Source organism: Panthera leo, chromosome B2 (assembly GCF_018350215.1).
Source record: "Panthera leo isolate Ple1 chromosome B2, P.leo_Ple1_pat1.1, whole genome shotgun sequence".
In the NCBI taxonomy this organism is placed as follows: Eukaryota; Metazoa; Chordata; class Mammalia; order Carnivora; family Felidae; genus Panthera; species Panthera leo.
Window position 1 is genome coordinate 139044675 of NC_056683.1, and position 144179 is coordinate 139188853.

The following is a 144179-nucleotide window of genomic DNA, read 5'->3' on the forward strand; positions in this document are numbered from 1 at the left end:
TCTTTCTTTTTTTTTTTTTAATTTTTTTTAATGTTTATTTATTTTTTTGAGACAGAGAGAGACAGAGCATGAACAGGGGAGGAGCAGAGAGAGAGGGAGACACAGAATCCAAAACAGGCTCCAGGCTCTGAGCTGTCAGCACAGAGCCCAACGCGGGGCTCGAACTCACGGACTGTGAGATCATGACCTGAGCCGAAGTCGGACGCTTAACCGACCAAGCCACCCAGGCGCCCCTAGAACAAGCTTTCTTATTCATCATTCCGGTTGATGATGATGTTCTCCAGTTTGGGAATTGGGACCAGGCAGACATCGTGGTCAGAAGTCTAGGTGGGCAACTTCCCCACCCCCCTCACCTGAGATGAGGGTCTAGATGGGTCACTCCTGCTTCAGATATCACAGTGGATGCTCAGGAGAAAGGAGGAGGGAAAATCACTGTTAGCCCCTCCCACTTTAGCCTCATCTTGAAGAAGGAAGCCCCATTGTTCCTCATTTCCCGTCCACACTTGAGCCCACTCCATCCTTGCCTCTAATGTGACTAACATCAAGAGTCCCAAGGATCCCCGTGTTTCCAAATCCAAAGGACACTTACCTGTTCTCACCTTACTTAATGTGGAACAATGGTAGTTCGATTTAGCAACACTTACTACGTAGCCTGCCAAATTCTAGGTGCCGTGCCTTTTGTACTGATGCTTCTCAAACGTATTTCCAGCTCCAAACCTGCATTTACAACTGGCTGCTTTATGTGCCGCCGGGAGATCTCTCTGATACCTCAGTCAGGATGTGCTCAAATCCAGTGCTTGCTTTTCTCTGCCTGCTCTCTTCTGCTTGTGTAGTTTTCTCTACCTTCTGCTTTTTGGTTGCCTTCTCTTTTTCCATGTGTCGTCATTAAGGGTGCCTCCTCAGCTAGAACTCTTCTTGTCAAATACTAACAGGAAAGAAAGCTAATTTGACCTTTGATTACTTTTCCATAAAGTTTGCTTTTACATTGTTTCCTCTAACATTTTATTTCTGGGAGATTCTTTTTTTTTTTTTTTTTTTTTTTTTGAGAGCGAGCACGAACACACGTGCATGCACATATGCCCACGCATAGGGAAAGGACAAAGAGAATCTTACCCAGGCTCCACGCTCAGCGCAGAGCCCAACTTGGAGCTCGATCTCCCTACCCTGAGATCATGACCTGAGCTGAAATCAAGAGGCAGACCCTTAATGAACTGAGCCACCCAGGCACCCCTAGGATAGTCTAAATAACTGTGGTATCAACACATTTCCTCAAAGGCGTCCATTTTGGTAGAACAAACCCAGAGCAAGCAACAGTTCCCTCTCCTCTCTATGTGTCAGTTAACGCACCTACCAAGAGGTGGCAGACAGCGCCTAACAATCAGAAAGGAGGGACGAGGTCTTGGACCTGGAGCAGGATCCTGGAGGCTCCTCTCAGTCCAAACACAATTCTTTGGTTGCCGGTTGGTGAGGACTGCTAGGGAGTTCCGTGGGAGAATCCGGCGTGGCTCTAATACCAAGGGGAGGTACTTAGGGAACCTAGAAACATCTACTAAAATAGGGTACAACAGGTGTGGCTATACCCTATTGTGACATTTTAACAAAAATGGGGCACTCGGTAAATCCCAATCAGTCCTGGTTTTGCCCAAGGGACTGCCTCCTGTATGACTCTGTGCCTCAGTCCTTGTTTCCTGTGGAGTCCTTGTCTCCTTCCGTACGGCTACACTTTTTGTTGTTGGTTTTCTTTCTTTTTTTTTTTTTTTCTTTTTCTTTTTTCTTTTTTGCCTGTCTACCTTACTAGAATGTGGGAACCGGGACAACAGGTCAGTATCTATTTGTTCACTAACGTCAACTGATTATTCACCTAGCATACGGCCTGAAACACAGTTAACTATTTAATAAATATTTGCTAAATTGGGGCACCTGGGTGACTCGGCTGCGCGTTCAACTCTTGATTTTGGCTCAGGTCATGATGTCAGGGTCATGGGATAGAGCCTCATGTTGGGCTCTGCGGTTGGCGTGCAGCCTGCTTAAGATTCTACCTCCCTCCACCACTCATGATCTCTTTCTTTCTCTCTAAATTAATAAATAAATATTTGCTAAATAAATGAATGAAAAGGACTCCCTTCTGATTAGAGAAGACTATATTTTTCTCTATAGGAATGTGAGACTCCAAAAATTCAAACTGTTCTCAAACCTTAAAAAGTTTGGGTAGACTTTTTGTAGAATGCCTGTAGATTTTTTTTTTTTTTTTCATTTTGGACATATAAACTGTTCAGCAAGGTGCTGAACAGAGCAGCAGGGGCGCTGAAGTCAGGCAAATTTGAGAGCACCTATACTGAAATGATCACATCATCCTCTCCAAACAGTCTCTCTTTCTCCAGGATTTCCAAATCTTCTCATGTCCTGTCTTTAGCCTAAAATTTTTTTCCTAGTTCCTATTCCCCACTTAGAGTAAAAAATTCAAACTTCTTGTCCTACGTATCATATCTCAGTATAGCATGCAGCATAATATACTGCATTATAATAATACAGTGTAGGATCTCCTTTGTCAGACTCTCAGTTCTACAAAAGGAACAATGTACTTCATTCATCTTTATGTATTTTGCATTAGCACAGTGCCTGGCACACAACAGGTGCTCAAGATACATTTCTTGAACAGACCCAAACGGTGGAGATTTTTTTTTTTTTTTCATTTTGGACATATAAACTGTTCAGCAAGGTGCTGAACAGAGTAGCAGGGGCGCTGAAGTCAGGCAAATTTGAGTCAGAATCCAAGCTCCACTCTCCTTCTGCTTCTGTGACCTTGGGCAAAGTATTTCAGCTTTTCGAAACTCAGTTTCTGTGGTGGGCAAAATAACAACTCCCGATTTCCACATCCAATTTTCTGGAATCTGTGAATATGTTAGGTTACACAGCCAAGGGGAATTAAGGTCGCAGATGAACTTTAGCTTGCCAACTGGCTGATTTTAAGATAGATTATCCTGGATTATCTGGGTGAGCGCGATATAATCACCAGGGTCCCTAAAATTGGAAGACGGAATTGTAAGAGAGACCCAAAGAAACTGCAGCATGAAAAGAAAATGGCCCAAAGTGGCTGACTTTGAAGATGAAGGAAGGGGGTTAAGAGCTCAGAGGATACAACCTTTAAGGTGTCGTCTCTGGAAAATGGAATGATAAGGAAATGAATCCTTCCATAGGAACCACAGAGAACAACACAGATCTGCCGACCTCTTGGTGGTAGCCCAGTGAGACAGGCTTCACCCTCTGAAGTATGGAATTGTGAGATAAATTTACGTTGTTTCGAGCCAACAAGTTTGTGGTAATTTGTTACAGCAGCCGAGGAAACTAACATAGTTTCTTTAACCATAGTGTGAGAATAGTAATAGGTAACATATTACAAAAATTTTGCAATATTAAAATATCACAAAATACTATATCACTATATCTCATAAGATAATGCATATGAGAGACCGAATATAGTGCCAACACATTGAAAATATTTCATAAATGTTCATGCTTTTCCCCTTTCTCTTCCTGTCTGAACACACTTATCTAGCGGATAGATATAAATCTAGCTATATACAATCAACATTGAATTGTTAATACTCTTATGGTATTGAAATCAAATAACCATTAGAATGTTGTTCCTTTATTGTTGTAACATATGACAAAGTGAGCTCAGAGGATTACCTGCCCATTTATTATTCTGTGGCTCTCATGAAAGATGACTTTCCCTTCTGCAGATTTTTATTGAGCTTGGCGGTTGAATATTAACTCTTTATTCTTTTTTTCATTATTCAGAGACGCTGACAATTTTAACGATAGAGAATTATCTTAAGGATAGGATTACAAATGTTATACTTTAGAAAAAAATGTGTTATTTGATCTTACTACCACCCAGTTTAAAAACTGTCATAATTTTAGCCCATTCAGTACTTCTCTTTTTCCTTTTGGGGAGGGGAAGGCAAGGAAGGGTAAGGGGTTGTAACTGGCAGAGAGGTTCAGGTAACAGTTATACAAAATCAGGTGGCAATACAAAACATAAAATATTAAATTATCATTATAAAATGTTAAATTGTGTTGTGAAATGCATATGCATGATGTCATGACTGAAATCCTGTAACTTTAGACTTGAAACAGTTTGCTCAGGGGGCACCTGGGTGGCTCAGTTGGTTAAGTGCCCAACTCTTGATCTCAGCTCAGGTCTTGATCTCAAGGTTGTGAGTTCAAGCCCTGCATTGGGCTTTATGCTGGGTGTGAAACCTACTTTAAATAAACAAACAAACACAAAAAACAGTTTGCTCAGGAGTCCTGTGAATGGGCGAGACTATGGGGAGAAAAATGGGAGAGCTGGCTTAGGGCTATCATAACTACCATAGTTAATTTACATTATATTATGTTCATTTTGTTACATCACATCATTGTATTAATCATATCATATCCCATTGTACCATATATCATGTTATAATTTATACATTACCTATACTGTGAGTTAAATAGAGTTGTGGTTTTAGCTAGACATCCAATAGTGACAAACTATTATTTCCTTAGGAAAAATGCCTCCTAAATTCCAATGAATTTATAAATAATCTGCTACAAATTGCCAAACTGCATTCTGGAAACTAGCCCTCTTATTCTTTTTCTCTTGAACTTCAGTCTGCAGCTGCTTCATATTCTTCATATGTATTTTTCAAACTTTTCAGGCTGTGACTCACAGTAAAAATGCCACTTATATTGTGACCCTGTACACACATCCACATGCACGATTTTCATAAAACACTTAACCTAACTATGTGTGATGCACTCTCTTTTCTAAAAACCGATTGTTACAATATATTATACTAATTTTTAACACTCAGCGATGGATTATGATCTGCCAAGATCTTTGCCATTCTTCCTGCGATGACTACTCTGTGATTCATATGACACATTTATTTTGTTTGTTTTTTTTAAATTTTGAAGTGCTAGCAGGACAGATCACCAGCAAATGCAATAGATGGGTAGTTTCTTTTTTTCTTGAATAAATGCACATACCGTCCAGTTATTATAAAATATACTGATTTATGCCATATCAGAAGATCAAAGACTGTTTTCTCACTCTCTCATATGAATTGCCTTTTGGGGGGGGGGGTCTTATGGTACATACCCATTTCTGGAATACAAGCAGAACAGAGCATTTTGCTTCTTTTCTGTTGGATGTATCTGTTGGATACCTTCACTGTTCGGGGAAGACTTGGGAAGAGATGGGCTCGGAAGCTTCTACAATTTGGAAGGCTCTCTTTAAGAGAAAGAATACAGACTTATAAATCCACAATTAGATATGAAAGCAGTAGTTATTTGGAATAAGGAAAGAAACCCTAAGACGTGACAAATATTTAATGACAAAGAGCACAAACATCACAACATCCACCAAAGTGACCAAATAATTTTTATAATTAACTACTTTCATACTTCTTACATTTATTTATTTTTGAGAAACAGAGTGAGACAAAGCGTGAGCAGGGGAGGGGCAGAGAGAGAAGAAGACACAGAATCTGAAGCAGGCTCCAGGCCCTGAGCAAGATGTCAGCACAGAGCCTTATGCGGGGCTCGAACCCACGAATCGTGAGACCATGACATGAGCCGAAGTCGGACGCTTAACTGACTGAGCCACCCAGGTGCCCCATAATTTCGTACTTCTTTAATAATTTTTCCCCTACATTTCTGGAAGCAAACTCTTTGGTTGCCTCTTCATATGTTAAGGCTTGGGGAATATGTTCCATAGAAAGAATAGAAAGATAATGGAGTTTTTCCTCTACCATGATTGATTAAAATTTCATTTTTGTTTTTGTTTTTGACAGTTTAGAAACATTTCTTGCAGCTTTATAACTTATTATTGGCAATGTCATATAAATTGTCGGGATTGTTGTCAAAGTTGGAAAACCTATATTTTGCAAATATCAAGTTTTTTTGTGCAGTGTCTAATTTTAAACAGTTTGAATTAATGACACTCATTAACCAATTTGTCATAGATGCCCTCATTATAGTGAGGTAAGTTTATATTATATTCATTGATGTCAGCATTTGGTGTTAAATAATCAAGATATTTAATTTTTTCCAGTGTATTTATATGATTCTCTCCTCTTTATTAATTGGATTATCAAACAATCCAGGAGCCTATTCATTATTTCTACTCAATTTATTTATTCCTCTTAATAACTTACTCCACTTGATATGATGGAGTTTTTTGTTGTAGTTCACTTTTGATATAGGAATACTTTCTACTGATTTTATTGCTCTATTCATCACTATTTCTTTTGTGTTTTACACATTACTTTTTCTAATCTAAGTTATCTCTCAATTCTTTAATTCCTTAGATTTAAAGATATAGAAAACACGTTCCAAATTCACACAAATCAGCTGTCTAGAATACTGCGTTTGTTTTACGGAAATGTTCTAAAATATTATTCCACATTTCGGTTAAAATGTGTATTCTTAACTCAGTTTTCCCTTTTGCCAGATATTTCAAGGGAGCCTCCGCCACCAGAATACCACCTAGAAAGGGACAACGGTCTTAACTGCAGTGAAAATGTCTCACTTTTGCAAATTTTACAAAGACACACAACCACGTGAATACATTTCCAGGGTGCTTCCGGGGCCTTGAAGGAGTCTTGTTCAGGTGAAAAGCCTGAAAGCTTCCCGAAGGGGTCCACCTGCAGTGTGTAGGGGTAAGGCCAGATTAAATGACCTCCGGGGACACCGTCATCGGAGGACTCGTCATGCCACGAAGGCAGTACAAGAGCTCCTTTACAATATGGGCATCATAGTTCCTACCTCCCCAAAGTCAGATTCTAAGGCAAGGACTTGGGATGCAGGCAGGTCATTTATCTGACAGGTGAGTCCAGGAATCACAAGTGAGGAAATTGGAAACATGTGATAGGAAAGGGAGAAAAACCAACTAATGTGGTTAAAAAGTGGTTTAATGAATGGCAGGGCTCTACAACAACTAAGGCTCAATCCCACCAGAGACTCTTCAAAAAAGTTTGTAAAGCCCAACACCCGAGATTCCCCACCGGAAGCTGGGGAGGCTCCAGAAGCCCTCAGAACGGAAGACAGTGGTGTGTGTGGGGTGGGGGTGGGGGGGGGGGAGCTCGCAGTCTGCCCACCTGCGCAGCTGCAGGTGAAGTCCGGAGGACCTGGGGAGATAGGGCAAGAATGTGTGGCACCTGCTTCACCGTGTGAATCCCAGCCCACCTGAGAATTTGGGGACTCACAGTTATTTAGAGTGATAAGGAATCTTCAGTGCTATGAACCATTCTTATTCCATCATGATGAGTGAAGTCAGAGAAGAGGTTGAAAGACAGTGTGGCATCATCCCGACTTGCCAACAAAAGTTCTCTAATCCCTGCGATTAAATTGTAGAATCGAGACATTTTGAGCTAGAGTTAAGTATTTTCTTTAAGCCCCAAGGGAGCACAGTTTGAATTTCCAATTCCCTTCACCCCCTTCTAGGTGTCAAGAAAAGTAGTGAAACATTTTTGTATATACCAAAAAGAAACCATTCATTCGTGAGAATGAACATTACCTTTTTGTAATTTTTTTTATTTTTTAAATTTTACTTATTTATTTTTTAATATTTGTTTTTGGGAGAGTGCAAGTGGGGGAGGGGCAGAGAGAAGGGGACAGAGGATCCAAAACAGCCTGTCAGCACAGAGCCCGATGTGGGGCTTGAACTCACAAACTGCGAGATCATGACTGAGCTGAAGTCGGACGCTCAACCAACTGAGCCACCCAGGCACCCCATGAATATTGCCTTTCTACAGGCTCCTGTGGTGTATCCTCTTTCATTGTGAGGAAGGAAAACCTTGACCACTTTATTCTCAGGTACTACGGTCACCTATTTAAGACTGGAATTACAATGGCTCAAGGGAGAAAAAGAAAACATTTGGTTCTTATCCAAACTCAGTCAACTTTATGAACCTTGAGAAGCCATTTCCTTTCTCTGTGCCTCAGTTTCCTCATCTATATGATAGAAGGCTTGGATCGGTTGACCCTAAAGTCCACTTCTGTCTCTGTGGTACTGTCACTGGAAAAATTAAGGGCTGTGTGTCGTGAGGCATGGGTCTTACCGTGACGCTGTGGCCTTGGCCAAATAGGTTAGCCTTTTTGACCTGAGGTTTTGTCAAGTGAAAAATGAAGGGCTTGGGTTAGCTATTCTTTAAGGACACCTCTGCTGTACATAACCCAACGAAATAAAAATGTTGGCGGAGAGGATCTGGAAGCAGGCACAGAAGGAAGCCCAGCCTGGCCACTGGGTGGTGATCTCGTTCCATGTTAAGAAAGGATTTTCTAGCTTTTACCAGTAGGGCCAAAGTTTGAATTAACCAAGTGTAGTGAAGAAAGATTTTCAAAAGGATACTGAAATAAAATCAGGTCAGCAAAAACCCAGAATTATGGTGGAATGACAATAAATAGCAATGCCAAATAGGAGACATAAAATCCCTATGGTCCAGGCAGTAAAATATAGAGGGGTATATGAGAGTTGTGTTTTGGGTATTATTTAAAGGAATATAGGGAGAGGAGTACATTGTAAATTTATATGGTTTTTGAGAAACATGATTTAAAAGTTAACTCCACCATTTAAAGATTTAACTTGCAGAGTAACCAAATACCTTAAAACCGCTGGAGTGTAAAAGCCTGCCCCTACAAAAAGTAAACCAAGTCAACAGACATTTGTGATTTCTTTTGCCTAAATCTAAAGGAAACACATAAGGGAATTCTAATCCTGTTCCAATAGTTTAGTATTAAAGAAAATGAGCCAAGCCACAAGTTCTGAGCTTCTTCGCATTTTATCGGAGACCACGGTCTCTGCCAGGCTATCTAGCTTACCTTTAGGATTTGGGAATGATGGCTCCCAGAGTTAATGATCTAGATTGGTGTCCTCGGGGCCTTGAGTCGAGGTCCGTTTCTGTGGAGATGAACGAGCACCAGTAGGAACGCAGGGAGGATAGAGGCTTTCTGATCACAGTGCTGCCCACCTCTATGTCTAGGAAAGGTTATATTCAAAAGAAAAACCTAATCTCCCCCGATGAAGCACCAGTGAACATGAAGAGGAAAGCCCAAGGGCTTGGGGAGAGGGTAATGCTGGAGAACCGGACTCTGGCGTGTAACCTTCGCCCTCGCACACATTGCAAATCACGTCTCGTACAGCGAGCAGAGAGCCCGTGGCAGGAAGAGGGGTTGGCCACCGCCTGCCATTTTCCCCTGCAGATTGCTCTGCTCTCCCGCCCTGCTAGTTTTCTCCCAGTTAGTCCTTATCCTCCCTCGGAAGGTGGGTGCAGGTTTCTCCTGAAGGCCAAAGTGTGGGCCTCATGGTTCCGGTTGCCATGGCTGCTGCTTTTCTCCCCATTCCTTTGATACATTAGCTATTAGCTTACATAATCCTCCCGCAGGAGGATGTCCCCATTCAAAAGAAAAAAAAAAAACAACTTATATTGCTAAGTAACCTTTAACAATGAATAGCATTCATTATGCATTTGCTTCATGAGACAAAGGCATTGTTTGCTCTATTTCAGGTGATAACAGTGGATCAAAGGCACCGAGACCAGAATGTACTTTAGAAGAGCCAGCAGAGACGGTATGGAAATAATGCTTAGCATTTATGGCGCACTTTATACTCTCAAAGGATCCTGCAATTATTAATTATCCCACACAATAGCTCTTTGAGGAAGGTCAGTGTCATTAGCTGTATTTGGTGGATGAAGAATCAGATAGCAGTTGGGTGATTCCCTGCACCCCCATCATTTAAAGATCTCGGGTCAAAGCAGACCCAGGGGTGGGGATTGCGGGAAATTATGAAGTAGCTAAAGGGTAAACAGACCAAAGCTGCCCCTTCTGAGGCTCCATTTCCTTTGATCTGGCTTTTGAAAATCCTCTGAACAGAACCTTGTTCTGGACCTGGACACTGCCCACCCCACCCCACCCCCCACCTAGCCCCAAAGCCTGGTTCCTCTTGCTCTTGTCTTTTCTACCTATCCATGGTTTTCTTTGAAACTTCATTCCCTTTTCTTCTTTTTTTCTTTCTTTCTTCCTTTCTTCCTTTCTTTTCTTTCTTTCCCTTCCTTCCTTCCTTCCTTCCTTCCTGTCTTTGTTTGTTTGTTTGTTTCTTTCTTTCTACCTTAATTGAGTACTTATTGTTGTTGATGTGGGCAGGAATGTATAAAGAAAAAAAAAAGCCCTGATTCTCAAATGATTGCTGTGTTCAGAAACTTTTATTTTCTAGCAGCGACACCAGCACAACCCCCTCCTGGAAGATGCTGAAGGCGGAAGGAGCAGGTGTCCCTGTGAAGGACCATGCTGAGGAGGTGTTGGCTGTCCAGCAGTAGGGCTCCTGGAGACCCCGGGGGAGAGGAGATAGAAGTAAGGTGTCCCGAATGTTGGCTACTTCACATTTTTGCCTGAGGCTAGCCTTCTATTGGCTAGTATTAGAAGCTCATATTCTGTAGTGTTTTTATTATTTTGTGGGATGTCTTCCTTTTTTTATGGGAATATAAACAATTGGAAAATAGGTGCTAATTCTTACAGCACACAGCTATTGAAGGAAATAATAGCATGAAGAGCCACCTTGTGTTGATTAAGGCTCTGCTTAGTGCTTTACAATGCTGGTCTTGGCTGAGCCTCCCAATGACCTCTGAGGCAGCCCTTGTTATTACCCTTTTTTACAGTTGAGGAAAGAAGGACTCAGAATGTTTAAGTAATTTGCTCAAAGCCACATAGTTCTTTCAGCCATTTAAAAGGAATTTGGTGACCTATGCTTTGTGCTAAGCACAGAGATACCAAATGGTGAGCAAAACAGATGTGGTCACTTCCTATTTTGAGCTTAGAATCCATGGGGGCAGACAGACATTCATCAAATAATAACTATGTATCAAATGGAATTACAACCTGTGAGAAAGCCCATGAAGGAAAAATGAAAGGTGCAGTATAGGAGAAGCTCGCACAGGGTGACCTGATCTGTCCACAGGCCAGTGAGATGGGGACAGATATGGAGGAAAGGCCAAGGTCAAGGAAGGTGTACCCGAAGGCCCTGATGTTTAGGCCGAGTCTTGAAAAATAATGGGCCCGAGTGAACAGTGAATGCAAAGGCCTTAATGTAAAAGGGTGGGTGAGAGGGTCTGAGAATCTGAATGCAGTTCTCGCTGTGCAGAAGAGGGGAGAGATGAGTCAAGGCGGGAAGACACCTGGAGAGGGAGGTAGGGCCTGATCTCTTAGGACCCTGGAGGCTAGGGTAGAAGTTGATGTTTAGGAGCAATAGATACTCCAGGATTTTAAGTAAATGCATGCCTCCATCAGATGAAGAGTCACTCTGCATACAGCAGGGAGAATACCTTGGAGAGGAGTCAGTGTGCAAAGGGTCACTGACACAGGGGGTGTAGCAATAGTTTCGGTGGAGATGACAGTCAGACCAAGGCGGCCATGGCAGAGATGACAGGAAACACACCGGGTTGTGAGAGCATTTGGAAAGCCAAGGGCACCGGTTTTGGTGATGAATGTGAACAGATGGGGTGGTGAGGAAAAGGCCGGTGTCCAGGTGATTCCCACGTTTCTGGCTTGGACAAATGAATGGCTGGAGACTTGCGAGGGGACCAAGCATTTGGGGCAAGTTCTTAGGTGGACGCAGAATTTGAATCTGGCTCTGTTTCTCATCAAAATATACTCTATTGCCATAACACACACACGTTTTTGGAAATCTAGTATTGAACTGCCCTTCCAGCTTGCTAATTGTGAGCAGCTTCCACTGTCCTTACTGTGATCTCCTGGAAGAAATGCACTTCACCTTTGTGGTCGGCTCTGTAGTGACAGGAGTAGCAGAAATGTCCAGCCAGGCAGGAACACAAGGGACGTCCCTTTTGGGAGGGAGACCTGTAAAGTCGCCCACCGTGCTGTTCAGCAGTGAGGCAGGACGACTCGGGCTCAAACTGTTAGGGCTTGACTCTTATCCCCATGACTTGTCATCTCCGTGGCGTCAGGCAAATTATTTAACATTTTAGAGCTGTTTTTTTCCTCACCTGTGAAGGAAGACTTATAATAGTATCTCCTCTGTCACAGCGTTGGTGGAAGAATCAGGGCTGTTGCGAGCTCATAAAACACCTCTGAGTGAGTTAGAGAAACACTCCCATTCTCAAGTGGGAAATCTTTTTTTGAAGTTAACATATGATATGTTTTTAATTGATTACGATTATACAAACAAAATCGTTTTGAATAAATAATTCAAATCAAATTATTAAACATAATAGCCAATTTGAATTTTTAATCGCAATAATTAGAAAATCAAATTTAAAAATAATAGATACATAACAAGCCAAAAATTTTAATAGCGGTTAATTATGAAATTTCCATAGCAACAAATAAACAAGTGCTCTAATGTAATTAGCAGCTTGTTACATAGTAACCTCTAATTTGTCAATTTAATACTCACTTTGTATATTATTAATGCTAAATTAATATTAGTTATTACCTAGTTATTTGTTTCATAAAGAAAGTGCCTGTATATTTAAAATGGGAACTCTGTGATCCCACTCAGTACAGAAAACAAATTGGCAGAGTATACGAATTGTAGTATATTGGCACTGACAGAGATTTTTTTTTTTAATTTTAAGAAACCAATCAGTATTTCAGTAAGAAAGCAACTTCCTATTTAGAAACAGTAGTTATTCTAATGTTGTTAGATCATCAAATTATTTTAATGATCAAACATATTCTTCCTTTGTAAGTCCAAGTAGAAAAGGATATATATCAATCCTGTTGAAAAAGACATTTTACAGTCACCTGCCAGAAAACTGTGTTAATAAATATGTAACTTGCTCATCTTTGAAGCTAAATTTGAACTTGCAATAAAAATTCCTGAAAAATCTCAAAACCGTAACATGGCTGTGATATGACATTCTCCGTAGATATGCTACTTTTGTGCAGTGTACGACCTAAACCACTGTTGGCGGTGGTCCTGGGCAGGGTTACAAGAGATAATTCTCTAAAGGACTTAACATGCAGGGGGACTGTCCTCCATTGAGTGGTCACAAATGTTAGCTTTTTATTTTTAGTTATTAAACCTACACGTACTAGAGGCACTGTAGGATAAAAATGCTCTTGCCTCAGTCCTAGCTGCTTTTCAGTTAGTACGGAATGTTCATTGTCAGTGTGGATAATGCAGTTTACAGAGTGATGCTCAAAGTACATTATACACATGCTTTCTCAGTGAATTCCCCTCTTCACCAGGACCACACCACCGCAGGTATAACTATAATTACGGGGTGTTCAGTGCTTTGTGATCAGTTGAACTGGATTGCTTGTTCTCAGATTCACTGCAGAGAAAAAGCCACATCATGGTTTGTGTTAGTGGTTTGCTTTAGCCCTCTTAATAGCAGCACACTGGGAAAGGAAGCCCCATGCCGATTCCTAAAATACAAATGACTGGCTGCCCGATAAGTATTCCATATTGGGGTAGTCAAGGGAGACAAATGGTAGCCATCGAATGCTCAATGGTAAGCACGGTAGAGGTGAATGAGAGAAGCTTCCGATGTGATTTAAGATGATGTAGGAGAACAGAGAAGAACGTGGGAGAGATTTTCGTGGAGCGAAGACGATATTGAGCCCAAATGTTTCTGTTACGACCCAAAGACCATGAAGATGTGCACAAGAAACGAGGAAGCAGTGAGGGGAAGGGCAGGGGCACGGTTTGGGAAAGCAGGGCGCAGATGAAGGCGAAACCTCCCCTTGAAATGGAAGGTTGAGAGCGCGAGGAGCAGAGCACAGCAGGGACACAGGCCAGTTGAAGCCAAGCTCGGGGTTCACGGCCATGCGGCTTCCGGGGCTCAGTGGTCATTTCTGCAGGAAGGGAGACAACCTCGATGTTGTCTTTGTTTTATTTTTTAAAAAGTTACTTTGTCTTGGCTGCCATGTCACACCACGTTCGAAGGCCTTTGTTTTTTTTAAGTTTATTGATGTATTTTGAGAGAGAAAGTGAGTGGGAGGGGGAGGGGGGGAGGGGAGAGAGAGGGAGACCAAGCATCCCAAGCAGGCTCCCCCGCTGCCAGTGCAGGGCGGGGTGTGGGGCTCAAACGCATGAACCCTGGTCATGATCTGAGCCCAAGTCCCAGGCTGGATGGACTTGAGCCACCCAGGTGCCATGTAGCCTTTGTTTGTTTGTTTGTTTTAAATGCTTGTTTATTTTTGAAAGAGACAGAGAGACAGAGTATGAAGGGGGGAGGGGCAGAGAGAGAGGGGGACACAGAATCCGAAGCAGGCTCCAGGCTCTGAGCTGTCAGCCCAGAGCCCAACGCGGGACTCGAACCCACCAACCGCAAGATCATGACCTGAGCTGAAGTCGGTCCCTTAACTGACTGGCACCCGAGGCCTCTGTTTTGTTTTGTTTTGTTTTGTTTTGTTTTGTTTTGTTTTGTTTTGTTTTGTTTTTTAAAGGAAAATACTGTATCAGTTCAAAGCATCATTAGCTATATGGGGCTAATCATGGACAAATGTTTCTGGAAGATGGACACGAAGGAGAGAGAGAGAGAGAGAAGGAGACAGTAAGCACCAGAAAAAGGGTGTCAAGGGAGGTAAAGGGTGAGTGCTGTGATCAGTGAGAAAACTACTAGAGAGAGGCAGAGAGAGAGAGTGAAGAAAGGGTTGAGGTCTAAGCTCTGAGGAAGGGAAATCATTCGTAATGGGAGCAGGTTTTCTACTGCATGTATACAGACTTCAGTACTTGTATACCTGTTTACACTTATAAAATCAAGAATAATTAAATCATGGTGTGTTAGCACAGGGCCGGCTTCGGAGCCTCTGTCCCCCTCCCTCTGCCCCGCCCCCGCTCCTGTGCACCCTCTCTCTCTCTCTCTCTCTCTCTCAAATAAATAAATATTTTTAAAAAGAATAATGAAGTCACGTAAGGGCAAACTTTTTCTGCAGAGTAGTAAATAGTCTGCCGCATGATAAATGTTGCAGTCTTTGGGGGCTCTACAATCTCTGCTGTGGCTCCTACCTCTGCCATCGCAGATGGAGAGCAGTCATGGGCGGGGTGCCTGGTCCAATAAACGTGTATTTACAAAGACAGATGTCAGGCCGGGTTTGTCTCGTGGGTTCTAGTGTACTGACCCCTGATCTTAGATATCGAATCCCCTCATTTCCAGAGGAAAATAGGAGATTTAGAGCATGCCAGTAAGCTCCCTGAACATCACAACTCACTGGTGAGGAGTGGGAGGTGGGGACTAAGAAGTGTTTAGGGATATATGTGCTAATTTTGGCGGGCTCTTGATCTTTTTTTTTTTTTTTTTAATGTTTATTCGTTTTTGAGAGAGAGAGAGCCGGAGAGCAGGAGTGGGGGAGGGGCAGAGAGCGAGGGAGACACAGAATCCGAAGCAGGCTGCAGGCTCTGAGCTGTCAGCACAGAGCCCGATGCAGGGCTCGAACTCACGAACTGTGAGATCATGACCTGAGCCAAAGTTGGACGCTTAACCCACTGAGCCACCCAGGCGCCACCCCCCTTTTTTTAAGAAAAAAAAATTTGGAAGGCTCTTAATCTTTTAAAGCAAAATAAAACTTAGTTGCAATGAAATTTGCACTCTCAGACGCTTTTTGAATGCTTCCTTCTGGATAATTGAGGCTTCTGAGAAGGTCAGGGGGCTTCCTCTTAAAACACCCAGGTCTTTCCATGTTAGTTAACATAATTAATTGGACAAATGATCTTTCTAAGGTCTGTGATTTTTGGCCACACCGTTTTAAACAGCATATAATTTGGCCTTTGTGAAAAAGAAGAATCATGTTTGTCATTAAAAAAAAAAAAATCGATTTAGAGCTCAGAAGCCCATTAGATACCATCTAACCGAGGGCCCTCGGGAACTCCTGGATCTCAGAATCCTGCTCAGCCCGTGCAGGGAGGGCCCTGTTCACTAGTTCAAGGGCATCTGTGTCTTTCCAGGCGTCAGTTGGTCAGCAATTCTCTGACGGTGACATTGCCTGCGCCCAGCAGCGTCCCTTTCCCCACCCACAGTGGGTGACCAAGATGGCGAGATGATGAAGCTTGTCGGAATTGGGGTTTGCTCGAGACTCTCTGTTCTTCCCTTCTTCCTGCCTGCCTGCATCTAATGAAGATCTTCCCCTAGCCACTAGCCTAGCAGAAATTAGAAGTCTCATTCCTGGGTTTGGTATTGTTGCCTTAAATCTGATATGTGGTCCTCACGTCCCTCGCCATGTGAACTCCCCAGGAGTCGCTATTGCCCCAGAAGCCTGACACGCGTGCCTGGTCTAAGATCCCCAACTTTTTCCGGCTACTCCTTTTAGCTCTGTCCTCTGTTGGAACTGGGGACTGCTTTAAATTCAGCTCTCTTCTCCCAGACTTACCTTCTTAGCTTTTGCTGTCCTTTTCTCCTTCATCATTTCTTACCCCTCCCGACCAATCCCAACTCCTCCCCGAGTAGCCCAGCTACTCCCTGGAAATACTGGGGACAAAGCCCTGAGACCAAGACTCTTCCATTGCCTGAATCCAAAGTCTAGGCACTGCATGAGTGCTTAGCACTGATTTGATATTTGAATCAGACATTAGCCACACATTCATTAAATGCCCTAATCATTGTGATTTGGACCATTGGTCTAATTCGTCTGTGTGAGACTCCCAGGTTCAACCCTGTCCTTTTAGGCTGACTCTGTGCCCCTCTCCTGTCACCTACCGGTACCATCTTGCCTCATACTGGAACACATCAGCTCTTTATTACAAGGAGCAGATAAGCTCTGACAGAAGGCCTGAAGGGCTTCCTTATGTAAGGGCATGGCTTTGAGCCATCATATTTCTAAAGTGATTATACGTTCTCGTTTCCTTGGGATCAACCCATTTAACGTCTGTTGTCCTGGCGTTATAGTTAATAGGGCCCCAACTATTGTCCTGATTTGGATGAAATCTTATATGGTAACCCTACATTTCTCATCTGGAAAATGGGGATAATATTGCCAACCCTTTCTTTCTTACAATGCTGTTAAGAGGACCAAATGAGATTATGCTTCTGGAAGTGTTTTAAAATGATTTGAAGAAGAACTTCCTTGACGACATGAAGTTGTTATGATCTGTTTTGGCTTTCACAGACCTATTAGTTCAATTCCATTTTCTTAGATATGTTTCAGATTGTTGAGGTCATGAAAGAAGTTATCTCCAGATTAGAGAGGTGTTATTATATCTATATACGGTTCCCTTAGCAGTAAAAAAAAAAAATCTCATTTTTTTTCAAGTTAACACTTCATTTAAAAATACAATTGATTTTTACAAAGTAGAAACATGCTACCACTATCATTTTTTCCCACTATTTGTGCTAGACTTCTAAATGATAAAACAAAGAAAAAGGTATACAAGCAGAATTTTAAGCGAAGGAGAAGCAATAAACCAGTCATTATTGCAATAGCACAAATGAGACAAAAACCAGAACAGAGAATACCTAACCCTGTGTTTATGGAGCGTGTGTGTGTGTGTGTGTGTGTGTGTGTAGCAGTTTTCATTCAATTTAAGAAATATAAACCTAGAGGTGCACTTTTTCCTGTACCTTTTTATGTGGAAAAGGACAATTACTCTAAACAAGAAAGGAAAAACGGGGGAGCCGGGTAACCAGTAAGATGATGAATCACAACGTAAATAACCGAGAGTGGACTTTCTTTTAAGCAATGGCGTTTCTTCTCTTTAGCAAGCAAAGAATCCCATCTGTAATGAAACTCTGGTCTGATTGTGTTCTGTATCTAAGTGTTGCCTCTGCTGTAATAATGCGCTTTCCCAAGTGGGGTTGCTTTTCTATTGCTCTTTATTCCTGAATGACCTGATCTTTTCTAAATAGGGAGACCATGTGCTTATCTTAATGAAATAATTATTTCTTTCAAAGTCTGACAGTATTATTTGCGAAGATACCTATTGTCAGGCTTCTGAAGATGCCTCCAGGCCACAAAGGAGTTAATTTTCCTCAAATGGACAGTGTGAGTTCCTTAAAAGGGAGGACAGCTTTTATGGATTGCACAGGAGGGTTCTTAGAGGGTTCTTAGCTATTCCGCTGGAGCAAACTCTTCCGGCTGTTCGCTGTAATTTTGTTTTACGTGGTGAGAATAATCTGTTTCAGAACACCCCTGAAGTTGAACACTGGTAGCCTCGATGTCCCGTTTGACCTGCAGTTATTTAAAATATTTAAAAAGTAATGAAATTTCATGTAAAAATGTAGATTTCTGGCTTCTCAAAAAAAATTGGAATATTTCGTGTCAGTGAGCTGGTTGGAGCTGAGTAGTGAGTGGCTGTCTTTCCGACGATGGCCCTCTGTCATCTAAGAGACTTAGCCTTAGAATTTGCGGCTCTTAATCCGTATGTTCATTCATTCATTCAACAAACTATAAAGACCTGTTGTATGTAAAATCCTGTTCAAGGAGCTAAGCCAATATGTATATGGCTCTGTGATCCAAAGGATCTTATGGGATGTCAGTCTCCTGAGATGATTTAGGGGAAAGCATTCCTTGGACACATGAGTTGGGATGTCCTACCTACTTCTCTCTTGGAAGTTCATAATGCATATTAGCATAGTAAGGGCTCTGAAAAGCCGTTCAGTGAGGAAGCTTGTTAAATATTGCTTATCATTGTTTCTTTACTAAAAAGCGGTGTTGTAAGTAGCATCTACCAAATCCATAAGAGCTAGTTTTTGGGAGCACACTTTAAAAAATAGTGATCTGGCTCCAAATGGAAAGCTATGAACGTTTACATATTAACAAATATAGAGAATAAATCAGAAAACTGGAAGAGTCCCTCGCAAAAATATTCGAAAGGGAAAAAAAATAACTGAGTTAAAGACTGCTCACCTATAACGTGAAATAAGTCCCATGTAAGGGTTCACGTGCCTTGTTTTGTAAAACACTACTATTGGATGGAGCTTTATCCTTTCTCTTTTTTAACGTTACCATCTGTATAGAGAATTTTTCTAAAATTCAGCTGGTATGGTAAGTGGGAAGAATGAGTGCAAATTGTTTTGAGGGCTGATTCACTATTAACATTCATATGTTTATTTAACCAAGCCAAGTCCTGTGTGTCCCTAGAATGCGTATGCTCCTTTCTAACTCACGTGTATCTCTACAGCAGGCACCGCGGCCATCTAACTCAGGTCGACTGGAAGGCCTCTTCACCGAAGTATGTTTCCTACCCTGCACTCAGGAGAAGCTTTTAAAAATATGATTCTGACAACCTTTGGATGACTTCTAACTGCTCTAGGAGATCAAACTCCTTGTGAGGTCTGCAGAGCTTCACATGCTCTGGGCCCAGTTCTCTCCAGCTTTATCTCATTCAACTTTTCTACTTTTCCACAACTTTTTTCTATGTTGCATTCTATTAAGCCTTTCAGGTCTTCAGTGAGCAGCCTCCTTCCTGCCCCAGGGCCTTTGCAGATGATGTTTTTCCTTGCCCGCAACTTTCTCCCCCCGCCTGCTGCTTAATCCCTCCCTCCCAACTTCTGCTGGGTTCATGTCTAGTTACTCAAATCTCAGCTCAACTCCTGCTTCTTTCTTAACCCACGACCTCTCTGGTCCTACAACTCTATCAGATTCCTCTGTTTTTTCCTTTCTTGGAGCATGCTCTACAGTCATCGTGATTTGTAATTACATACTTTTTATAATTATTTAATCAATATTCGTCAATAAACAAAATTTACCTTCTTTTGTTTATTAGTTACCTAGCACCTGGCATGTTAAGGAACACTCAATAAATACAAATGAGGAGGTGTGTGAGGGAAGATAGAAGTTTTATCATATTGGCAAAGGAAGTGACAGAATATGCCTTTTTGGGGATTTAAACATAAAGCCAAGACTGTTTATAAACTGGGACATTGATCCATATATTTTGGTATAAACTTCGTTAGCTGGTGGAGGGAGGTGAGTGGGAGATGAGATGCTAACTAATCTAGCAGCAAGGAAAAACACATTTTTTTTTTTTTCTGGTGAAATAAGTAATGGTTTTCTGGTTGGATAATTCCACACAGAAAATGATTGATTAAAGCTTCCTGCAAGCTTGGGTTATGCAAATATAGCAGGTGTCTATGTATATGCAAGGCTTGAACACAGTCTTCAATTATTTTTTGGAAGAGTTGCCCCGGTTGAGTTTTGAATCATGCTCCCACATCTGTCATTCTGTTCTAATCACTACCCAAACAGGAATCAGACGTGGCCACCCAGGCCAAAAAAAAAAAAAAAAAAAAAAAAATCAAATAAATAAAAATAGTGAGGGATGAATGTTCCACCTTACTTATTTCTGTTTCAATAAAAACAAAAAAGGCAGAATGCTCATGGAGGCATGAGTATTGCCTAACAAATTCACCGGAGTCGCTGTAAATATGTGTAACATCAGCTGAATGAACGAACGAATGCGTAAATTTCAGCAAGGAAAGCGTTCTGAGATTGTGTTGCGCTTTTCACTTGCTCCCGCGGTGATCCAATATGACCAATACCTCTTCTGAGAATTAGCTCTTCACTTATGGTCTTCTAGTACACGAGGGTTCCTTTGGCAAATACTTTTTATGTGGCCTTAAATGGTGCCATCAGGAGCTTTTAAAAGTTGATGAGAGGGGCACCTGGGTGGCTCAGTCGGTTAAGCGCCCGACTTTGGCTCAGGTCATGATCTCACAGTTTGTGGGTTCCGGCCCCACGTCGGACTCTGCACTCGCAGCTCAGAGCCTGGAGCCTGCTTCGGAGTCTGTGTCTGCCTCCCTCTCTCACCCCCTCTCCCGCTTGTGCTCTGTTTCTCTCTCTCAGAAATAAATAAACATTTAAAAAATTTAAAAAATAAATGAAAGTTGATAAGAAGAGATCCTCTTTGTTCCAGGGGACGTTTACCTTTCAGGAAGGTCAGTGGATCAATGTTTCTGGTCCATTTCAGCCTAACTGCATTCCATTTGCACTATCATTTATTATGGTCATCTGATCTTTTTTTCCCTCCTAGGTCTCATTAAAAGGCTCCCCATGACCACTAAAAAGTGACTTCCGGCAATGGATTCAACAGCAAAAATTTATTCTGACACATGGCTATGTCATTGCTCAGTTCCACTTTGTCTTGTACTACAAAAAAAAAAAAAAAAGTTCGACCATTTTAATAGAAATTACTAAAAATAATCAGTGATTAGGATGGATTCACATATAATTGGCATTTTCTTTTGAGATTCAGTTTCTTCATTATTGGTAAAATTTTCAGGTTGACATGCATTTATTAAGTGATGACGATGATTGCCAAGTTTCCTTCTAATTCCAAGAAAATTCTATTATTCTCTTCTTGTGTAAACCATCTTAATTTCTGATTCTGTGACCCTGATTTATACATGAGTCTGAGTTTAAACTCTGCTCGATTGAAGAGAAAAATAACACCCATTTCTAGTGTCACAAGCTAAGAAAATAATGAGTCATATTATATAAATTAAATAATTGCATTCACTTTAGAAACGGATGTTAATATTTTGATGTTTTAGAGTTGAAGGCAGTAATAATATCCCAGTAGCTCTCTGAACACCTGGGTTACTTCAGATCTGAAGAAAGCAGACACGAAAGAAAGTCCAGTTAACCTCAAATACAGAATAAACTTAATGCACCCAGCGACCTTCGATAATTCCATTAATGTGTGTGACTCTTTAAAATACTATTTAAAATAAGCCTCCCAGTTAAATATTATATATTTTAAAAGGACAAGTCCATGCAGTTTCTAATGGGTTTCTTGACAATTTAAAATGAAACGTGGCTTACTCTATGCTATGATTTTAAATGCATTTATTTAAATGTGCCATCCTTAACATGCAACTTGAAAATCTCTGGGCTAACCTGAACACGTATTTGTCTAACTCTGATTTGCTCTTCTGAAGCCTGGCTATATTTCTTAGTCTTGCTTCTCTGGCTCTCAGGGAACTGATGAGAAATTCCCCAGGTCTTAAGATCACTTTCTGTAATATAAACTCTATCCTGAAACTATCCTTTGTAGTTGTGTACTTTCAAGCCTGAGACTGACATACATTTAATTATTTTAAATTATTGCCTAGTGTCTCCTTAGTTTTATCACAGGATTTGCCTTAGAAAGGGATACTCCTTAAAGGAAAAAAAAAAGCCTTAAATTTAGTAATAGGCTTAGGCAGGGAGGATGGAGAGTCTATTATAAAAACAATCAAAGTAGCTGGAGAGAGTGTTCCAGTCTTTGTTCAGGGCCATTTAAATAACACTAGAATTCTGAATGTTGATTTTGATTGCGTGAAGTGTAGTATCATTGTGTGTGTGTGTGTTTCTGTGTGTGTGCGCTTGAGTGTATCCCATTCCCTAGTTTAAGATCCTCAAGCCCTTATTTTCCAATTTTAAAACCCAACCAACATATCACTTTCTCAAAGATATTCTGAATGAAGCTACCTTGACTCCATCCATAGCAGTTACAAAATCTCCCTCAATCAGGTGTCAGGGGGCCTTTCTACTTAGCCATTCCCACCTGTATTGCTCTCCTTTTCTGGAGTCGATAAAATGACTACTAGACATCTCAGTGTTGCCTTGAATTAAAGATAATTATGTTGGCTTGCTCAGCTTGCCAGGGATAAAAGGAGGTATTTCATAAATGCTGTGGAAAGTTGAAAATTCTCACCATTTCCTTTCCTTCTCGCCTGCTCGTGGAAAATGGGGCTGGGGTGACCTTGGATCAGAGGGATTTTGTCCTTTTTGCCGGCAGAACAAGAGGAGGTAAAGGAGTATCCACATGCGGTGGGGAGCCACAGGTATACAGGAGGCTTCTGCAGCCCCATAGATTTATTCATAGGTTCGTTCGTTCATTCATTCATCCATCCATCCATCATCCATCCGTCCATTCATTCATTCATTCCACAAATATTTTTAGAAGGCTTTGTCTGTGTCAGGCGGCAGATAAAAGACTGATTTGTGTAACTACTTTGTTTTCTGATTTGTCCTGGTTCCTCTCCAAGGGGGCTCTCTGTTCTCACTACCTGTGTCTGCCAGGTTCAAAGCGAGTTCAGTCAACTCTTTTTATTGATGACGATGTTTACAACAAGGCTTTTAACCTAATTTACCAGCTGAAAATTTCCTATATAAGAGTTTTTCCTTTGCCCAAATCATTGTCTCCTTTCTTCCTTGTTCTTTGGTATCATTTAAGTTCTTACACAACTGTTTGCCGTGCTTAGTTCTCCTATCCTCTCGAATTTATATTCTTCCTTAGATAACTAAATAAAAATGCTCGGAGGAGTTTTTTACCCCAATTTTTGGTCTCTTTTATCTCTACATGACATTTTTCTTTTTCTGATAGCTCTTTCATTTTAGTGCTTTTTTCCTTTTGCCTTTTATTTGGCATTGCTTTTATTCCTGTGCTCAGCGAAGGCAGTGTTTTTACACATTCTACCTTTTCTTTTCAAGTTGGCCTGTATCCGGTCTCAGCTTCTCTCTTTATTCTTCTTCTCAATAAGTCCTTCTTCTCTCTCTGATCTTTTCCTCTCTCCTCTTCTTATTTCCTTCCCTCATTTTTCAAATTCCCCAATATACCCTTATTGTTTTTCCTTTTGTGATTTCCTTCTTCCTTTTTCTAGTTCTTTTATTCTTACTTAAAGGAAGAAAGACTTGGAAAAATTTTTAAGCTATTGTCAGCAAAGGGCACACCTTCTGGGTCGACCTCCTAAGCACAACCCAGGAGGCACTGGGTTTGAGAACCTGCCCTCCCTAGCCCTGTGATCAGAGCATCGGAGGCTGAAGAGGTAGCCAGGAGCCCACGCCTCAACCTCTAGGCAATAGTGCTCTCTCAGCCCAGGTGCACACAGCTGCTTGTCCTTTTCTTTGTGACAGAAGAAGTGACATCTCTATTGTTTGTAAGACGCTACTGGAAATGTACAAAGTACAAGAAAAGGTATGCATGCTTTATGTGAAGCAGAAGACTTGTGTTTTTTCCATACTGTTTTTATCTTTATTTGACGACTTGATTTTTATGTGGTCTACCAGGAGAGGACACATGTCCTTTTTCAGTTTGTTTGCTTGTTTGTTTAATGTGGCATCTTTTCTTTGCCGTTCTTGGGCTTTAGGCTTTGATCTCTTTTCTTCTAAGCTTGTATTTTAATTCCAGTTAGGCAACATAGTATATTAGTGCCAGGGGGACGATACAGTGATTCCACAATTCCGTATGTCACCCGGTGCCCATCATGACAAGTGCACTCCTTAATCCCCATCCCCCGTTTCCCCCATCCCCCCCCCACCTCCCTGCTTACCTGTTTCTTAAAAATGTTCAAAATGACTCTACAGTTTCATAACTTTCTCAACTTGTCAAAGTACCTAAACCTGATATTACGCCCAGTGACCTGAATGAGGCAAGATGACCATCTCCATCGGAGGCATGGGGTAGCTGAAGGAGAGCCAGGAGGAGGGTGTCTCCTGAGTCCCATAGTGGCTATATGGGGCCTGCCGATGGCATAGAGGGGGTCCAGGCTTCCCACCCTAGATTCTAGATGGGAATCTCTCTATTCCTTCCGTTCTGTCTCCTGGGAAGGCAGTGTTTCTTGCTCTGTTTTTCTCCTCTCCCTTACCCCACCCCGCCCCCCATTCTCTGAGACCATGGTTAATAAATAACATAGTTCCCATCTGTACTTCATACGTTTGTGGGGGGGGGGTGTTGCACTGGGTCTCACATACTGTGAAATGGATTCCTGACTCTCTTTGGCTGGTGAGGGAGGACCATGGGATTCACCAGCATCTCTGGTAATTCTGTGTCGTGCATGGAAAAGCCTGTTGTGAGGAATTTTTTGTTTTGTTTTTTTAAAGCCAATGTACATTCTTCTGGCTTCTATTTAAATCGATGATTCCTTTCATATTTTCTTTCCCTGTTTTCACTTGCCCTGCGTTTCACAAATAATTATCCATAATCATGTATGTTCGAATGTAGACTGCTATCAAGGACCAGCCTTTTCTTCTCTGGGGTGTAACCCAAAATTATACAGAGTTCCAGATTGTTGGAGCAAGAAGGACCCATAGATAGGATCAAGACTTGCTTTCGACTTGGGGGCTTGGTCTCTGACAGTGGTAATGTAAGGGTAGCAATGATCTATTTTCAGTTTTAAAAAGGGGAATATTTACCAGTCATAAGTTGTACAGGCTATAAAAATGTAATTTTCAGCTCTTGGCAATAATCATATCAACTTAGTGCGTTAACACTGGTTGTCTCAAGGGAAAAAGAAAAACCTGTCACCTAATGAAGGGGATTTGGCAGTCCAAAATTTTCCCAGCATGAGCCCGACACGGGGGAGAAGTAATAGATGTACTCTTTTGTGTTCAAAAGGTAAGAGGCTCCTCATCACAACTTACTCCAGATCCAAATGCCCAGAGCGCTTGAGGCAAGGTTAGAAGTCAGGAGTCCTGACTTCTACCCAAGTGCTTCTCAAGGCAAAACAGAACGCTGATTTGCTTTTCCATTCGACAAACGTTTACTGAGTGCCTGTGTTGAGTCAGATAGGTACACTTGGAAAGACAGAACAGATACAGGGCCAAGGAGGAAGATGGCCGTGCCACTCTGTAGATAGTGACTAACAGGCAACACCGCAGGTGTTATGTGCAATGCTCGAGTAGACAGAAGGGCCGAGGAACCCCCAACCCCCACAATTTCTGCTTTTATTGACTATTTCAGGTCTGTTATACTTACAAAATGTGCCTATTTCATAACTGTTTGTGTCTCTCTTGTTTTGCTTTTAACGTAGGGTGTTAAATTCCTCTCTGACAGTCAGCTCTTTTCCTACGTTTAAACCTCTTCCACCGTAGTTCTGTCTCCCCTGGTTTGGTGAATAGTCAGGAAATGCTTCCTTGATAGTAATGGTAGGCAGTTTGTTCCTCTTCCTCTTAGATGATGACCATCTCTCATGAATCCCCGTCCAGTTTCATTCTGTGTGTGTCTGTCTTCACGTCTCCAGCTTGTGATCCTTACTAATTTTAGACAAGATCTTAAAGTTGTGGAGCATTCCCTCCAAATTTAATTAGCATGTTCTCAGTTCACTTATCTAAGTGATAATAAAGTGTACAATAGAACTCCACCGGGGGCTGACCCTCGTTTGCTGCCATGGTCCCTGCGCACCAGCTGGCTTTGAAGGAGGCTCAACTCGTCCAAATCCTCTCTAGAAAGTTTTCCTAAAATCGGGGATAGCAAATAATGTTAGTGTTAATTCAAGTTTAATCTTTATTGCAGATAATATATTAGTTTTAGTCATATTCATGATAAGATAGAGTTGTCTTTTTATGGAATCAATGTTCTTACTGGGAAAAAAACAAGAGTAAACGTTACCGCTACATTAACTAAACCAACAGAATTTCATTTTTGTTTTGTTGACAGAGAAAAATTTGTAAATTGTTGTATTTTCTGTGCTTCAAGAGCAGAGAATCTAACGACCTCTTTAACACAAAAGTTATATTGTTTTGGCTTACTGCCATGACCATTTAAAAAATTTTTAAGTTTATTTATTTTGAAAGAGAGAGAGAGAGAGAGAAAGAGAGAGAGAACGAGCTGGGTAAGGGCAGAGAGAAGAGAGAGAATTCCAAGCAGGCTCTGCGCTGTCGAATTCACGAACCATGATATCATGACCTAAATAAGCCGAGATCAAGAGTCGGAAGCTTAACCCACCGAGCCACCCAGGTGCCCCTGCTACCATGACCATTTAAAGGGAAAGAGACAGGAACGATAGAAAAGGTAAGAGAAGGGCTGAGTCAGTGCAATGAAAACTATTTTGCTGTGGCTGCTCTGTACCCCAGCTGTCCCTAAGAGCTTAACTTGCTCCCGTTTGAGACTGACATTAGTTCAGGAACAGCTGAGAGCCAGGGAGGGGAGGAACTGGAAGAATCTTACTCACAGACCACCAGGGATAGGGGCAGCTCTCCAAGAAAGCCAAAGTCATGTCCAATTTCTATCCTTAGAAATTGCCCCTTTCCTTTATATCATACACACCATTTCTTCCTTTGTCAGGCCTTATTATTGTTGTACTTGTGTCTTACACGAGTATCATTAGGAAAGCTGGCTTAGCAAATGTTAGCATAAACTACATTGATAATCTCATCTAGAACTTATTTAAAAAATCTGAGCGACATCAAGTTTTCCAATTACTAAGACGTATATCTATTACAACACATATTATGATGGTAAATACTCCATCACAATATATTAATAATAATGTAAGTATAATAGTAATTATATGTAATATATATTATCATATAACTGTAAATAATAAATATTATACTATATATGCGTGTTGTACTGAGGAGCTATCTAATTTACATTTCATAGAAGCTAATTATTCTAACGAATTATATTTCCCTCTATTTTACTAACTACGGTGTCTTTGATGATGATAAATAGAATGATAAATAGAAACATTTTTTGATGAGTATTTTGGTAATTTGATACATTGGTCTGTAATTTATTATGTGGCCAGTAGTAAATATCATACAAAGGAAAACTCTGGAACTATTTGCCCGCCTCTGAGGATTAACAAAGCTGAGTATTATTATATATGAGAAGGAATCATGGGGGACTCATGCAGTTGGATACGGGATCCATGCAATTGCCCTTGATTAATGGTAGGAAAGAGATCTTAACAAACTCGTGACTAACTTGCCCAAGTTTTCTGGAGAAGGTTGACAGTGAGCCCAGCACAGAAAAGGATCCTTTGAAGCACGGAAGCTTGGAATGGACAGGGGCAGGTTTGGGGAAATCTAAGTAAAACACAGATTGAAGACACGCTGATCTTACCTAAGTAGTTCCGGAAATCCCAGGATGTCTGGAGTCAATATGCATTCAGAAAAGGACAAACAACTAAGTGGGTCCGTTCAATAAAAAAAAAGAATGAATGCTGAAAAAAATGCATCACAGCCAACAGTACACCTGCCAGCAACTCCGCTTCTAGCTTCTTCTCTCTCTGCTCACCCTCCCTCGCAAGCTTCCTTTTTGCGAACTCTTGAATGGGATTAGGCACAACTGAGAAGAGCAAATATTAGAACTCGTTAACGACAGAGGCAAATGCTTGGTCCTGAGTCACCTGGTCTCAGGGCCTATTTCTGGCTCTCTGGGCCTGGCTAACTCAGCCCTCAGGCCTCCCCTTCCCCTTCCGCTTCACGCATGTTCTTAGCTGCTCCTTCACTGAAACGCTAATGACTTCAGAGCTTTGATCTCCAGACAAGACTATGTGACATTTCACTCGGATGGCTTTCAGTCATTGTAGACTCCACACGCCGAGTCTGCCCTCCTCAGTCCTGACCTCCCTTCCTCTTCCAGAGACATTTTTTCCCGTTTCCGTTTCTATTCATGGTGACGTCATGCTTCCAGCCACGTCATGCTTCCATGTTGCTCATTCTGGTATCTGGTCAATTTCCAAGTTCTGTCAGCCTTTCCTTAAAAAGCGTTCTTTTCTTCCTTTTCTTTCCATTTGTACTGTTAACCCCCTGTGCCTGGGTTACGCTTTAGCCTCTTAACAGTTCTCTCTACAAGCTCACCTGCTCCATTTGGCCTGACATACTAATGCCACGATTCTATTTTTTAAACAGTTAAAAAAATCATGTTGAAAAATTTCCAGAGACTTTGTTTTGCCAGTGGGATAAAGATTACATAAGACCACACGGTTCAGTAGAGACTGAGTTATGGCTGGAGCCCAGACTTTTTTAACATCAGTTCCAATAATTTTTCTACTAAGGTTTGCTGTGTCTTATGAATTCCAGCATAGGAATACATCATCTATCCTATTTTATCCCTAAACGCTTTCGTGTTTTGCACTTCGTTTTAATCTCTAAGCTGTCCCAATTTGTTTTGGACGTACGAGGGATCTTAAAACTTAAATAAATCGAAACAAAGGTTGATCACAATAAAAATGTTATATAGATGGACAGGTAAGACTATATCAAACAGGTAGTTTCTTGTTATTGTTTTTGTTTTTCTTTTTCCAGAGACAACTCATACTGAAAGACTTTGGCTTCACGTGCCATTGGCTTCCTAGCCCAGATGATTTCTGAATCAAGATTCTCCCTTCATCGACTCCCGCTTTCAGGGAGAGTATCTGTTCCGATTGCACAAGCCAGAGGCAGCTCTTGGTACTGAGCTCCGGCTCTTGTTATGCTGGGTTTCTTTCCATATTGTTCGAGAACAGCATGCCATCCATCCAGGGAATATTGACTAAACTCCTCTTTTCACAAAATCTAAATTCAAGTTGGAAGCAAAGCATCTGACATGGCTATTTACAAAGTCTTCAGTTGGCCTTACGAGGCCTCCAGCAGGGGGCCCATAGAGAGACAGAGGAATTGGCAGACAAAAGCGGAGAGCTACAGGGCACTGGGGCTCCAGAGCTCTAACCCCATCGCTAGTTGGGAAACGCGTGTTATTCGAAATCCGAGAGGAAGGTTATGCTGGGCTCAGCCTCCCAGAGGCCAAAGACCCTCCATAGCCTAAATTGGGCAGAATATTTTTCTCAGATGTTAGTAGACTGGTTTCTTATGTCATCCGGTTGTAACAGTGAGAAATTGATTCAATGTACAAAACCCTTATTTGGCAATTTTCATCTTCAATGCACTTTCCAAATGTTAACTAATTAATCTGCTTGACAGTGTTCCATTTACACACGTTTTATGTTCATAAACTCTTATAAACTTTTATTGCTTTGATATCTCATTTCTAGTTTTTGTTTTTTTTCCCCCTGTTTTCTTTCAAGGCCAAATTAGTATAGTTCTTTGCTGATATGGTGCCATGTTCTCCCCCACGGTCCAGGGGCTCTCATAGTGGTAGATCCTCAAGCCAGAAAATGAGATGTGGCTGGGGGAGGAAGAGAATGAGGGGAATAGCCTCACCCTGGAAATAACAGAAGTGCCACCGGGGACAGATTCATACAGCCATTGCCTCTGATAGTACCGCCAAGATCAGTCTAGCTCTTGGGTGAGCCACAAGTATCATCGAGGGCCTACTATACGCCAGGTGCTGTTCTAAACTCTAGAGATGGAGCGGTGAACAAAACAAACCTCAGTCGTTGCCCTCATGGAGCCCCAATATCAGAAGCTTAGAGATCTATTTCAATCATCTCCCTCAGACATTCTCATGAATCCAATGTCTTCTTATTCTATGGCATTTCTCAGGGAAATGACTTGTACATGTTTGTTTTTCGTGGGGTAAATACAACTTAATTTGTTCTTAACCTTTCTCTTTTAAGCCTCAAGATCTGCTCCCAGGAGTTAGTGACCAGATCTATATGCTTACCATCTAGACCACTAGTTCTTGAGATTTTGAGTTATGAACCCTGGTAAGAATCTGTTGATAACTATGTACCCACTCAACGGAGGACATTTTTACATACACACACACACACACACACACACATATATATATATATATATACACATGTATATATAAAAATTTATATATATTTATATACAAATATATGTAAATAGGTACATACATATGTACATGCATATATACATGCAAATGTGCATGCCATTTTAAGGAGTTTATAGATCATCTAAAGTCCATACACCCTAGGTGAAAGACGATCACCTAATCTAGAATTATCACTATTTTATAGACTTTATCTCATTTAGATTTCAGCTGTGAGTTAGATTTTGCAGAATTGAGAATGGCAAGTACTAACATTGATTCGCATAGGCTAGTGTCTTCACTTCTTTGACCTCTTTGATCATTTCTTTGAATTATTTTGGCCCGTGTTCACGCACAGAACATTCTAGCTGTGGATGTACAATTATTTTAGAGAGTAGAATATAGGTTTCTGCCTCAATTTTAATCCTTTTGTCAGATGAGTACATTGTCTTTAAGGTAGACTGTGCAATGACAGCATACTGTATGTTCTAGACGGTGACTGAAACTTTGGAATCCATCGTTTTCCATGATAATTGGTCTTACAGTCTCCCAAAGTCTCTCACACTTGCCCATAAGGAATTTCATCTGCCAGTTTTCTGCTCCCATATGTAGTCTTGTGAAATTTTCACAGTTTCCTCTGCACAAATGGCATAATATTTCATTATTAAAAAGAAGTTAGCGTCATGGGCAAACCTGAAGATTTTATTGTAAACAGTCTCTTGTTACATCTTAGCCTCCATTTGTGAGTTGGAACAATTTAAAAAATATTTATCCTTGCTCCTCTCTCCTTTTTTTTTTTTTTTTGGAGCCAGTATCCGTTCTCTCTGAAGATAAAATAGTTAATTAAATTCCACATTAGGTCCCAAATAATATATGGCAAAATATTAACCGTGGACATCTCTGTTTAGCTGGGTTATAGATGATTTTAATTTTATTCATTTTGGTTCTCTGTATTTTCCACATTTTCTACAAAGAATATATATGGCTTTTGTAATAAGAAATGTTATTAAATATGCATAGCTTTTCATGGAACCTTATCCCAGTCTTAGTAAGTATTTAAATAGAGGACATGCATTGGATTGTCTTTCCCATATACTTCCTTAAAAATATGGGAGGAGTATAATCTCCCTTTCAGAAGCTACCTTGCCTTTCTTACTATAGATTATCTTGTTCTTAAATGCACAAGGAATCATATCCTTTGGTCCTTATTCATGAATGCCTGTCACATTGACACTATGGCGGCCCTCTATTAAATTGATCTGTCTACACAGTTTCAATGGATCCAAAATTTCACCCTTGAGTTTCTTCTAAACTCTTGGGTAGAGCACATTTACTTCCAGTGATTACTCCAGTTTGGGATAGAAAATTGTGACAAAATGCATTATTGATTCGGCCAAGAACATCTAGTTTATTTATTGCTATTTGATTTTGTATCTGTGACCGATATGCTTCAAAAGTTAATTTAGGAGCGGGAATGTCACTAATGCCTTCCTTTATAAACTGATTCATTCTGTTATCTCCTTTTCAGACCGGCATGGTCTTTTTATATTGTGATCATCAATCAATTGGTCTCATTGATTCTCTTGCTGTCTTTCTGCCTCCCATGTTTCCAACAAAGATTTCAATACTGGGGTCGGTTCGTCAGAAATATCCCCAATTCTCTTTTCGCTTAAAAAAAATTTTTTTTTATTTGCATCTCTTCTGCTATGTATGACACTTCTTGTATTTTTCTACTTGGGCACATTTATTTTTAATATGATGTCTTTTGAAATATTATCTTCTCTTCTTAAACCTCATTTGGCTTGCAGGCTGTGGGCTGGATTTGGCCTGTAGGCTGTAATCTGCCAAACCTCTGATCTAGATACTTAAGTATGGCATTCCTACCCACCGTGATTCTATTTTATTTCCTCTTCCCATAAAGTTCTGCAACTTGCTTTAAGATGTCCTAAAATACGAAGCTACGTCCCCTCCTGTGTGCCTACACCGTATCCTTCCCATACAGAGTTTTTGTTTGGCAGCAAGAGGCTATCTGGCTCCTTACGTGCTAATTATATCATAGCCCTCATTTGTTGCCAAGTACTCCCATCTGGCCATTTGGTCTGGTAAGTCTTTAATGTTTGTTTGAAGCAGCTTTGCATACTGGATTGGTCTTTCGCCACTTCTCGCATTCATTAGTTCTTAGTTAGGGCATCCGTATTTTATTCTTTTCATTTTTCTCAGAGACGTTCTCCTCTTCCTCCCTGATTGCTCGACTTGAATCTTGGATAACTCAGATATTACATTTTCATCCATTTCCCTCAAGATTTCTTAATTTTAAACTTTCTGAAACTTGAAAAATATCCTCAACTAGTTTACTTCAGACAGTTGACTCCTTTTTTCTGTATAGACGCTATTTACCTAGAAGATATCTTGGTTCTTGGTGAATTTATGCATCTCTTCCTATACCATTCGCTTGTCTATATTTTCAGAGTCTGGAAATCTGCTCGTCTTCGCATTTCTTCAAAGAGTGGACATTCCTTCAGGAACTTGAACTGAAGCTTCTTGCCTTAGGACTTAAATTAAACCCAGGCATGATTCCAACTCAGTCCCTGTGATTGTTAAACATTTCTCCTCCCCCACGTTAGCAGGCGTGTTTTACAAAGGTGTTATGACAGGCAGTTCAGTACATGGATCGTGGCCAACACTATCTATTAGTCATGAACCTAGCCCCTCTCCGTTCAGCACCATCCTGCATCTTGGAGAAGTTTAGTCACAGCAAGATGACTCTGGAAATCTCGTAAGGGTTGGCTTCCAGATAAAGATCAGTTTCTTTTCTCACTATTTAGATATTTTTATTTGGTGTGATGAAAAAAAGCATAGAAATAAGTTCAAGAGATTTGAATATTGCTTCCAGTGATACAAACCTTAATTAAGTGAGTTGGACCGGTCTGGACCTAAGTTGCCTCAACCAAAACACAAAGACTTTGACGTAGTTGGTCTCTTAAGACTCTATCTTCAACATTCTGAGGCTCTGTAGCGGACCGCACATTAGGAACAATGATGTACCCAAGTGGCTTGATGACTGGTGCAGGGAGATGTGATTTCCAGGGCTATGACACTTTCATGTGAAATGAACTCTTACGTTTTAATTGCTTAACTCTTTAATGTAAGTTTTGTTTTCTTTTTCATTGATGATAGAAATGACCGTGTCAGGACCTCGAAGAACTTTGAAAAATACTGGCTTGACTATGTACCTGAAGGATCTGAGGCTTAGAAGGGCAAACTCTTCCTAAATGAGAAAATAAGTGCCAGGTTCTGGAATTAATTGCAGAGTTTTACATACACAAGTTTCAGTTTGAGAAATACATCACTGCTCCTGCATATCGTTTCTAATGATGGCTGCACGATATTCAGTGGATACTGTTTTAGGACTAAAGTTAAAACTAGTTTTGACTTCTTTTTCCCCAAGTCTCTTTCCAAAAGAGTTAACGACTATTCAAGACAAAAGTTATCTCTTTCTTCTGGGTCTTCAGACTAAAGTGTTTTGTTTTTTTTTTTAATGATAAAGTAAGGTGTCTATGTAGAAGAAATAATATAACACTTAAGCAAGACTCCATTCAGATTTTGGATTTGGTATCTCTGTAGGTAGGAATGAGATGATTGAGTTAAGAAATATGATTTAAATAGTTTATTAATATTGAACAATAAAAATGGAGAATATGAAGTATTTTCCTCGTATGCCTCATACACTGGACACATTTTGCTGGTAGAGGTCAGGATCTGCCCCATATAGTGAGTTGCTGTCCTCCAGTGGCACTGTTGAAAACGCACAGTGGAGGGGCGCTCGGGTGGCTCAGTCGGTTAACTTCCGACTTTGGCTCAGGTCATGATCTTGCGGTCTGTGAGTTCGAGCCCCGCGTCGGGCTCTATGCTGACGGCTCGGAGCCTGGAGCCTGCTTCCCATTCTGTGTCTCCCTCTCTCTCGGCCCCTCCCCTGCTCGTGCTCTGTCTCTCTCTCTAATATGAATAAACATTAAAAAAAATTTTTTTTTAAAGAAAATGCACAGTGGAACTTGCTTTAGTTTTTACTTCTTCGTCTGTGATGACATTTATCTTTTTTTGACGGCCTTGCCTTTAGTTTTCTGACTGCTGGTTTTGGCTCTGAGTCTGGCTTCAGGCCCTCTTTTTGGCATCTGCGGCCCATGGCCCAGGCTGACCCTGCGTGTGGGAGACCTCCGGAGGTTGGTACAGAGGGAACTTTTTGCACCAGACCAACCTGAGAGTGTTCTGACCTTATGAATGGGACTTCAGACAAAGCAAACAGGCTAGGCACAGGGGGTTTATTTGACATGGTGACGGCTAGATTCAGAAGTCCAGTGGAAAGATGTAGTCTTCTGAATGATAAATAGCCTGGCTTATGTGCTGACGCAGTTGCTAGGTTAATCAGGCAAAAAGGCTCACGGTAAGGCACACTTTCTTTTTTCTTTTAAAAAAATTTTTTTAATGTTTATTCATTTTTGACAGAGGGAGAGACAGAGTACAAGCTGGGGAGGGGCAGAGAGAGAGAGGGAGACACAGAATCAGAAGCAGGCTCCAGGCTCTGAGCGGTCAGCATAGAGCCCAACGCGGGGCTCGAACTCACGAACCGCGAGATCATGACCCGAGCCGAAGTTGGACGCTCAACCGACTGAACCACTCAGGCGCCACAGGGCACACTTTCGGCAACCGGCAAAGGATATGAAAGAAATCACTTAAAAATAATTGTCTTTAATCACAAAAAAACAAATACTGTACCACCAGGTGGTCGGGGTGAGGAGAAAGGGGGGTGGTTATTGTTTAATGGGTGCAGAGTTTCAGGTTTGCAAGAGAAAGAGTTCTGGACGTGGATGTGGTGATGGTCACATAATAATGTCACTGTGCTTAACGCCCCTGAACTGTGCCCTTAAACACAGTTGAGAAGGTAAATGTGGTTATACACATTTTACCCCAATTGAAAAACATTTACAAATAATTGCTTTTATTTGCCTTACGTGCAGCTGTTTTGTGCTGCCATAAAAATCCACGGTATCCGTTGTTTTGCCTTGTGAATTTGCTGACGTATCCTCCTAGGAATTCAGCTCCCGATGGTTGAAATTACTGGGCAAGAGGAGACCAAGATGGTCACTGGGAGGGCTTGAACGTGCCATGGACATTTCAACTCCAAGACTGACTTTAGCATTTCCCCAAACCATAGAGAAAATTACTTACTAAAGGACCTACTAATTCCATGCCCGTAATGTCTGGAGCTTTGTTCTCTTTCTTTTTTTTTTAATTTGAAAAATTAGAATATCTAGGAGAGCTGGTGGTGAGTTCATATTTCACTTAGCCTCATGCAGAACGTTTTCCAACTTGAACATTTCTGAAATATAAGACTCATAGAAAACCTTTTTGCCAAATTAAGTCTGTTATCTAGTAATATCTAGTATATTGAGCTAAATTAAAAGCATAGAACAGATACCCCAAATCGGCTGTGTTTTCCTAACATTCAGAAATTTCTGGGCCTTTCTGCATGACCCCAGGGCTGAACATAGACCTAGTTATATGTAGGACCCAGGAAAGAATTTATCTCAATAGAAAAATCAGAGGCTCACAAGTTTAGTCCAGGTTGTTGGGGTTCAAGGAGGCGGACACAAACTATCTTTTTCTTCCATCTAAGTTCTCAGCCAAATGAGATAATGGAATAAAGAGATTAAGGAAAAAAGGCCAATTTTTTATGATACTGGAGAGCATGGCTTAGGCAAGTGGAGGGCACAACGGATAACATGCCCTGCACACGCAGGGGCTGTTCCGTCCATGTCTAGTGCTCGCTCCCAAATTTTCCAATAAGGTAAAGCAATCCCCCACCTCAGAGAAGAGTTGGGTGAGGATTAGAGTGTCCTCTCTCTGTTTTCCCTTCATGGGGGAGATGAAGCCAAGGTCAGGAGCCTTCCCTCCCGCGTCCCTCTCCCCACTATAGAACAGCTCAGTCATCACCGTATTCAGAGCTGTGTTTCTGAGTCAGGCACAATGCCGGCCACACAGGCTGTCCTCTGGTCTAGCTCCCAGGAAAGAGGCTGCATTAAGCGTGACCGAAAGGGGGGCCTGGGTGGCTCAGTCGGTTAAGCGTCCAACTTCGGCTCAGGTCATGGTCTCGCAGTTCGTGAGTTCCAGACTCGCGTCGGACTCTGTGCTGACAGCTCGGAGCCTGGAGCCTGCTTGGGATTCTGTGCCTCCCTCTCTCTCTGCCCCTACCAAATTATTTAATTTTTTAGATGTTTATTATTTATTTTTGAGGGGGGGGGCCTCAAAAATAAATAATAAACATCTAAAAAATTAAATAAATAAATATTTAAATAATGAAATTAAAGTAATAATTAAAATAAATACATAAAATGTCACTGATGGAAACATTTCAGTGAAAATAGTTAATTGACCAAAAATCAACATGCAATTAGCAAATAAAATAAATAAATATTAAAAAAATGAGTGGCCAACAGCTTTATGTTTTTTAATATGAAATTTCTTGTCAAATTGGTTTCCATACAACACGCAGGGCTCATCCCAACAGGTGCCCTCCTCAATGCCCCAGTTACACTGGCTTTAGCAGCTTAGGCAGGGACTGGAGACAGCACTCACAGTGTGGCAATGCTCTGGCCCCTGGACGGCGATGGCCTCTGCGGGGAGGTTGATAGGCGTCAGCAGGTCAGTGATAGCCCAGAAATAATAAAAACAATAATCATGAGATAAGCCAATGCTAATAGGCACATGTTGTGTGCTGGGAATTTGGTTAAATAATTTACAGGCATTATATCATCATTTAAAATTGTCTTATGATGAAAATTTACATACTGAAAACCAGAGCGTGAATAAGAACTATCCATAACCCTCTCTTCCACATTTAGTAATTATTCATATTTTTCTGTATCTGTGTCTTTATCGGGGCGGTTGTAAGTACTTAAACTAAGTTACAAATATCATGACATTATACTCCTAACTGTTTCAATATGCACTTCGAAAAATAAGGACATTTTTTACATAACAAGAACATCATCCTTGATGAAATGAACAATAATTCCCCCAAATCACCTAAAAATCTATACTCAGATTTCCCTGGTTTTTCCCTGTAATTGTCTTTTATAGTTCATTTATTTAAACCAGAATCCAATCATCACATTTATTATTTATTTATTTATTTAATATAATTTATTGTCCAGTTGGCTAACATACAGTGTGTAAAGTGTGCTTTTGTTTTTTTTCGGGTAGATTTCCATGGTTCATCGCTTACGTACAACACCCAGTGCTCATCCCAGCAGGTGCCCTCCTCAATGCCCATCAGTTGTCACACACATTATGTGTCTTAAACATCTGTTGATCTAGAAAAGTCTTCCCTTCCATTTTTTTTTTTATAGTCCAGCATTGCTTTTTATGTGTTTTGTTTTTCCTAAACCTTGACATTGGCTTGCTGAAGGGACCAGGACTGTTGTCCTTTATAATGTCCTTCTTCTGTATTTATCTAGTTGTTCCTTGTGGTGTCATTTAGCCTATTCCTTTATCTCCAGTCCCTAAAGTCCTGATTGGATTGAGGTTAGACATTTGTCAAGAATCCTTCACCTGCCTTGCTGCCTATTTCATCCTGCGTTGCATTGGCAGCAACTAATTTCAGGTTATCTCACTTAATGATACTAAAATTGATGACTGGTTAAGGGAGCGTAATAGCCTGATCTCCCCTTTGTTGCATTATATCATCTAAGCCTCTCAAACGTGGTTAATTTGCATATTTTTCCTGGCATCTGGCTGTAGCATCTGACCTCAGATTCTATGTGCTTGAGCACACCCTCATCCTGCCACCTGTCAGCAGTACCTTTAACCCATGTCAGGCTGGCCTTTTACAAATGATACATATTCCCATAGCGAGCTGGTGTGAGAAAAACAGAAAATGACAGAGAACTATTCTGGGTATTCCCAGTTCATCTGATAGAAATTTACAAGGGCAGAATTCAGAAAACAATTTTTTTTTGGTAAACTGGTGTCATGAATTTAAATTTTGTATTTGTTTACCATTCTGACTCTTAAGTTATTTTGGTGCGGAAAATACGGTACCCTCCCCTTCACGACATAGATGTGGATGTGCATGGGTCGGTAGTTGCTGCCAGAGACCAGGATGCTGGGGCTTAGTGTGTGTGAGGAGGGCTCAGGAAAATCCTATGCCCAAGCCCTGACCATGCCCGTTCTCTTTTCTCTGAATCATATCCTTCCTCAGGCTGTTTGTCGTGATCATTTACATGCTGAGTGTTGCTTTTCTATTTGATGGTAAGCCCCTTGAGGGCGTGCTTGGGCATTTTGCCTTTTAGAAACAATGTTTATGTGGAAAGAAGCTGGTCTTTTGGAGTCAGACCTAATTAGTCTTGAATATGAGTTACAACGTATATTTCTTACTTGATCAGGTAGAAATGGTTTGATTTCTGAATCTGAGCTTCCTCATTAGTAAGGTGGGGTAATGACACATCACCGATTTGCCACATGGCTTCATTGATTCATTTGTTCATTCAACAAATATTTACCGAGCATGCTCTATTTGCCCAGCTCACCCCTAGGTGAGAGGAATACAATGTTGATTATAAGACAAAGGTCCCTGCTCTTGTTGAACTGCGACGAATCAGATGCACACCAGGCGAAACATTTCCCATCGTTCCAGCACAGCGTGGAGCTCAGAGCTGGTTATCTCCTTTGATTTCCTCTGCACCGTCCTCGGAGTCAGGCATCAGGCTGCCCTGTGTGGTAGGTAGTCAAGTACAACTCGACATGGTAAAAATGTCCAGATGCTCATCTACACTGCTGTGGGTGTGATGGGAAGACAAATGCCTCCACTGTCTTTCAGATCTGTGGTCCATAGTGTGGCTTTGACACGCAGAAATGTAAATAAATATGTATATCTATAAATATATGTATATGATCACACACATTGTGATGAGACAGAGGTTGGATTCCTGGGATATTTGCCTTTGAATTTGGATCATATTTTTTAAAGTTTATTTATTTATTTTGAGAGAGAGAGAGAGAGAGAGAGAGCAGAGGAGGGGCAGAGAGAGAGAGGGAGAGAGAGAATCCTAAGCAGACTCTGCATGGTCAGCAGACAGCCTGATGAGGGGCTCGAACCCACAAGCCATGAGATCGTGACCTGAGCCACAAATCAAGAATCAGATGCTGAACTGACTGAGCCAGCCAGGCGCCCCTGAATTTGGATCATTTTAGCACCTCATTTGAAATCCCCCCACTTGCATTTTTTTTAATTTTTAAAAAATATTTGTTTATTTTTGAGAGAGATAGAGAGAGACAGAGTGCGAGAGGGGGAGGAACAGAGAGAGAGGGACACATTGAATCCGAAGCAGGCTCCAGACTCTGAGCTGTCCGTACAGAGCCCGACACAGGGCTTGAACTCACAAACGGCGAGACCACGACCTGAGCTGAAGTCGGCCGCTTAACCGACCGAGCCACTCAGGTGCCCCCCACCCTTGCATTTCTAATGGTGTCTCTATGTGTATCTGTTTTGCCTATTCAGGCGGACTGTGAGCTCCTTGCAAACAACACCAGGGTCTTAGGCAACGTCGCACCCAACCCAGTGGCTCTGGGCATACTTTGTGCCCAAGGCGAATCACAATCAGGGCCCCTCCAGGAGCTATTCTGAGGATGCCAGGGTCCGGTCAGCATTTCACTCTTGGATAGATGTATAACTTCCACATAAGCCTGCACAGTTCTTTGATACTCTGTATTTTGGCCACTGTTGCTATTCCACACCTCCAAGCATTTTCTGCTGAAGAAGCTGACTGAGCAAACCCTTGAAGATATTTTTCATTTCCTTTGATGGAGCATAATGCTTTCATATATAAACACAATAACACAGTCATCACATATGCACTTACATTATGGGAGCGGCTGCGTACTACTCAGCAGCAACCGGCCAGGCAAGGTGCCCACGAGTTCTATTTACCATTCTGATCTAAATTATGTTCATAATAAAAGAGTTTTCAATCAAGGTGAATACAATTTCATCCCAGCATAACATCTACATTGCTGTTCTCTCTCTCTCTCTCTTTTTCTTTCTTTCCTTTTATTCTAGGTCACTCACCCTGCTACACGTGAGATTTTTCTCTGATGGGAATAACAGCCTTGCTCCTCAATGAGCTATAACAACAGCTCTAAATGCATCTCCTGTAACATATCTCTGTGATTTGCCAGAGTGAGGATAAATCAAAGCAGAGGAGAGATGCACCTTAAGCCAGAAGCTAAATGTTACATTATGTAGCGAGAGGCTCGGGAAGGAGAGAGCCTGCTTGTTCCTGGCCGCACGCTCTCTTTGCGCCTGTTACCTCGGCCACAGCCCCATTAAAACAATCATTCTGAATCTGCAGGAAATTGTCACCTCTTTCTTTCCTGCCATGGCAGCTGGTATTGGAGGCCGGAGACATTGCTCATTCCCTTCAAGGTTCTTAACACACACGCAAAAAAGAAAATGAAGCTTAATTTGTTAAAAAAGAAAAAAAAAAGTGTCAGCTTACCCTCAGGCTCAGCGCAGGCACGAGGGGGGTGGGGAAAAAAAAAAAAAAAAGCAAAGATAAATGCCTCTAGGGTGAACCCGCGCTGGCTAATTCTCCACTCACTCTGCTGCTTTGCTCTATGTATCACATTAATCATGCCGGATGGGGAGACGTTTCAAAACTTAAGCAATTTTCAAACAAAGATGCACCATTTAAAAAATACAGCAACATAACTTTATTTTGCGTTGCTTTCTTTGTACCAGCAGTGAATCTGAAAACTGTGCTGCAGATGTTAGTACAAATAATTAATTAATGCCTGGGTGGGGACAGGAGGGAGAGGGGCAGGAAGGAAAATAGACGAGCGGAAGCAGAAGAGCCATTGCCCTCTCCTTTCTCTTTCCATGACCTTCCCCAGATCACAGGAGCTGGGCCAGTCTTCCCATTCACCACAAGGCTTAGCGCTGCCCTGGTTCCTGGACCGATTCAAACAACAGATGGGCAGGATTTAAACAGCTCCATTGTCTCATCCCACGGAATTTAATATGCCAGCTTCCCAGACCCCAGAGCCCTGTGATGCCTCCTGCGTGCTCTGCTTCTAAGAACTGAGCCCCGGTTTGGGTCTCGCCACCCTGCAGACCTCAAGTGAGTCCATGGATGGCTGCTTCTGACATCCAGCTGTGTAACCAGCACCCTGATTCGCTTCCTGGTGCTGAGACTTGCTCTCTTCAATCCAATATGCTACCCACTTGGGATTTTGTTGTTGTTGGGATTTTGTTGTTGCTGTTTTGTTTTTAATTTTTTGTTAACGTTTATTTATTTTTAAGAGAGGGAGAGAGAGACAGAGCGGCAGCAGGGGAGGGTCAGAGAGAGGGGGGAGACAGAATCTGAAGCAGCTCCAGGCTCTGAGCTGTCCGCACAGAGATCAACACGGGGCTCGAAACCCCAAACTGTGAGATCAAGACCTGAGTGGAAGCCGGACGCTTAACCGATTGAGCCACCCAGGTGCCCCTGTTTTTGTTTTTAAATGTTTGTTTATTTATTTTGAGTGGGGGAAGGACACAGAGAGAGGGAAACAGAGAATCCAAAGCAGGCTCTGTGCTGTCAGTGTGGAGCCCGACGGGGGGCTCGAACTCATGAACCGTGAGATCACAACCCAAGCCTAAGTCAGATGCTTAACTGACTGAGCCACGCAGGTGCTCACCACCCCCACTTGGGGTTTTTGCTAGCCTGGTCGACTTCCTTCTCGGGATGTGCCTATCTCTTCTTGCACATCTTTATGCCCACTGTTGCCTGACCCACAGCTCTTCTTCGGGCATCACGCTGTGTCGTCCCTGCCCAGCTGCTTTTGCACCTGGGCTGGGTCTGCCTTCCAGCCCTCACCCTGCCGTAGTTTGGAATGTTCGCGCCAGACCTCTTCTCGTATTTTCTGTCTATCCTGTGTTTCCACCACACTTTGACCCTCACTCCGAAGTTCAAAGAAAATAAATGAATAAAAGTGGAGCAGAGGTTCCTAGAAGTTCACATAGTGCATCTGGGGCCGAAGATACTGAGCACTAGAAAAGACCATCTTCGTGGACTGGTGTATCTTGGTATAATCCTAAAACCCCCAATCCCTCAGTGGTTGAGACAAATGGACGTGTGTGTTGAGGGATGGCAGTGGTGGAGATCCTGGGGCTCTTTAACTACAGACTTCTGGGAAATTTCTAGACCTCTGTCACTGACAGATAAGTCAGGTTTCCTTGCCACAGACACAATGAAGAGCTAGACACATCTTCCTCAGTCCCAGAAAGCCAAGTGTCCAAAATCTCACCTGTAATTTATAAGATACACTCGGTGAGGACGAACTTGGGACACTCCATCCCGGCAAGAAACTCCATTTGAGCCACAGTGACTTGAGGAATCATTTGTAGTCTAGCAGAGCAAAAACCTACCCAGAATGCTTGCATATTATGAAATGTATCATGTGCATACAAAATTACACCTTAAGTAATACAAATTAAAAATGCAGTTTAAGAAATAAATATTACCGAGACTATGAGAGCCCTGTGCGTGTTCCCATTCTCTTTTCTCATCAGAAATAGCCATTGTGGGGCGCCTGAGTGGCTCAGTGGGTTAAGCGCCCGACTCTTGATTTCAACTCAGTTCGTGATCTCATGGTTGGTGAGTTGGAGCCTTGTGTCAGTCTCTGAGCTGACGGTGCAGAGCCTGCTTGGGATTCTCTCTCTCCCTCCTTCTCTGTCCCTCCCCCCGCTCACATGTGCTACCTCTCTCTCAATCTCTCTTTCAAGATAAGTAAACAAACATTAAAAAAGAGAACTAGCAATTGTTCTGAATTTGGAACTTGTACTTTAATTTTTGTGCATTTGTGTTTACTTCCATGTATGTGATTATGTGTGTGTTTGTATGAATAGCATTATTTTGCATTTTCAATCTTGAGTGGTTCTACTCTGTGTATATTTTTCTACAACTTTTTTTCTCAATATGATTATGAGGCTTATTCATGCTGTTCTAATTCTGGGATCTGCAAACTATGGCCCATGGGCCAAACCCAGCTGGTGCTCCATTTTTATAGACTCCTTGAGCTAAGAACGGTTTTCACATTGGTAAAGGACTGAATAATAAACAAAATCAAAGCAGGAGACATGACAGAGGCCATCTGTGGCCAACAAAGCCCAAAATATGTATTATCTGGACCTTTACAGAAAAAGTTTGACCATTTTTGTTCTTTAGTTGTGTCTGGGTTATTCTTATCCCTATATTCTTCTAGAACACATTTAAAAAATTAGCCTGCCAAATCTCACGAGAAACCTTTTCAGGATTCTGAATGAAATTACTTTGAATTTATAGATTGTTTTGAAAGGCACCGATGCATTGATGGTATTGTTCCTTTCCATCTGTATGATCTATTGCTACTATAGTAAATTATCCCAAAGTCTGAGACAACACAAATTTATCATCTTGTTATTATTATTTTTGGGGGGGGTCAAACTCCACTATACATCTCACTGGGCTAAACTCAAGGTGTTTGGGGGCTGTGTTGTTTTCCGAAGGCTCCAGCGGACGTGGTTTCCTTGCCTCCCCCAGCTCCCAGAAGCTGCTTGCTTTCCTTGGCTTGTAGCCCTTTCCGTCTTCAAAACCGTCAATCGCATCATTCCAGCTTCCACTTTGGCCATCACATCTTCTTTGACTCTGACTGACTCCGCTGCCTCCCTCTTCCACCTTTAAAGACCCTTGAGATAATGCTGGGTCCACCCAGATAATCTGGGATAATCTTCCCATCTTGGGGGAACCATCTCAAAGCAACCATAATTTCCTCTGGAACCTTAATTCCCCATTGCCAGACAACTTCACATATACACAGGTACCAGGGATTAGGATGTAGACATCTTTGGGGCATCAGTCTACCTACCACGGGCCCATCTGGTGAGTTTTTTCTTTCAGTGATTATGTTTCTAAGTTCAAAACTTGCATTTGGTTCTTTGTATATCTTCTTTGCTTGAGACTATCTATTTTTCCATTTGCTTCACGAGTGGTTGCAGTTGCCTGTTGGAACGTTTTTACGATAGCTGCTTTAAAAGTCTTGTTGGATAATTCCGACATTCGTGTCATCTTGGTGTTGGCGTCTGTTGATTTTCTTTTCTCATTTGAGTTGAGATTTTCCTAGTTCTTTGTATGACAAAATTTTTGGATTGTATCCTATACATTTTAAATATAATGTTATGACACTCTGGTTCTTATTTAGAGCTTTAATTTTAGCTGGCAGTTAGCAGGTTTAGGTTCAGAACATACATCCTGGCCCACTTTTGTGGCTTGTGGTTCCAGTATCCATTTAGTTTTCAAAGCCTTGCGTTGCTATTCTGGTATGCTCCACTTGTGTGCTCCCCGGAGGCCAATCTGCAACCTGGGTGGTAGTCCTCACCAGAGTTCAAATCTCCGATCCTTTGCTGTGTTGATTTGGGTTGGTTTAACACATTGGCCTCTGGAGAATTGGCCCAGGACTTCGTATTTAGATTTCCTTACTTTCTGTAACGCGCACCCCCTTTCCCCCCTCCCCCCAAGCCTCTGCTGGATGTTTGTTTAGTGCAGGGCAGAAATGGTTGACAGGTCTCCATCCCACAGCCCCCCGGGGGTGGGTGGGGTAGCGGGGAGTGAAGGAGCAACAACCAGTGTTCATGTTAGCTCAGGGTAGATATGGTTGATAGAGTTTTATATTTTCTTTGTGAAGTTTTCATGCATTTTGTTAGAAATGTTTTCTGGCACCTTATATTGTTTGGTGCTATTCTTTCACTTCTAAACACTTTTCAAAAGTACATTTGGATTTTCGGGCGCCTGGGTGACTCAGTTGGTTAAGTGTCCGACTTCGGCTAAGTTCATGATCTCACAGCTGGTGGGTTTGAGCCCCACGTGGGGCTCTGTGCTGACGGCTCAGAGCCTGGAGCCTCCTTTGGATTCTGTGTCTCCCTCTCCTCTCTGCCCCTCCCCCACTCATACTGGGTCTTTTGATCTCTCTCAGAAATAAATAAACACTTTTTTAAAAAGTACATTTGAGGGGCGCCTGGGTGGCGCAGTCGGTTAAGCGTCCGACTTCAGCCAGGTCACGATCTCGCGGTCCGTGAGTTCGAGCCCCGCGTCAGGCTCTGGGCTGATGGCTCGGAGCCTGGAGCCTGTTTCCGATTCTGTGTCTCCCTCTCTCTCTGCCCCTCCCCCGTTCATGCTCTGTCTCTCTCTGTCCCAAAAATAAATAAAAAACGTTGAAAAAAAAAATTTAAAAAAAAAAAAAAGTACATTTGGATTTTGAGGTAAGTTGGCTGGAAATTTGGATGGTGTGGCACAAAATTATCATGTAAATAAGGTAATAGTGATGGTCTTTTCTTAGGGGATTACTTAACTGAGTCAATATATTGAGACTGGATCATTATTGAGCTGTTTCCTTTAAGATCAATCAGAAATTTTTATAATAATTTGAAGGCACTTGGAATTGGCAAAGAATTGTTAAGGCAGCTTTTCTTCTGTTCAGTCTGACAGGAAGAACTGGGAGAAAGTAACTTAGAAGGCTGCAGAAATTCTTATGAAAATTGATGGGCAGAACAATGTAAGAACTGAAAAAAAAAAAGAAGAGAACAAAGTCTAGCATGATAAGTCTGGTCGAGGTCTAAGAACACACTTTAGATTATTTGGTAACAAGTCAACTTACGTAGATAAAAACTAGGATGCCAGCCACCTCTTAGAGAAGGGAAACACTAGCTAAGTGGATAAGCAAGGCTTTATTTGTGCTAGTAGCATGGACCAGCTTTGCCTATAAATGTGGACAGGTTGCCTATGTTGGAACATACCTAAGTGGTGGCATTGACTTGTAATTTCTTTAAGTTTTTTTTAATGTTTATTTATTTTTGAGAGAGAAAGAGAGAGAGCGAGCAGGGGAGGGGCAGAGAGAGGGAGACACAGAATCCGAAGGAGGCTCCAGGCTCTGAGGGGTCAGCACAGAGCCCGATGCGGGGCTTGAACCCACAAACTGAGATCATGACCTAAGTTGAAGTCAGATGCAGAAAGAGCAGGGTTATGAGGAGAAAAATAAAGTGCCTGGTTCTGGATATGGAAAATTTAATGCCTGTTATACTTCCAGTGGTGGTGTAGGCAGTTGGATATATCAGACTGGAATTTAGACAAGTCTACGATGGAGTTTTAGCTTTGGGACTCATCAGCAAGCAGATGGTGTTTGAAGCCATAGGAATGTGTGATATTACTCAAGGGAATAAGGTAGACGGAAAAAGAGAAGAAGGACTATGGCCAACTCCTGGGACACTCCAACATTTGAAAGTTGGACAGAAGAAGCTGGGGAGAAAACAGAGACTGTTGTGTCACCCAAGTCAAAAGAAGAAAATGTTGCAAGAAGGGAGAAGTGGTCAACTTCTCCGGTTGCAGCCGAAAACAAAACAAAACAAAAAACAGTTGGATTTCACATCCTGGAGGTTATGGTGGACCTTGAAGATAGTTACGGTTGTGGAGATAACGTTCTTATCGGATTGTGTTAAAGAGAGAAAGTTGTGGACACTCGACTGTGGAGAGTTGATTGATAATGCAACAAACAGGTGAACAGACCAGATAAAGGACAAACCTAATCTAATGCATTTTCAAAACTTGTCTGCAAGAGGAAAAGAATGGAAGATTCTGGAGCAGAATGGAGACCAGCAGTATGACTGGGCTTCTATCTCAGCCTACTAATCTGGAGTCCCATCACGAGTCAAAAAATTCCTGAAACATTTCACTAAATACTCTCGGTTTTGGAAAGAAGCGAAGAGAGAGAGTGTTCACTTTTTTTCTTCTTCTGATGGGATGTTATGAATGAATCGGGAAAGAAATCAGCAGAGCTGACATTTCTTGTTGCAAGAGAAGGAACCAAGCTTCACACTTAATTGGGAGATAGAGTCTGAAGCCTGGGAGTATCTCCTTATGGAAATGTATTCTATCCTCCTTCCCTTGCCCCCGTTAGCTAGAGCGAAGCAAGATACAGGACAGTCAATAATCTCACAAGCTAAAATGGAGCACAGGAAATCCAACTTAGTCTGTATATCACCACCCAAGCCGAGACTCCCTCCTCTCTGGCATACTGCTGCTTCCCAGCTGCTGCTTTTTCAGACCACAGAAAGTGGATAAAACATGAAACATCCAGGCTAAAGCCAAAGTTTAAAAGAGAAAACATGATCCACACAAAAACTTGTACTTGAACGTTCATAGCAGCATTATTTACAATGCCCCCCCCCCCCCCACGTGGAAACAACCCAGTGTTGTACATAATGGAATATTATTTGGCAAAAATAAAGAAACAAAATCCTGATATACGCTACAATGTGGTTGAATCTTGAAAACATGCTAAGTGAAAGAAGCTAGCCACAAAAGACCGCATATTACACGGTTCCTTTTATATGAAATGGAATCCATTTAGATGTTCAGAATAGACAAATCTGTTGACACAGAAAGCACCTTAATGGTTGCCTAGGGCTGGGAGCAGGTTGGAGGAAAATAGGGAATGACTGTTGGTTGATATGGGTTCCCTTTTTTGAAATGTAAAAATGCCCTAAAATTAATTGTGGTAGTATTTCACAAGTTGTAAATATACAAAAAACTTTGAATAGTGTACTTTAAATGGATTAATTTTATGGTATGTGAATTATATCTCAATAAAGCTTTTAGAGTAAAAAAAGAAAGAGACAGAGAGAGAAAGAGAGAGAGAGAGAGAGAGAGAGAGAGAGAACATGGTCTTAGAGAAGGCACTGAGAAAAACCCTCCAAAAGTATTCACGATATGGAAGAATCATTACAATGTCTGGGCAGAGTTAACTAACATGAGCAAGGTAATAAAATATATACATTGGATGCATAGAAATTGTGCAGAAATACTATAGGAAATAAAGGGAAATAACCATGTAGAATTCGCAAAAACAAACCCAATCCAGTAGAAATCATAACTCAGGTAATTCCTCCATAATGCTTCACGTAGTGCTGAAGTTAATGAGAATATTAAGTTAATAAGGCACAGAAGAAAGAAAAAATTATGAAACAACAGAATGAGATCAAAAGGGAGATTGCAGATCTAAGGTAATAAGTTGGGGTTACAAGCAACATCCTTATAGAACTAATTAAAAAATTGTAAGCAGTGAGGAATAAAAGAGACATTATGGGAAGCTGAATCCCAAGTCCATAATCTCTCCCTAAGCTGAAATGCCAAAATCCAAAAAACTAAGAAAATTTACAGGGTTATTTTTTTGGTAACCAATGTGGTAGCCTAATCTGCCCTGAACAGGTGTGAGGTTATTTATAATCATTGCTTATCCCACTTCATTTGAATATTCATATTTATCCTTTTCATTGAAAAAAAAACATTAAGAAGGTGACTTATTTATAAAGGGGAAAGAATAAATTTGACCTCGTACATCACTACCACAATATTCAATGACAGCAAATATTAGAGTAATATCTAGAAAATTCTGGGGGGGAGGCAATATGGTCCAAGAACACTACATCTAGCCAACTATCAGTTGAGTGAAAAAGCAACAGACTGCATTCTCAAATATGAATTAAATCAGGGAATATAACACTCGTGAGTCCGTCTTAAAACAAATCGCTTGACGATCCAAAAAATTAGTACTTGAGGCTCAACAAAAACTCAAGAATGGAGAAAGTTAGGTTAAAAGGAATGGTGGTGAGTAGGGAATCCGTTTCAAGTTATCCCTTTTAAGTTATTTATAGAAAATTACAAAGGCTACATTGAATCAATATTTCTTTTATCCTCCTGAACGTATTCGGACCTTGGAATACCTTGATTCCAGTGTTATGGTCCCATCGTCCATACTATTGTTGTCTAGCATTTCCATTTTACTTTTAAAGACATTCCTCCTGAAATAATAATTTTCTTTTACAGTCGATGCTCAGAGCTTTTGATAACATGTTTTTCAATTTCTTTGCTCATCACTGCTTCTTGTATCCCATTAATTGAATTTTCTCCTTCCTTAAATATATCTTTCTGTGGTCATTTCAGTGAGGGAGATCAATTTTCAGTTTTCTTTTGTTTGAAAATATCTGTATTTTGCCTTCACTTTTGAGTAATCATTTCACTCAGTACAAAATTCTCAAATGATGGTCAAGTTCCTTCAGCACTTGGAAGGTATTACTTTGCTATCTTGGTCTCTATTGATGCTTTGGAGAAGGCAGATGTCAGATTAATTGTTCATTTGTAGGTAATTTAGCATTTTCCCTTTGGTTATATTAAGGTCTTCTCTTTCACGATGATACCCCTTTTCTTTTCCTTTCTCTTCCCTTCCTTTCTCTCTCCTCTCCTTCTCTTCCTTTCTTTCTCTTTTTCACGTATTTTTGCTTCTGTCTTTCTCATATATTCTTCCAAAAGGACCTTAGAATATCTAGCATTTCAAAAAATTGTAAAGAGGAGTTAAATTTTGATTTGCATTTTTGTGTAACCTATTAATTTGGAACCAATTGATATTTTTAGCATCAAAATATTGATATTCCCATTTAAAAATGTGCTGTTTCTATCCATTTGAAAATGTCTCTCTATAAATGTTTGGTCATTTATCAAATCATCTTGCACCATATATATTAAATAAATTTATAAGTTTGCTACATTTTTGTTTCTATTTTGAATAGATTATTTTCTCTTTAAAACAAAACCTAAAATTTCTATTGGTTATTGCTACATTAAAGAAATCTGATTTTTTATAGATTTTTTTTTTCTATGAGGATATGTCAGATTCTACACAGTATGTAGGGAAATAGCATAAAGGTCAAAACTAAAAGGAGGATGCAAAGAACAGAGATTTTTTTTTTTAAGATGCAGGAAAATCAGTTTTTTTTTTAACCAAGACTTTATTTTTTTTAAGAACAATTTTAGGTTTACAACATAATTGAGAGAAATGTAGAGAGATTGAAATCTGTTTTTTTTTAAGAGGTCTGTTTTTAAGAACAAGTACATTTTAATTTATTAGACAAAATTCAAAGACTAAAGAGTGCATTTAATTTTCAAATAGACAGGGAAAGAAAACTAATAATTGAATACAACCAAGAAAAATCTTTTAATACATTTAATTTTCCTGCTAAAGATTAGATATATACATTGCAGAAAGTTCTTGTTGTAAAGACTGAATCAAACTTAATGGAGAAATAAACACACGGAAATACTGCACATATTAAAATTAGTAGAGTTTGAGTGATATCTATCAACTGATACTTAAAGATACGAAGAAATTCCAATTCAGAGGCAGCAGAAATAATTTTTGAGACATCAGGAAATATATCCACCTTTTTTCCTGGAGTGTATATTAAAATAGGCCCTAGAAATCATAGAATCAAAGTCAGTATCTGAGGATAAAGTTAAAGAAATGATCAATTTATAATTTAGAAATCTCTGAAAGAGCTTAACGGGTTGCTTAACTTTGTAAAAACAAATCATGTCAGACCAATTTAATCCTCTTTTTTGGCAGAATGATGGTCTACAAAGATAAGAAGCATTTGTAAAATGTAATTTTAACTTCAAGAAATGTTTTTGTTCTGTTGTGTATGACATGTTAATTATAAACTAACAGAGTATGATGTTGTGTACAATTCTCAATGGCTAGTTATCATTAACCTCTTCCCAACTGGGAACTCATATTATCAGGTAGTTGCAAGAATTCATGGTGGAGTTCTTTGGATTCAATAATTTGGTTGAAAACCTAAACAAAAGATTTGAGATTTTGCTAATTAAATTTGTGGATATCATGAAGCTAAATACTAGTATTATTATCTGGGGCTGAACTTCAAAACAATCTTGAAATATTAGAAAAATTCTAAAAGATTAATCAATACTACTAGAGAAAACTGTAAGATGTGGGGAATACTTTGGGAACATTTTGGGGGGAAAATAGCTGCATGGTAAAAATAGATTGGCTCAATGGGAGTATAAAATTAAGAAGAAATTCCCAGTATATTTGTGGGGCAGAAGTTGAGTTGGGGCTTAAGTGTCAAGATGATCATAGATCAAAATGTGACAGTAGGGGCCCCTGACTGGCTCAGTTGGTAGAGCACGTGACTCTTGATCTCAGGGTTGTGAGTTCAAGCCCCAGGTTGGGTGTAGAGCTTACTTACAAAAAAAAAAAAAAAAAAAAAAAAAAAAAAAAAAAAAAAGAAAGAAAAAAGAGAAAGAAAAAAAAAGTCCGCATTAAAAGAGAATCAGAAAGAAATATGGAAGGAAGGAAAGAGAGGCAAATATAGAATTTAATTGTATTGAAAAGCATGGCACACGAGATCTAAAAAAATCACTTTCCCCCCCAATACTAGTCATGTATCTATTAGAATATTATGTCTCATTTTAGGCAACACATTTTAAAAGGATGTGAAGGAATGGAAACGGATTTGAAGAAGAGCACCAAGAATGATTGAAGGACTAGAATATATATCCTAGGCTGAAAGGTTAAGAAGTTAGTATTGTTTGGAGTAGAAAAGGGATAGGTAAGAGATGATTTTATCACTTTCAAGATATAAAGGGTTTTCGTGAAAGGTAACCCCCATTGGTGATTTCTCAGGTCTATAGAGGATGAAAAGAAAGCACAAAGAAGCTTAAGATTAAGCAGAAAAGATCAGGTTTGGATACAAGGCAGATGTCTCTGCCATCAGGGTGACAGAAATATGAAACAACTTCTAAAGGAGACTCTGAGCCAGGCAGCCATATCAGTCTCCATATTGGATGCACTGCTGAACATGAAAACAAGTTTGAGAACAATGACGTCTATCAGGGGTCAGCAAACTTACCTCCTGCAGGCCAAACCTGGAACATCATCTGATCTGGGGACAGCCCATGAGCTAAGAATGACTTTTACATTTTTAAATCATTAGAAACAAATCAAAAGAAGGTTCCATGACAAAAGGGACTTACATAAAATTCGACTTCAATGCCCATAAATAAAGTTTTATTGGAACACAGCCATGCCCATACCTTGACGTACTGTTTGTGGCTATTTTGACGCATTAGAATGGCAGAGTAGAGTAGTTGTTACTGAGATCATATGGTCTGTAGAATCTAAAATAATTACTATATAGCCCTTTACAGGCAACATTTCCTGAGCGCTGACCTATGTGATTGTAGCCACGTATGTAATACACGGAATTTTTTCTCTGAAGTCTAGAAGCTTTCTTTGTGGTAATAAAAATGGACCCCCCTGGGGTCGGCTGAGGAATACAAGCGGCACATCCTTTGAAGCGTCTTGGAGAGAGCCTTGGGTCCACAGAAGAACACGCCAATGTTGCTGCTGCAGTAGGGTAAAACAAGGAAAGAGTGTGTTATGCGGAGGCAAGGCTGGCCAGAAACTACGATGGACTGACACAATTAGGGAAGTGGTTGGGGTTGTGACTTTCCTTTTCTCCGCTCACTTCCTTCTCCTTAGATCTCTTTCCTACTCTGGGTACCATGCTTCCCCACAGTTTCCAGAATCCTGTTAGACCCTAAGTCACACAGGCTGGAACCAAGAGGCTTTGACGAGCAGGGCCCTGCTGACTGGGGAGAAGGTGGCAATAACAGAGGTGCTGTCTCTTGGATTTCTGGTCAGGTGACCCTGATTGACCTCCTCCTGGATCGGTGGCTGGAATGTGAGGGGCCTGCTCTGCTTCACTCATCACTGTCATCCCAGAGCCTGGAATACTGCTTGGCGTATAGTAGGAAATACACATTTGTTGAGTATTGAGCTCTGTTGATTATCACCTGCACGGTCTTGGGTAAGACCCTGGATTCCAGTCTCTGCATGCGTAAAACAAAGAGGCTAATGGCTACATCACATGTTTTCTTAAGAACAAAATGGGATAGTGCATTCAAAAAGGTTTTAGAAGTGTTAGTTATTATGAATATCTTGTTCAGCCCTGCCTTTTTATACATAATAAGATTTTTGCTAAAGTGATAGCAATTTAGTTTATTTCTGCTGTTAGGATGCCTTTGGTTTTCAAAGAAGGCCAAAGAGAAGAATTGGAAAGGAAGAAGAGACATTGTTGAAAATGGGGTCACCCAAAAGTCGTCATCTCTAGTCATGGCATTTCAGAAAACTGTGCTGAAGAAGTATTTTGCATATAGTGGCCGTCCCGGGGTTGTTCAAATCCCTTGGAACCATGACTGCCAGCTTTGCTTGTAGACAAACAACCCACCGGTGCAAGGATTCAGGTTGTCTCTGAAAGTCAGGTGCAGACAGCCTCTCTAGGGACTTATGGGCCATGTTTTCCTTTGTCTTCCAATGTTCTACACCTTGTAGCATTTTTCCAGTCTCTGGCACAAGTTGAATTAGTTACTTTAGTCTAAAGCAAAAGTTCTCGTACTTTGCATAAAATCACCTAGGCAGATTGTTAAAACACAGATTCCCAGGTTTGAATCCAAGGAATGCATTTTGAGCAAAGCCCCCCAGATAATACCGAAGCACATGTTCCCATGAGCCACACTTTGAGAAACACTGGCTTGGAGAAATTCCTGGGGCTCTAGGTTCAGCCCAGTGAATACCTCTCCTTCTTCATAGCTGCCTTTTGTTGGGAAGCTCGCCTATAGCCTTGTTCTCCTTAGCTTGTATGTTAACATGCTTCTCTGCCATGTGACCAATCCACATTTTAATTATGCATTCTAGGACCGTAATAAGCATGGTAGAAATTGATGGTTCAATTACATTTCAAACTCTAGCTTCAAAGGAACTTATCAAGTGGACTCATTTGTAAATGACAATATGTTTAAAATATCTAAGTAGTATTTTTGAAGGCATTATTCCCATGGCTACATTTAAGAAAGTGCCTTTTTAGAAAATATTTTCCACTGAGAAATACGAGTTTATGACTTAATGAAGCAACTTTACAGTATTTGTGGGAATTGAAGGCACTGGTTAAGAATGCTCTTGGTTCCACCACTTTGTTGCTGAGGGGACTTGGGCACATTAACTATCCCCTCAAAGCCCATTTCCTGATCTATGAAATGGGGTGCGTTATGATACGTAGCTCCTAGAACCTCGGAGGGGATCAGACAAGACATGGCAGATCCAGCCTTCCACCCCGTGCTTGGCACAAGGTGAACTTCAGTAACAGCTTATGCCGTGACCGTCGTCATTACGGGTGTCTGGGTTGGCTCCGCAGAGCTGAACAGAAGAGGCGATGTGGACTGTTATCCCAACGGCGATGACAGTCTTCCTGGATCGGCACTCCAGCCCTGGGTTGTTTGAATTCCGGAGTGACACATTTTGAACGATAGATGGGTCAGGCAAAACTCTTTCTGGCGAGGAGTCACAGCTTGGCTTTGTGTCTGATGCCCAGAGGTATCCTTGCATCTAGGTTCAAAGGCTCTGTTATGGGTGGTGATATTTTTCTGTCCATGGAGGCGTCACCAAAGAGATTGCCCACTGGCCCATTCCCAACAGGCTAACATTGCCCTTTCGTTTGCAGCCACAGTGACTGTTTGCAGGTCCCGAGGATACCCTTTGATGCTCTGCCTTTAAGACTCCATTTCAAAGGATTCTGATTGCCAGTGGCCAGGTGTACCACTGGTGTCCCCAGCAGTTCACAGCAATCCTGCCTCTTTTGAAGTTATAGCTATTACTCTGCGCAGCTAAGTACACACTCTTCTGCATTCATGGAGCCGTCATGGTTATGCAGTCGCCAAAAAGTCTCACAAAGGCCACTCATTATCTGCCTTCTGCTGAGGCAGAACGGCCAGCCCTTCACTAACACTCTGTGCGTCACTGTCCCCACACATGACAGTCTTGCGCTTGCCGTGCTTACCCTCCTCGGCATTTTGTGGTTTCAAGTATGGGGATTTCTGGTCACGAATGCACACTGTGTGAATCAGAGCCGAGAAGCCGCACAAAGTGGTTCAGGCACAGATGTGGCTGTATTTTTTTTTGTTTTTTCTTTTATGAGGCAATGGACAAGTGCAACAGAACCCTAATGGGGTTGGTAAAGAAAAAAATCCTTCTATAAAGTTTAATTACCCACTATTGCTTAGAATTAAAAAAAAAAAGGGAGAGAGATTCTCCGTAAAAGAAGTATAAAAACACAAGGCATTATTCTCCGGTTTACAGCCTGCAAGCTGTGGAACTTGCACATGAATGAGGGGTTGGATCCAGGACAACATTAGCGGCATCGATCAGTCTGGGCTGCTGACTTTGATGCGAAAAGGACAAATTTTACACGAGCTGCAAGGATGGTTAACATTAGCAGTATTATTTTTAGCTCTGATAAACAGTAAAGAAAATCCTTCTGTCCCCCTCTTATTTGCTAAATAACTATTGTGCTCTTTTCTGTGGGGTTGATGCATTTTTCAAAAACAGTTCAGCGACGCCATGCATGAAAGGCATCCAAAATGTCACCCACCAGGAGATTTCTGCTCAGCAGATAAATGGGAGAGTGGGTGTGCCTGGGAGTAATCCCACCATCTTGCTGGCTTCTCAGGTTCTGCTGCCTTGAGCCCTCCTCTCTTTAAATTGTATGTTTGTTTTTATGTGTTGGCTTTTATGCTTGGTAAGTTATAACCCTGTAGGGGCAGACCCTAAACCCCATTTAAAAAAAAAAATCAAACTACTTTATACCCTGAGTGCATTCTGCAAATAAAATCGATAAACAGAAGCTTCCCGTGGATTTATGGAGGCTTAGGAAGAAGACAAGGAAGGGTACAAACTTGGTATCAGACAATGGACACGACTTCTGGTTAATCTTCCCTCGTGAGTGTTTTTCACTAGAAATTCCTCCAAATGATTCACTGTATAATTATATTTTGTACAACACCTTCTTTTCACAACCACAGATGACAATTGTGTTGGCCAGCTTTTTTGAAAACCCATCTCCCGGTTGGTTTGTAGCAGCCTGCTGTTACTTTTCTCCACATCCTAATTACTCGGTGGTTCATGAGGAGCTACGAAGGTCCCTAACGGTGCTTGCTCACTGATGAGAACTGACTTGCTGTTCCCACCAGCCCCGTTTTCTTTGGAAAGAGCTAGGGATTCGGTCCCAGCTTCCACAACCTTCTCCTCGTCCCTTCTCTCGCTGATGCTGGCTCCTGTGCTCAGCTCCGCGGAGCACAGATCAAGTTGCTGCCCCTGAGGATGGCCATGGTCAAGTAGAAAGTGAAATAAAAGATAAAAGGAGTTGTCTCGTAGCATTGGATTCCAGGGAAGGGTGGAGCCATTTTTCTGCCAACCCCTCCAGATAAAACACTACAGTATATATACCTTCATCCAGAAATATCCTAATATATTCGTCATATCTAATGATTTTCGAGGCAACGTCATCAAAGACACTTTGCAGAATGACAGATCCACGTGCGCTCACCCCCCTCCCTAATCTTTACTACCTCGAATAGAGTTAAGCCAGTGATTTCCACTGAATCTTCACTTGACTATAAGGCTGGATGTCCTCTGGTGGGAAGGTACGACTGAAATATGCTAACAACATCCCAGTCATAAGTTAATGGTGGCTTTACTCTTCTCATCAAGCTATAATTTATCATGAGTGGGATTTCCACTGAAGCCTCTTCCTTTGGGTATTCTGAACATTTTAGTCGTACAATGAATGTTTAGAATATCCTATTAGATAGAGGGCCCTGTATGCTATAATCAGAATGTTAATTTCTTAAAAATATCATTTAAAAACATTTTGCACATATGCATGTACAAATGAGAATTGGAGAGTGTGCACACAAGCAAATGTGGTTCCAGATGGACACATTTACTCAATTTAGTCTAAAGGTATTTTTACAGTTCTGAAAACAATGGGTGGTCTAAAATACATTTGTGCAATATGGATTAGAATCTCCCAATCATATGGTAAGTCGGCACCTTTCTTTATTTATCGTTGGGTTGGATGGAACAGTTCTAACAAACGGTAGTGCTCTTTTAGTCTGTATTTATTCCTTCCAGATAAGAGAAACACTTCTACTCACGAAGTTACGAAGAAATGGCCGAATCTCCAAAGTTTTTATGATGATTAATTACATAAAGTTCTACGTCTCCATGGCACGGGGAGTTATCCGCAGATAAGCCAAAAGTGGCAAACGATAAACACGATGTGAAATGGAAGAGCAAAGAGTGAAGTCTTATGGAAAATCATTTTGCCCAATTAATTAAAAAACGAGTGGTCCAGAAACCCAGACGGTTTAGTATGTGCACAATGTGTGTTTATCAAAAAGGTAGCTAGATGCGGCAAAGATATATTTATTTTCATTCTCTGTACCTTCTTGGAAACGATTCCTTGATTTTCGGAATATTTGTTAAAGCTTGGGAACATATTGAGAATGTTTGCAAAAATTGACATACAGCTTCCATTTTTGTGAAAGAGACACATTTCTATAGATTACTAAGACATGACTATCAATGCATGTGTTTTTAAAGAAAACTTTTAATGCATTTTACTTATTTTTGAGACAGAGAGAGACAGAGCATGAGCAGGGGAAAGGCAGAGAGAGAGAGAGGGAGATGCAGAATCCGAAGCAGGCTCCAGGTTCTGAGCTGTCAGCACAGAGCCCGACGCGGGGCTCGAACTCACGGACCGTGAGATCGTGACCTGAGCTGAAGTCGGTCGCCTAACTGACTGAGCCACCCAGGCGCCCCTCAATGCACATGTTTAATTAACAAACCATATTTTAGTTGGGAGAATGGTTTTCATTGGTTTGTGGTTGAAGTGCTTTTCTATGCTTGTCCAGCTTAAGCAGTGGACACAAGTGTCACATGCCTATGAGTTTGGGCCCATCGATCAAAGGTTTCCTTTCCATACTTCCACATATTAGTTGTTGCTCTTCTTCTGAAACTATGCTTGTGTTCTGTAATACAGCTGACAAAATTACAAAAATTCATTGCAGGTAAAAAACAATAGAATGCCCTTTCGCATTTTCTACTTTCGGTCTTTGATGTCTTTTTAATTTTTTCCTCCCTCTTCCTTATTTGTATTCATTTTGGTGCCCATCAATTTGTTTCTCTATTACTGTTATTTTTGCAATTTTCTGGTTCCTTTGGAGCTTGCACTGTTCTCTTTGATCTGCTTCCCTCCAAGCTTCATTCTTGGTGCTGTTTTTCACGTTCTGTAAAAAAATATTTTTGCCCCTCTTCCCTTTCTTCTTTTGATTTAACTCCTTCTTCTTAGAACCAGAATGAACTCCAGCTTTGAGTGAACAGGTAAATGTTTTTAAAAGAGTAAGCCCTAAGAATCCTTGGCTTCGTGCTGATGAATAGAAATGGTTGAGAGCCTACTTCAAAGGCCCTCAAGAACAAAGAACCTTTTCTGAGGCCACTAACAAATCCACCAATTCTTCCTGACCCATCTTTGCCAAAAGATATGAGCTAATGACAGGAAAAGCCTGTCTTGTAAGAGTAGCCAACGAGGCTTGGGAACAAACATATCCTTGACATAATCGAGGAAAAACATACTGTTTATCTCTTTAATAACCATCCTGAAGAAAATTAATGTTACTTTGTCCTTTGTGCAGAACAATAATTGGATTGTGTGTTTCATTTATATCTGGACAAAGGCCAGGATATTGAAATACTTCTCAAAATTAGATTTTCTTGTTTAAAAATTAGATTTTATTGGCATTCTCTTTCTGAGATTTCTTCATTAAAAGCTTCATTAAACATAAATCTTCTTTTACACAGCAGAAAGCAAAATTATTTTAAGGAGGTCATTTTAAAAGCCCTTTGGAAGGAGGGTGCTAAGCTCTTTACCGGTGACTTGGACCGAGGAGCTGGCATTCCAGGGAAAAAATGATCATTGATCTTTGCCTACGTGTGTCTGATATTAATTACATTGACAGTTGAAGCGATATAACAAGTCGTGTTCTAGTGTCTAAGGCTGTTACAAATACACTATTTTTAAAATTTGGGGCTGGGAAGTATGCTGTAGAGGCTTGATTCAGTGACAAGGCCTTAGGTGGCCTCTTTTACTCTGGGGGAGATGAAGTCAACCATCAGGAAGAGTTTACATAGCTCATGAGCTGAAAAGTTCAACTGGGTTTTAAGTACATTTACACACTAAACTTTCATTACAGCTTCTGAAAAGGAACGAGCACTCTCCTCCCAAGGGCAACGAGAGAAGTGCCAAGTACGTGGTTCTCCTGCCTCCATATTGTTTTCTACTCTTCACTCTCTGACACTTGGACGGACTCACTTCCCAGCACTGCCCGCCATAATTGTTTGGGCAGAGTTTGTGCAAATTCAGTTCTGCTCTTGGTCTCCTGGTGCTGTTTCTGGCTCACACCTTTCCGAGGGAAGGGAGATAGTTAAATGGTTTGGTTTGAAAGGCCTTCCCCACTGGGCCACAAACTTCAGGTATAACAAAAATAAAGAAATACAACGTAACAAGTCAATAAGGGGCAATCATAACAAGGAGTGGTCTTATCTATAAGAACTCAAAGCAAAGATATATGTGTCTGTGTCAAAAGCCTGCAAGTAGGAACATTCATCCTATAATTGAAAACAAAGTGTAGAAAATTTATCAAATGAATAGATGTTTTTCTCCAAAAGGAGAAAATACCAACCAAAAAAATCTGGTCATGATTGTAACATATGCTCTTGTAACATTTTGTTAGTTTTCTACTTATAATCTTTTTAAAAACCCACAGATAAAATGATCCAATCTTTGCCTCTGGACAAGCACCCAGTGGGTATGAGATGAAAAGTGGTGATTTTCAGGTCTCAGAGGAGGCTGGGGGTCGAGGAGGGGGGACTGGGCATTGAGCAGGCAGCTCAAAGGAATCAGATTCTGAGGCTCCAGAAGCTGGGATGGGTTCAAAGCACCACATTTAGTGAGGATGGGGCACGAACTGGATTGTAGGCCAAGTGTCAGGCCAAAAGTCAAGGCAAGTAATAAAATGGAGCTGGTGGGTTTCAGGAGTGGTGCCTGGAGACTCCCAAGACCACTTGCTGTGCTGTGGCCTTGTCCAGCTCTTACCGGTCAGCTGAGGCCAAGCCTGAGGGTAGAAGTGATTGCACAGTTGGTCACCTCCCTCTCTCCCTTAGCTCTGAAGTTAAAGGTCAAGCTTTTCCTTGCCTTTCTTGTTGGAAATCTTTTACTCTCAGCACGATTCAAGGTCAGGAGAAGGTTCCCACTGCCTCCTTCCTGGGCTGATGCAGGCGTGGTGTGGCAGGAGTCCAGAGCCTCTGCAGTGACTGCTCTTGGTTTGGGCCTGGGGTTATAGGGCAGGCTGCCATGGCACAGGGTATAGAGGGTTGGCTGGGGGTCTCAGAGTTTGAACTGGATGGGTTATGAACCTTGGAGATGGTCACCCCTTCCACACACCCCTCCTTATCATACCTTCTTCAAACAGCTGGTCTGGGGGAAGTCTCACGAATTCATTGACAATAAATAAAAAAAAGAAAATGGAACAGCTCTGGCACAAAGAGAGTATAAGAAAAATGTAAGAAAGAGCAACCAAACTGACCAAAAGATGAATAGTATTCACCAGAAGAGTATTCCAAAGAGCAGAAAACCTTCTAGGGAATTAGAGAAGGTTTCATGAGGCAATGACCCTGATGACAGAAGACCACAACTGCAAGGAGAGATGGAAACAAGGAGTTAGAGAGACGCCAGTAGATTTTAATTTACTCTTCATGGTTCAATACTGATAAAGTGGACAGAAGAAAGGTCAGGGTGTAGAAGATGTAAATGACATGATTAATCTGATAGCTATGAGTAATTTATATTAAACTCTCTGACGTGCACACGGAGAAAATATTGTCCTCTCCTCCAAATATGGCAGTTCCTTGAACTCTGGTCCTTCTGAATTTGCTTCTTTGTCCATCTCGTCCAGTTTCATGGCTCTAACACAGTTCACATCTGACATCTCCCACGTGTGTATCTCCAGCCTGAATTCCTCTGACTCCTGACTCATATTCACCTGCTAACTTGAAATCTCCACTTGGATGTATAATAGGGATCTCAAATTAACATGTCACGAAAAGGAACTCTTGATACCCTTTGCTTTCAAAGTTGCTTTTCTTAGTCATCCCCGAATGAGTAAGGGTAACTCCGTTCTAGCTCGGGTCATGCCAGTCTCCCATCGAATCCATCAACAAGCCATGTCAGCTCTACCTTCACAAAATACCAGCATCCAACTCCCTCTCAGCACCTGCTCTGTCCTAATCCAAGCCACTACCTCTGTTTACCTCCTCCCGGGACTCTCCTCTTCTGCCCGAGGGCACTTATAATCTCTCACAATAGCCAAAAGTGATCTCATTAAACATAAGACAGATCATGTCACTCTTCTGTTGAAACCTTTAAGTGACTTCTCTTCTCAGAATAAAATCCAAAGCCTCACAATGGTCTGTAAAAGTCCCCCAGTTACCTCTCCTATATGCCTTCTGCTACTCTTCTTCTTACCTACTCTATTCCACCCTTACTAGCCTCGTGGATCATGCCAGGAACAGTGCTGCCTCAGCGTCTTGGCACATGCTGTCCTCCTGCTCTTTCCCAGTTAGCTACATGGCATACTCCCTCACTTCCTTGGTCTTTCCTCAAATGTGGAAACTACTCTTTAAACAAAGACAGTTAGAAGACGTACTGACTTTCAAGAGCCATAGATGATGGGGATTCAAAACAAAAACCAACTTACGGGACATAGAATAACAATGATAACTATTTGCATTAGTGCTTTGCATTTTACCAAGCTATATATTTTTTAAATTCTGAAAAAAACACTGTGACTGCATGGTATTGTCCATGGTTTACTAAGGTCATAGAGCCAGTAACTTCTAGAATCAGAAAACAGAGACTTCACTACCATCTTGTGGCCCCAGAGCAAATGCTCGTCCTTGTCTACACTGAAGTTTATTACGTAATGATAATAATATAATATAATATATTATTTATTATAATATATATTATAATATATATTATTTATTATAATTTATATATTATATTATATTACAACTAATATATTAATATAATATATTAATAATTAATATTAATTATATTATAATTATCATATTTATAATTATATTTATATTATTATAATAATTATAATTATTAATATTATAATATTAATTAATATACATTAATTAATATTAATTAATATATTAATATATTATATATGATATATTAATATATATTAATATATTATAATGTATTATATTATATATTAATATATTATAATATATAATATAATTAATACAATATATTAATAATATATTAATATATAATATGTAATATATATTAATATATTAATTAATATTAATTAATATATATTGATTAATATATTATAATTTATAATATAATTTATACTAATATAATTATAATTATATAATAATTATTATATATACTAATATATTTTAGTATATATAATCTATATATAATATTCTATATATTATAATATATATAATAATATATATATGTATATAATATAACAATGATGATGATGATGATGATGATAGCCGCTAACACTGCTGAATTCACTCCTTTAGATGCTTTATATATCTTCACACACTTAACCTTCACGGAAGCCTGGGAGGTAAGCACTGTTAGTAGTTGCAGTTTACGCAGGAGACTAAGTCCGTGGTAGGATAAATAACCCGTCCAACTGAGTAGGTGATAATGGCAGAGCCAGGATTTACACCCAAGATCTCAGGCTCCGGATCCCGAGTCTTTCACCGCCATACTAAATCTCTGCTTGGTCTCATAACATTTTTCGTCTGCTTTGCTAAACATATGAGATACATTTTACAGTTGGACATATGTGAATTCTCCAGTTGGGCAAATTGAGATCAACCGTGTTCACTGGACATTTCTTCGAGATGTAGGTAGTTTAAGAAATACCATCTTTAATTGAGTTTACGTGGGAAAAATTTCAGCGCAATTGCTAATATTTAAATGTCGTAAGCCAGTCAAGCAGAGGTCCGTGGTTCCTGGAAAACCCTATGACCACCATTTCTCAGGTTGATGTTTATCTGTAAACAAGGTGCCCAAGGTGCCCACTACTGCGCCTGAAGCAGCCTGTGCCCTAGACTTTTCCACTTGAGCAGCAACCTCCTGCGAGGCTCCCACAGGCAGAGGAAAGAGAGCGCCTTACCTGGGATGGGTGTAGGCCATCTGCCGGAACTCGTGGTTCCAGTCAGGTCTTCCATAGAACGTTTTCTGCTTTAACCCCGTGATCACATCAGTATTTGCATCCCAATGTAAAGCTATGTGAACAGCCTAAAAGAAAAATTATGCTATCAGGTGACACCGAAACAAACAAACAAAACCAAAAAAACAAAAAAACCCATGGAAACGTGCTACTAAGATGAGGTAATTATGTTCCTTTGCAGATGTAATACTCGAAAAATTTCTTCATGGGGCTGGAAATGCTTATCATTATTATCAGAAATCACTGCTTTTGCATTTTGGGATAGGCATCACATCTCATTTATCTTTGTATTCTGCCTGGGGCGCTACTGAAACACAGGGCCTTCGCCATGGTCAATGTGCAATAACGTGAGCCTGGAAAGCTTTTTCTTTGCAAGGCTGAGAGCGATACAGTAAATATGGGTAAAGGAAAGCAAGCGTTAAGCTACTTCCTTTTTTCTGCCAAACTTCTCAAAAATTAATCTCTACCCCTGTCCCCATTCACTTACTTATTAAACCTCACGATTTGAGAATGGCCCTTCCAGATTAAAATGATGGGAAATATCCAGGAAGAAGCTGGGTCTGACAATCAGATTCGCCTACCGGGTTGAGACAGTTTGAAGTGTACCATCCAGGCTCAATGCTGGGAGGATGCTGAGTCTGGCAGACGGACCACGATGGCCAAGCACAGCAAGTGCATTGGTTGAAGCTCTGTGCCCAACCGTTTATCTTCAAATTAGATGCACCCAGGCATCGGGTAAGTAGTGGTCGATAAATAAGAGGCTGGGGCACAGGACCGTCTACTGAGGATTTCTCCCCAACAGTTTGGCTAACAAGTGCTAGGCTCAACTCTTACCCCAGGTTCCTGCTGCACACCTGGCCTCCCAGGCTGGCCTCATCAGGCTAGGAAAGCAGCCCGAGATAGGGTGGGTGAGCAGAAAACAATGGAGGCACCCCAATGGGCCAGTAGGTGGATGACCCACAATGGTAGAATCACAGAAACCCTGGCTGCAGGAGGTTGCCATCAGGCAAGTCTGACTCCAGATGGCCGGGATCCCATTGGAATCGAGTTTGGGAATAGCCACTCCAGGAGAGGGAGCAATAATGAGAGGATGGTGGGATCCTCTTCTGGGGCAGGTTTATTAAGAGGAGGAGTGAAGCATGAAGTATTAGGGAAGAGCTCAGGAGTGAGAACTGAGGGGGTAGTTGGGGATTGAGCCTCAAAAACTCGCAGAAGCCCTGTTATCAGAACTGGAACTCCAGGTCAGAGGGAGCGGTGTCAGCCTCCGGATTAGAGTGGGAGTATTGCACCCCCCACAGCCCTCTTGCTTAACAGTAGGATTGACTGGAGCCAGATAGTGAGTTGGTTTCAGCTGTGAGCAAATAAGAAGGCAGAGGCAACCAATTTACCTTTGACCAGGTGCCACATCTAAACACCAACCCAGGGCTGCGCTCCTTGGCTTCTCCACCAACCACATGGCTGAACATCTCCTTGATTTTATATGCATTGTATAACCCTGTTTCTTCTACTTCTCTCCGACTCTTCTTTTTATTCAAAGATGAAATGTTATATTTGTTTTCCTATGACATTCTCCTGCCTCACAATACAGCTGCCTTCCCAGTCCGTAGTCACTTCTGGGGCACTTCTCTCCAAAGAACTTTCATTTTCATGGTCCCAATTAGCATAGTCTATAAAGATCACTCCAAACTTTCTCCCCCATGCCCTCATCTTCCTGCCTGGGTAGAGTCCTGGGACTTGAACTCCCCAAGCATATTTTTATGTAGCATTTTTTGTGTCCCTTCAAACTGATCGTCGTAGCCAAAAATGAATCTTCAGATATTTTGTGACTTCAATTTACTTCCACATACAATTGTTGCGCGATTGCTATAAGCAGGAATGAGTGGGCGGTACAAAAAGAAATAGAGAAGGTCTATGCTCTGTGAGGAACTAGTCATCAAAGGAAGGGCAAGCCCAAGTGCACAACTACAACGACATAAGTCAGACCACAATCCTGTTTAACTAGAGAGAGAAACAAAGTGCTCTGGAGAAGTAAACAAATTACCCTGCTGAAGCCCCGAGTCACTTTGACCAAGACGACTGGGGATGGCCATACAGGGAATGGGGCTTTAAAGAACGATGCCACTCAGTAGGCAGTGGGGAGGACAGAAGACATGAAGTGATTGCCAGGGAGAGGGAACAGAGAGGGAAAACCTGTAGGCATGCAAATACGAGCCATTGTTCAGTGGCTCCCATGCCAGAGGAGCCCAGAGGGGCATGATGGGAATGGAATGGAACAAGTCCTTTGCCATCAGGTCAGGAAGGGCCTTCAAGCAGCTGCTAAGAAGCTTGGGCATTATTTAATAGAAAAAAGGGCCCTTTTCTACTTAGGTTAGTGGTACCGTGGAACTACCAATCAGTGATGTTCAAACATTTGGAATTATATTTGTTCCATATTTCTCAGCCCGACGTTCAATTAATCTCCCAAACCCTGTTGATTTGCCCTTCATAATACCTTTTCCATCTGTCCCTTCTGTTCTTGTCATTCTGCCACTTTGAGGTTGTTGAATTCAGCTTAACAATTGGCTACTTCTAAAACAGCCTTTTGATTCCTCGCTGACAGAATGCACCAATTATTTTTTCCTGGAATTTGAGCATCTAAAGAGTTTCAACATGTCACGACAAAAATTTAGGAACACGTCTATTTTAATTTACTTGTATTCAGAAAAAAAGTGGATCTTACAGGACACTTTTAGAGGAGGCAGAGATAGGACGGGGCAGAGTTGTATTGTCACAAAAATCAAACAGAACCTCAGTCTCAAGACTCCCAAATGACTGGAAATTCCTGGATGGACACTTGAAATCAATTCACTTTAGAAGCTGAAAGCAAGCACAGTACTTGAAAGTAAAAAACAAAGGCTGTGTCTGTACTTCATCAAATGGATCATTAGTCAAAAATCCCATTTGAATAAGGAAAATGTTTGTTTGGAAAACATAATTAACACTATTTAATTCATTAAGATGTTTTAGGCCTAGTTCCCAAGGAACCTGTCTTTCAAACTATCCCAGCGGAATAAATATTTAAGGCCTCCTGCAAATAAGACCCTAAAAACTCATTTAGCTACTGAATTTCAAGCTCGGTCTTACTGGAATTTCAGAGTCAAATTTCACTGATCTCTTGTGGGGTCTGCGTGTGTGTGTGTGTGTGTGTGTGTGTGTGTGTGACAGAGAGAGAGAGAGAGAGAGAGAGAGAGAGAGAGAGAAGGAGGGAGAGGGAGGGAGACAGACTGGGAGGCAGAGGGCAGGAGCGCCCAACACCCACCCTCAGGAGCACATTCATTTGTAAATTTAGTGATTAATGCAAATCTTGGCTCAAACACACTTTCCTTAAAGTAAATATCAATCCAAGCAGCTATGGAAGTGCTGATTAGAACATAAAGTTTCATAAACCTAGGGATCACTTCATTGTTAGCTTCCATATTTGAGGAGTTAAAAAAAATTTAGAACTTAGTAGTTATCATTCAATATTACCAACACTGAAATACTACCCTAGTGTGATATTTTGATATACATTATTTTTGGGAAGCTCCACCTTAATATTTCATTAATACAATATGCTTCCAAACACCTGCCACAACAGAAGACCATCTTGATCTTAGGTGAATAAACATATGTGCACACGATTTCTAAGAATGCCTTAAGAAAAAGAAGTCTCTAGATAAATCATGTATTCATAATGATGATTTTCTGTAGACATTCACATACTTTACAATACAAAAGGTTGAATGTAAACACTTGTGAGTTTTTTCTATTTAACTCTGAATAGCTGAAAGCATAGAATTAGACCCAATCAGGAGCTGAACAAGACAATACAGTTAATCAATAATATGCGCTTGATGTCCCTGAAATGACAAATGCAACTTTTGGTGACATAATTTTTCTTGGATTTCCACGCTTGGGATTATCTTCCATTAACTAACCTCTTTTCTAATCTGCTTGTCTATTCTTCAGCAAGTTAACTGTAGATTTTTCTATCGCTATGATTTGAATAACTCTTCTAATCTGGTTTTATTTTATCCTTCTTTCCTTTTTAAGAAAAGACAAATAAGTCTTTCATGCCACCAGATAACCATACAGCCATTATTGACATGGTTTCTCTTCTCTTTGCTCTATTTTTAAATGACGTATGTAATATTGATCATTTTAAGAGTCTTATCAATACCTGATTTTCGTCCCAGTTGGTAAGAAATATATGATAACTCAGAAAGTGAGCTTTCCCTCGCTCACTCATGAGTGTTTCCAGCGAGAGTAAGAGATCAGCAAACCATTCAAAAGCCCTTGGATCCCGGCAAATCCAGTAGAAATACACCTGTCAAGAGAGAAGACAAGAGAGTGGATCTGTCCCGCTTTTCATAATGTGCTGATAATCACAGACTGCTTTATCTCCATTAAATTATTTGAGCTCAAATGGGCACTTCTGCAAAATGACATGCTTCTCTCTGCCAGGGAACAGTCACACTGTGATTTCTTTTGAAAAAATTCACATTGTGTTTGAAAAAGTCCAGAGTGAATTCAGAGTCAGGAGTCTGTGGGCTGTTGCCAGTTTCACTGGATGAGGACCAATTCACCACATTCCTGGCTGTGCTTCTTTTCAGTGAGGTTAATAATCCTAACTAGCTGTGCCTTTCACGGCTCCCCAAGGGGAATAAACCGTTAGACCAACCCCCTTCATCTTTACTCATGACCTAAGCTCAGGATTTGAACTCTCTTCTCCAGAGACCCCAAAGGCTTGTGCGCTAATCCACTTCCGCATCGTGACCTCCGGAGGGTGGAGATTATGGTAATTGCAGAAGGAAGCCACACGGGCCAGAAGTTTCCCCTCCGCCAGACATATCAGTGTCCAAGAAAGCTAGTGGGTGTTGGTAATAGTTTGTGTGTCAACTACTATAATGAAATTATGTCTAGGAACATTTTTTTTTTAAAACTCTCTGTGTTTAGCAAACGGCATGTGGCAAGGAGTATTATGGGTTTGCTGAAATAAAGGCTTAGTTTTTGTGCTTTGAGTTTTAGATAATTGTGCCTGGAAGAAACCACAGGAGAAAGATCTGGTAATTCTCCTGATTTTTCTCACAGCCCTGTTCCTTGCTACTCATTACTGTTTTCCTGCACCCCCCACCAAAGAGACATCTCTGTTACTTAACAAGATCTACCAAGGGGGCTGGCCTTGACCTCCATCAGCAAACATCTCCTCTGATAGGTGGTGTTCCCTGCCTCCTCTCTCCACCAGCCAGCCTGCAAGCTCACAAACATGATGAAACTTATAGATGAGATTTAATGAACAGATCAAGTTCACGAGGAAACAAAAAAGATCACAGAATGTATTTCAAGGCTAAACATCTTGCCCATGTTCCCCAGGTTTGTTCAGGAATTTCTAATATGAAGTCAGTAAGAGCAAAAAAGCTAGAGGATAAGACCTTTTCTCTTAAGAATTAGAGCCCAGGGGCGCCTGGGTGGCTCAGTTGGTTAAGCGGCCGACTTCAGCTCAGGTCATGATCTCGTGGTCCATGAGTTTGAGCCCCGCGTCGGGCTCTGTGCTGACAGCTCAGAGCCTGGAGCCTGTTTCAGATTCTGCGTCTCCCTCTCTCTGACCCTCCCCCATTCATGCTCTGCCTCTCTCTGTCTCAAAAATAAATAAACGTTAAAAAAAATTAAAAAAATAAAAGAATTAGAGCCCAATATTTGTCAGACGGTACCACTACAGCTCCGATAATAATCTCTAAGTGCGGTAACCCCCCGACGGAGTACCTGTTTCTTTGCAGTCGTAAATCTGAGCCATGGTTCCTTCCGGTGAGTGCCCCATGAACCCCCCCCCCCCCCACCGCCCACAACACACAAGTACAGTGATTGTGTTCATTCACTCACTTGTTGACTCAACAAATGTGTCCTACATCTCTATGTCGAGACTCTTCTCGGCTCTGGCACTTTAAGAGCAAACAAAAGAGCAAAAATTTGCCATTCTCCTAGAGTTTGCGTTTAGATGGAGAAGAAGACGATAAAGCACAACACGGAATACATCAGAGGGTGATAAGTACTATGGAGAAACACAAGGTGGGCTGGAAAGGGCTGCGATACTACGTCAGATGGTCAAGAGAAGGGGACATTTGAGCAAACACATAAAGGAGGCAGGGGAATCACGGTACTGATGGAGGGAGCAAGGAGTGGGACCTCTGGGGAAGAGCCAGGGGGCTGGTGTGGCTGGAGTTGTGAAGGAGGGGAGGCAGCAAGAGATGAGGTCTGAGGGGGAGGCCGGGAAGCACAGATACGGGGCTTGGGGCCACCTTGACTTTGCGTGAGAGGGGAAAGCACGGGGGTGTGTCTAGCAGGTCTGAGGACGGATCATGAAGCAAGAGAGGCTGATTTGACATCCTGGGTTGGTGATGAATACTGCTATCCTCTTTCTTTTCACTTTGTGTAGTGCCTAATCTGAATTATTCTTTGAGGGGCAGTCGGGTGGCTCAGTCGGTTAAGGGTCCGCCTTTTGATTTTGGCTCAGGTCATAGTCTCACGAACCTGAGATTGAGCCCTGCGTTGGGCTCTGGGCTGACAGTGTGAAGTCTCCTTGGGATTCTCTCTCTCTCTCTCTCTCTCTCTCTCTCCCTCTGTCCCCGCCCCTCCCACACTTAGGAGCGCTCACTCTCAAAATAAATAAATAAACCTAGAAAAAGTAAATTATTCTTTGAAAACCTTAGCCTTCCTCTTTCCTTGCTTTGGTCATGGCAGAACAGAAAACCTATTGATTGAATTTAATACCGTTCTTGCTTACGCACCTCCCCTTGCCTCCTGCTCTCAGTAGGTTGTTTTGCCCAGGACCATTCATGGTGGCATTCAGGTTAAAACAAACATCATTGATTTATTTTCTATTATTTCCACTCCTTAAGGAACGTGCTTAGCATGCATTCATGTAGGAAAAATACCCTGTTTACTTTTTTGAAAACCTGTCAATTTCAAATCCAGTCTCAATCATCCTTACTTGAAAAATGCCCACATCTTAGCTTCCTGCACACTCTGACCCTCATCCTTTCAAATAGAAATCATGCCTGTTCTTGCTTTCTTGTGGCTTAGCAGTGTGTCAGCGTTCTTAGGGCTTGCCGGGCCTTTTATACTTTTTACTTCCTTCTAATGGCTTTGTGTGTTTTTCCCTCTGTAATTGACTTACAGGTGACACAGGGCAGCTTTGGTGCAAGAGGCAATGAAGGAAAGCTGAATAGGCTCAGAAGTGCTTCAGGCAGAAAAAGAAGAAAAGAGACTTTGAACGGAGAAAGAGGCTATTTACTTTGACTCTCTTTCATCCTTCTAACGGTGAGGGACACTCACTGTGAAGGGACAGGATAGTTCGACTTCTGCATTTCGTCCAGTAGGAAGGACCCGGTCGCTGGTAGAACAAATATCCCAAACTACAGGCTACACCTCTGTGATCTTTCCCACACTCACCCCTCCTCAGTCTCCAAAAAAAAAAAAACCACCCCAAATCAGTTACCTGTCTAAAGCGTGGCTTCCAGAATTCTGTAGCTGGTATCGGGGCCCCAAATACTTAAGGCGACTTTAAAAAGTTTTGTTAAGTAGAAAGTCATCCTCAGGAGAGAGATGAAAGTTCAGGACTTTCACAGTAACAAAGTTATTGCTTTTACAGGACTCGTCGCACACATTTCTAGAGATATAATGGACCCGCAGACGTTTCGCGAGGCCACTCCGGCAGCCCACGATGGGTTTAGAGCGCTCTGTGTGCACGTGGCCTGTCACAAGCCTTCATGTCACATCATTCCTGGCACGAACCACCGTACCGGACTCAGCCACCCCCACCTCGGAGGGCCTGGGTCTGAGCGACACACAGAGCTGTATTCGCTTTCGGGCGCCACCCACGCTCTCTGAAACTGGGCTCCTCTTCGAATTCTGCAGAATTGCATTGGACCAGGTCAAGGTACTCGGGGGTCAGAAGGAAATGGATCTGTGCCGCTTTTGGAGAAGCGATCTCAGAAAAAGAAATAAGAAAAGCTACCCATCGACTTTCCCAGGGGGGTCCACTGGTGCCCCCCGTGAGAGGCTCCTATCTCACGGCCTGGAGAGTCATCTCTGAACACAGGCAGAGGATACCTCCACAGGTACAACCTCTATTTCTTCAGACCCCACATCGATTCCCCGAGGATGGAACGGGGCCAACAATTTTTTATTTATTTCCTCTTCAAAGAAGGAGATTGTACCTGAGGACAGAGTTTGATGATGTGGTGAGGCAGAGTAGTTGGACACTGTGAGCCCGTGAGTCCTCTAACCTGTTCTAGACTCCTGGCTTCACCATCCCCATGGTGGGTAACTGGGGGCAGGTTATTTACTGTGAGCCTGGATGACCGAGTACACAAAATGGCAGAAAGCCCACCACCCTCTAGAACAACAACCTACGGGATTATGGTGAGGGTGAGAGTGCCTGTGGTCATGGAAGCACAGTGTCTAACACGTGCATTAAGTGCTCAGACCTGTCAGTTGTGACCCCTGTTCTCTTCCCTGTTGTTTAGAGGAGCTTCCGGAATGCATACCACATGTGTATATTAGAGAGAGCAAAGGGAATCATCGGCTTTACTTGGGGGGTCTGTGTTCCCATGGGTCACTTGTGAATTATAGAGGCAGTGATCACCGAGAAGAGGTGAAACCACGCTTTATCTCCAGCGCCAGTTTGTGAATATCAGCATTGATTGCAGGATGTGGTCCAAAAAGAGGAACCCCTTCACCGGCCAAGTGCATTCCAGGCTCTGCGTGTGCAAAGCCCACAGGAGGCATTTTATGGAGTGCCAGCGTTGACCTTGACCTTGACCAAGGCCTCCACCCAGGAGAAGGCCAGTGGGTTACACTGTGACCTCGCCTCCTTCCGGACAGCACCCTCTGTTCCCCACTGTTAGGAACTGGATGTTTGTGTTGTCTCCAAAAGTATAGGTTGAAACCCAATGTGATGGTATTTGGAGATGGTATTTGGAGATCGCTCCTTATCAGGGAAATACAAATCAAAACCACACTCAGATATCACCTCATGCCAGTCAGAGTGGCCAAAATGAACAAATCAGGAGACTATAGATGCTGGCGAGGATGTGGAGAAACGGGAACCCTCTTGCACTGTTGGTGGGAATGCAAATTGGCGCAGCCACTCTGGAAAACAGTGTGGAGGTTCCTCAAAAAAATAAAAATAGACCTACCCTATGACCCAGCAATAGCACTGCTAGGAATTTACCCAAGGGATACGGGAGTACTGATGCATAGGGGCACTTGTACCCCAATGTTTATAGCAGCACTCTCAACAATAGCCAAATTATGGAAAGAGCCTAAATGTCCATCAACTGATGAATGGATAAAGAAATTGTGGTTTATATACACAATGGAGTACTACGTGGCAATGAGAAAGAATGAAATATGGCCTTTTGTAGCAACGTGGATGGAACTGGAGAGTGTGATGCTAAGTGAAATAAGCCATACAGAGAAAGACAGATATCATGTGGTTTCACTCTTATGTGGATCCTGAGAAACTTAACAGAAACCCATGGGGGAGGGGAAGGAGAAAAAAAAAAAGAGGTTAGAGTGGAAGAGAGCCAAAGCGTAAGAGATTCTTAAAAACTGAGATCAAACTGAGGGTTGATGGTGGGTGGGAGGGCGGGGAGGGTGGGTGATGGTTATTGAGGAGGGCACCTTTTGGGATGAGCACTGGGTGTTGTATGGAAACCAATTTGACAATAAACTTCGGATATTGAAAAAAAATGATAGTCAATCACTAGGTATTGACGCTGAAGGCACGCTGAGCCATGTTATATAAAGGGAAAAAACAACAAAACAAAGTGCACATCTCTCTGTCTCTCCCTACCCACATCTCTGTTTATGTACGAATAAAACAACACCGTGATATGCACATGGGTGGGTGTGCGTGCGCAGATGCATGGAGAAGCAAGGGAATGAGACACACCCCCATGTTTAATGGTGAACCCCTTAGAGAACAAAGTGGTGGTGGTGGTTACTTTGGGGAGGAAGGCCAATGGAGGGAGATTTTTGACTATTTTATTTGAATATTTTACAAGGACATTATACTCTCGTATGGCTTGTGTGGTTAATAAACCACAATATCAAAACTATTAATACTAGTCACTATCCCACAGGGCAAGGGTGAGTCCTGATAGGGGACTGAAGTCTTTTATGGCTGTCTAGGGAACGATGGGGGGGGGGGCACGGGTGTTTTCTGGAGAGGTAAACGTGGCCTCGTGTGTCCCAGTTCAATTTATTACAGCACTGTGAGTGGTTAGCAGAGGTGATCAATTCCAGGAGTGGCCAGAGTTCCAGTGTGAGGAAAAGGGAAAGCAAATAATTTCTCAAACTAAACAGATTAAATTAAGTGCATTTTTCATTCATTAGAAAAGAGAGCAGGCCCTCCTTTGTTTTATTAATATATTTAAGTAGAGTATGGATTTTTGTCTTTCTTGGCTGCCTTGCCTGTTCCCACTGGCCCATGCTGTCTTTTTATTTGAATTATCTGTTTATTATATTAGGTTAAGAACCCAAGGCCATCTTGCATGGGACACACTATAAATACCCATTATCATGGTTATGTATTATTGAGGCGATGAAGGAAGACAATTTATGAAGAAATGAGATTATCTCAGTTTTTTGGTAATCTATCTTATTATAGTCTGAAGATTACATATGCAGTTAAGAAAATGAACCAAATCTTCCAGTTGGCCGTGCTCTCAGCCCTGTCTACACGGCCGTGACATTAGGGAAACTAAAATGTATAAGCCAATATATTGATGCCCGCAATCCCCCCTTCCCCATTTGTACACACCTATTTCATTCATCATGTTGACAGTTTGCACAAGCAAACTGTCCTAATTTTTTTCAAAAGCTCTCTTCACAAATCGAGTGCGATGTGGAATTAATCATCCCGTTAGGCAGGCGTTGGAGGACATTCGTTGCCAGGGGGTATTTACACGCCCAGCACTCAGCTTCCCTCAAGTTGTATCAGGGACTCCTCAACCACCCACACCTCCTCCCCTCATCCCGAAGATGTGTCCTGTGCCTTCCACCAAGTGAAGTTTGACTCCTACTCCTGTGTTGAAAACACCTCTTTTCACATATTACAGCCTTTCCCCATTTCTTTCCCCCCCTGGCAAGCCATCATTCTACTTACTGTTACTTTGCCTTCTTGGGAAATTTCCTCCCAACTCCTTCTCCCCCTCCTCCCCACCATCTTTAAAAATAAAAGATAGTTAGAAAGAAAATTTAAAATCCCGGCTTCAAATAGAAAACGCTACACACGATCCTAAAGAAGCAGCAGGCGTCCTATTGGCTATTCTCCTGCATTTAACTTAGAAGTTTTCTAGAATAACGTGGCAGAGGAGAAGGGTGAAGAGATAACAGTTCGCAATGGTTAACAACCAACAAAACTTTCGGTTTTGTTATTACTGTAGATTTGCAACGTCAGGCTTGCATGTAAAAATGTATGCCTTTATGCCAACCGGTCTTTTATACAGGGAGGAGGAAATCCCATCTCATTGCAGTTAACCATCTAGGCTTAACATTCCAGCTCAGAACCCCTATGCTGCATTTTCCCCTTTCCTTACTACAGAAGAGAACAATCTGAAAACTCTAGTCCAGATCTATAATTGTGAGGACGCTGTTAGATAAATATGTACTGCTGTGCTCCCCTGCACTTAAAAATTATATAGATGCTGACAGTTTCATGGAAAGGGTATTTATACTTCAAAAACATGTAGGCGGCCCTGACAAATATTAGTTACATAAGCCTAATGATAGTTGTACTCAAACAAGCAGAGTGGCTTTAAAACAGAAAAACTTCTTTAAACTTCTGCTACATGTAGACTCTAACTTAAGCATAAGGATCTTAAGCATAATTTGCAGCCTAAACTTTCAATAGCATGAAATCTCACCTCTTGCATAAAAGAGCCTTGATGTGGAAATTGGAAACACACGGTCCGATCCTGATTCAGCTGGGGGACTTCAGACAAATCATTTCCTCATTTCCCAGTCTAAGTACAGACTCTGACCTTTCATGGTCATATGCAAAGCTGGGAAGTTAAGACCTCTCAAGTTATTTTGTGATTCTATGCTTTTAGCTTTCTTCTGCCATATACCATTATTCTGACCTTTATTTTTGGTGGACTATTGCCCCAATATTGCCCCCAGTTTCTGTAAGTTATAAAAACATCTTTTTTTATTTCCAATCCTTTGGCTTCTGTTTTTTTTTTTTGTTGTTTTGGTTTTTTTGGGGGGTTTTTTTTGGATGGAGACCAATGACCCTGTTTTATAGCTTTGTGGTAACTGCTTAACCCTCCCGCTGAAACAGCCTTGAGAAACCCCAAACACAGAGCCCAGAAATAACAATGAAATAGTGAAGGAGGAGGTGGTGTCAGGATTTTGTGGGTTCTTATAAAAATTTTTCCTATTTGTAGTAAAATAATTGAAACATATTATTTGAATTATAACATTACTGAACAGATAGCTTTTTTGGTTAAATAAACATGACTTAATCTTCGTAAACTAGGATTTTATCAAAAATGGCATAGAAGCCATTTGTTCATTCGTTTTGGCATGGAGACATTTATTCACTAGGTGATTTATTAAAAAATTATAGCGTGTGTGTGTGTGTGTGTGTGTGTGTGTTTGTGTATCTCATTATGCATATCCAAAGAAACCGCACTCAAGGAGCTCAGAATCAGGGGAAATGAGATCCTTTGTGAACATGACATAAAAGCATAAGGCTAATGAATATTGAGAGAAGGGTGGGGTGCTCTAAGTCTGGTGTGAGGAAAGTGAGAGGCATGTCACGTCTGTATCCAAGGGCCTGGCACGTAGTAGGTGCTGAATAGTTATTCACTGAGCGAATAAGTCAACGAAAGTCAGGCCCACCATCACCATCTTCATGCGAAATATAACATGACCTTTAGTGTTGGGAAAACCATGAAGGAAGAAGCTGCCTGTATGGGTGAGTTTTACCTGGGAGACAGCAAGAGGAAAGAGAAAGCTTAGGGGATTGAGAAATCCTCATAAACCATAACAAAGCATTGTTGTGAGGCCCAGATAAATAGAAAAGTAGCTGTTTCACTTGTTTTGTACCATAGACTGAATGTCTGCGTCCCCCCAAAATTCATATTTTGAAACCTAATCCCCGAAAGCGATAATATTGGGAAGTTGGGTATTTTGGAGGTGATGTGTTTATCCAGGAGGAACCCTCAGGAGTGAGACCAGTGCCCTTATGAAAAGGACTCCAGACTTCTAGACTTCTGTGTCTATTTTTTTCCTCACTGAGTCGAGAACTGCGAGACAACAAATCGGACTCTCGCTGATGAAAAAAGAAGAAAGGACTACAAAAAGCTCCCTCACCCCCTTCTGCCAGGGTGCCAGGGAAGCTATAGGCTAGAAGACCGCCATCTGTAAACCAGAAAGCAGGCTCTCATCAGACACCGCATCAGCCAGTCCGTTGACCTTGAACTTCCCAGCAGCCGGAAATGTGCGAAATACGTTTCTGTTGGTATCGTGGGATAGGAGCCCCAACAGACTAAGACACTCTGTTGGAACTTACTGTGGCAGAGAGGAGAGGCGATGGGCTTTAGCAAAAGAAGAGTCTGGATTCGGACTCTCCTTCTACTATTTCCCAGCTCTCTGTGCTTTGGGTTCCTCAGGACTAAACTGAGGATGTCACTTATCTGAAAGAGCAATGATGCCAATTTGATAATACAAGCTATCGTTCCTATTAGCTTTGTGATCAGCTTCGATTTTCTCATCTGTAAATGGGAATAAAAATGATAAGTTCCTTAAAAAGATGATGTGAGATAGTATGTGTAAAACGCCTAACTTCCCACCTGCCAGGTAGTCAAGGCTTGATGGGTCTAAGCTATTAGTAGTAGAAGCCACATCTTTGGCAGTGATAATGAACTTTTATATCATTCTGTACACATTTACGTTACATTCTTCACACATTACATTATTTCCTTGTCTTCTTTGGTATTAAAACTCCCCGTTGGAGATGGGCCCTTATTTCTCCATTTCGCAGATCAGGAAACCCAGTCAGAGAGGTGACTTGAGTCACTCAAGGTGATGCATTTAGTGAGGGTGCAGTGAGGCTGGGGCGGATTCTCTGGCCAGGAGTCCCACAGTCTGCCTATAACACAATGGTGGCAGTCATATCTACCATATGTTGGTCATGTCATGGAAAGAGCCAGATGGATCTAATTGGAATCCTGATTCTGCCTTTTACTACCCATGTATTTTTAGGGAACACACGTTGGTTTCTCTAACCTTCAGCTTCCTTATCTGGAAAACAAGCTTGGTATTATCTACTTTATAAAGTTGTTGGGAAGGTTATAACCATCAAATGAGAAAGTGTAGGTCAAGCACCTGTCATTGGAAACTCACGAAATGATAGCGAATTCTATTCTTATTTCTTAGTTGGGAAAGCCCCAACTTTAGAGCTCTTCTAGTCTCATACTGCCCCAGTGCTTTGAAGAATGCTCTTGCTCAATAAATGCTAGGTGGAGAAGGTTTCCATGGCTAACTAAGCCTGACAAAAGTGGGTGAAACAAAACCGAATGAGGTTCTCTTCTATAGAACTTATTTAATAGGGCAAGAAATGATGTGAATCTCCTAGAATGAGATTTGTAGCACTTTAAGTTCTTATGACCACAGAGTTCTCTTTTGTGGGCCATATCATAAGACTAATGTTCATATCCAACTATGTTAGACAGACATGCTAATCAAATTAAGTGAGTTCCTTTGACAGGTGGGAAAGTGTAGCCAAAGTGTGAACCAGACAACTGACAGAATCAGGACCGGAACCGGGCTCGCTTAATATCCCGAGTCCTCCTGAATTGACACCCCCCGGCGTCAACATGGCTCCCTTTCTCCTGCTGTTCTGGTGTCTACGGCTGGGCCTCGGAGGGTTAAAGTACGGACAGTCTCTGGGCAGGACAAAGGAAGGAAGGTAACCATGGAGGTGTCTAGTCAGAGAACACATCAGACATGACAAAAGAGATTCTGAGCTTGGCGATATCAAGTAAGCAGGCCAGTGAGTTCCAACCGTGGCATTCTTGTTAAGGCTACGAGTGCACGAAAGGAAGATGTTGAATTGCATCCTGCAACCATAGTATCAGGCCAAAGAGACTAAGGGAAAGGCCTCCTGTTAATATCACTAACTGTCGCCCAGTCACAAAGCCATTTGCAGCCTGTCCATATTTTACTGACATGAGCAATTACATGTCCTGTAATGGCAACGAAGCAATAAAATTTATGTCTTGTCATCTTTAACAAGATTAGACATAACCCTTCTCATAAATGTAATACCGAATGGAGATTTTTAAGAACATAAGTATAGTTAAGGATCCTCGAATTCATCCCTCATAGTTAATTAAAATCCTCCCCAGGAATTGGCAGATGATAGATAGAAGGATGTGGAACCTCTTAATCCACGTTAAGTGTGAACTCATGATTTTTTCCATACCTTGCTCAGCTTCAGCTGGGTGTGCGACTCACATTTGTACCATATGGATTTCAGGAGAGAGGCGAAGGGAGTGACCCCTATTCCTGCAGCAACGCACACGCTCACCGGGTAGTGAAACACGTCCGTCAGTGCGGTTCCAAACGGCCCGTCCACCGCCAGCCTGCAATCACAGAATGTGGCCTCGGTGACGTTCAGCCGCGACGCTCTCGAAAACAAAGCCACCCTCAAGCACGGCTCTTTGCAGGATGTTTGTAACTGGGTGCAGGGGGGTTGGCTCTGAGCTTGAGAATGTCCTGTCTGGAGAGCCTAGACTTAACATGAGGAACTGGGGGCCTGGACTCACGGGGGGACGACCAGACAGGCCAGCCCAGGTGCATTCATGGTAGGACAAAGCCTGACTTTTCTGGCTTGAGCCCACTCCTCTTCCCCGTGGCCGGCTCTTCTTACAATTTCTAGAAGCTTGTTTTGGCCCTGGTAGAAGAGGCCCTCTCTTCTCCTCGCCTGGCCTCGCCTCGCCTCTCCCCTCCTCTTCCCTCCCCTTCCCTCCTCTCCTTTCTTCCACCATCAAAGGAATAAAGCAGAAGGTGGTTTAGAAGGCTTATGTGTCCTTTTGCTAACATGCTTCTTCTCTATTTTTACTTATTCAGTCCCACACCTTAGTGCGTTCATATCATTTTCATCTAATAGAAGCCATTCATTTGGAATAAGTATAATTTTGAGATCATTTGTCAGGTATGTGGAACTTCTAAAACTTGTTGTTTCAGATTACGTGAGCTCAAAATCTGTGATGATCAGGCCTGACGTTTTGTCTTTGCTTAGCAAGTTTTTCTTGGTAAGGATGAAGCATATTTATTGAATAAATACGATTGTCTTTAACATGGTCCGGAAGAGACTGGTCCCCGGATTCGACTCCATTTCTCAACACCAGTTCTCCACACTGGCTTTTCTTTCCTTCCCCAAAATACACAGTACCCCCCTTCTGCCACAGGGCCTTTGCATGTGATAATCCAAGTAATCACTAGGAATACTGGGTCCCAATTCCTCCCCTCTCCCTGTCTTGGTTCATAGTTACCCTTTCATTAGGTCTTCTCTCAATCATCATTTCCCTGGGGGAGCTTCGTGGATCCTTTGCACTGAGGCTAAATCCCCTCTTATATACTTTATAGCCCCATGTACCCCTCCTCTGTAGTCTGCATCACTGTTGTAGTTTTACAGTTTTTTGGGTGTGTGCGCGTGATTTGATTTGTGTCTCTCTTGATCACGAGACAACAAGTTCTCCAGAGGGAGGGGCCGGGTCTGTCTTTGCTCACCACTGCGTCCCAACGCCTGGCATGCTCTGTGGCAGGGAGCCGTTCAGTAACAATTTGTTGAATAAATTGTAAAGGGAATGTTTAAAATATTTCAGTCAGCAGAATGTATTAAATAACCTCGACTATTCCAAAAGCACACATTTACATATGAACAGAGATATGCTAATTAAAAGGCTTCTAAGTTATTCATAACCATTCCCTAAGGGGTGTCTGTAGAAGGCACCCGAGGTTGGCCCATTTGGGCTTACTTTGTGTTCATGAAAGTTCAATTGGGTTTTATTTTTAAATATTCCATATGCCAGACCTCCTAATAATTCAAATTAACTCTCTTCAAGTTAATCTTAATTAATAAGGCTTTATTACATATTGATTTATGGAAATGGAAGAATAAAAATAAAAGGTCATTAACCAGAAAGGGTTAGTATCTCAGCCCACTGTGGATTATTTTATAAATAATTAGATAAGGGGAATTGAGAGAGAAAAAATGAAACTGTCCAAGGATTAAAATGTCTTACCGTTAATTGTTTTTATAATTAGTTGTATTTGGGACTTCTCCGACACTGATTTGAAAAGATAACAATTAAACCCAAAGAAGAATTGTGTCACATAATCCACAGAAATACACAATAGACAAATTTCCTCATAATCAGAATTGTGCATCTAAGCTGGAAGAGGCAGGAGAAAATATTTAGTCCAACTGCCCTGATAATATAGTCATCCTTCCTTCCACCACCCCGACAGCTGATCACATTCTGCTGTTAACGTGCGGGGGGCGGAGGGGGGCAGTTCAAAGCAATAGACTGTTTTTCGCACATCTCACCAACCTCTGTCTTCTGACCACACTCCCGAGAAACGCGCACCAGCTCTCTTCCCTTTCTTGTCTCAGGTCTTTCAATGGTTGATGGTAGCTATCGTGACGCCCTGATTGTTCTTTTCTGGACAAAAACGTCTCCATTTCTGGAGACCTCTCGCAATCCTGAATCGACTCTCTTTGCCCAAATTCTTGGTCATCGAGTTCACCCAGCTACTTCCTCTTCGATCTGGATCCAGAGTTTAAGGATGCCGCTTGGAAAACGATGAGCCTTTCTGGCATCCACACCCTGCGATTCCTTGTTGCTCTGGTCCGAGGCACACCCACCCGCCTCATCGACCTCCACCCTCGACTCTCTGAACCCATGGCCTTTGCTCATAGACACGTTCTCCCTGTGGTCATTGCTGTCACGGACATCTCTGCGGTCCGTGACCTTTCATAGTTCGCTAATAATAATAGCCAGGCTTTTTTTTTTTTTTTTTTTTTTACTATGCGTCATGTTAAGGGCTTTTAAAGGACTGTCACCTTTAAACCTAAACAAACTCTTAGGTACTACGATTATCATCTTTATTTTACAGATGGGGAAACCGAGGCACACAGTGACATGTACTCTCTAAGAGCATATGCAAAACTGGGCTTTGAACCCAGGCTGTCAGAACTGAAATCCTTGGCTCTAGGAAGCAGGTTAGTCACTGAAATCTCTACAATCAACTCTGAGAAATTCCTCCATTTTACCTCAGAAGGCAAAGTGCTTTAAAATAGCTCCCATTCTCTTCCTTTTTCCTGAGCACAGAATAAAGAAGTTTCCCAGCTCTCTGTCTAGGTTTGCTTCTTGCCTGGGCCTCACAGATTCCTCGGGCTGGTTTAAATCCTTTCTGGGGATGCCTGGGTTGCTCAGTCCATTAAGCGTCTGACTTTGGCTCAGGTCATGATCTCACGGTTTGTGGGTTCGAGCCCCACGTCGGGCTCTGTGCTGACAGCTCGGAGCCTGGAGCCTGCTTCAGATTCTGTGTCTCCCTCTCTCTCTGCTTCTCCCCTGCTCATGCTCTGCCTCTCTCTCTCTCAAAAATAAATAAACATTAAGAAAAAATTTAAAAAATGTAATGATCAGGTCATGATCTCACAGTTCATGGGTTCCGGCCCCAAGTGGGCTCCATGCTGACAGTGCAGAGCCTGCTTGGGATCCTCTGTCTTTACCTCTCTCTCTCTATCACTTCCCCACTTTCATTCTCAGTCTCTCTCTCTCTCTCTCAAAATAAATAAATAAACAAACTTTAAGAAAATCCTTCCTGGGTCCAAAGCAGTGAAAAATTATACTTCTCCCTCCCATGTGTTTGATTCAATTCAAAGACGAAATAACGTTAATAGATAAAATCGAACAAGGAAGTCCAGTAAAATTCTGATTCTTCATATATTGAAGAGTTAGACAAATATGCCTACACGTGTATAGAGGCAGAGATCAGTGAGTTTAACAAATGAAGGTTAATTGCACTGTTTCCAACAACTCGTTTTTATTCCTTCAATAAATATTCATTGAGTACCAACTAAGAGTTAGGGCCTATTCTAGGCACTGCACGCAACAAAGTGAGCCAAATGGATAATGTCCCTTTTCTTATGGAATTTCCATTCTAGCGTGGGAAGATACCTGGTAAACAGATAAACGAGCAGATATTTCGTGTGTCAGGTGGTTGATAAGTACCATGTAGAAGAATGAAGCAGGGCACGGGACAAAGTGGTTATTGAGCTTCAGTTGGGGGTCATTGTCTCAGACGGGGCAGGAAGGAAACACCTCACTAGGAGACATTTGAACAAATGCCTGGGGGAAGTAAGGGAGCAGCCAAGCAGAGATCTGGGGAAGAGTGCTCCAGATGGAGGGGATAGAAGTGGTAAAGGTGATTAGAAGAGAAAAACAAGAAGGAAGCCTGGAAGAACGGCTGAGTGCAAGGTGGTGGTGGTGGGGGCTGTGGGGGGAGGCAGGAGGTGGGGCCGAGAAGCCCAGGGAGACCTGGGGGGGGGGTGGGGGAGAGGACATATCATGTTGGGCCTTGAGCTGACGATGCACTCCACAGATAGAAGGCATATTGACTACCGAGAAACATGACTGAGTTCTTGTTGGGGTATTGGCTGAAATGCCAGCTGGTGGGCGAAAGGGAAGGTTGGTTGATAGACCAGGCAACTGTATACACTAACAGCAGAGGCCAGGCTAGAGACAGGATGAAAGCACTGATCTGGGCAACACCAAAAGGAGGGCAGGGACGTTCTGTGTGTCTAGTTTTACTCCCGATTTTAGGCCTCTGCACTGCATTCTGAATCTTACAATTCTGCTACATTGCTTCCTTTCCGTGATTAAAAAAGAGAAGGTCTTAAGTGGAGTAGTAGTTAGGTACTGTCAGCTGATTTGTCTCCAGCGATGATGCTTATACAGTCAAGCCTTGGATGGCGAGTAACTCGTTGGGTGAGTGTTCCACAAGATACGCAAACATTTCTAGTTTGATAAACTAGTGATGTCTTGCAGTATGAACAGTATGTGACACTGCATGTCACTTGATCACAACTGAGCTAATAGGTCTTGTGTCTCTCTCTCTCTCTCTTCACAACGATTTTGGGTGATCGTCTCCCATGCTCAGGGGCTCCGTCTCAGGCTGTGGTGTTTGGCAGAAATCCTTGATGTTTCAGAACATTGGACAGTGCCCACAACTGGCACTGGGGTATTTTTTGTCACTTCAGAGTCCCTATGGACAGTCCTTTGCTTTTCCATGCCAGGGTAAGCTTAGGAACGCTTTGCTTCGTTGTAGGTCACCGGGTAGGTTCCTTGTTAAAGTTGCGTGAAAAGAAAAGGATCCCATTGAGCCAACAGATAGCAGTGATTCCCTTAGTGATAATGAAAGTCGTCCTACACAACGACCCTCCTCTCTCTTGTCTCCCTCACACCAGCCACGGAGGTTTTCAAAGGTACGTACAGGTTAATCTGTTTATTATTTTTTTTTAATATTGCGTGTTTTCTTTGTTATTTCGTATTATGTTACAGTATCGGAATCATTTTTACATGAATATTTTTGGGTTGTGGAACCCGAATAATTGGGTTGGGTTTCCATCATTTCTTATGGGGAAATTCGCTTTGATATACCCGTGCTTTGGATTATAAGCATGTCCTGGAACGAATTGTGCTCGCAGACCGAGGTTTTATCGTACTTGGTTTGTTATCACACCATTCTTCGGTTCCAGGCTTTGAAATGAAGGCATGTGACTCTTCCTACCTAGTGAACGTGACCAAGCCCAGTGCTACACGGTTACAGTTCAGTGACTCACGGGGAGGGGGGAAGAGGGACAATTGGCTAAATAGGTTCTGAGCCTTACGTTTATTCTAGTGCCTAGTTTGCCACCTGTAAATATTTGTTAAAATAAATGAGCTGAAGCATCCCTATTGGGTCCAGGTATTCGTTAATTTCTTCATTACGTATTTACTATGTACCCAACACATATCAGACACTGTGCCAGGCATCGGACATATAGGCAGGGACAGACAATGCCCTGCCCTCCGAAAGTCCCATCCTAAGTGCGTCCTGACAGCATTCGACACCTAGTTTCTTATGCTGGTGGCTACTGCTTGGTGGTTCCTGACACCATCCAAGGATGGCAGAGGCAGGAATCTCTCTCTCTCTTTTTTTTTTTTTAGTTTTAAAAATGTCTTTAATGTTTATTTATTTTTGAGAGAGAGAGAGAGAGAGAGAAAGCAGGGGAGGGGCAGAGAGAGGGGGAGACACAGAATCCGAAGCACGCTCCAGGCTCTGAGCGACCGGTCAGCATAGAGCCCGACGCCGGGCTCGAACTCACAAGCCATGAGATGACGGCCTGAGCTGAAGTCAGACACTTGACCTACTGAACTACCCAGGCGCCCTGAGAAGAGGGAATCTTTTGATGCGTCTTTTGAAATGTCAAATTCTTCCAACCGTTTTTCTCAACATTTTTTGTGTGTGTCCCTGTTTTTTGGGGGCCTTAAACGTGGGTTTTGCCTACTTATTGGGTAATCCTGCTGTAAGAGTGGGAATCGACTTTAAGCCATTGTTTGCTAACGGAGGCCAAGGCCTGGTAATTTACGGTGGGACTTCGGTCTGGTGCCCAGGCCTGTCTGAATAGGCTGTCATTGTGGGTTGAATTGTGTCTCTCAGCTGATATGTTGAAGTTCTAACCTCGGTGCCTTAGAACGTGACCTTATTTGGAAACAGGGTTGTTGCAGATGTAATTAATCAAGTTAAGATGAGGTCATACAGGAGGAGGGTGGGCCCTTCATCCGATATGACCAGGATTTATAAGAAGAGGCCATGGAGACACAGTCACGGAGGGAAGAACACCGTGCGATGGCAAAGGCAGAGGCTGAACTGTTGGAGGCTGCAAGCCAAGGAACACCGTGCATTGCTGGCAAACCCCCAGAGGCCGGGAGGAGGCAAGGGAAGATTCTTCCCGAAGGGTTTCAGACGGAGCTTGGCCCTGCTGTCACTTAGATTCAGCCCCGGAGCCCCGAGAACTGGGAGAGAATACGTTTCTGTTGTTTTAGGCCACCCAGTTTGTGTTCCTTTGTTACCACAACCCTAGGAAATGAGTCCACGTGCTACTGGTGTTCTTTACCCTTCTCAGACCCCGCCCCCCGTGCATCTCCCTTGCAGGACAACGAACTCCTCTGCGTGCAGGTTGATGCTGATTCCATCGCCCCCCCCGCCCCCCGGGTCCTAGAAAATGGAGGCAGCGCCTGGGCATCTCCATATTTCTGACACACGGTGGAGGTTAATTGACACTTGTTGTATACACACACGCAGGACTGACTGAAGGGGCACAACTACCTTTCTTGACTCTCAGATCACTTTGTCCTTCTGTGAACTTCCATCTGTAATTGTTTAGCACCTTCTCCAGTGGATGGGGCCCACTGAATTCATTCTGACCGTGAAGTGTCCTCCTTATGAAGACCAAAATGGCAAATATAATTTAAAGACCTCCGACTGTAAGAGCAGAAAAGTTCACAGGGCTTTCTTACTCATCACAGGCTGCATATAATTAGCCAAGGGTGGTTTTGGAGCTGAGGAAGCAAAATGCTCCTTCTTCCTGGATCGCTGCCTGCCTTTGTTGGACGTTTTTTTTTTTTTTTTTTTTTTTTTTTTTTTTTTTTTTTAAAGAAATGTACTTGCCTCTACTGGAAATCTACTAAATTATACTTTTTCTATAGGTTCCCAAAGTTAAAAAACGGGTCAAAACTTGCCCTTCTAGAATAAAGATATTGCTGGGTTTGGTAAGCACGTCGATGCACTAAAATGCCTTATTTGTTCTACAATTCTAATTTGTGTGTAAAAAAGAAACGGGCTCTGACCTTGGCAAGCTCCAGGACTCCTTCCGGGCCTGTCCCCCGGCCCCAAAGGCCTTACACAGAGCTTCCGTCCAGTCTCCTGCTACCTGGATGTGCACACTGAAGAAGTTCTCCTGAGGGGCCGACGTGAGGGTGAAGGGGTGCCATTCCAGCCACGATATGGACGGGCACTGTATCAAGACGTATTGCCCCGGTGCCATTTTAAAGTTTCGCTTTTTCATGTGAAGTTCTAGAACTCCAGATGGGTGGCTCACCACCTAAATCAGAGCAAGAGAATCATTTGTTTTTTTCTTCCCCCCTCAGGTTAAAGAAGAAGAGACTGGCTTTTGCTCCATCAGACATTTTTAAATTTTGAAATCAGCTGTTTTGAGGTATAATGTACATATACCATTTGCCGTCAACTTCCAAGGATCTTGGCCATCCCTTTCATATCTGGCTGGGCAACTCTAACAAGCGTGACGTTCGTCTCCTTCGGGGTGCTGTCGGAGATGTGGGTAGCTGCACCCCGGTGCCATGTGGTGTCTGGCCTGTGACTTTAGGTCTCAAATGGCCAAGCTCTGGGTAGCACAGTTGAGCAGACCAAGAGAATAGAAGCTAGCCTATCAGTCATTGCAGTTAATTATGCCTTGAGTTCTTAAAATACTTACAGAATTATCTCCATGTTTTTAAAATGTAGGTCTGAGTTTGTTACTGTTTTCAACAATTTGTACATTTTCTCAATCTCTGGTTGATTAACCCTGTGATTTTTTTCTTTCTTTGCAAAAAAAATTTCTTAATGTTTATTTTTGAGATGTAGGAAGACAGGGCATGAGTGGGGGAGGGGCAGAGAGAGCAGGAGACGCAGAATCCGATGCAGGCTCCAGGCTCTGAGCTGTCCGCATAGAACCTGACACAGCGCTCAAACTTGTCAACCACGAGACCATGACCTGAGCCGAAGTCGGACTCTTAATTGACTGAGCCACCCAGGCGCCCCAACCCTGTGAGTGTTTTCATTCTAGGTGGAAACCAATCTTCAAATTCACTGTGAAATGTTTTGTTTTGTTTTGTTTTAGTTGGGTCTTTTCCAATGTCCTGCTTAGGCTCTGAGTTTTAGGTGGACTCCTCTTACTGCTTTTTTTTTTTTAAAGTTTATTTATTTATTCTGTGAGAGAGAGGCAGAGAGAGAATCCCAAGCAGGCTCCTCTCTGTCAGTGACAATCCCGACGTGGGGCTTGAACTCACAAACCACGAAATCATGACCCCATCCAAAACCAAGAGTCCAATGCTTAACCTACTGAGCCACCCAGGCGCCCCTCTTAATCACTTTTTTAAGAGCCTTGCAGGGCACCTGGGTGGCTCAGTTGGTGAAGCGTCTGACTCTTGGTTTTGGCTCAGGTCATGATCTCATGGTTTGTGACATTGAGCCCCACATTGGGTTCTGTGCTGACAGATTGGAGCCTGTTTGGGATTCTCTCTCTCTCCACCTCTCTCTCTCTCTTTCTCTCTCAGAATAAATAAATAACCTTAAACAACAAAAAAAAAAAGAGCTTTGCAACTTGGTGCTTACCGGAAGGAAAGAACTAATTTCCCTTCCTCGATTTCCATCGTTTTCTGAAAAAAAAAAAAAAATCTCTCTAGGCCCCCATGGCCTCTTTTGTGGCAGGAGGTGGAGGGAACAAAATCAAACGTCTAGATCCTGTGACAGTATTTTTCCATTTGGAAGAGAATCTCACAGCATTTTAATCATTAGTTCTGTTTCCCATCTCCCTACTGATATTTGTTCTGATTCTGCTGTTAAATTGTCTCCCTAGTAACGGCTCTAGTGGATTTCCAGAAGTTTTACTGTCTGGCTTTTGACGTAGCCTGATATCCTTTGGTGCTTAACTTAAAAGCAGCAACACAGAAAGAGCTTAAAACAGAAATATGAAGCAATTTCTATGCATCTGTTTTCATGAAGACAGTTAAGGAGATAGAGGACTCTGTTAATATTGTATTAGCAATATAGGTTTGGTTAGCACAGCATTTCTTCTTGGAGGTTGAAAACACCGGGGGCAGGGTACTTGGTACTTTTCAGTCTCCTAGACAGGTACTTAGTCTAGGTACTCACATCTTCCTCCAGCACCTGGCAAAACTGGAGAGCTGTGCGGAAGGGTGCAAATTTGCAAAAAATCCCAGAGCCCTCACTCACTAGGTGGGGCTCCGTGTTATACTTCCACTTTGAACCTGAGGGTGATTGTTCCCCGATCTTCTGCCAGTAGCCCCAAGTGGGTGTGTGTGCCCTTGAAAATGTAGGTCTATTATTTGTGTGCTTGCAAAATTCCCGACTTCGTGTGCTGAAGGGAGTGATTGTACTGTAAGTTACCATGACCAACGTAAAGCTTAGTCCCCCTGCCGGTCCCCCCCCCCCCCCCCCCCCCCCCCCCCCCCCCCCCCCCCCCCCGCTCCCCGCCGACCCAAGTCCCCTAGTGAGAAACTGAAAGAAAGAGAAAAAGAGATGATTTCTATGCTGCACCGTAAACCTTTATCAGAATTCTGTGTACCAGTCTGGAGCCCCGATCCTTGTCCCCAGTAAAATTAGTCACACTAGAAGATGCACAGGATACAAGCAATTATTAGAACAGAAGATGGGCCTCTAAATTACAGGCAGTTCTGCAATAAAAATGGCAAATTAAAAACTTGGGCTAATAAAAAATTTTCATCTACACTCAGGCTTTTATTCAGACATAAAGCTACATGCATACCTTGGTAATGACAACTTCTTGTCGAAACCGCCAGAACCTAATTATTCTTTCACATGTATATAAGACCACAGGGCCTAAAACCCATTTCCAAGCCTGCAGAGAGTAGCAGAGAGAGAGAGAGAGAGAGAGAGAAGAAAAGGAAATGAAAATAGAATCCAAATATTTTCAATTTGAACGAAATCAATACATAACATGATGGGATTCAGACATTTTCCTTTAACTTTGGGCCAGTTATCAACAATAAAGATATCTCCTTGTATTAAATACTATAACATTCAATTATTCCTTGAAGTGTACAAGCTTATTTAAGAGATTAAACTCTTCTGTATTGGTTTTTAGGCTTACTTGATCAATGATGCCTTTATGTAATTAGAAATAATTGAATTTGCGAAGAAATAGGAAAGCAGATTGATGTTTACGTTACATATGATAGGGTCATAAATGCTCCCAACTCAGCCAAAGTCAAAGGCTTACAAAGCGATATTCCTGAGCCAACGAAGGACGTGGGAAATGAAATAAAAGCATTTTGAACAGTAATTTATGGGGGCCAGCAGTGCGTCACAACGGGGGGGTCTGCCTGAAGGAGCCCCCAAATCCACAACTGTATCCACACACACCCACACAGGCATGCATATCCAGGGTTATCAGGAATAAAACGTAAAAGGAGTGTCTCAGAACGTTAAATCTAGATTTACAGAATTGGAACACAATCCGCCACTGTCTTCTTGACAGTTGTGACAGTGAACATCTTAATTCTCAATAGATCCCGTCCTGTGTCAACCTCTTATGAGAATCATCTGCATTATTAACGATCGGTTTGCCCGCAGGCTAGTCTTGTACCCGTGGGTGTGTATTACATACGGCGTCCTCCTCCCCTGGAAGGGACGTAACTTAAAACGGTGGAAGACTTATGCTAGGTCGGGTACCAAACAACCCCACGAGGCATATGGTTATTCTCTGTGTTTGACACAAGAGCAAACTGAGGTCCGGCAAGATCAAACAGATTTTCCGGGGTCGCAAAGGCAATCAGGTGCACCAGAAAAACCTGACCCCAGAGGGGTCTGACCGCCTGGCCTGTGTACTTGCCGTGTAATCATGCTTCTTTCTGTCTAATGCTGGTGTTGGTACTGACCCTTGTTTTACCAAACATTAGAGGCTCAGTCTTCATTAAATCTGAGGGTGTCTAGAGTTCTTTGAAGTCTAGTCCAATTCTTCATCTAAAGAAGAAAAAACCCCGAGGTTGTGGGAATGGGTACAATTGCCTGAGGAGATAGAACCGGATCCTGGGGAGCCAGGACTGGAACTCAAGTCTTTCCTAATTCCCCTAAATTCCCTGCTTGGGATTCTAAAGGCACCACCACCTTCCTCCTAGCACACGGCCTTGGGAGTGGGAAGGATGCCTCACTCTTTTGAACTCAGGTTCGCTAGACCCTCTCTGGCTGACTCACCGTCTTTCTTGATCATTACTCTCTTACCCGTTATCCTGCTCTGTCTGTTGCGTTGACAGGTCACAAGCCCGTCAGTGTTATTTTTGCTTCTGTTATCTTTCTTGTGTTTCTATTTCTCTTTTGTTTACTGCTGGGTCTGTTTGCATGGCAGCTCTTCTCACCTACATCGGCCCTCCTTGCTTTTTCCCCGGGAGCCTCTTGTTTGCCTGATAAAGGCTCAATTTATGCAGGCAACACAAAGCAATTTGACCCACTTATCCTTTTCTGCCTCAGTGGGGTTCAGCAACGTGTTCGGAATAGCAGAGGGAACAACACCTTTTGTCCACCTATGCTGTGGGTGAGGCAATAGGATGCACAGAGTAAGGGAGAAGATAGCAAGGGGGTAGACAAGAAGGATGGGGTTGGACCAAAGGAGTGAGTCCTTAGGTCTCTCCTGCTTGAAAGAACCAGAAAGCGTTTTGAGAATTGGTGTGGATAGTTACAGAAATAATAGCAAGAATGCAATTCTTTCTGTATAAGCTTAGGGAGAGATTTGCAAAACCACTCACACAGTCTCTGTGTATTTTTACAAATAATCTTGCATGCCCACTTTGGGACGTTTTAAGCATCACACACTTCGTTTTGGTGCTGTCACATCAGTCTCGGGCTCTGATTTTTCCATGTTGATAAAATGGAGTGGATTGTTTTTCCTCGTACAGTAAGTCAGGAAGGAGAATGTAAGCCATTAATCCTTGGCTCTATCTCTACTCTAGTATATAAAATGCTCCGGGAGGAAAAAGCCCAGTTTGGTTACACGATGATGGTACTCCTGGAGCCCCTAGGAGTTAAGGAGTGAGGGATGGGGGTGGCCAGAGGTGAACAGATGGTTACCTACAGCAGTAACCTGGATAGACAAGAATTAGTAAAGACAGAAGGAGGCCATGCCCCAGAGCAGGAGGGGCGCGTGTGAGGTAGAACTTGGGTGACCGTTCTTCCCCTATGCCTTGCGGCAAATCCCGGGCCTTTTACAAAAATGTTGATTTATTTTTTGAGAGAGAGAGAGAGAGACAGAGCGTGAGCAAGGAAGGAGCAGAGAGAGAGGGAGACGCAGAATCTGAGGCAGACTCCAGGCTCTGAGCTGTCAGTGCAGAGACTGATGTGGGGCTCGAACTCACGAACTGTGAGATCGTGACCAGAGCCAAAGATGGACGCTTAACCGACTGAGCCACCCAGGCGCCCCGAGCCTTGGGCCTTTTGTGTTCAAATCTTTTGTTTTGTAAAATGAGACAGGTGGAGAAAATTATTGGCTGGGTTTCCTCCAGGCTCTTAAATGTTTTGGCTTTATTCACAGAGATAAATACAGCATCAGGGGTATGTGCACATAGATAGCAGCAGACAGCAGACAAAATGAGGGGTGGGAGAAGGCTGGAGTTTCAGAATGAATGTTGAAGTGTGTAGAGATGCAAGTTCACGGCCACAGAGTTGAAGCTCTGGCTTCTTGATGTGGCTTTCCTGGGGATGGCCTTTGTGACCATAGGTCAGAAGCTAAATCTTGGGCCGCTAGCCCTCCGTCTGCTAAATTAAGGGGCGGGGCTATTAGGTATCTAAGTTTCTTTAATGCTAACATACTCCGTGGCTTCTTTCTTTACTTTTTCTTTTCCAAAAATACTCAGGAAGTCATGCTACAGTGACTATTTTATGATAGAAATAAAGCTACATTGATTTAAAAGCTGCAGTAATGAAACTTGTTTCTTCCACTTTCCCTCCTGGTTTTTCATTCCTCCAAGAAAATAAGAACATGCTGCTCTGATTTTATTTTATGTGTGTGTTTAAAAATGGCCTCTTTGTCTAGACAATAAGATTTCCAGGGGCAGGAACCACGTCTCGGAAGCTTCCATACTGTGCAGCGGCACGAATGTAACAGCCTTTTAGAAAACGTTTTGCTGAATTGACTCTACCTCAGGTAAAGCTTCCTCCTGTACGGTTGACATCATTCCCTAATAATTTAAACCAGCGTTAGCCTTATTATTATTGCTGTTGTCGCTGTCACTTGTCGACGTCGTAGGTAAATAAAATAAGGTGCTTCTCCGACTGAGAACGACCAGGCTTCTTTGGAGAATAGATTGCATGAGCAGTTCTAGAGTCTGGAGCCTTGAATGTGTCTGTGAGTCCGAGACAGAAGGGGACCACAGGGGTAATTGGTTCCCTTGATCAGTTCGGTGCCCACGGGGCGGTGTGCAAAGCATTCTGCGTCCTAACCCGGACAGCGGTGCACCGCCAAAGGTGAATTGATAAATGTTCCATTGATAAAAGTACCGTGAAAATGCAGTTAGGAGGGGCCAAGAGGAAGCGATGGGTAGATGCGGCGCAGTGAAACGCCGGAACCCTTCCTCGTCCTTGGGATGCCTCCCGGACTCAGTGTCTATGAGACATCAGAGGGAATACTGCACCTTCAGCCAAGCAGTAATTGCACAGCCCACACATGCTTTGAACCAGGATCCATTAAAAATAATGAGAAAGAGTGACAATATGAGTTTGGGTGTGCAAGGCGGTGTAGCAGGGGAGAGTTAGACAGATGGGTAAGATTCCCCCCTTTTAATAGTAATTAAACACTGCTGGAGCAGGCTCTGGTCTGTATTCATGAGGTGTGGGAGAGTATTGATTTTTTTTTTTTTTTTTTTATGGAGACGCTGTAGCTGGAAGATTTTAGAGAGGCATTCCTGTTCCTCATTACTATGCAGGCTGGGCAGTGGCTACCGATAGTTGAGTTTAAGACAGAGACAATCTATACTGACCATTAAAAGAACCACAGTCTAACGGGCACATCTATGTCGTTTCTCTCGGTTTTAAACATTCCTCCCAGCAGTTTTGACTTTTAAAATCCAGCGCTTCATTTAATGTATTTGAAGAGTTTAGAAAAAGTCAATCATTAGAGTCGTCATAAGTTGATGACTTAATTTCCTGAATCTCCACCATTTATATACTATTATCCCTACTGGGGGACCCTGTTTCCTTCTTGTTTTAATCTGCTGGCCTCGTTTATTTGCTCTCATGCATCACCCAGGTGCCCCAAGGTTTGCATTGTTCTAAGAAACCCGAGGAGACCAAATAGAATCATTATTTCTACGTACCTATGTCACAAAGGCATTACAGCATGCCCAGGAAATCTTCCTTTTGAGATCTTGTGGACATGATGATCGACTCTAATGAATTAGGTCTCTTTTTGCCTAACATCATTATTTCAGTTATGTAGCTTAATTAGAATAGGCAGTCAATGCATTTAGTACCCCAAGTTTTTTTTGATCCCCAAAGCTGTAGGAAGCAAGAAGGTAAGCTTGATAAAGAGGGCATCCTTCTCTTTTTTGCCTAACATCATTATTTCAGTTATGGGAGCTTAATTAGAATAGGAAGTAAATGCATTTAGTACCCCAATTTTTTCTGATCCCCAAAGCTGTAGGAAGCAAGAAGGTAAGCTTTAATAAGGAGGGCATCCTTCTCACGCGGTTGTTGCTTGATGTTCATTGGAGGAGTGCGGCCAGTAATTCCCAGAATGGAGAGGGCAGTTCCGCAGGGGGGCAGGGGGCTGAGTTTGCGGAGCAGAGAGGATGGCAAGCCGGAGACAGGGTCGTTCCTGTCTGCAGTGCTGCTCATTCTGCCATATCAGACACCCCCATGGACGTGGGAGCGCAAGAGCACGTTTCGAAACGGACAGACCCCTTTTGGCAGTAAACCTCTTTTTAAAATGATCCATAACTAGGTTTCTCCATTAGCACACTTAATAAAGAGCTGGCTTTGTCTAGTGGTGACATGGGCTGTTCTTTTCTCAAGCACACAAAGCTCTAGTTATTTTAACTGTGGCGACAGCTATTTTTAAAAGCTCTTGGGTTCATTCTTACCGAAGGCTCCTTGCCAGAAAATTGAGGCGTGGGGCACTGGGCAGCAGCCTGCCACTGAGCGTAGTGGTCTTTGCAGAAGGTGACATTGTGGAGCAGTTGACTCTCGGGAGTTTGGCCTCGAACAATCCGACTTGCCATTAAAACAAAACAAAACCAAACCTAAATATTTCAAATTGATTTTGTGCAGTCTTGTGATACAACAGATATATGCTCTGCAGCGGGCTCTGAAATAACACTTCAACTGTCTTGAAACTTGGGCTGTCATTCATTTCTCTCAGCATCTTTAAAAATAGGAATTTAAGAAGCTTCAAGTAACTTTGAAGATCCCAGAAAAGAAGTGCCCCTCTGCGGTATCCTGTGTTAAATTGAAAGTGTCTATATTAGAGAATTCATAATGAAGGGAAATTGTTTGAACACACCCTTTTGTAGACTGTTGAATTTAATTAGGTTACATCGCGTCCTGATTGCTGATTCGGCCTAATTGGCTAACTTTGTACTATTTGGGTCTTTTGCAGATTTATTTAACTCTCTACCCTTTTTGGTTTGTGTCTGCGCACCTAGAAGTTTTCAAGTGAAGTCGCAAGAAGTGTCCTGAATGATGATGGCTCTTTTCCCCAGTGACCACGAGCAGGCGTAGTGTTTGACAGGGTCAAAATAGGTCAGTGTGAAGTATGTCTTCAGAACTACCTTGATGAATTTGAGGGAGAAAAGGAAGCCTGCCTTCGTGAATGGAGCACTGGAGCAAGAGTCCTGTAATCCTACTATGCTATGTTCGCCCCAAACGTAGTACTGACTGACCATTGACAAGCCGCTTCGGTACCCCCATTGGTGCACCGGGCCACAAAGTCTAAGAATTGAGGCTATGTAATCTGGAGGTTGTTCAATTCCTCAATTCCTAGGTGTTTATGAAGAAAATACGTTGACTTATTTTTGAGGAACAGGGTGCTGAGAAACTCTAGCATCATACAGGCTCACGTCATGGGCAGTAACATGTGAAGTAACATGTCCCCTTTTGCACCGTTGGGTACAGGAGGAGAGAGAGGCAACGGCCTTAGGGACCTTACACGTCAGCCTAGGGAACTGATGTTTTGGCCTGTGGCCCGGGTTGTTTCATGAAAGTCATCCAAACTTGATAACCTCCCTTTGAGCTAGGAGAGCACAACATCTGTGAATCTCCCGTGATCACATGACGCCCAGACACAGGAAGGGTGAATAATAAATGGGGCCCAAGGAAAAGATTCTGTAAATTTTAACACCATCCTTCTCAAGCTCTAGGTAACATTGCCTAGATTACCTAAAGAAACCTCAGAACATTTCACAGATGCAGTATCTTTTTAAAAATTAAAAATTTTTTTATGTCTTCATCTATGCTATCCCATAATAGAAAGATTAGTGGGCTTTAACACATTCCAATAATCCTCCTTTACTTGGCATTTTGTATAGAATTTGCAAATTACTTTTCGCTGTAAACAGTAGCTGTAGAATACTTCAAGCTGAGAGGATTAAATGAGACCCTTATCCCAAAATAAGCCTTTCAACTAAGTTAAAACGACTAAAATATTTCATCTTATGAAATGTTATTTGGATATTAAAAAATATCTCCAACGCAACACCACCCATTGAAATCCTCTTGTGTGAAGGCAGGGAGGCAGGATCAGGGGGCTGTGTGTGTAATTTGGGGGACGAGGAATTCTAGACACATGTGGATTATGAAGAGCCCCTCAAATGTGCTTCGGGGTAACTGCCCCAGCCTCAGGAGGAGAATCCATAGAGAGAGAGAGGGACCGACAGTCGTTGAGGGGGGAGCCCTTTGGGACCATCCATCCTGCTCCCCAAAATACAGAAAGTCAGGGTGAGGGATCACATGTGCAGAAGAGGCAACTGCCGAAATTTTAAAGACTAGAAAGCCATTAGCCAGACAGCACGTAAATGTGAACATTGACGACTAAGATTCTAAGGATGAGCAGAGAGATGGACGGGTTTTCCAGGTAAAAGACATCCCTGGGGGGCGGGCTTCAGCAGCTGCAGTGATGGGAGGAAAATTTGTATAGGGGAGGGCGTCTGCTGGTGTGGGAAGCAGAGGAAGAGCTCATGGAAAGCCACGCAGGACGTTTGCGACCTCCTCGGCCACACTCCTGCAGGTGTGGAGGGCTGTTTAATGTGAGGAAGTGAAGGGCTCTTCTGCGGGGCTTGCGACCAGAAAAGGTTTGGTTGTCTGAAGCCTGGTGCCCTACGTCTGACCCTGGCATTTGTTTGTCCTGGGACCTGGAGGGAATCACTTAACCCTCTGAACCTGCTTCGTCCTTATGAAGTGGGGGATAACATCACCGTCTTTATTGGACAGGACTGTTGTTGGGGTCAAATGGGTCGTGCACACGGATGTGTTTTGAAAATTGTGAAATGGGAAAAAAAAAGGCCTCAGTGTATGGAATAATTAATGTTGGAAGAAACTAGCTAATAGACATTCATTGGTGGGTTTGTCCAGAGCCATTTTAAGACTATTCAAGGAACTGAAAACATTGTATTTGAGGGTGTCGTGATTCACAGTCTGCTCTAGCTTCCTGAGGAGGAAAGTAATAGTTTCAGACAGGTGTCGAATCCCATTGTATGGGATGTTTGGGTGAGAAGGAATCCTAGAAGTCAGATGGCAAAACTGAGGTCCAATGAAGTTTTAAAAAACGTTTATTTACTTTTGAGAGAGAGAAAGAGAGAGAACTAGTGGGGAAGGGGCAGAAAGAGAGGGGAACAGAGAGTCCCAAGCAGGCTCTGTACTGACAGTGGACAGCCTGATGCGGGGCTCCATCCCACGAACCATGAGATCATGACTTGAGTGGAGATCGAGAGTTGGACACTTAACCGACTGAGCCACTCAGGTACCCTGCGGTCCAGAGAATACAAGGGACTTGCACGTGGCCACCCTGATGACTAGGGGCAGAGCCTGGGTCTGACCGTCATCTCACACACCATTCCTTCCCCAACACAGGGCTTCCTAGTGGGTGGTTCCGGTTAAGCAGAAGTGGAATCTGGGTGTCCAAAATAGATATCTTGACTAATCGCATGCAATTTGGATCACAGAAATTTGTTCTGAGCGAAACAGGTCTACTGTTTTCCAGCATTTATTAAAATTTCTGCATCTTATAAACATGTCAAGTCTCCGCAACAGAGTTAGCAAGAAAAATAAACATACTTCACCATCTATGTTGCTTCTTTCCAGTTACCAAAAGAAGGCGCTTGCCTTGGTGAATGTTCCTTTAGTCGCTGCCATTTATGATTCCCTATCCAAAGGGCTTTCTAAGACGGTTTTTGAGGTTCACAGAGATAAAATCTTACACTCTGAGCACAGTATGGACTTACCCTGCCCCATGGATAGCCAGACTGATAAAGAAGATGATGAACACATGGTGTGTGTACCAGAACAACTCATAGGAGACCTGTCTGATGAACTCGGTGGAAGAGGTCATGATCAAGATGAAAGCCAGAGAGATGATCAGCCCAGTGACACCAGCAATTGTCGTCAGCAACACGGTGATGGTGTTCTAAGAGAGACAAGCACCGGGACATTGATATCTTGGTTCTATTTTCCATGTTAGGGTCAATACTCGAGAGTCTAAGCAGGGAGTAAATCAAAACATTCGAATCAGGGGCATATTAGCCTCAAAAAGGGTCCCCCTATGACTCAAGAAGGGAGCTTCCCCGTTCTTTTCTTTTGTTCCATTTGATGGCACACGTTCGCTTTGCTCAAATTTCATCAAATGCCATTTAATCATTTACATTTTTTCCATCTGTATAAATCAACTTTCAGGTCAAAGTTATTATGGTGAATTGAAATTAAGACAATATGTAACACTGCATTTTAAGATAAAATATTGGCAAATAAATCCAAGTGTCAAGTTTTTGATTTTTAAAATAAAAGTGTGGATTGCCATGCTTAATTGCATGTTAACATTAATAAACACTTTTTTTTTTTTGAGAGATCCCTCAGGGGCGCTCCTAATAAAGCAGCTGCACATTCTGTTCCCCTGGTAGTTATTCCTTGCTCTTGCTTTTTAATTGGAAGGGCCATGACTTGCATTTCTTTCATGCCACCTCAGGGAGGCTTGGAATAAGGCTTTGTAAATCCTAGGTGATCAATAAATATACAGCTATTCTACTCTGGGAGACACGGTCGAAAGGCCAGAGTTCTGACCTGTGAGTGCAGAGGATGGTTACCTAGCCTTTTAGAATATGAATCACAGAGCACTTTGTATTTGCTGTGACTTTTCCATATTCTTGCCAAGTCATTGGGATTCAGATGTTGGGTTACCATCGTTGAGCCGACCATGAGCTCAATAAACTCACACTGTATCTTTTGTCAGTAAAATCTCATTAATTTGGGCTGCTGTGAGATCTCAAGGTAATTTGGATAGGGACTTCTTGTTTCTTTTTACTTCATGGAACAAATAGTTGAAATAAAATTGAAAGGGTGTGTCTAAAACATTGAAAAGATATGTTATTTTTTCAAGTGTACTCAGGCATTTAATTTTTAAAAATTTTTAATGTTTATTTATATTTATGTATTTATTATTTATATATTTATATATAATTATTTATATATAAAAAATAATGTTTATTATTTTTGAAGGAGAGATAGACAGCGTGTGAGTGGGGGAGGGGGCAGACACACACACACACACACACACACACACACACACACACACACAGAATCCGAAGCAGGCTCCAGGCTCAGAGCTGTCAGCATAGAGCCTGACGGGGGGCTCGAACCCACAAACCGTGAGATCCTGACCTGAGCCGAAGTCAGACGCCTAACCGTCTGAGCCACCCAGTACTCAGGCATTTTAGAAATCCGTTTATATCATAGGCCGTGCTAATTTCAAATCACTCTTCTTTGCTTTTTAAAGCAAATCCCCACTTCCCTTTTCTTGCAACATATTTTTATAGACTGGTTTGGTTTGCTGTGTATCTTTTCAAATAGCCCCGTTGCATCTGTTCGGAAATACTCTATAACGTACACTTTGTGTTATTGATACTTTCTCCAAACGTACCAATTTGTATTATTGATCTTTCTCCAAATACCCCAAGGTAGGTATTATTCACCTTAAGGTATTACTTGAACTTAAGGAGCACTGACATAGTATACTGCTTCTAAAATTTTGAGATGACTATATTGGAGTAACTTGATTATCTTGTTAAATTGCTTTAAAAGCATTCATAATAAGTACTATTCACTGTATGGCCTTTTCAAAATATTAAGGCTTATTCTTGGTTGTCTGTAACAATGAGCTTTTCAGAGCCTTGGCGGGGGAAAAGAGTTAACCCCGGTAAGCGCCAAGATAAATACTGGGGCTCAAATGAGTGACCCCGAAGGCCTTCCCACGGGCTTATGGCCATCGTTGGTTTTAACTTATAACTTTGAAGCTTGTGCTTCTAATTGTTGTCAGCCAGGAAAATGTAGCTCTACTTAATCAATGGCCTGATATGGGAAATCATCTCAGGATAATTAGGGACGTGCCACGGAAGAATTCCCCCCAAAATTTGAATTTCGCTTCTTCAAATAAGGTTCCCTGGGCAAAATGGTCGTGAAAGAGATGCCTCAGATGGTAACAGAGGGTTTTCTGTTGCGGGAGTACATTGTATTAGGGGTCTTCTTGGGCAATACTGATTCGTTAGCCTGGTCACCACGTTGGATACATATTCCAACAGGGCAGTATGTGCTCAAATATTTTGGTCAACCGGGAAGAAAGGGGTAGGTGGTGGATGGAAGGGAGGGGATTGTCTTAATCTCGATAGGTGGGTTTTCACTTTCTTTTTGTTTCTCACATGTGCTGCCACTCTGGGCACACAGGTAATTAGCATTAATGATGTTACTAGCCATGCAGGTCTGATTATGAAATTAGCTGCTTTGCCCAGTATCTGATTTGGCAGACCAGCCAGGCACATGTGTGCCAAAATACGACACAGGAGAAGAGATCCAAAAGCAATTTGCAAGTTGAAAATGAAGACATCCAATTTATAATCCCTGGATTTAGATGGCACTTCACATTCTTTATGATGCTACCATCAACAACAGCAAAATACCTAATCGTGAGCTGCTTTAAAATGTAAAATGTCAGGGTTCTAATAAGTTCCTGCATTTCCTATTTGGGTTTATTTATGTTTTGATATACATTAATTAAGGGGCATCAGTTTTTCTTCCTGCTTATAAACTCTTAGCAACATTTATAAAAAAAATACTTTTAAAAAATTATTTATTTTCAAGAGACAGAGATGGAGCGTGAGCAGGGGAGGCACAGAGAGAGAGGGAGACACAGAATCCCAAGCAGACTCCAGGCTCTGAGCTGTCAGCACAGAGCCTGACGTGGGGCTGGAACTCACGAACTGGGAGATTATGACCTGAGCTGCAGTCGGACGCTTAACCGACTGAGCCACCCCGGCGCCTCAAGAATATCTTTTTTTTTTTTTTTTAATTTGAGAGAGAAAGAGAGAGACAGAGAGAGCACATGCAAGTGGGGGAAGGGGCAGAGGGACAGAGAGAGACAATCTTAAGCAGGCTCCACGTTCAGCATGGAGCCCCATGCAGGGCTCGACCCCACAGCCTTGGGATCATGACCTGAACTGAAATCAAGAGTCAGTCGCTCAAACAACTGAGCCACCGACGTGCCCCTCAAAATAGCTTTGGCAGAAACTTCTCTCCAGCTCTTTGATTAAAGCTTTTGAAACCCAGTGCTTCCGATCAAGGGATCGGAAAAGGAAGGGTGTTTCAGATGAGAAACCCGGGAGCCTGCAAGGACTCACTGTGTGGAAGGTCCGGATGGGGTTGAGGTAGCTCTCATTTGGGGTTTTGCCAAGCTTGGCAAGTGCAGCCAGAAGTCCCTCGGCTTCCGTGGACTGGCTCCGGCGATAGTGCTCCAGGTTGCACAAATGTGCCACGATGTGGATGGCTACAGTTGAGGAGAGGACGTCAGACATGCGCCATCTGGATTTCTTCCTTTGTGGTTACCCAACGACACGATGTCTCTACGGTTACGTTTCTCTGTTCTGGTGTTTGTGATCTCCAAAGAGTGATTTATTGGTGCATCTTTCACCGTGTCTTGAATGGAGTGGATTGGCTACTTCTAAAGCTATGGTATGATTCACCACATCCATTTTAATGATAGGAAGAAATGAAGTCAGTCTTAAGTCACCATAATTTAATTATAAACATGTGCTCATTCTGCAAGTGGAATAGGTATTAGGATATCACAACATAATTACATATATGTTCCATTGTATATATAATTCCATATTTTGTATAGAACATATCCTGTGATATATATATATATATATACACACACATATGTATTCCATATTTTATATCTTATGTAATATAGTTTCCAAGAAATCACAGAGCATTATCCTAGAATACTGTATATCATATACATGGACATGTGTGCATATGACATCTATGATAGATTCCAGGGAAGAGTTTTTGTTCGCTTTCAGACATTATATTTTCTATTCTTCCTTTATACATTTTAGCATATATGTATATGTACTCCTACACATACGCATATACACAATATATTTGCATGTGTTATTCCTAGAGGATCAAAATAAACTGGTATTTATAGAACTAATCCTCTCTGTGTACTCTTCAGAAGAAAACTCGGTTTTCTAATTCTGAAAATTTGTGATGTTTAAATTTTAAATGAAGAGAACAAGCTTGGGAACACAGCATCATTTAGCCCGAGGAGACGGTGCTCAATGCCACTCTTCCCTGTCTTGTGAAATCTGGGGGGAAGCTAGCAGTCACAACATCCAGACGAGGATCTCCTGATGCTTTCCCTACAAATGGAAGCCCTACTGGGTGACCTGCTGATACCAGCCACTGGGATCAGATTCAAGTGTGAAATGAGAATTCATTACCCAGGGTGTAGATAGCTTCCCAGTTGCTACCTTGCCCCCCCGAACCCCCGTCCACCATGCAAAGTAGAATTGGCTAATATATAGTCTCCACACATTGTATGCAAATTCTGGAATCCTTCATGACTACCCATGGTGGGTTGAGGTGTGGGGGAGTGAAGGAGAAAGGAACAGCAGAAACTTTGGAGAATATTGGTAGCATGTTGGTCTCTGTGGTTCTAGCAGCAGATTTATTTAGAAATACCAACTGCTGTTTAGCTCTTCTCCCTGCCCCCTGAATTCCTTCGATCAGAGCCATTCCCTTTTCTGGGCTGCAAAGTTGTATTCATGCTTTAAGACCCAACCCAAAAGTTGTTTTCTATGAAATTGTTCGTCAGGTCCACAGGCACCAATGATACCTTGACTGTAACATTTCCCAGGAATTATTGTTATGAATATTTATTTACATCTATGTTGCCCAACGGACCTGACGCCTCAGGGCTTATTCATCTCGAAACATCAACACTGGGCACGTTGCTTACTACCAGTATGTACTTAATAAGGATTTGCTGAGTGACAATGAGCTAGAAAGAGAGAAAGGGTCAGGAGGTTGTCTGCTGATGCGGATGGGGTAGTGCTAATACCTGTTTTGTGAACATTTTCCTGCAGCCTTCACGTCAGAACTCAATTTGAATATGCTTTTGGCTGAAGTTCATCTAAGAAGGCAAAGCACATGATCGTATTTCTGAGTCAATGATGTTGACTCTCTCCTTATGGGTTTTGTGAGAGTGGCACCCAAAAGGCATTGTGTTTCTTCCTTGTGTTCCATTTGTCACTATATGTGGTGTGTCTGTGAAGGAGCTGCCTTGTTTAGTCTCAGCATCCACGAAGCTAGAAAGTTTGTCTAGTAACCATCTCTTCCAATATGCTCAAGATGAAATGGAAACTAGTTGCTAAATTGAACACAAACATGTTCAGCAGTATTCCTAATTGCCGTTTTCTGGTAATTATCTTAAAGTTTAAAGAAAGCGATAGGTAATACTTCTCATGGCTAGCAGATATTGAATACTTAGTATACTTCAAACACCATTATAAATGCTTATGCATATTACCTCATTTAATCCCCAGGTATCAGTTTTATTGCCATTTTACAGACCAGTATTCAAGAAGTTCAGGCAGTTGTAGACCATTAACGGCAAAGGTGGGATAAAACCCTGTTTGCCTGAATCGGAGGCCCATTAAAATTTTTTTCTTTTTTATATATATATATTTTTAACGTTGATTTATTTTTGAGACAGGGAGAGACAGCATGAACGGGGGAGGGTCAGAGAGAGAGAGGGAGACACAGAATCTGAAACAGGCTCCAGGCTCTGAGCTGTCAGCACAGAGCCCCACGTGGGGCTCGAACTCACGGACCTCGAGATCATGACCTGAGCCAAAGTCGGATGCTTAACCGACTGAGCCACCCAAGGGCCCCTCTTTTTTTTTTTTTTTTTTTTAACAGAGCCCACGAGCAGGGAGAGGGGCACAGAGAGAGAGGGAGTATCGTAAGGAGGCTGCACACTCAGTGTGGAGCCCGACTCGGGGCTCAATCCCACAACCCTGGGATCATGACCTGAGCCAAAATCAAGAGTCAGATGCTCAACCAACTGAGTCACCCAGGTGCCCCAGAGCTCAATCTTTGACCTTTAAGTTATATTGTTTCTTTTCACTGATTCATAATTGTTATACTTTATTGTTCACTGAAAACTAATTTCTCCTGTGGGCTTAGCTAAAGCTCTTTGAATGGTTCACTTGGTGTCTTTAATCTAGAGTCAACTAGCTCATAAGAATAATCACAACCTTTGGAGTTCTCCTTGCAGGTGGGTGGAAAATCTTTACCTCTCTCCCCTTTATCCTCTGCCCCTGGCTGTCCTCAGTTCTCCTCCACGGACTAAAGCACACCAGACAGAGAGGAGCTGTCCCCAGTTTACAGAAGTAGATACTGAGCTTCAAGCCAAATTAAGTGACAACACTTACAATTCCATAATCCACATGTGACAGTCAGAAGGGAAACACAGGATAGCTTCTGTGTCTTTTATATTCTGCATTCTATAACATCCTTCTCCTGGGTAAGAAGTTGTTGATCACAATCTATTTTCTATTAGATTGATTTCCACATGAGAATTTGACACTGTTAAACTAAATTTAAGTACACTTATTGAATAAGCAAAGATATTGAACTAGTTATTTACTCTTATTGCCAGGTCTCCCATAACAGAGCTGAAGAAACTAATGAAATAGTATGAGAAAACTCAAGATGCTTTTTAAGAGGTAGCTCCTGAGGGAATATGTTGAAAAGTACTCTTTCTAGCTTTTTTTTTGTTTTGTTTTCATGTACTTTAAAATTCATGTCTTAAATGCTCCTTTGCTCTAACTACCTCCATCTCGTTTTCTTTTCACACGTAGAAGATAAAAAGTAGGATATCTTATTTTATTTATCCCAGGAATTCTCAGAGGGAAAACTACCTGTGCCACTTGATTTGTCCGAACGTTTTATTTCCTCTTAGGTCTGACCCTAATTTTATTGTGATCTTGGCTGGGAACTTAAGGTATCCCACTTACCAACTCCATGTCTGCTGGGGCTTAGTAGGTAACCCAGGAGATACTGATTTTGCTGTGTGTTTTTCCAGACATTGTATGTTCTGTTTTCTAGTCTTCCCTTTACACACCTCAGTTATTTTAATGTGGGTAGTCATGTCATCTGCTGGGTGCTTCCAGTATGTGATCAAATAGTGATATGGTTCGATTTTCCCCTCTCTTACTCATCAGAATCCTGTCATGTTACTAGATTGGCTACTCAAACTAGATTTGCTACAGCCAGAAGGACACGAGAAGGCTGCCTCTCAGTTCCTTCATTTATTTCAGCCTGCTGTCTTATCTGTAAAATGGGTGCATTGATTGAAACCAGGCAATATCTCGGCTTCCCGCCAGCTCTCTGGCTCCCGCGTCTCCTTTGAAGTTGACTGGGACCATTTATCATCCTTAAGGGATCTGTAGTCCAACGTGAAAGCAATGCAAACACGAAACGCATGTTTTAATAATTTTTCAAAATCAACACTGGCTTAAAGGGACTTTTTAAGTTTTGTGGCACATTCGATACCATCAGTTATGCCTGTGCGCTTGCCCTGGCCCCTCTGAGGACTTTCTGCTGAGCTCATGGGAGAGCCTAAGACACCCATTTCCAGAATCCGCCCAAATGCCAGGCTAACAGATGCTGTCACCGGGTCTTTCCACAATCCTATTTTCTCACCAAAGTACTTCTACAGTTAAAAGAGAGCAGTGGTCTTGGACAAGCCACAAAATGCACATTTAATTGGTGTGTGGACTTCTGAGTTCAAATAAGGAGCTTTCATTGAAGAATGAACAAAAAAAAAATCATAAAGGCTACAATTAGAGCCAGTTGCCCTGAGAAAGTTTCTTTTCCTTCTTTCTTTCCTTCTTTTCATTTTTTAGGAGATCAAAGGAAGCATAATTGAGGGAGAATCTTGGAAGGGCGGTCAGTTCTTGCTATCTTTCTGCCTGCCTGTCAGTGATAACAATCATTTTGGAGTTAGTCACCTCCTAATTAAGCAGCCTTCGGAAATAAGGACCCAGGGACAAATCCTGGCTGTGCTTTACCAGCCAGAGCCTTGGCCCCCCAAACTTTCAAGCTTGTGGACTGATTTCTGCAGGACTACATAGGTTCCGGCACCCCGTGCATGCTACTCATTTAAATCATGTTAGACAGGGGGCACCTGGGTGGCTCAGTCAGTTAAGCTTCCGACTTCAGCGCAGGTCACGATCTCACAGTTCGTTAGTTCGAGCCCCGCATCGGGCTTTCTGCTGTCAGGGTGGAGCCCACTACGGATCCTCTGTCCCCCTCTCCCTCTGGCACCTCTTATGTTTATTGAGGTTTGTAAACTAATTTTAGCAGCTCATCAGGAGCCGCCCGTGGGTAATTGCACACCCCTGGCGCCTACTGGATGTATGCCGCCTGGGTCAGTATTTACACCCCCCCTTTGAAGGAAGCTCAGGCTCACGGTACTACTGTTCAGCTGGAAGGATCTCCAAGGTCTGCTGTGGACCACAGAGTCCAAAAAGATCCACGTTAATAAGAACGAAGAGGCTGTGATACTGGGATTTTTATACCACTGGGGTTACAGGTCCCTGAAAATGATTTATTAGCGGTTGGAGAATTGCTCCAACAGCTCTTATCATAGGCAGGCGAGCGGGAAGGCAGGAAGCCAAAAGAAGGGTTCCTGTCACCGCGTTTTCCGTGATGCCCTTGATTAGAGATAGTTTGCCTCTCCCCTCCTCCTCCCCAGCCTCCTTCCACCAGCCTCTAATTACATCCTTTAATGATTTGACCAGTTAAAGCCTGCAGTTCAGCTTACAGAAGAACGGGTGAGAAATTAGGGGCTGGCATGCAAACTTCGATGTGGATGCACTTCTACCAAGGTTACACACCTCTATTAAGCCAGTCGGCTATTTGAAAAGCAGCATAATGGGCGATGCTAATAAAATAAGCACGGGGACATTTTCAGCTGTTCCCAAGTGAATACAGCAGAAGGACAAAATGTGAAAAGCACAGGGATATCTACGAAACCAGGGCTTAGCATGGTTTTTTTTTTTTTTTTTTTTTTTTTCCCTTCTAAAAGCGCAGTTGCCAGCCGCATTTCTTAGTTAGTGTGAAATGTAATAATTGCTATGTCAGGGCTTGGGAGAAGCAGAGAGCTTTCTCCCCACCCTCCTGCCTTTGCCGGGATGGAGACAGCCCCGCGCTGCTGGTTGCCATGGCGGTGGGGGACGAGCCCTTGGCTCTCAGAAGCAGTCTGACCCTGCCGGGGAGTCCCGGGAGGCTGGGGAGCCCCGCAAGGCAGTGGGGGTTCAAGCAGAAGAGGGCCCGAGGGGATACTTCCTTCTCTCCAGGGATTTGTGAGGGAAGGAGGGAGAAAGAGAGTCCCGATTCTTCTGGTTGCGGCAGAATGTGAATTTATCTGGGATGAGCCCACCGGCATCATTTTGAATCTCTTCCCTGCCCACACGCTGTGCTTCCTCCACCCCAGCTGCTGCTGGGTCCTTGAGCCCCTGCACTGTCGCGGCTTGTACCTTTCTCACAAATCCCTCTCATCCCTCTTGCCTGCTGGCCGACTCCAGCTCATCCTCGGGTCTGACCCAACTTGGTGGGGACCTATTACGTGCCAGGGGCCGGGAAAGCCGAGACGCAGGAGACACATCTCAGCCCCCCAGGCCGTCGGAGACTGAGAAATTTTCCTAGGTGGCAGGGAGGCATCACTGAGGTCTGCAGGAAAGGTGGCCCAGAGGGAGGCGGGCCAGGCGAGGAGTCCCAGATATGGCAACATCTTCGCCATTGAGGGAGGAAAGGAAGAGCATTTAACAGGGACAAAGGCACCCACCACTCAGGGACCTGGTGGCTGTGTATTGCCAATGGGAAGAAGCCAGGGGGTGTGGAGAGAAAGGAGAGAGGAGGAGGAGGCAGCGCTCACTGAACGCAGCATGCCGGCCATCCTACCCTTGGGTTTGACTCTCTGTGCAAGAGTGGCCAGTGAATGACCTTGTAGTGGGTAGGTTTCCAAGAGGGCCAGCTGGCAACCAGTCTGTACATCTCTTGATGGATCGATTGTGTTACTGTTCTTTTAATTCCAGCGAGGAAAAGGCACACAAAAACTTAGATCACAGGACCAGTCAGCAGCAGGGGTATGAAATAATGTGGTCATCTGATTCCAGTCAACTGCTCCCCTTGCTAAATTGCACTCCATTCTTGGGGCCCCTGGGTGGCTCCGTCGGTTAAGCATCCGACCGCGGCTCAGGTCATGATCTCACGGTTTGTGAGTTCGAGCCCCGAGTCGGGCTCTGGGCTGACAGCTCGGAGCCTGGAGCCTGCTTCCCATTCTGTGTCTCCCTCTCTCTCTGCCCCTCCTCTGCTCACACTCTGTCTGTCTCTCCCACAAATAAATAAACATTAACAAATTTAAAAAAATAAATTATACTCCATTCTGAAAACAGTACTGACCACCCTCGTTTCAGGTGACAGCTTCTCTTAGTGCATCTTGAACACGGGAGATGTTCGACATACATCACTGACGCATCTATTCTACTGATACCTGATTACATGGAAAGAAATATACATACCCAAAGGTTTAAGGCGAGAACTATTGCATAACATATTTTCTTTTATTTTTTGCTTCCTTTTCTGATGCGTTTTGATGCTGTAGGTTTTTTGGTTCCTTCTCTCTTTCTCTTAGAGTCCAGTTCTGCCTTAAACCTATTGCGTAGTGATAATATTCTTCCCACCATTTTACTGTGTTTTATCTCCTCTTTTAATGCAGGGATTAAATATTCTTAAGATTATCTGTATATATTTAAGTTTATTCATTTATTTTGAGAAAGAGAGAGAGCAAGCAGGGGAGGAGCAAAGGGAGAGGGAGAGAGAGAATCCCAAGCAGGCTCTACGCTGTCAGCAACAGAGCCTGACGCGGGGCTTGAACTCACAAACCGTAAGATCATGACCTGAGCTGAAATCAAGTCTCAAGTGCTTAACTGACTGAGCCACCCAGGCACCCCAATATTCTTAGGAATATTTTAAAGGAAGCCTTCCCAATTTTAAAGGAAGCCTTGAGAATCCTTGAATTCTTTCTCTGAAGAGCCTTGCAAGGAGCAATCTGGACTCCACTCTGACACCACCCATGACAGGGAACTCTGTATTCTCACGGATGCTCATTCTAATTTTAGATAATTTGGAAGGTCCGGAAAAGACTTCCATATCTGAGCTGAAATCTGCTTCCCTGAGTCTTCATTGCTTCACGCGTCAACTCATTTGTCGGGCGTTTTTGACCCCTCTCTGGACTCAGCCCTATGGTAGCCTTGGGACATAAAAGACGCATTAACTTGTTTTTTTGCTCTCCTTTCCTTGCCTGGTTTCTCTCTTGGACACAATGTCTTTTTACCCTTACTTCTTAACAAACCACAAAGACCTTTCGCAGATGTTTCCCAGGTTGGTTTAATCTGGCACCAAAGACAACCGATGGGGAAATCTCCCCACAACTTCTCCGCACACCCGAAGTTGTGTTAATTGGCACTCGGGCACTGTCTGTCATGTCTTGCTGCTTAATTAAATCCACGTTTGTGTTGAGTGTTCTTTTTACTCTGCTATTTTTTATGCATGAGAGGATGAAAACAAATGAGGAAAACGTTTTATAGTTAAATTAGTTTGAGAGAAACAGTCCTGAACCATAACTCTTAATTGTGCAGATAGCCTTTTATTTCAGTGTGTTTGTCGTCCAACAAAACCACAAACGCTCGGCTTCTTTTCTTCCTCACCAGGGTTTAACCCTGGCCTTGGATGCTAATGTTTATTGCCTTTCTCTTGAAATCTCTTGTTTTCTTATTCAAGAAATAACAATAACACTTTATATGCTGTAAAGCTTCATATCTTTTCAAGCTTCATATCTTTTCAATCTTTCATATCTTTTCAATGCTGTTCAGAACCTTATTCACTTGATCTTGCTTTTCTCTTTGCTTTTACTGCCTATGATACCACTTGATAGTCATTTTGCTATGACTGTGAATGAGTTTTTGAGTACAGGTCAGTTTTCTTTCCAGTGTGGATTATATTGAATAGCACAGTATTCATTTTGCAAGCAGGTTCTTGTTGTATTATCAACAAGCTTAATTATTTACAAATGAAAATGAAGTTTCATAAACTTTTCCTTGCCAAACTGAAGGCTTGGTAGGGAAAACTGCGTGAGTATAAATTAGAAATCAAAAAAATCCTCTTATGTAAGTTTTATTGGTCAAATGGAATGCAAAGATTTATTTAAGGGGGAGCCTTTGGCGGAGGGGGAAATTAAAACAAAGCTATTGAGTTAAGCATTAGGTTTGGTAACATCGACTGGGCAAAGAAGAATAAGAAACACTTACTTGCATTAATGGCTATCCCATAGGCGACCAGTTTGTGGAATTTGAGGTTTTTGTCTAATTGCCTCCTCCACGGTCCTCTGCAGCACTAGAGTGACATAAAGTAAAAGTCTCATTTTAAGGAAAAATCATAGCGATGACAGCATCCTGAGTGGTAAGAGAGCAGGACTCAGGCTCTGCCTCTAAATTCCTGAAGGTGGGGCTATGGGGTACAGAAGGGAGCGGCCATTAATCAGCCCAAAGGACAAACCAGATGGTTATTACTGGCTTTGCTGAAATTTCAACCCAGTAAAGTGAGTAAGTAAGTATAGTTCCCTGGCTATAAGTCAAAATTCTAGAATAAACCTGCTAATATGCATGTGGCCACTAGTTTACAAAATGAAGATGGAAACCAACCTCCTCATAGATGTGGTTTAAGTAGTCTATAAAGTATTCCTTATTACACAAAGAAAAGCATTATGTTCATCTATATCTAAATATTCATAAAATTATGATGATGATTGTATAATCATTTCATCTAGTCGGAGTTATTGAAATTCTCATTTTTCTGTACAGCGCATTACGCTGTTTAGCAGGAAACACAGTATCCAAAACAGTGAAGCTAATATAATTAGGAAATTATTAAATCTACATACGAAATTCTGTGTACTATGATTTAAGTACTAGATTTAAGTCCCATTAAATCTACCTACGAAATTCTGTGTACTATGATTGTGTATTCCTGGGCCGAGAGCTCAGAGAGATGTGTCCTTAGTGGCATTTGACTCCACTGCTCATTTGGTTGCTTTCAATTAGACATGGTGGTAGTTCAAACTGTTATGATACATCCATCTTAGTGAGTCAGGTCAATTTTATCAGCCGTCTTTTTCTGACGGAGCAAATGTATCGGAGAAAGGCAGAGCAAAGACTCCAATGTCAAGCAGGGAGTGAATGGCAAGAACGAAAGTCACATCAAATGTACAGATTTCTGAGTTTTGGTTTTTGCCATTGGGTCCTCTTTTACGAAGAAACAAACTTCAGTCCCCACGTGAATTATCAGGACTTTCACAGTAAAGTCCATCTTTGTCTTTCATGGCGCTTACACCGGTAAATCACAACAACTGAAATTATTTTAAGTAGTTTAGTACTTACAGTACTTGTCCCTCTCATGAATGAAATAAGGTTTCGACTGATCGGTAAGAGAATTAGCATGCAGTTAAAATTGAGGCACACTGCAGACGCTCGCGCCCAGGCCAGTGTTGACTGTCCACATAGAAAGACACAAGAGAGATGCAGTGAGAGTAAGGACGCCGAGGAAGATGGAATGTTTTCCGAAATGATAATGTGTAGTCCCCAGCTCTACTTACGCCCAGAATAACTCGTGTGTAAAGGAAAGACTCTTCCTCTTCATACCAAGAGAATGTGTCGATAAACAGATATAAATTCACTCCCAGCCACGAGAGCTAGTGTTGAATGAAAAGAGACCAATCAATACTATCTTCAATCTTTTCTTCCGTTCAAAATCACTTGGGGTTCTTCTTTTAAAGGGTGAAACGAAGAGCTTCTCAATATTAATCAGGCTTACTCTATACTTATTTCCCATATATTCGTTTTAACAGTTGATTACAATAGTAATAAATTGTTAACTTTATAAAAAAAATTCTAAACACATATGGGTATATTTAAGGCATTTAATGAAAAGTACAAAGCCTTCCTAATCAACATTGCTCTAATGTTTTAAGTCAATGATGGCGAAAGGAGGAAATCTTTAAAAACAACTCAGAAAGTACTCCAGAAAAATTCCAATTTCATAGTCTAATTCAAAGACTTCATTTGATTTAAGAAACAGTTCATACATTATGCAAAAACTAACTACTTGACTTCAAAAATAATTAAAAATGAACTCAATCGAAAAACAACTTTACATGATTCTGTAAGGGTAAATTAAATATATCTACTGAATGTTTTCTAACAAGGTTTAGTCTTTTACCAAAGTAACACTTCAAGCTATCTAGCATTCCTATATAATTATCTTAAAAATCAAAGACTAGTTAATATATATATTTTAACTTGAATAACAAAAATGATACTTACTCCTAATAGGATGGAGAGATTTTCATTCAAAATCCAGAACGCCATCACGACAGCTTTGCTCTTTTGCTGTCAGCAAATTATTTCTTTCGTTCACCTGAGCCTGGATGTTGTATCCCGAGTAAGGGCTTCCCTGGTAGACTATTTTGTCTTTTTGTCTTAGGAAGCACCTAGTGGGAGCTGCTCTCGAGGAATTTCTAATTAAGGACTTCTTGCCAAAGGCACATCATCAGGCTGACATGCCTCCTGACCTGGGTGAATACAAGGCAAGTCTCTGTCTAATGATTCTCTTCCTCAAAGATTTCATAAGAAAAGAAAGCTCGTTTTATGAAATTATCCTCATGTACTTTATACCCCATTCATTTTCTACATGATTGCAGCCAATACGATAATGAGTCTTTATGTAAATTTGAGAAATAACCTCATTGCCAAGGGTTGGATACAGCAAAACACTTCACTTGAACTTTCTCTATTTTGTTTTCCCTACTTTGCTTCTTCCCCCCGCCCCCTGAAAAAAAATTCCTTTATAGAAGATAGAGAATGGTGGGAAACAAATACAAATTAAAGAGTCTTTCAGAAGATGGAGAAGAAAAGAGAAAAGATCTTTGGGTGTGATTGTGAAGAGTGAACTAGATGACATTTGTGGGGTTGATGGAATAAATCCTATGCTTCCCCCAATCCCCCTGGGCCCACCCATGAGATAGATGAGAACGTCCTTTTATACTTAGTGATTCCAGGCGGGGCTGTGCATGAACCTGGCCATTCCGCGGTTTTGTGGTAAATACATAGTTAAATACATTTACTATGACTACTTTGGTAGACAAAGTTGTTCCAATGGAAGCAATTTTCTGGTTAGTCCTGGCCCAAGTATTTCATTAAAAAATTTCAGACAATTAAGATGAAATAAGAGGAGACAATTGCCTAAGCTTCTGTGTCTTTCTGTGGTGAATCTGTTTAGGGGTGCCACAAGAATTGAAAAAAAAATTAGGCCTGGTAGAAACAATACTTTGGTATTCATTGACCTAAGTCCTCCTCCTCCCCCTCCTCCTCCTCCTTCTTCTCCTCCTCCCCCTCTTCCTCCTCCTCCCCCTAAATCCTAAATAAATAATCCAGGCACTAAGTTAAGAACTATCCCAGTATTGCCCAATTAAATCATACATGAACTCTATGGGGTACTTATTAAAAGCTCCATTATACAAATGTGGAAACTGGCCCAGTGAAGTTTCTTGCAGTAGGAACCATTGGGACTTGAATTTGGTTCTCTCTGACTTGAGCAATTTTATTATTAGCCATTCCCTTATACGGTGCTTTTTAAAAATTAAATACTAATATATATTAAATACTAATATATGTTCATCAAGCATACTTAAATACAGATATTAATTTCATCCCTATGAATTGGGCACATTTAAGTTCTAGGAATTAGTTTAATTTATTAATTACAAATATGTGATTATATTATTATATTATATTATATTATATTATATTATATTATATGTGATTATGTATGTTGTCTATTTCAACATAATGATAATGTGTTCTAGAAAATCAAAATGACCCATACGATCCAGTAATTCTACTGCTGGGTATTTGCCCCAAGGAAATGAGAACACTAATTCAAAAGGATATATGCACCCCTATGATTACTGCAACATTATTTACAATAGCCAAGATATAGAAGCAATGTATGAGATGAAAGTCTTATTTCAAGGCAGGTGTCTCCATGTCTGCTAGCTTACCATACTAGATTGGAACAAATCCCACGTACATTTTCAAACACCTGTATTTCTAGACATCTTGAACTTGGTATTGCAGGTTAAGCGTTTTGACGAATGGTTGCATTTTCTATTTGTCATCCAGCCCTGACTACGTTACGTCTTTTGAGCCTGTTTCTCTGTTTGTTTGCTCAGGCTCATTATCATATCTACCTCATAGAGCTGATCGTCACCCCCACTTCCCCTAACCAACACTTAGACACCCACGCTCACAAACACACACACTCACACTCATGGGAGATGTTGCCGTGTTTTGGAGAAGTGTTAGATTTGCCAGTAAAAATCTAGCAACGTTGCTGCTCTTTAGAAAAAGACCTCATTCTTGAGGAATTTCCCCCTCTAGAAATGGATAAAAATACAGGCATTTTGGCAGCATTAACCTGAGGTTAGAGTGCACTGAGTGAAAAAATTTTCAGGAGCCTGTTTAATAGTGAGCAGTATAAAGATGTAGTCTTCATGTTCATTTCTTTAAGCCAATAATCATCCATGATGAAATGATTTGTTATTTCTGAAGTGTTTAGGATTTACATATCTTAGAGGCCTTATTCAGTTGGGTTATAAAAATTAATTCAGAGAGAATACATCTAGAATTTTATACTATCTCGTCTATTTTAGATTCACTAAGTGTGACGAAGGCTGGAACTTTCCAGCCTTCTGTACTCTTCACACAGCGTTACAAATGAGAGGCATGTATTGTTGAATAATAATGCGTAGTCTCATTTTTTTTTGTTAATTGCTTAGACTATTGCTAATGCTACAGTAAAAATAAAATGTAAAGGCTTAGGTTTAAAAACACATCTTGTCATGCTCCTTCCTTATTTCTAAAATGCCATGTGTTTTATTCCTCATTTGAATATGTAAAGGCACGTTGTGTTCAAGTGTATAGCTATTATTCATTTAGAGCCCACAAAAATGGTTCATGGTTGCATTATAAGAGTATAACTCATGACTTTACTTCAGCGTTTTTCCTCAGACATTTTATTTTTGTAGAACTTGCACTGATATTTAGTTTACTCCTATGAAAAATATGTGAACTTCAAATTATATTCAAATTCATTCAGAGCTCAACACTTTTGTGCAATGGATGTACGTATCTTTTCATTTCAACCTTTCTATTTTCACATTTAAGACTAATCGGATGATACCACTGGTTGGTTTACAATATTGGAATCAGATCTCATAAGACTCAAGCTATCTTATACCACACGCCTACATCCAATTCCATTCAGCCTCTGGGCTCCTTCTTGGAAGCTTTCTGTTTGGATACATAAGATGTGGTTCCTCTCATTAGTTTAGATTTACCTGGGGAAAGTTTGGGGATGCCTATGATCCCCAAACTGCATCCGTTTTTACTTCAGTGAAGTACAGATTACAATTTAAATCGAGGCTATCTGAATCATCTCCCTAGAATCAGGGCCAGGTTAATGGGATTGCATATAAAGAGACAGAAAATTGTAAAAAATCTACTAAAATGATATAAATGCTCAGAATTAGTTTCACCTAGTTGTTTTCATTGCTGATCAGAAGTGCCCATTTCATCTGAGAATTTCCTCAAAACAAACAAAATGAAATTTGCATTGTTTGTTTCCAAAGCAGATTACAGTCTTCTAATTAAATGAACACACTCACTGGCTTTTCCAGTTCATCACAAAAGATGATGTGGGTTTTTTCCTTTGTGAAGATCACTGATAACAAACTATTTTTAATGGTAAAAGTAGGAGGGAAACAGAACAAATATATTTATAAAGGTAGGTTAATTGCTTGTGTGTCTGAACACAAATTCCACTCTGTCTAGATGACATTCCAGGACAGGATTTGCTCTACTATATTTTGGTCCTTATTGGTTTCTTAGTTGAACAGTTGACCCAACAAAGAAACACTTTGATCTTCCAGGGCAAGACTGATGATCGTAACTTTTGCTACTTTTTTGCATACTAAAATCTAAGCTCCCTGTAGATATAGCAGAGTACTTAACAGTATAAAAATAGCATTGCCAAATTTTCCTCTTCTAAGTGCTAAACATATTTTTGCCTTTTCCCCAAAGCAATGTAAACATGTAAGTATTAATTTAAAAAGATGAAAAAAATAAAAAAATAAGACATAAACACATATCATCTCAAATCCTTACATGGTTATTTTGAGGAGCATTTGTTGTGATAATTATGTAATTATATTAGACAAATTACATGTTATATAAATTCCATTTTTTAAAGGGAAAGCAGAATAAAAGAAAAACCAAGCCCATACATTAAAATATATCTGATATTGGGGAGCCTGGGTGGCTCAGTTGGTTAAGTGTCTGACTTCGGCTCAAGTCATGATCTCAGTTTGTGGGTTTGAGCCCCGCTGAAAGTGGAGAGCTCACTTTGAACCTCTGTCTCCCTCTCTCTCTGCCCCTCCCCCACAAAAGAAAATTAACATTAAAAAATAAACAATAAATATATCTGATCATAAAATGAATTTTAATTAAATGTATCATCAATACCCTACCTTTTGCTGCATTAAATATATCATATTTTTATTTCCGGAAACATTGTGCACTCTTAACATCCATTTAAAATGATGCCGGGTCACAAATGTAGTTAACCTTATCCAGTTCGAGCTTTTTTCCCCTACTGATGGCATAATTCTTCCATTTTTAAAAAAATTAAAAAAAATTTTTTTTAATTTATTTTTGAGACAGAGACAGAGCATGAACGGGGGAGGGTCAGAGAGAGAGGGAGACACAGAATCTGAAGCAGGCTCCAGGCTCTGAGCTGTCGGCACAGAGCCCGACCTGGGGCTCGAACTCACAGACCGTGAGATCATGACCTGAGCTGAAGTCGGAAGCTCAACCGACTGAGCCCTAATTTATACACAACTTTCATAATTTCAAGTGAATAGTTACTGAAACCAGCGCAGGTATCACTTGGTGCTGGACGCAGTGGGCAGAAGAGGTCTGGATTCCATTATTGAGAAGCTTCCAATGTAGTAGGGAGGCTGCAGGTACACGTGCAATAAGCCAAGAACCATGAAATGTGAGCGCATCCTCGAGTGGTTGGGACTGCACACCTGGGACCCACTGAAGCACAAAGACCTAGATGAGGATTTAGTCTAGACAGAATTCTCTCTAAAGGTGGATCAAGTCCAAACTTACATGGTGTGAAGACGAGAGGGAGGCAAACAAGTTTAAGTTTCTGTGTCTCCTAAAAGATGAGTTTAATAAGTCTCCCGCGTCACCTTTGGATAATGGTTCAAAAGACAGCAGAATGAATATTTCGTTTCTTACCTCAGACTAAGTGGCAACAAAATGTCCAGTTTTGCCGGTTTAAACTTTGTGTTTTAGGAATCTGGTGAAAGCCAGAGTTATCATGCGATTTACACGTTTTATATTGTGTCTACCATATATTGGAACTTAGTAGATGTTAAATAAACACGGAAGCACATTCATTCCTCCGTTTTTTTAACACATAAGAGAATTCTGTACAAATCCCTCTGCAGATACAGTCCCCGGATTTTCAAGCAGTCAGGATTTTCCCTTAAAGTTGAAAAGCGAGAAGGCAGTTTTCCTGTCTAGGCAGTGAATCATTTAACTTCGGAGTTCACGAAAATTTAAAGTTTAAGAAGGCTAGTCTAGAAATCCGTTCTTTGCATATTCAAGCTGTTCCTCTCTCAAAAGTCAAAGTGGATGCCAGAATTCCATAGATTTCATTTTTCAAGATGAACATTCATATTTGAACATATTTCAAGGCAGATGGTTTACAGTTCATGTATTTGTTGCCGTTTTTCTGCCACAACAACTAAATATTGAAGCCACATATTTGTGATGAGGAGAGCAGTTCTAAACCATCTCCCTGCTGCTCTCTCAAGCTGCGTGCTCGCTGATCCCTGGTGTGCTGTAGGGGTGGGTTCTGGGGAGTCACGCGATGAATTACATCCATTTGATTTAATAGACGGGGGGGGGGGGGCAAAGTAACATAAAACAAGCTTCCTATAAATAAATATTTCTTGTAACAGCCATGAATTTTCTGGGAGCAGATAAGGAAGCGAATGAACACCTACTGAAATATTCTGTTTCCACGATCCATTTAGACAAGCTGGAAAGTTTACTTTTCAGCTCCTAGTACCTTAGAAGGTAGTGTGCCAAACTGTGGGACTATTTGATCAGAGTTCAGAAAAGAACAGGAAGATCAAATAAAGGTTTGGTATTTTTAAAAAAATAAAACCATCAGATATGAAGTGGAGGCTGGGGAAGGCCTTGCACTTTTGCCAATGTCATTCAACAGTTTCGGTGGTGTCTCTCTGCTGGGATGAAATGGTTTGCTGTTCATTTCTCATTGGCAATTTGTTATCATTCTGCCTAACTGTCAATAGTTGCATTATTGCAACTTTGAAGACTCATCGTGTTGATAAAGGACCATTAGGAAGCTCAACTAAACACAAAATTAAAAAAAAATAGGAAATGAAAGGGAGGAGGTAGGTTTGCTTCGTACCATAACGAGGTTTCTCTTGAGTATTCAATAAGCACCAAACAAGAAACTGACAAACTGGGACAAACGCATCCACCGTCATGATGGCAACCATCGTCCAACACACCGGACACGCACACACAGAGAGACTGAGTGATCTTTTTCAGAGATGGTTTGCAGAGCCCCATACGGTGGATCAGTTTCTTAGAATCATAATACTTAGGGACTGAGGGAAATCTTAGGGATAATTTCGAGCGATATTCTAATTTTCCAAAGGAGAAAACAGAGATGGGGAGGTTAAGGACTAGTCTAAAGGCATATCGCTGGTTAACGGAGAAACAGGTCTAGAGCCTGGGATATCCCAGGCCACTGGCTGTTTTATTACATCTCTACTATGCCTCTGTTTCCATCTTTGTAGTTTATGGGGTAAAGGAATTACCAAAACCCATCTCCTAAGCTCTCTCCTTAGGATGCTCAATGCTAGAGGCTGGGGCCTGGAAGTGCTATCAAGGAGGGTTTAATCACTCTCTAGAAGCCTAGGGAATGGATATTTCCAGAGGGCCTCCCGGGTGCCAGACATTTCATACTTTGTGATACATAATCTACACAGAGACCTCTGTGGAAGGTCTGATAAGATGCATTTCACGGGGAGGAGGGTGTGGTGAGGCAGAGACTTAGCAACTATGCTAAGATCTCCTACTTAGTACATCTCACAGCTGAGCTGCAAGCCCATTATATCTGTCCCATGTTGCCTTTTTTTCTTTTAAGTTTATTTATTTTGAGAGAGAGGTAGAGAGAGAGAGAGAAAGAGGGCGAGCGAGTGAGTACGAGCAGGGGAGGGGCAGAGAGAGGGAAAGAGAAGATCCCAAGCAGGCTCTGCACCATCAGCATGGAGCCCGATGCGGGGCTCAAACCCACGAACCATGAGATCATGACCTGAGCCGAAACCAAGAGTCGGATGCTTAACCGCCTGAGCCACCCAAGCGCCCAAGACCATGTTGCTTTTAAGACAGATGCACAGAGGAATTTCCCACACCACCGATGACAACTTCCCCTATGTGTGTGAATGCTTCTGTTTTGATTGGTCTTCAGAGCTGGGGGCATTTCATGATTGCCTGGCTGATTAACTTGAACCAATAAAGAAAAAAATGTTATTCAGGAAGATGGGCGCCATTAAGCTGTTTCTGGCACATGTAAAGGCAGGATCAGTCGTCTAGTGCTAGTCTGCCCTACCCCACTGACAGCATAACGTTTGGGAGAGCGTACCTTTGATGTCGAAGTTTAAAAGTCGATACTTACAAAGTAGTTTTCCCAGTGGAAGAATGCCATTTGATAGGATAATTGTCTCGAAGATGCCTTGTGGATCATTTAAAACTAAGATGTAGTTTTCCCACTGCAATATTTTAGGAGTTCTTTTGGCCATGGAGAGAAAGCAAAATAACGGCAGAATCTACCTTAGAGTGCTCGTCAAGCACGGTGACCTCCTGTAAGCCAGCTGAAGATCAGTACATCAGTCTCTTGTTGCTTTTGAGGCTGGTTTGAGTCCCACATGCCTCTCCACCCACCCTCCCAGCCAGTGGTGTTATTTGAGGCTGCAAGTGCGAGCTACAACAGCTACAGTCTCTGCCACTCTTCTAGTTTTCAGTTCAAAGTCCCTTCCACGAGGTGACTGGATCCAATGGATCCAATGGATCGCAAATCACGGGTGCACATTATTTGACTGATTGATACCGGTTGTGAATAAAACCCATCTGTCCTTCGGACTTTACCCCTTGTGTCCATAACTTCAATTTTCCCTCCTTGTCTCACTCTGGGTTAGTGGCACAAACCCCTTTCAGATACCACCCCCCACCCCCCACCCCCCCATTTCCTTAGGCGGAGCTGTCTTAGCCATATACTGTTCGGCTTATAATTAGTATTAGGTGTTTCTTGATATGCTATTATTGGCATAAGAAAGATGGTGTGTTGTCAAGGTGACGAAGGTGGTACAGCGTGCAATTTGGCCTTTCTCAAAACCGCGTGGCCAAACTCCTACCGGGTTCGGATGGTTTTGTCGGATGACTGCAAAACGCCCTGTGGTGCCTTGGCATCTTCTTCATTTTCCGCCTCTCCCCCTTGTGTAGGTAGGTCTCGTGTTCTGACTGTGTCTGTGTCTGAAATGACTCCGGTGGCCCTGGAGCCCCCACGTCGGCTTTGTCTCCTTGCATGTTTCGGGCACGTGCAAACTCAGAAGCACATCTGTATTTTGTCCCGGCTTTCTGGAATGCTCTTCCCTCTCGTTTGTGCCTTGAATCAGTCAGGGGCACACCCATGAGTCAGGGACACATAGTCGCACACGTTTATTTATTTTAAGCAGCTCTCTCATGTGACTGTGGGGGCCGGCAAGTTTGAAATGTGTTGAGTAGGCGGGCGGGCTGGAAAATCAGGCGAGAGCTGATGTTAGTCTTGGGTCCAAGTTACACGGGGCAGCAGGCTCGAAACTCAAGTAGGGTTTCTACACTGACGTCTTGGGGAGAATTCCTTCTGCGGTGAGGACCCTCCGGCTTTGCTCTTAGTGCCTTCAGCTGACTGAATGAGCTCTACCCACATGATGGAGAGTGATATGCTCTACTCAAAGTTTACTGGTTTAAATATTAAATTATTTTTTTGATGTTTATTTATTTTTGAGACGGGGGGGAGAGAGAGAGAGAGAGAGAGAGAGAGAGAGAGAAAGCGCAAGTGGGGGAGAGGCAGAGAGAAAAAGGGGAACAGAGACTCTGAAGCAGGCTCTGTGCTGACAGCAGAGACCCCAAAGTGGGGCTTGAACTCGAGAACCGTGAGCTCATAACCTGAGCCAAAGTCACATGCTTAACCAACCGAGACACCCAGGTGCCCCACTAGTTTAAATATTAAATACATTTTGGGGCACCTGGGTGGCCCAGTCAGTTGAGCATCTGACTTTTGATTTTGGCTCAGTCATGATCCCAGGGTCATGGGATCGAACCCCGCATCAGGCTCCACGCTGAGCAGGAAGCCCGCTTGAGATTCTCTCTCCCTCTCTCTCTCTCTCCCTCTCCCTCTGCCCCTCTCCTCTACTCTCACGTTCTCTCTCTGGAAGTTAAAAACAATATATTAAATACATTAAAAAAAATGCCTTCACAGTAACATCCAACTGGTTTGTGACCACACAACTGGGCACCACAGCTTAGTCAAGTTGGCCCATGAAATTAACCAGCACATCCCTCATGACCTTAACCCCCGTCAATGGTGAGTTCAAATATGAGCTCCTCTGGAAGGTTTCTTACCGGGAATAATTTCAGCTTGTGTGGTAAGCGGCAGAAGGAGGAGCTGTACGGCAAGGTGCCCTATCGCCAGCAGGAGGCAGCGATCTGCTCCGTTAGGGGGATGCGGGGGAGGAGTTCTATAAGGAGTCTGTCCTGTGTTATGAGCCTCGAACAACAAATTGGAATTCAACCAGGCAGAAAGAGATGTAAGAGTCTTCCAGGGCAGGCATGGAGGGAGGCAGGTGTCAAACACAGTCTCAAAGCCACATGGATGTGAGGGCAGTGTGCATGCGCACAGAGGTAAAGAAGACAGAATGGGCCGGAGAGGGGAGTGGGGGGTGTAGGCCGGGGCCAGATCCCTGAAGGCCCTTATCAGTTTCTTAGGACGGCCTTCACAAAGTACTACAACGTTGGCAGCTTCAAATCACAGAAATGTGTTGTCTCACAGCTCTGGAGATCAGAAGTTCGAAGTCCAAACCTGTGCAGGATAGATTTCCTCTGGAAGCTCTGAGGGGGGATCCCTTCTGTGCCTCTCCCGTGGCTGCTGGTGGTTGTGGGGACCCTTCATGGTCCTCAGCGTGGGGCTGCATAATCCCAACCTCTGTCTCCGCCTTCGTGTGACCTTCTTTCCCCTGGGTGTCTCTGTGTCTTCTCCTTTTCTGTCTCTTATAAGAACACTGGTCATCATATTCAAGGCCCGTCCTCATCCAGAATGACCTCATCCTGAGACATTTACCTTTATTGTATTACTTACCATATTACACCTGCAAAGACACTTATTCCAAATAAAAGTCTCATTTCGACATTCCAGGTGGACATATCCTTTGGGGGCCACAATACAACCTACTCCTGCCTTGTAGGAAGAATAATAGATTTGGATCTAAGTGCGCATTCAGAGATCACTGACTCAGATCGCAGGGAGCTGATGTCAGTGAGTCCGGGGCCCCAGGTGCCTCTGCTTAGCTCCAGAAGCAGTGTGGGCCAACATTATCAGATTTTTTTTTTTTTAATTTTTGAAGAATAGTTAGGTTTTTAGAATTTTATATGAAATCTCATTATTTTATAAATTAAAAAAATTTAATGTTTATTTATTTTTGAGAGACAGAGACAGAGCACGAGCGGAGAAGAGCAGAGAGAGGGAGACACAGAATCCGAAGCAGGCTCCAGACTCCGAGCTGTCAGCACAGAGCCCGACGCGGGGCTGGAACTCATGATCCACGAGATCAAGACCCGAGCCGAAGTCGGACGCTCAACCAACTGAGCCACCCAGGTGCCCCTGAAATCTCCTTATTTTAAAATTTGGAAACAAGTTTAAATGAAAACAAAAAACAGGGGGAGCCTGGGTGGCTCAGTCGGCTGAGGGTCCGACTTCGGCTCAGGTCATGATCTGGCGGTTGGTGAGTTCGAGTCCCACGTCGGGCTCTGTGCTGACAGCTCAGAGCCTGAAGCCTGCTTAGGATTCTGTGTCTCCCTCTCTCTCTGCCCCTCCCCTGCTCATGCTCTGTCTCTCCCTCTCTCTCAAAAATAAATAAACATAAAAAAAAATTAAAAACAAAAAACAAAAAACAGGACTTACATCACAGTATGAGGCCAAGAAACACATCCATTGGCTGGAAGTGACTCAGACTGTTAGCCTAGAACTGCCACTGTAGGCGATGACAAACCATGTCAAAGCATGAACCAGAGGGGTACGGGCCCCAGATTGCTATAGCGGAAGCTGACCCTGGTGTCTGGGTGGAGGGTGGATGAGCCTGGAGACCAGAAGGTAAAGTAACAGGCTTTTGCAATGGCCCAGGAGAGTGTGCTTGAAAGTGAAACCAAGGAGGGAAGCCCTTAACACATTGCCAAGACCCATATGAACATTTACTGAAGGAATACGGGAATTAATGGTTATCTACAAATTCTAGGACATATGAAATAATAAAACCTAAGGAAGCAGAAATGTTTTCCTATGGACTTAAAATATCTAAGATTTCTGTTGCTTTTAGAAACCAGATCTATCAACTAACATTCTGCTTTCATTTTCAAATGAAAAATATAACTGTACATACAACTAATTAAATTAATATAGCTTATTATGACAAAAATAATTTCTTTTAACTCTGTGGACAGCACCACATTTTATATTAAGCTGCTAATACTCATAACCATATGATTTCAAAATCAGCCAAGCTTGGAAAATTATTGTCTCCAACATTCCCCATGATCAAAGTAACCCCAATTATAATATTATATTAACCAATCTAAAAAATAGTATTACAATTTCTAACCTTCCTGAACTGTAATTAGCCATCTAACTATGTATCCAAATTTATTTGATATATTTGCATAGTTAATTAATTATGATTTATTTGAAAGTATTCCATTTGTAAAACTTTGCTCTCCTTAGCCTACAAATCAAATTGCCAAGGGATAAATTTAATTTTTTTAAAGAAGTTTTTTTTTTCCTATCATTATTTTTTTAAGTTTATTTATTTATTTTGAGAGAGAGAGAGAGAGAGAATGGACAGGGGAGGGATGGGGAGAGAGGAAGAGAGAGAATTCCAAGCAGGCTTCATGCTGTCCGCACCAAACCTGATGTGGGGTTCAAACCCATGAACCGTGAGATCATGACCTGAGCCAAAACCAAAAGTTGGATGTTAACCTACTGAGCCACCCAGGCACCCTGATAAATTTAATTTTTAAATATCTTTTTAAAATTGTGTTAAGATGTGTTTAAGACATAGAAAAAGGAAGTGCTGAAACATATGACTCTTTCTCCTTTAAGAAATAGAACTTTTAGGATGAGATGGGCGTTAAGTTTGAGGAACCTGATAACATAAAGGAAAATGATGCATCTGAGGAGCTGTGAAGTCTCCATCAGACAACTGACTAAATAATGAACTGGAAAAGATAGCGCCCCTAAAAACCACTTAATGTACACCCAGAGAAAAAGCTTTGAAACCTGTAGGATCTATTAGGTTTTCTTCGGTGCATTTACACCTCGGTTCAAGTCACATGATCCAGAATGCAATAGAGCATCCTCATTGAGTGCCTCAGTGCTTAAGTATCACGCTCAAGGTCAAAATATTACAGGACATAGAGTAAACGTTTAAAAACCTTTTGAAATAAACACCAGAAATTAAACTGAATGTTTATCTGCATGAACTCGAGTGTCCAGGTAAAAAAATTCAGTCAGTGATTCAGCTGTTTGCAAAAATATCAAAACTTCTGGATGAAGAAAGCTTCCAAATTTCATCTGGATTTTATGGATTGTGTGAATATGTATCTTTATGACTTTAATTTCTGGGACTTCTGGTCAAGGCGGTGACCTTGCTAGATGCAAGGGATTCCATCACTTCTTCTTCTTTTGTTTTTTAAGTTTATTTATTTGTCTTGACAGAGAGAGCACAAGTGGGGGAGGAACAGAGAGAGAGGGAGAGAGAGAAACTCCCAAGCAGGTCCCATGCTGACTGTGGAGCCCAACTCGGAGTTCCAACTCACGAACTGTGAAGTCATGACCTGAGCAGGAATCAAGAGCTGAATGCTTCACCGACTGAGCCACCCAGGTCCCCCAGGACACTATTTCTAAACACTCCTGGTGCACCTGGGGGCTCAGTCTGAATTATTAAGATGAAAGAACAATAGCTATGCAAAGAGGGATTGTTCCAAGTTATTTTTAGAAGATAAACTGGACTACATTTGGAGGTGTACGCCATAAAGACAAAAATAACTAAAATACACATTTAGTGGTAATATCATTCTGAGACTGTGGTGTGTAATGAAGGATAAAGAAAATGAATATTTATATTAACGTCATTGAAAGCCAAGGCTTTCAATGGTGAGGAAAAACTGACACCGGAGTGAGACCAATGGGGCTAAGAAGAAACTCTATAATTATAGAGTTGAACCAGAGGCATTCGTATAAAGTCAAGCTATGTATTTATCTAAAAGGTTATCTTCTCATTTGTTAATTAAAAAGGCTTAAGAGGAGGAAAAAAGAACAATGACATGACAATGGACAGTGAGCATCTGTTGGCTCAGGTTGTGGTTTCTAAATACCATTTACCAAGAAGAGAAACCACAAATCCATGGAGAAGTGCTCAATCCAGGTCCTGGAGCAGGAAATTTATGAGAGCCTAGAATATCTTGTCATATCAGAAATCAAAGGAGCTATCTATTCAAAGACTCCCAGTGACGTGTCAGGAAGACGCAAGAGCCAAATTGAAAAGTTCCCACTGGCTGGAGATGAGAATCAATAAAAATAGCAAATTTGAGAATCAATAAAAATAGCAAATATATGTTTAAATGCATGACTTCATAAAAGATATTAAAAAAGAAGCACCTTTTGGTCACCTCTGGAAGCTGTTGGAACACCAGTTCATTCATTTGAAAAGTGATAGAGGGAAAAAATCAAACATTTTTACATTAAAAAAATTTTTTTTAAGTTTATTTATTTTGAGAGAGACAGAGATAGCATGAGTGAGGGTGGGAGGGCAGAGAGAGAGAGGCAGACAGAGAATCCCAAGCAGGCCCCACACTGCCAGTACAGAGCCCGACGTGGGGCTCGATCCCACAAACTGAGATCATGACCTGAGCCAAAACCAAGAGTTGGATGCTTAACCGACTGAGCCACTCAGGCGCCCAAACAGTTTTACATTTTAAGTTTATATTTCTGTTTAAATTGTACCGAGGGGAACCAAACAATTGATGAAGAAAAATTCCTCTTTTTCAGAAAAGTTTTCTGAAAGTTTATGGTTCCAAAGGAAATAATAACATTTTTAAATTATCATTTTGCACCCTGACTGTAACTCTAACACTAATTCCAACTAAGAATGGATTTAGGCAAATTTTGCCATTAGCTGGTAACATTAAAAAAAAAAAAAAGTGAGAGAGAGAGAGAGAGAAAGAAAAAAGAAATTCAACAAGACATTACAAATCTCTTTATGGTACATAACATTATAAAGTACTTACCAAACCAAATATTAAGCTTTTATTTGGTTAGATTTCTGTACATAACCACCAATTTTCAGGAAATATGGGCTATAAAAGGAGGACTATTTAAACTCGTATCTGGTTGTATTTAGCAAATTCCAGACTAAGAGATGCTCTATAGGATAACCTACTTGGTTTCTTCACACACCAATGCAAAAGTTGGAGGAAATCCATGCATCAAAAGAGAGTTAAGAGACACTAACCATTTGCAGTATATGGACCTTAATAAAAATCTGACAGAAAAATAAAATTATAAAACTTATGAGCCAGTAAGGAAAATTGAACACTGAGTGGATCTGGTGGCATTAATTACACACATTTTAATCTTTAGGTATGACCATGCTACTGTGGTTATATTTTTGAAGAGTCCTTACTGTTAGAGATACATACTGAAATATATATGGATGCAATGATAGAATATCTGAGGTTTGTTTCAAACTAACCAAGGGGTAAGAGAAAATGGAATGGGGCAACAAATGAATAAAGATTGGCCAAGAGTTGCATTATCTTTGAGTCTGAGACAGGGACATGGGGGGTTCATAATATTATCCTCTCTGATCTGTAACACAGTAAAGAGTTCTAGACAAAGAAGTAATAAAGGGATGATGAGCACTAATAGGATGAAATGATAAAAGGTAAGTATAGCAAAATGACAAAGATAAAACTGAAGCCACTAACCAAACAAAATGGAGATTTTTTTAAAGCATCAGAGTTATTATGAACAAATGTAGAATTTTGAAAAAATAGATAAAATATATGATTTCCAAGAAAATGTAAATTAGTGCAATATACACAAGGAGAATAAAAGACCCGAGTAGAACAATAATGATTCATAAAATGAATAGTCAAAATCCTACCCTCTCCTTTCCCCAAACAACGATGAGACAATAGGCCCAAGAAGTTTTAGAAGACAGTTTAAAAAAAATTTTTTTTAATGTGTATTTATTTTTATTTTTGAGAGAGAGAGAGAGTCAGAGTGTGAGCAGGGGAAGGGCAAAGAGAGAGAGGGAGACACAGAATCTGAAGCAGGCTCCAGGCTCCGAGCTGTCAGCACAGAGCCCGACGCGGGGCTCAAACTCGTGAGCCGTGAGATCATGACCTGAGCCAACGTCGGATGCTTAACCGACTGAGTCACCCAGATGCCCCTAGAAGAAAGTTTTATGGAAACTTTAAAAGAGATCTCTATCTTCTAAAAACAACCCCATTCTAGTATAAGACTGGCAATCAAATTAGATAAGGGAAGTAAAAGAAAAGAAAATTATTGGCGTTTGTTTTGAAACATGATGTAAAATTCATAAGCAAAATACTAGCAAATTGAATATAAGATTGTAGAGAATATTTTGTTAGGACCGACTAGTGTTTATTTAAGAAATTCAAGTATTTTTTTTAAAGATCTGGAAATCTCTAAATATTACTCACTACATTAACAAATTCAGATCAAAATCCATATAATCATTTCAGTGATTGGAGAAAAATCATTCTATAAAATTAAATATTCACTTATGATAAAACTCTTAGTAAACTAGGAGTAGAAGGGGTTTTCAAGCTAAAGCAGGGCATCTAACAGAAAGTATATTAATCTCATACTTAAAGTTACAATTTTAAAGCATTTCCATTAATATACTTTATAAGACACAGGTGTTCATTATAATCATGCAACCTTGTTCTCACGAACCCAGCTACCAAGATAAGAAATAGAATTACAATTTATAGAGAAATTGCAAAGAAAAAGGCAGACAACAAATGATCATGTACAAACATACTCTGGGAGAATCAACTGACAAAACGGTATAGCTACTAAAAGATTTCAGGAAAGTTTATATATATAAGATTAACAAATGCAAATTAATATATTTCCGATTTCTAAGATATAATCAATTAGAAAATCCCATCCACAATGGCAAAATCATTTGTAAGGTAGCCAGGAGCAAATTTAACAAAAGGTATGGAGAAGATTACAAAACTTTGTTGAAGAACATTGAAGGAGTCTTGGCATAACAAAAAAATATATACATTTTCGTGAATGGGAAGATTCACAATAATGAAGATGCCATTGTCCTTCCAAATCAGTTTTTAAGTGCAATGCACTTGCAATTAAAATCCTGTCACTAAGTTTTTAGAATTTGAGTGATGTTCAAAAATTAAAATGGAAAATAGTTCCCCCCAAATATTTAAGACAATCCTAAAAACAAAATAAACAGAAGAAACAGGTGCAAACAAAGATAAGACAATTACTGTATCAGGTAACAAGACAATATAAAGCTCAATTTAAAACCTATGATATAATATAAAGCAATATATAAATAAGGGGTTAAGAATAAGAACAATTGTTGAACGGTACAGAATATAATGTCTAGAAGCATATTCGTCTTGTATGAAAACTTATATGAGAGGTACCTTCTGCGAATGGGCAGGAGATGGGCTATTTAATACATGATAAGAAGATAATATGGCTTTCAAGACAGGAAAAATATAATCGGTTCCCTTATCTCACATCACACACACATCACTTCTGTGTGGATTAAGTGCTTAAAGGTGAAAAACAAAATTTTGAAACCATTAGAAGAAAATACAGGAGATAAATTTATCATCTGGGAAAGAAAAGGACATCTTCAGCAAGGTACAAAAAATACAACTCTAAAGAAGATTTATACGTGTGACTACATCGAAATTAAAGTTCTAATTGATATGATAATGCATGAAATATGTACTCAAAGAAATGTAAACATTAAGAAAAAAATTTTAACATATATAACTGATATAGAATTAGTATCTTTAATATAAGGAAGATATAAGAAAATTCTTATTAAAAAAAACCCACCAGAAAACTAAGCAAATGAAACTGGACAATGAGTTTCAGTGAGGATGTGAAAAGGAAATCAAATTGGCCAATACACATGTAAAAGGAAATTGAACTGTATTAATAATTAGAGATACACAAACTGAAGAAACAAAGTATCCTTTTATACTTGCTTGATTGGCAAGTATTAAAATGCCAGACTCTACGGAGTTGGCAAGGATAAGGGGAAAGGAACTGTCCCAAACTGTGGGTGGGTGTGTTCATTGTTACAACAACCTTGGAAAGCCATTTGGTTATGGCTGTCCCCAATATCTGCGCACCCTGCCACCCAGCAAGTCTGCTAGGTACCCGCTTTAGAGAAACTTGCACACATGTATCCGAGGAGATATATGCAAGACGTTTGTTGCAGCTTTTCAAAAAAAGTAATATGCTTTAAGCCCCCTTGGTGTCCAGGGATAGGAGAATGTACAAAACACACTTAATTTTGAGCTACCTTTGTTGTTATGATTCTGAGTATTACCCTCATGATTCTTTTTTTAAAAGTTTATTTATTTATTTATTTATTTATTTATTTAGAGAGAGAGAGAGAGAGAGAGAGAGAGCACACAAGCAGGGGAGGGGTAGAGAGAGAGGGAGAGGGAGAGAATCCCAAGCAGGCTCCTCACCATTAGCACAGAGCCCACTGGAGGACTCGATCTCAACGAACCGTGAGATTATGACTCGAGCCGAAATCAAGAGTCAGATGTTGAACCGACTGAGCCACCCGGACACCCCTGCCTTTATGATTCTTAATCAAATTCATCTCTTGACCTGCATTTTGCCACTGATTTGGTATATAAAATTATGTGGCCTCCTCTTTCCTCAGTGATTTTCTGTGATTACATTTCTTTATGTTCTGATAGATCTTTAAGTAGGAAAACAAATGACCAGAAACTAAAAATAACAAAGACTTGTTTTGGAGGATAGTCCCGAAGAGTAACCCAGGACTCAAGAGAAAGAAGAAATTTATGGGGTGGAGCGAGCGTTTGAAATGAACAGTGATCAGAACTCTGTGGCTGCTGGGGACTGTGGAAGGGTGTGTGAACTGATTTAAGAACCAGAGGCAGTCGCCTTTCATACTGTTCCAGGTCAAGCGCTTTATTTTCTGTTTGAAATAAAAGAATTATTGAGCAAACATTTTATTAAAAAACCATGGTATCTCCATTAAAAATATTTCTAAAAGCATATATAGCCTTTTAAATACAGTCCTGTTGTTGACTTTGGGGCACAAATGCTATGAGACTATTTTCTTCTTTTATGATTACATGTTAATTAAATATTCTGATTACATTACATAGTGATTACATATTCCCTTGCTTCAGTCTTTCCAAAGGCAGGCATTTTAGACGATCTTGAAGTAGTCTTTCATAAATTATCACTTAATAAAAGAAAAGAAGCGTAGCCAATTATAATTAAGTGTTCGAGAGCTAACGGTTTTTTTTTTTTTTTTTTTCTTTTCAAAAATAAGTTCTGGGAAATTTGTGCAGCCTTGTATTCTGAGAGGCTAAAAAACCCTATAGCAAGTGAAAAACAACGTTGTTAAATAAATGAGGTGCAAAATTTGATTTACCTTAATATTGTTACAGTCTGCTGGGGAAACTCTACAATATTCTTCATTCTGTCACTTGCAAATTAAAAAAGTATCCATTGTTTATTTAGATCCGGTAAGGCTGTGGCTGCTGGTGCAACTGCAGACGCTGTGATTGATCTAAGCTCTTCCATGTTAAGGAACATGCTTCATCCACACACACACGAACATATTTATGTCTGCTCCTTGAGGACAGGCATGATTTATTTGTGTGTGCACTGAAATGAATTTTAGTTCCAATGAGTTACAATTTAAGGCAGCTGGTGATACTCTTCTGCTCACCTGTCTTGAGTAATTTACAAACTTTCACTTTTGTGCAAAGTTAGTACTCTTTATCACGCAGATAATTTGGGGAAAACATTTAAATGTTTGGTAATTGCTCTACTAAATCATTATTTAAGTTTATGTCATTGTATCCATTCGGTTTTGGGTCACTTAGGACGGTAGAATAGAAATGCCATTCAGGTTCAGTGTTAGGTTTAAGCAAAATTAATTATCTGTCTAGCGGTTTATCTGGATTGTGCTGGATCTGCTAATTAAATTTGCTCCGTACATAGTCAGCCAAGTAACGGATGTAAGGATAACTTTGGAAACTGACAACATGACATTCCTGAATATTCTAGTAGCACCTATAATAGAGTTCATTTTGCGTTAGTCCTAAATGTCCACTTCTGGCTTTTTCCCTTGGTCTGTGTACCTGCAGGCATTAATGATTTGGTTGTTCTGCATTGCCAGCCTTGGCACTTTGGTGGGGCGATTGGTAATTTGAACACGACCGGCAGCGGATTGAGGCACACAGCTCGGGCTCCTGCGACTCCTGGCTCTGCTCCTACCAGCTGGCTGACTTTGGCTGAACTACCAACCTTCCTGACCCTCAGTTTCCACAGCCATGTAAGCGGGATGATGAATACTTACAGGGTGACAGTAAAGGTACATCAGGATGTGTCCATCAGTTCCTGGGTACAGTGGACCATCCACGCACACAACATGTTAGTTATTTTTACTGATAGTCCCTGCCGTGCAACAGGAATCTACGAATTTCTTCCACGAGCCAGCAGGGAGGCTTTGTACTTGCTCCCTTCCCTGTCACCTATGACAATACTCCTCAATCTGGGCTGCAAATTCAAACTACTTTTGAAGCTTTAATATATTTTTTTCAAGTAGGCTCCAAGCCCAGTGTGGAGCCCAGTGCAGGGCTTAAACTTAAGACCCTGCGATCAAGAGTCAGACACTTAGCTGACTGAACCACCCAGGTGCCCCTCACTTTTGAAGCTTTAAAACCACATAGATGTCAGCGGTATTTCAAAATCAGTTGGGTACAAATTTTCGCATTTGGCCTGGGCGTCATTATCTCTTAAAGTTTCCTGAAGCGGTTCTACTAAGCAGCCTGGGTTGAAAACTGCTGGCCGGAGAAAATTCAGCCTTTGGCTGAGCGGGGATACAGGGGTGGGAGTGGAGAGATCTCTCTCTTTCACTTCACCAAAAAGGACCTAAAAATATAGCCCATTGTCGTTTTGTTTTGTTTTGTTCTGTTGTTGTTACATATCTAGAATACTTCCTGGAACATAGGAGGGGCTTCTTTATTTTTAAAATTAATCTACCAATGAATCGAATCAGAAAATGGATTCAAAAGGGAGCAGAATTTGGTATCATTAAGTGAGTGGTGAGGGAGCCTGGGTGGTTCAGTCGGTTTAACGTCTGACTTTGGCTCAGGTCATGATCTCACAGTTCGTGGGTTCGAGCCCCGCGTCGGGCTCTCTGCTGACAGCTCAGAGCCTGGATCCTGTTTCAGATTCTGTGTCTCCCTCTCTCCCTGCCCCTCCCCTGTTCACGCTCTGTCTCTGTCTCAAAAAGAAGTAAACATTAAAAAAAATTAAATTATCTGCTTCTTGACAGATCTCATCATTCTGCATAAACTTGCACTCACATGTTTGAACTTACCATCCTCTGCCTTCCCCTTTATATCATCACATTTTCCTTCTATTTATTCAAATAATATACATCCTGTCGACACTTCAAGACTTGTATCTTAAGTTTTATCTCTTCCATGAAACTTTTTTTTTATTAAAAATTTTTTTTTACATTTATTTATTTATTTAATGAAATTTATTGTCAACTTGGTTTCCATACAACACCCAGTGCTCATCCCAACAGGTGCCCTTCTCAATACCCATCACCCACCCCCCACCCCCAGCATTTATTTATATTTGAGAGACAGAGAGAGACAGAGCACACTAGTCGGGAGGGATAGAGAGAGAGGGAGACCCAGAATCCAAAGCAGGCTCCAGGCTCTGAGCTGTCAGCACAGAGCCCGACCGATATGGAGCTTGAACGCACAAACCGTGAGATCGGGACCTGAGCTAAAGTCAGACGCTTCACTGACTGAGCCACCCAGGAGCCCGTCTTCCATGAAACTTTTTTAAGAACAATACCTTTAGCCCAAACAGAGTACCTATTCACTAGAATATATTATCTACAACCCAAACTTTAGGTAGCTGATCAGAGGTTGTAGTGTATGATGTTTAAGTACATGAACTTTGGAGCCAGAAAGACAATCGAGTAGCTGAAGACTTTGGCAAATTATTTAACTGCTTGGAGCTGAGCTTTCTCAGCCGCAAAATGTGGATTTCAATGACAATGGGTATATAACACAGTGAGAAATAAATAAAATAGTGCGTGTACAGAGCTTAGCATGCTGACACATAGCAAGTACTTCCTAAATGTTGGCTAATGCTACCTTTGCTATTAGATGCTTATATTTATCTCAGTGATCTCATAGTGTTCTATTTTACATGCTCTGGCTTCCCAGGAACATTGTAATTATCTCAAGGGCAGAGAAAGTGTTAGCACATCTGGCAAATTACTAAATACTCAATAAATGCTGAATGAATAGATGATTGCACAATTTCTTTTGCTTTTCCTTCAGTGGCTAGCATAATATCGGACCCTTACCAGACACTTAATACACACTACTGGAGTGTTTTAAAATTATTATTAAAAAACAATGATCAGTATGATCTCATGCTTGATTAACCTAATTGAATGGAACTCCAAGTACATTGTAACCAGAGGAATTTTCTCTAAATTACAAGCAGCAGAACACTGGGTTGATGCTTTTTCTTGGCATCATTAGTATCTGCATGAATATCTTCATCTGGAAATTCCTATTTCCTTCACATTTATGCCATTGCTAGGACTTCAAGGGTGGGGTCTCTCAGTTTATGAAGGGGATGGAACAGAATTTCTTCCTCTCTCTTCCCTTCCTCCCTCCTTTCTTTCCTTCCTTTGCCCTTCCCATTCCTTTACATCCTGTCTCCTTTCCCTCCTTCTCTCTGCTTTTTCTTCCTTCCTTCCTTCCTTCCTTCCTTCCTTCCTTCCTTCCTTTTTTCTCTCCTTTTATCCCTCCTTTATCAATTCAACAAATGCATATCACATGTCTATTGTGTCCCAACGCTGGGGATCCAAAGAGGAACGTGAAGATTCAGTGAGGAAGAAGTTATAATCAACCATCTCAAGGAGCTTATAAGTTAGGGTAGGGGAGAGACCAGTAAACAGACAACTACAGAGCAAGAAGACAGAACAAAACACATGGTGTCATGGGGAAAGCTTGAGGATCACTAACTCAAGATTCATGACATCGTTTTCTGTTGTCCTGGAGTCATCCAAGATGTATTTCTTTGAACAGACTAAGTTACTGTGTAAACACATCACTGTGACCTTCAACCTGGAAAATGGAGAGTAAAATTAGGCTGGAGCATCTTTTTCTCTTCTGACATTATACATCTGATTTCACTGATATATAGTACACAATTACTTGGAAGAAGTGACTATAAAAGTCCATAAAACCGAGTGACCTTTCACGATATAACAAAGGTAAAAGATTACTGTCATCACTCTCTATGAATCATCTCATTATCAATATTTTAGACTTGGAAGTAAAATAATGGAAAGCTTACTCAAAGCAGTGACATCAGATAATTTAGTCATTCTTTGGTATTTGGTAGCGATATTTCAGAAATAGGACTCCAAGGTATTTCTACACGTGCTTATGTATGCTGACTGATTGTAGGCTTACCATTCCATTTATAACTACATTGATACGATTGGTTTTCTTCACATGGGATGTGATTGTGGTGACATCTGTCACCCTGAGATTAACCAAAAACATGCACAAATGGATAAATGTAGAGGTAACCAGGCAAATATTATAAAACACACAAAAACATTTTATTTGTATGCTGCATTTCATTGTCTATCATATTTACTTCTTATTTAATGTTTTAATTTGTTCCATTAGGTAAATGCTCCTGCACATTCATAAATATATTTCGTAATGTTATTGCTAGAGTATACTCATCAATGTATCTGACTTATTAAAACAAACAGCTATATATGTACTTGTGCTGTCACCCATGTGACAGGCTACAAACTTGGAATCACTACAGTAGCTGTTTACAGGAAATAGAATACTATGTCACTGGTGTAAATTACAAGATTTCTCATTGGAACCATAGACTGTTAATAAGGGTTGCATTCATTACAGATTTATCAGGTTTGTGTTTCTGCTGTGAGTTGGCATTTACATATCTGTAAGTTCATTTGCATAAGGAATCAAAAGCAATTGATTGAGGCTACTGGAAAAAAGAGCTTTCAAATCTTGTGAAGTTGTTATCTGCACAGTTGAGGATGGAAAGTTCCTAAATCTGCTCTAGTGAATTGCCTTTGGACCCCTTCAGTGAAACCATGTTGTTGTTTTCTGATTATGCTATTTTTGGAGTCAAATTTGCCCAGGACGCTATTTTGACCAAGTTTGGGTTGTCAATTACCCGCGACAGAATCTAGGACAGGAAGGATGCCATAGCAGTTAGATCACAGTGGTTAATAGCAAAGCTTCTGGAATCAGATTGCAAAGATCAGAATCTCATTCTGTCTTTGGCCAGCAGTATGATCTTGACCAAGTTCTCTCCAAACTTCTTTTTCTTCAACGGAGCACAGGAACATTAATGCTATTCACCTTACAGTTTTTATTCTAGAAATCAAATGGAAAAAGATATAGAAGACACTGGCAAGGGGATGGCACACAGTAAGTGCTCAGTACATTTTGGCTATTGCAAAACATACACATTTCAATGTTTAAAAATTGAGATAATTGACATGCAACATTGTATTAGTTTTAAGTGTATAACCTGATGATGTGATAGATGTGCATATTGTGAAATGATCACTGCAATAAGTTAAATTAACATCCGTGATGTCATAGTTACGAATTTTTCTTGTGATAAGAACTTTTACCTTCTACTCTCTTAGCAACTTCCAAATATACAATACAGTATAATTAACTGTAGCGATCATGCTGTACATTATGGCCCCAGGACTTAATTATGCTACGACTGGAAGTTTGTACCTTTTGACCACCTTCTCTCATTTTGGCCACTCCCAACCCCTGCCTCTGGCAACCACCAATCTGGTCTCTGTGTCTCTGAGTTGAGTTTTTATAAGATTCTATGTGTAAGTGAGATCATACCGTGATTGGTCTTTCTCTGTCTGACTTATTTCCCTTAGTATAACGCCCTCAGAGTGCATCCATGTGGCCACAAATGGCAGGATTTTCTTTTTCTTACAGCTGAATAATATTTCATGTATTTATTTATTTATTTTATGATATATTACATGTACGATATATGATTACATGTATATTTTATTTATTAATACATTTACACAAATGTATAATATAAAGTATGTAATTATATATGTATCATATTTTATTTATCCATGTATCCGTTGGTGGACACTTAGTTTATTTCTATGTCTTGGCTATTGTAAGTAATGCTACAGGGGACATGAAGGTGCAGATATCTATTTGAAATAGTGATTCTGTTTCCTTTAGATAAATACTCAGAAGTAGAATTGACGGATCCTATGGTAGCTCTTTTCAAATCTTAAAACAGTATTCACAATTACTACACCCTAGGCCAAAGTGATAGACAAAGATCAGAAAGCATCAACTTCTTAAAGATGGTTTCAAGAAAGAAATACCATATGATCTCACTCACATGTGGCATTTAAGAAACAAAACAAATGAGCAAAGGGAGAGAGAGAGAGAGAGAGAGCGACCAAGAAACAGACTTTTAATTACAGAGAACAAAATGATGGTTACCGGGGTGGGGGGAATGGCTTAAATAGATGATGAATGCCGACTGACGTGTCGAATTGTTGAATCACTATATTGTACGCTAACATAACACTGTATATTGTGACACTAACATAACACTGTATGTTAGCTAACTGGAATTAAAACAAAAACTTCAAAAAAAAAAGGAGGGTTTCAAGGTTAGAGAAACAGTAAAAATAAGTTCCATGCACCATCAATAAAAATGAAAAGAACAAAAATAGAAAAAAGTGTTTCGTATGGTTTTGTATGGTGACGGACAAAAACAATTCGCTTATCACTTAGTTTCATTTTGAAACAATATTAACATGAGATTCCCTGGTGGTGACCATGGGATCCTTCAGATCGTCATTCAGGGATGGCAGAGCAGGTCATGCACACACAACTGCCTTGGTTTTCTAAGGTCATGTAGATCTAGTACGGTCTGGTGGAAAGAACATTGTAGGAGACAGAGCCCTGTATTCTTACCCAACCTCTTCCTCTAAACCGCTGTGTGGTAATGCAGTTAGCTACTCAGGTTTGTCTGCTACGAAATAAAGGCGCCAGTCTCCAGCATCTTTTAAGGGTCCCTTGTACTGCCGATGTCCTGTAAGCTGGGACATTGGTTAGAAAGTCAGTGCAGATTTGCAGTTGCCAAGTTCCCCATGTCTGCTCCGGCTCTCTCTCCTACAGTGTAAGGGTGTGTTTATACTGACTGGTGCTTGCTCTCTCACATTTGCAGCATCGCCTATCTGAGACAGGTTGGGAAAATCTGTCATACTAGAAACACTCAAAATTACAATCTATTTAAACCAATTAAATCAGAGCTCTGTGTTTTGCCACTGTGTTTGCATTTAGAGTAAAATAGCTATTTAATCTGTATAACAATTTGAAACTAATGATGGTGAAATCACCTAATACTCCTTGATATCAATGCAAATTAATCTGAAATTTAACTCCATTTGTTGGAACCTTGCAATCTCCAGGCGCTTGCATTAGATCTCCTCTAGGAAATGATTTAAAAACGCTCTGACATCAAATCCTTCTTGACTTTGGGGACTGCATTTCAAAGTACAGGAGTTTTTCGTATTGGATCATAAATCTGCTCCACAGGAGTTTGGTCTCTGTAGGTTCCAGCTTTTGCTTTATGCTTCCAAAAACAATTATACTAATAAAAATGTCTAAGCAGGGGATAAACAGAAGTAGCAAGCACTTTAGAAACAAAAGCAAAAAATTTTTTTAACAGAGAGGGAGAGACACCTCTTTGGCATCCACCATTATAAAACACAAGATTAATGCAGTTCTCAATAAGAAGGCTTAAGTACATAAAATAAAAGAGCACAACCATTATCCATCTCAATGGATATGTCTCCAGCTCACCAATCCCAACAATACATAAAAAATACATGATGTTATTAGGTGGTGGAAGCTGGCAATATATTGTCCATAACTTATTTATATAAGGCTGTCCTGAGAAGCAGTGTTTAACTCTGCCGCCTAGGCAGATAAGAGTTGGGACCCGGGTCGTTGCTTACTGAGAGTCAGAGGGTGACTGACAAACACTTTTTTGAAAGCCAAGGGAGTGGGGGGCATCTTAACACCTCTGTCATTATCTTCCGGATAGGTTCTCAGTTTACCTCCAAGATTCTGCTGATCTCACAGATCAGCAAGAGTCAACTCATTGTTCTGTCTAAACTTACTGGTAAATATATTAAATGAATAAATGTCACAAAAATTAGGAACTAACGGTTGCAGTCAGTCACAGAGGTATTTGGAAGTCCCGCCTCTGTCTCGGACTAAAACACTGGAGCCTGATTTGGGCTTCCAGGGGTCTAGGGCTGCTTGGGAGGTCAGGGGTCTCTATAGATGGGGATTTTCAGCAATAAGTTGTATAGCATTTAGAGAGGTCCATCGCCATCGGTGAGAAATAGAATGGAAATAAGGTTCAGTCACTAGAAAGCGACTCTTGAATCTGGATATTCAGGGATCCTGGGCCCCTGACAGAAAGAACACAGTGTCAGGCTAGGGCCACTCATGGGAGGTGTATTCACTGGATAGGTATGACAATTCATGGTGATAGCTACTATGTTTTGTATCTACACTCTGAAAATTTCGTTTCCATGACTACCTCTTATGTTTGCCTATGTACAAACGACTTTCCTCTTTTTTAGAAAAGAAAATGTATTGCTTTTAAAATAAAGATTTTGGGTGTCTGGGTGGCTCAGTCGGTTCAGCATCTGACCCTTGATTTTGGCTCAGGTCATGCTCTCACAATCTGTGACATCGAGATGGAGCCCCGTGTCGGGCTCTGCACTGGCAGCACGGAGCCTGCTTGAGATTCTCTCTCTCCCTCTCTCTCTGCCCCTCTCCTGCTAACACATATGGGCACGCTTCCTCTCTCTCAAAATAAATAAGTAATAAATACATAAATATTTAAAAAAAATACAATAAAGGTTTCAATACAGAAAGTACTTTATAGGAAGCAAACTGATGGTTCCCAGAGGGGACGGGAGAGGGAGCATGGGTGAATGATGGATATTAAGGAGTGCACTTGTGATGAGATGAGCACCGGGTGATGTATAGGGAGTGTTGAATCACTATGTTGTACATCTGAAACTAATATTACAGTGTATGTTAACTCACTGGAATTAAAATAAAAACATATGAAAGTGACTTTAACTTTTTTACATTTTTTTAATGCTTATTTTTGAGAAACAGAGAGAGAATGCAAGCAGGGGAAGGGCAGGGAGAGAGGCAGACACAGCATCCGAAGCAGGCTCCAGGCTCTGATCTGTCAGCAGAGAGCCCCATGTGGGGCCCGAACTCACGGACCACAAGATCATGACCTGAGCTGAAGTCGGACACTTAACGACTGAGCCACCCAAGTGCCCCAAAAGTGACTTTAATTTTTATTCAAGTAGTCAAAACAATGAGTGGGTAAGGCGAAAATAAGTACTTAAGAAAATTGCTCAGTATTTCTGCCAACTACCAAATTCAGAGCTGTCCATCCCTTTGCTCTTTCTTTTTGTGGGGACTCAAAGTTTCCCATCAGGACGTAACAGGCTGTCATCAAAATCTAACTGTGAAAAGTGCTCTCCCATATTTGGTAGGGACAGCTCATGTCTCTTAAGGTCATCAGTTCATAGGGAAGTTAGATCATCTATTTTCCTGGGATACTATCCAATTGATTTCTCAAAGGTCACCAATGAACTCCTTCAAGTGAATTCAATTTAAAATTTGGTTTAGCCTTAAAGGGCATTGCAGTTCAATGGTCTAAATCAAGGATTAACAATTAAAATTCTGAATGCTGTTTTTCGGGCATATTGGTGATAGGAGAGATTTCATGGATGCTTACTGTTAGCAAAGGCTCCAGGCTCTTCTCCTGCTCGTGTGTATTTTGCCAGCTCAGGAGGTGGGGTATATTTGTTCCTTTATAAAAATGTAAATGTCTTGAGGACTTAAGGTTTTTGGATTTCACAGCTTAACGTAACTTGTTCTAACCCGCTAATTAGAACTCTGCCTCTCTGCTGAGTTCAATAGCAGGAAGCAGGCAATCTTAACCAAGAGTGCTCATATCAATCATCTCTTTGTAATCCATAGTGTAGACCCTATGTAGAGATATCCTGATTTGGTAGTTTAGGATCAGGACCGTGGAAAGTATATTTTGACAAATGATTAAAACAAAACAAACAACAGCAATGCATACGTGCATACACGAACACAGATAAATGAATATTTTTCACTTAAAAATATTCTCTGGAAGCCTTATAGCATGAATATACATGGAAAGCTCATTCTTTTTAATAGCTGCAATGACTCATTAACTTGATGAACATTTTATTTAACAGCAAGTTTCTTTATTTCTCCGTGCTTCATTTTTTTTTTTCATTTGTTAAGTGGGGATAATAACAGCGCCTGTATAATCATATTGCCATGAGGATTAAAGGTGTTCGTATAGGTAAAGGGCTTAGAAATGTGTCCGGAAGGTAGTACGTGTCATAAACAGGTTGGATATCATCATCATCGTCGTCATTATCTTTAACCACAATCCACCACTCTTCCAAGAGATATTCACATATGTACACAGTGTTTGGATTTGCCTGTAGTGGCAACTTCATGACAGTCAGATGATTGTTTTCAAACTTTTGTATGCAACGACACTGGTAATTTAATTTCAAATGAACTGGAGAATGAATTCAGTGGCGTGAGGGAGGATCACAAACCCCCTAGGAGGCAGGAGAACTTGGGGCTCAATTTCACTCTGTCACTGAAGAATACAGCTTTGGACAAGTCATAGAGAAATCCTGGGACTACAGACAAAGCCTGGGAACATTTGCGTTCTCTATGCACCAAATGACGGTGTTGGAAGAAATGGGCTCTAAGTTCCCGATAGCTCTGACTGTGACTTGGCATATGATGGAAAAAAAGAGAAGGTACACATATAATATAAAGCTTCCCCCAGCAGATAAGCTTTATGTCTAATCGGTCAACATCAGAAAAAATGTACATCGACATAGTTTTATTCTTAGCACATCAATGCATATCTTTTTCTACTGTCATATTAAAATACTCTAATGGAACCACTTCGACAGTTGCAAAATGCTCTGCCTAGAGTACCTGGTCAACGTCAAGGAGCTGGTGGGTGCGTGAAGAATTCCGTCTACACTTGGCATGTGGAGACTGAACATCGTTGGAGATGTCTGGCTCCTCTTGGGGAAACCATTTAAGTGCAGTGGTGCAGTTGGAAGGACCTTCTGGATTATTAATCAGAGTGATCCTTTTTCACATTCATCAATGAGGAGGAATTTTTACAGACCAGCTCAACGAGACACAGTTATATTGCGCTTTGATAACATTGGCATTTGTTATGTGGTGGCAGAACCCAGAGATGTTGGAAGGCGAAAGGGTGGGCCCCTTGAATTCTTTAGTCTCACCCTCCACTGGATGGTTCGAAGCCACCTCTTCTAGGGATGCTGAGGCATCTATGCGTCCTTCCTGTAAATAGAATTCACGTTTCCATGCTGGAGTATGGATTTTTTTAAAATGCCAAGTTTCATTTAATTGAACAATGAAACCCAAACCACACTTCTTCTTAGTCAGAAATATCGTGCATGTGTGTGTGGGGGAAAGTTTGGAAAGCCGAGGGATTATAATAAATAATAGCGAGTCTTAATATAAAACTCACTGAAAGATGCAACAGGTCAACCAATCTATGAACCTCTGGAGGGTAGCAAGACAGTAAACTTGACATTGCACAGTATTTGACATACTGTGGTATTTGACATACAGTGAATCATTATTTACATTTTATCCAAAAACATTTACCTGAGAAAAGGTCATGACGTTAAATTTGGAGACATTTACAGCAATTGCCAAATGTTTACTATCTACATGAATGTCATGCTTCTCAGTCAAAAGCAGGTTGATGTGCTAAATGTCAATTATTTCGACTTGTTTGATGGTGCACAGATTGCCAAGCAACATAAAAAGAGGTTTAATAAATATTATATACACTGCTAACCATCAATCTTGCCTAGCAGAGGCTTGAGTTTTACATATAGAGGATTTATGACCAGCAACGGCTCAGGACATTAAAACTCAATTATTGCCTCCTGGATGGCGGCACTGTCATTAGCTTCTGGAAGCCGCACCTTGTTTCTTCTGCTTCTGCTGTCACTTTTGAGAAGGCACTGGGGAGAACAAAATTATTTCAGGAAATAGCACTTGGATGTTTTCTTGGCGCTTTCCGGTCCTTTTCAGAATTAGCGGCAAAGGGGGATTACCCAGGTACGTTGGTAGGAAATTGAATCTTCCCATTTTTCTCAAGATGACAAGACAAAATGAGATTCTGCAACAACTCCAAAGGCTTTAAGGGAAAGACCCAGATATGTTAGGAGGAATGCAGGCAAGAGGCATTGCAGTGGAATAAAAGCTGTCAAGGAGCCAGCGGTGAATGAAATGCAAAGCAGCCTCCAGGATGGTTCATCAGGACCTGAGCTTGATGAGAGCAACTTAGTAGCTCTTTTTTTTTTTTTTTTTTTTCATTTTCTTCTAACAGCAACAGACGTACATAACAAAAGACTGGGTGATAATCACCCACATGCCTTGGATCAAGTGCCCAAGGTCAGTATTCTAAAACACTGGCCTTGGGGCGCCTGGGTGGCTCAGTCGGTTGGGCGGCCAACTTCAGCTCAGGTCATGATCTCGCGGTCCGTGAGTTCGAGCCCCGAGTCGGGCTCTGTGCTGACAGCTCAGAGCCTGCAGCCTGTTTCAGATTCTGTGTCTCCCTCTCTCTGACCCTCCCCTGTTCATGCTCTGTCTCTCTCTGTCTCAAAAATAAATAAACGTTAAAAAAAAAAATTAAAAAAAAATAAATAAAACGCTGGCCTTGGGCCTAAAATGAACGTGTATGGATACGATGTATATATCCCTTCTCTCTTGGTTTCCTCTTCAGTGGCATGTGAGTTGACGAGTAAACTTGTTCCTGGCCTAGGTGTGATGCCATCTGATAAACACTGAGGGGCGCGGGAGTCGAACACGGTACGAGGCTCTGGCATAGGACATTCCGAGGGGCGGGGAGGAAGATGAGAACACAATACGTGTTAGACTACAACTGCCACAAGAGAGCAACCACACCAGTTCCCAGAGAGTTTAGAAGCAGGGGTGATGAGCAGTTTCAAAGAAATCTCCACGGCG

General features: G+C 41.5%; 2 protein-coding genes and 1 long non-coding RNA gene across 3 annotated transcripts in view; all 3 read right to left on the minus strand.

Moving 5' to 3' along the window:
• TFB1M (transcription factor B1, mitochondrial) overlaps window positions 1–9330 on the minus strand; it is a 79178-nt gene extending 69848 nt beyond the window's left edge. Inside the window, exons 1-2 of the mRNA XM_042940132.1 lie at window positions 8869–9330; window positions 5147–5278 (exon numbers count right to left, since the gene is read on the minus strand). Coding sequence (XP_042796066.1) covers window positions 5147–5177 — 31 coding nt within the window. The 5' untranslated portion in view covers window positions 5178–5278; window positions 8869–9330. The remainder of the gene's footprint in view (window positions 1–5146; window positions 5279–8868) is intronic.
• Window positions 9331–25442: 16112 nt separating this feature from the next.
• Window positions 25443–28240, minus strand: LOC122219214. The gene is made up of 2 exons (XR_006202304.1): window positions 27773–28240; window positions 25443–26160 (listed from the first exon to the last, which is right to left on the minus strand). It is a non-coding gene; the product is annotated as an uncharacterized LOC122219214 (long non-coding RNA).
• A 24329-nt stretch (window positions 28241–52569) lies between these two features.
• On the minus strand, window positions 52570–112496 carry NOX3 (NADPH oxidase 3). The gene is made up of 13 exons (XM_042937434.1): window positions 112452–112496; window positions 111725–111820; window positions 111510–111620; window positions 110382–110466; window positions 101334–101479; window positions 97896–98077; window positions 94542–94671; window positions 89219–89311; window positions 86502–86755; window positions 79022–79181; window positions 67706–67852; window positions 63451–63575; window positions 52570–52696 (listed from the first exon to the last, which is right to left on the minus strand). The coding sequence occupies exons 1-13, from the start codon at window positions 112494–112496 to the stop codon at window positions 52570–52572; spliced, it is 1701 nt and encodes a 566-aa protein (XP_042793368.1).
• Between the last annotated feature and the right edge of the window lie 31683 nt (window positions 112497–144179).

Coding starts and splice junctions, on each gene's coding strand:
- NOX3 (XM_042937434.1), bottom strand. CDS start 112,496: ATGGCGTTCTGGATTTTGAATGAAAATCTCTCCATCCTATTAGGA. Junction 79,182..86,501: donor GAGTCCTGGAGCTTGCCAAG/GTCAGAGCCCGT, acceptor CTGTGATTGCAG/GCTGGCGGTGGACGGGCCGT. Junction 67,853..79,021: donor CCCAGCTGAAGCTGAGCAAG/GTATGGAAAAAA, acceptor CTCTCTTGACAG/GTGTATTTCTACTGGATTTG.